Consider the following 144,179-nt stretch of genomic DNA (forward strand, 5'->3'; position numbering starts at 1 on the left):
TCAAATGATTGACCCTCTAAGATTGAGTCAAAGAGATTTTTTAAGTTAGGGGCTAAGATTTTACTGAATTTTTTGTAATATATGGCCGAGAAACCATCTGGTCCCGGCACAGAAGCATTTTTTAAAGAGCTAATTGTTGTTTCTATCTCCTCTATCAATATTGCGCTCTCTAGTATTTGCTCTTGATTACTGGTCAATTTTGGTAAGTTACATGTTGATAAGAACTTATCCAGCCCTCTCTTAAATCTTTCTTCTTCCATATTATTCGGTAAATTATATATAAATTATATAAAATTTGGTAAAACTCCCTAAAGCAAGATGACATTTCCTTTGGGTCATAAGTCAGTTGATTTTGTATATTTCTTATTGCAAATATCCGATCTCTTTGTTTATGTTTCCGTAAACGATATGCCAGGAGAGCGTCTGCCTTGTCTCCTTTGGCATAAAATTTATATTGAAGCCATTTCATGGTTATTGCTGCTTTTTTAGAGTATATCTGGTATAGTTGGCTTTTTAAGGTCAATAATTTACTGTAAGTACTACGTTTGGTTTTTTTTGGGTGTTTCATGGTTAACTCATTTATCTCCTGTTCAAGGTCCTTACATATTTTATTATCTTTTATTTTTTGGACTCTGGTTAATTTTATTATTTGTCCTCTGATTACTGCTTTATGTGCTTCCCATATTATTGTGGGTGGCATATCTTCTGTATTATTTATTTCAAAATATTCATTCAACATTTTTTCTATCTGCATCTTGTGATCTACCTTTGTGGGAAAAGAGGAATTGAGTCTCCATCGAAATTCAGAAGGGTTTGTATTATTAGACTGGATCATTATTGATACTGCCATGTGGTCCGACCATACCACTGGTGAAACCCAGGCTTTAACTAGCTCCGGAGTCACACTTGCATCTACCAAAAAAAGGTCCAGTCTAGAATACATTTTATGTGGAATTGAGTAGTGTGTGTACGTGTGTTCTGTTGGATATAGAACCGTCCATGCGTCATATAGATTATTTGAGGTCATCGTTTATTTTTAACGTCATGAGATATTAAGATGATGTGTTCTCTTCGTGAGATATATATAAAGTTGGATAGCAGTGAATTTGAAAGCACCCAGGGGATGACACACAAGGGTAACATAAATACACTAATACAAAAACTAAATACATGATCACAAATGAAAACATAAAAGAAGATGTGCTTCCGCGCATCTTAGTATCTTAATGTGTCCGTCGGTTTTTAAGTGACGGATTTCCACACCTTTCTTGGAAGTTACCCTCCGTGGGGGAGACTCCTCAAGGTGTGTCTTAACCAGGGGAGGGGGGGAAGGGATAAAGGGTTTGAAGAGATATGTAAGTTACCCTTTTTATTTCTTTACTTTGGATACAGGCCTAGAGTTACCAAACTATCTTGACCTGTATACAGATATTTACGAACTTGCCAGTTTCTTATTATCCATAAGTTTTCGTAACCTTCTATTTATATTCTTTTTTCCCTTGTCACTTGATCTCGCATTTGTATTTGGACCAGTATTTCCTGGGGATTCGAACTCTCCTTTAAGGATCTTAAATGAACTTCTATATTTTATAGTACTTCCCTGCTCCTTTAAATAAATACATAGGAATTAGGGAAAAAAATAAAATACATGCATGACTTAAATAAACACTCAATTCTTCCTTCATCTCTTCCTGCCCCCCACCCCCCATCCTGGCCAATTCCCTTTCCCCCCTGACCTCCACCCTGTCCCCCATCCAATACCTCCTAACTAATTTCTTGACCGGACGGACCTTTCTCCCTTTCTTGAACCCCCTTTAACCTGTGCAGGGTGATTTTAATAAGGAAATCCCTTGAGTTTATACTGTCCTCTTGGGGTTTCAATTCTTACAATAGTGCCTAAAGTATATGAAGGTTATTTTCCCTACTGTGTGTACTTATGTGATTTCTATGTTATCCCATTAACTTCCCTTTTTTAAGTTTGCCTTTCCCTTTTAGTGTCTTGTAGTGTCTTTTAATGTTTTTCTGTTTTTACTTTGTGCTATATTACATTGGAATGGATGTATAAGGCGAAGAGGAGGAAAGGAGAGGGAGAGAGAGGAAAAAAAAAAAAAAAATTAGTAACCTTTAAAATTTTACTCTACTTTAAAGGAGAGAAGTTATTTATAATACACCCATAACATAGTGCTTCATTATCTTTCTATTTTTTTACCTCTATCCTACGAGTGATATGGAGAGCCTTCTTCTATTCTCCCTCTTGCGCTCTCTTTGATTTTATGAGCTGGGGGAAAAAAAAAAGTAAAAGGGACAAAGAGGGGGGGGGGGGTCAGGTCTAACAAGAGCAGGATAAGATACATATTATAAAAAGGAGAGTGATCCCTTATAGTCCGAAAAACTGTTTTTCATCTTCCGCTTCCTTCTTCTTAAGTCCCCTTTTTGGACCATTCTGCCCGTGGTGGAATTCTGACTTCTGAGGGTCCTAAGCTCTCCATTAGTTTTATGGTTTGCAGTTCTGTAAGAAGTCCCAATTTCTTAAGAGTCTGCAGGGTTTCTTATGATATGCTTTGTCCCATCGTAAGTGAATTGTAGTGAAAAAGGGAATCCCTATCTGTATAAGATCTTTTGTTCACGTAATGTTTTAGTAATTGGTCCCATCTCTCTTCTTTTCCTGAGTGTTATGGGGGCAAGGTCTTGAAAGATTAGCAACACTGAATCTTTATATTGGATTGTAGGAGTTAGTCTACTTGCTTCCATAATTTTTGCTTTGATATAATCATAGTGAATCCGTATTATTATATCTCTCGGAGGCTGGTCTGTTGTTGTTCTAGCTCTCAGTGCTCTATGTGCTCTGTCCAATAAGAGTTGGTCCGCCTTACACTCCGGTAGCATTTGCTGGAGAAGGCCTTTTAGGTATTTAGGTAGTTCTTGTTTGTTTATCGATTCTGGAACATTACGAATGCGTAAATTTTGTCTCCTGGACCTATTTTCGAGGTCCTCCATTTGGTCTCTCATTTGCGATATCTCTGTTTTCATTTCTGCAAATTCTTGGGATATTACATCCTGATAATTACAGATCTCATCTGTTTTTTGTTCCAATGTGTCAATCCGTGTCCCTAATGATGTTATTTCTGTTTTTAGTTCTAACACCGCCGCTTTTAGTTCCATTTCGAATGAATTAGTTATCCTCTGTACCAGTGATTCATATGGATCTATGTCCACCACTTGGGATGTATCTGAGCGAGAAACTGAGTTTGTAGGGCTCAGAGCAATCCCTGGCGATGCTGGTTGCTGATTTGTTTTACTTTTCTTTGAACTAAAAAATGTTGTTTGATCTTGTCCTTGATTCTTTCTATTCTTATTAGACATTTTTGATTTAGGTTCTAGAGACACAATATTTTTTCTGGATCTAGTTATTTTGCCTTTTGCTCCTTTCCTTTTTTACAATCTTTCCATTCAGGGTAACTTTAGTATCTCCTCATTATTTCCCTTGATCCATTCAGAGCAGATTTAACATTTGTTAATGCCAATTTGTATAACCGGGCAGCCTTTTATTACGGTCATTTTCGAGTTCTATGCAATTTTTCAATTTAAATTTCTGACCTGGCTCCAATATATGCAATATATGTGTGATCCTCTTATTAGCCCCCAGGGCCAGGGCCTTCCAGGCCGTTACTTCTCCCCTTTTTTTTTTTTTATTAATTTTTTTTCTTTCTTTTCCTTTTTATTTATTATTTTTCACTTTTTTTTTTTCCTTATTGCTTCTTCAGGGTTTTTGTAGTCTGGGGATTTAAGGTAATGCATATAAGCCCTCAAGGAAATCCTTGCCCACTGTGTTAACCAGTTACTGACCCGGGATGCCTTGCAGGGGTACCACTTTTAATTATAACTCAAGCAGTTGTGCCCAGATCCGGACAATAAAAAGTTCTGTCAGAAGTTTTACTTCTGCTATTAATTAGACTTTAAAACTGGGAATTTCAGTTGCTGTAAAGGTTTTTCCCTGTTTTGCCTCAGGGTTAAAGGTTGACCAGTAACGGGACTTTTTCAGTGCAATGTTAATTGTTTTTAGTGCTGGTTATGATAATTGACCTGTTGACCTCATATATGCCATATACCAATATCATAAGGGCTGACTACCGCACCTCAGAACCTATGTGGTTCTCTCAATGTTTGTCTGTGGGTGATAGTGTCTTGTTTTTGTATTAAGAATTTCAAGTGTTGCACTCACCCGTCGCTGTTCAAGGACTCTCTGGGCCGGAAGCCAGATCCTGCTGGGTCCTTCTTTGGACTAAATGATATGCCTTCCCGTCAGGCTGTCCTACCTCAACCCGCAGCACCTGTTCTATACCAGTGCCCGGCTCCAAGGTGGACAGTGTGCTCTCTGCAGCTGTGCGCTTGTCTGGGTCCTGTCAGCTTCTGTGTCACCCACTGCTCCTCCGGGCTCTTGATGTAGTATTTCTGTGGCGCGAGTGCAACACACGTCCAGTCTGCCTATTTCTGCGCTGTGTCCACTTGGTTACGTCTCCGGTACCCCCGCAGCTTCACGGCTCCCACCAACCTCTGGTCCGTGGTCAGCCTGGCCAATTACAGCCGGGTCCAGTTCCTTCAGTGGCGCGTGAGTTTTGGAGTCCTTCCGCGTCTGCAGCTTCCGCAGTGTCCGGTCTGTGCTCCTTTGCCGTCTCCAGGTTCTCTCTTCTCGACGATGCCAATCGCCACCTACCTCAACCCGCAGCTCCGTCCTGAGCTCAGCTCTGAGGAAAGAACTTGCCCGGCGGTAACTGTTCATTTCTAGGGCAATCTACCCCACCACAATCTGGCTCTGATCTCCGGACAGAGGATCATGCACGAGACACGCCGTTGTGCGTCCGTGCGACTTCCTCTTTCGGCCACTCCCCGATTTTTTCTGCTTGTGAGAAGTAATTTTTTCATTTTATTTAAAACTAGCTTTTAGTAGTAGAAGTGATACATGGATACATTGGTATAAGTACTGTATGGAAAGCCACCTGTACAGCAATTTCTGCTGTTAGACCAGTAGATTCAGGTTTTTGCCAGTTTTTAGAATTTTAGAGTCTTACCAATAAAATACACTTCTATATATTTATTAGGGATTTGAAAAAGGCATAAAAACTGCTAAAAATCGCAGTTGTGTTTTTTTTTTTTTTTTAGAATGCACTCCCCACTGCGCGTGTTTTTTAGGGGGACCGCTCACTAAAACAAAAACAACCACGCTGTCTCCTGGGGCTGGGCACCGCCGCTGAGCATTATGTCAGCCGCTGCCCGGCCCTGTCCCCGGCAACCCAGCATGACGTTACAGTACCGTCGCAGACTGGACTGTAACGAGGAGAGGAGGAGCGGCTGAGCAGGAGCCGGGCAACACTTAAGCTAGCTGATTTCAGTGATCAGCTCAACGGCGCTGCCTGGCGCTGAGCAGTGGCAATCCGGGCCAGTCTGGGCACTGAAGCATAGCCCGGAAAATTCTTGGGATTACCACTGAAGGGGTTAACCTCAATAACATTCATTTCCAATAATTTCCAGTCTATTCTGAACACCTCACAACATTGTTTTTAGGTCAAAAGGTTGCACCGAGGTAGCTGGATGACTATGATAAGTGACACAAGTAGGCAGCACAAACACCTGGCCCATCTAGGAGTGGCACTGCAGACAGGAAGGCAATTAGAACAACCTGGCTCCAAAGAGCACATAATGACAAAAAAAAAGAGGTGCAAGATCAATCAATTAACGGCAGTATTACTGAACTTATGCAGCAGTACCAATGGACTTTAATGTCCTATCTCACACAAGACACTACTAAATCTCTTATCCATGCATTCATTATATCCCGCATTGATTATTGCAATAGTCTCCTAACTGGTCTTCCCAAGAACAGACTCTCCCCACTGCAATCCATTCTAAATGCTGCTGCTAGGCTGATCTTCCTTGTAAGACGCTCATCGTCTGCTGATCCGCTCTGCCAGTCCCTCCAGTGGTTGCCTGTATCTTACCGTATTCAATATAAAACCCTCTTGCTAGCATGCAAAGCTATTAACCATACTGCACCAGCATATATCTCTGCACTTATCACACAATATCTCCCATATCGCTCGCTCCGCTCTTCACAAGATCTCCGTCTCTCTTCTGCACGGATCACTAGCTCCCATTCACTATTACAGGACTTTCATCTGGCTGCTCCCATCCTATAGAATGCCCTTCCACGCACTATAAGACTCTCCGCTAGCCTTCAAACTTTCAAGCGTTCCCTGAAAACTCACCTCTTCAGGCAAACCTATCATATTTAAGTACCACAAGCATAACCCTCTGAGGCACTTATGTATTTTAAAGCTTCCCTTCTGGACTTGTAACTTGGTGGGACTGCTATGCTATTACTGGTGCCTGTCCTTGTGTTTCCCTCCTATATAGATTGTAAGCTTGCAGCAGGGCCCTCTAACCCCCAAGTCTGTCTGTCATTACCCAGTTTGTTTTATCACTGTCTACTACTGTAAAGCACAACGGAATCTGCTGCGCTATATAAGAAACTCTAAATAAATAAATAAATAAATGTTAGTGCCACTGGACTGGACTTTTTCAGCAGTATGGTAGAAAGGAAAGAACTACACAGCGCTTGGAGAAAAACCCCTAGCAGCCTACACTCCTGGGGGAAAGTCCTGGTCCCCCTGGTTATACAAATGCAAATACTGTAGGAGTGGGGAGTGTTGGCGCTCTGGAGTTTAGTGTGGATATTTTGGGCGTTTATAAAGTTATGTGTTAAGGATGCTGGGAGCAATAACTGTGGGCTGTGTGTTGTGATGGTGAGAACAGGGAGCAATAACTGTAGGCTGGGTGTTGGGATGACGTTTGAAACTGGAAGCAATATAGGCAAGTGGTGTGCAATACAAAGGTGGTAGTAGCTTACCGTGTAGTTCCGATGTATCCACGAGTATCGATTGATGCGTTATGTCCCTGAATCCTGATGTGGTTGTCACGGCTCCAAAATCTAGTGTGTCCGTGTAGTGGGTGGATGGGGACTTGGGAGTGCACGTTATAACAAATGAGAAGTGAACTTGATATATATATACAAAGTTCTATTTATTGTGACTACTGACAGATAGATGGTAAAAAATATTACCAGTAAAATCTGGAACAAATGAGGGTACAATGAGATAACAAATATTTACCATATAGGGTGTAGCCAAACGCGTTTCATCCTAGAGAAGGACCTTTTCAATGGCAGAATTTGCGATGCAGTGATCTGGGGTTTAAATAGGGTGAATGCACCTGATGCTGGGATGCCCGGCGTCCTAATCACTTCCGGGGGCGTGTGTGTCAGGTGCGCATGTGCACAGACAGGGCGCTAGAGCCCGATGTGTGTAATGAAAGTGCGGTGAGAGTGTGCATGCGCAAGGTGGGGGCATTGAAGCCCGAGTACTGGGATGTTAAAGGCCGAGGGCTGCTGGGATTTGTAGTATTGCAGAGACTAGATTTGTTGGAGAGGAGCTGTGAGGCGTCAGGTTAAAGTGCGCATGTGTTAGATGCGTGCGGGGGACAATGGCACTTGAATGAAGGCAAAAAAAGGTTTAATCTGGAATAAAAGTATAATTATAGTATGGGGGATGCAGTATTTGTAGTATGGGGGATGCAGGGAGGCAAAAGTTTATGGTAATGATGAATAATAAACAAAGGTTTGTATAGGGAATGGGGCAATTTTGAGAGGATGATGACAGTAACAACAGTTAAGGTGATGGGGGCCAGATTTTGCAAAAGGTTGTTGAAACAGTTAATTGGGTGAATTTGAAGACAGTGATGGTAATAGTAATAGTAATAGTGCTGATAATAATGATGCCCGAAGGTAGTAGTAGTAATTATAATCATGAATGGGAATGATGATGTCAGAGGGGGGAAGCATAGCTATGGAGAACAATAATGATAATAGCAGTTATGGTGATGGGGACCGGGTTTCAAAAGTGGTGGTCAGAGGGTGGAAGCAATATTGATAGTGCTGCTATGACAATAAAGTTAAAAAAGGAGGGAGGGGGTGAACCAGAAAGAGGGAAAATACACGATAAAAAGGATGATGGACAGAGTTAATCATTAGTAATCATTCAGGGGTCTATGTTTAGACCTTGTGGATTCAAAGTTTGCAGGTTAAAGATCCACCTGCTCTCGACTCGGTTGATCCTTTGGATGTGGTCCCCTCCACGCCAAAGTGGAGTGACTTGATCGATGGCAATAAATTTCAGTCCTTGGGGATTACTGTTGTGTTGCAGTCTGAAATGTTCCGAGACACTGTGCTGTTGTCGTCCATTTTTTTATATTACGAATATCTTCACTGATTCTGGTGTGCAGATTGTGAATAGTGCGGCCCACATATTGTCTCTGACAGGGGCATTCTAGGAGGTAGATGGTGTTTTTTGTATTGCAGGTAAGGGTTTTACTAATTGTAAACTGTTCTTTTGTTTGGTTTCATACAAAGGTAGTGGTTGGTTTAGTATGCCTGTATTGGAGTGTTTGGCAACTGAGGCATTTCCCACAATGGAAGAAGCCTTTACTGATGGCTTGTCCCTCTAAGGTGGTTTGTGTTAATGTGCCACTGGTAGCAAGATGGTTTTTGATGACTTGTCTCCCTATGTCCTTGGCTTTTCTAAAGACAATGTCTGGTTTTGATGGGAGAAAGGTTTGTAATTTATCGTCTAGATGTAGGAGGTGCCAGTTTTTATGAATAATTGCTTTAAATTTAGGTGCTGCATCAGTGTAGCCTGTTATCAGAAAAACTTTGTCATTGGTGGGTGCGGAGGGGTGTTTTTCTTTGTACCCTAAGAGTTTGCATCTTTCTTTTTGTTTCAAATCTTGGTAAGCTTTATTAACAGTGGTGGCATTGTATTGTTTATCTAAGATTTTTTTTTGAGGTCCTGTCCTTGTGTCTCATAGTCTGTTATGGTGGAACAATTACATCTAATGCGTGTAAATTGGCTGCGTGGGAGGCTGGCAATCCAGCTGGGATGGTGATTGCTGTCTGCCCTGATGTAACTATTCACATCAACCTTTTTATGAAATGTTTTGGTGTGTATTTGATTGTTCCGGATGTTGATTTCTAGGTCGAGGAATTCTGCTTGGGTGTGGCTGTATTGAGTGGTAAATTTAAGGTTCTTGGTATTGTTGTTAATGTGTTCAAGGAAGGTCAGCAATGAGGATTCGTCTCCGCCCCAAATAAATAAGACGTCGTCTATGTAGCGGACCCATAGGACCAAATTCGCCTCCAGTCGCGCCCAGATGTTAACATTTTCCCAATGGCTCATAAAGAGAATGGCGTCACTGGGGGCAAATTTGGTTCCCACGGCTGTCCCATGGCGTTGTAGGTAGAAGTCGCCCTCAAACCACATATAGTTGTGTTTCAAGATAAATTTGATCCCTTGTAGGATGAATGTCTTTTGTGGTAATGCAAGTGTGGGGTCCTGGTCAAGAAAGTAATCTATGCTCTCTAAGCCTTGGTTGTGGTCTATGGCTGTGTAAAGTGAAGTGACATCACTGGTTGCTATGAAATAATGTTCGTGCCATTCTGTTAAACGCCCAAAATATCCACACTAAACTCCAGAGCGCCAACACTCCCCACTCCTATTTGCATTTTTCAGCAGTATCACTGAAATGGACTTATGTAGTAGTATCACTGGACTTTAACAGCAGTACCAATGGACTTTAACGTCAGTGCCACTGGATTTAATGGCAGCACCACTGGATTGTCACTGGACTTATGCGACTTTCGGCTGTACCACTGGACTTAATGGCAGTAACACCGGACTTAACGGCAGTACCACTGGACTGTCACTGGACTTATATGGCTGTCTGCTGTACCATTGGACTTAACGGCAGCACCCCTGGATTGATATGGCAGACTTAGCAGCACCCCTGAATTATACGGTACACTTGGCTCACCCTTGGAATGATACTGCACATTTAACAGCCCTTGCAGTAAAAAAAAAACACCTTTTTTTCTTTAAATAAAAAAGGGGGGGCAGCTCCCCTGGACTGATATGGCACACTGGACAGCATAGCTGGACTGATATGGCACACTGGGCAGCACAGCTGGACTTATATGGGACACTAGGCTGGACTGATAGTGGGCAGCCCTGCAGTAAAAGAAAAAAAATGTCACAGAGTCCCTTAGTTGTCCCCCACAGCAGTCCCATATTGCAGCCCCCCACAATAGTACCCTATACCTAGTAGGTTCCATCACAGTAGATCCCCCTTAGTATTTGCACCCTGGCCATTAATATAGCTTCCCGCTCAGTAGCCCACCCTACTAGATGTACCCTTTCTTTTTCCCCATCGTAGTTGTCTGTAAGTAGCCCCCACTTAAGCAGCCCATTAGTTCCCCTGGTAGTTCACCCATTTATTGTCCCCTTTAGTTTGTGCACAACACTGCAGCCCCCATAGCGTTCCCCTCTGGAGACTGCTGTCCGACTTTCACAAGCAGAATGAGGATGGCGACAGCAGCCGGGACTTATATAGAGTTCCGGTCTCGCGACAATCCGACGTGGGATGATATTTTAGCCTCATTTTCAATTTGGATTATCAGCGGGATGAACGTGAATGGCTCAAGAATGCCTCGGATAAGGTAACGTCGAGGGTGTTCCGATCTCTAGGATCCAAACACACTCATCTCATATATTTCTAAAGTATAACATATATTACCTAAGTTTAAGATAAAACTAACTTTTTTAGCTTGTTTTCTAATAGTGTAGTAGTTTTTTGTTGTTGAATAGGAAACATTCATACTGTACACATAAATGTATTTATTTTTCTATTCGTCCTCCCTCTTCTTTCAACTATTATGTTGTGTGTGTTTGCCTTCCATATAAAAAAGTACACAATAGACGTAATAAATTACACCCTGTAATTTACTCTAAAATAGGTCCCTCTCTATTCATAATTAGCGCATTAAGGTCCACCTGGTGCTCATCATTTCATCTGTTTTCAGTTAGTTCCTTGAAATGTAAATATTTCCACTGCACTGTGTTTCCAAATTTATGGTAAGGATTTAGGGCCTAATATAGACTCAGCTGCAGCTTCTGGTGCTAGGGTACAGTACAGCAGTACATTGCTAAATGTAAGTGCTTCGCTACACAGCAAAGCGCTCACCCATTACCAGTTGCACTGTGACTGGCTATGTGACATGACACAGCCACCTTGGCCCTCCGCCTGCGATGTCCAGACCACTGCCACAAAATGCACAGACGCTGCCCCAAGAGGTAAGTCTACTGCTCAATGTTTGCTTGATTTGGCAAACAATGGAGTTTTTGGACATTGTTTCAAATACATTTGGATAAACATGTGTTAATTCAAGTAGAAGTACAATACATCTCTGCCCCAATGTATGACAGACACCAGTGGCAGAAGTTCTTGCCAATGATTATGAGAAGAAGGAGGACACTGTTGTAATGCATTGACAAAAAGTAAAAAAATATATACTTCTTGTATATGAAATCATTTTACCTACTGTATATCCTGTCAACACTTGTGAAAATATCTGTACCATTTGTGAGCCCAAAGTTAGTAAGTATGGAAGTTAACAATAAAGGAACCTCGGTACTTATGTAATATCTGGGCTCCCGTTTTTCTTATGAGACTGCTTCCCCTCGCGGGACTCGCTACGCTCGCCACGCTTCGGGCACGGTGGCTCGCTGCGCTCGCCACACTACATAAAATCAACGCCATGCGTAGTTGGATAGTAGGGGTATGAAAAAATGGGGTGCATTTAACATGGGAGCCCAGATAATACATAAGTACCGGAACCTCCTCCATAAAAAGTAATTTGCAGTGAGTTTATTCAAGTTAAGGGCCCCTTACACTTGTGAGATTTTGTCAGACTTGACCCAAATCAGGTGGATTGGGTCAATTTATCTGACAAAATCTGATGTCCCTGATGTGTAGGACCCAATGCACAATCCTCTGCCATTGGGTATAACCAAGAGATTGCAAGAGATGGATCCTCCTGCACATAGGATAAATCTCGAGTCAATCAGGTCCAACTTGTTGGACAATTAGTTGGACAAGTGTAACGGGGCCTAGTTGTCAAACTTTAAAAAATTCTGTAAATTAACAATAAGCAGTCCAATATCATCGACCATCAGTTTGGATAAGCACATGCAATCTCCAACGCCCTCACCATCATTTAATTTCCTCATTAATTATTTTAGGTAGTCTTTCCCCCAAAAAATAAGGAAACACATGTTCAATTAAATTAATTACAAATTCATATAGGAAGACCTGTGCAACCAATTATAACAAATATAAACAACTTCTGTTATTATGGATACCAGTGGCCTTATGCTAATATTGTACACTGATAATGATTATATTAACAACAGTGATGAAGGTAATGATAAGGATGATGATGAGTCTGACCTGTTCTAGATGTGCTGAAGAATAATGACACTATTAAGGTGCCCATACATCAGAAAGACCGGTCTTACAATCATGATTGTGTCCAATTTCCCTTCAACTCCTTGGAAGTTTTTGGATACACAATGTAATCACAATCTGTCATACAATCCATCTGCTGCATGATTGTATGATTGAAGCTTAATTTAAATAGGGGGCCGGCCTACTAGGATCAAAAGATAGGGGTACCAACGATCCATTTTTTTTTAATTTACAGGTTGCCACCAACTGCCAATCTTCTCACATCTGCTGTGTTATGCCATTATTAAATAGCCTGAATGCAGCAATCCTCTGAAAACTGTTTTCAGAGTAGTGACAGAATTGTGCAAAAGGACATCCACCGCTCTCTTCAGCCACCCACCGATCTGCCGCTTGGAAACGACAGATCAGAAGACCAATCCTCCAATTTCCTGGGGTCGGCATTATCTGATTGTGTGTATACTATGTGCACACAATCTGCATACAATCCATTTTACAATCCATTGAGATTGTATGATTGGGTGCAATGTCTTTCTGATGTATGGCCACCTTTAGTCACCTTAAGCCCATCAGTAGCTTGGTTATCACGGGCCCAAACAAACCAAGTACTTCAGCCACAAAAGGGTCATCCCTGTTGCTGAAGTACTTGACTTGCTAAACTATGCATGTCCTTTATAAAATATAATATAATGGAAGGGTGGGAAAGACCATGTATTCCACCATTTGTGCAAAAGATAATCAACCATTCGTTCCCAAATGCTGGGAAATAGACAAAAGCGATTCTATAAATTTGTTACATCAAATTGATTTAACCAATTTGTCTGAATGACCATTGTCTGTTTTTCAGCGTTTAGGAGCAAATTTTTTATTTTTTTTATTTGTTCCCGTACAGTTCCAGATTTTTGTTCTCACCAGATAGATTGTACAGATAAGTCTTTAGGTGGGTACCCAGCATCACTCTCTCTGCACATGGTGATTTTTTTTATTTGTTCCCGTACAGTTCCAGATTTTTGTTCTCACCAGATAGATTGTACAGATAAATCTTTAGGTGGGTACCCAGCATCACTCTCTCTGCACATGGTGAATTTGTCCCCCCCCCCTGCATTGCAGCATGGCTTTGCCCATTTTTAAAACAAATTTTTCCTACGATCAAGTCTGAATTAGGCCCTAGGTCACAGCATTTAACCTTTTGAGTGGCATGCTGCTGTCCCAGAAAATTACCGGGCATACTACCAATATACAGGTGCCTGCAGCTCTTCACCACTGACACATCACCTCTCGGGGCACCCCCCCCCCCCCCCAGTCGTTACTCCCCTCCTGTCGCTCCCCCCACCTCTCCGCTTCACCGTACACCTGAGCTCCCCTGCCGCTGCCCCCACCGCCATTCACTGCATTGCGCATGCGCCAGTGGCAGGCCCTGCTCGGGAAAGATTGGGTGCCTGAGCATCCTCGAGCCTGCCACCTGGTCACTGTTGTGAATGGTGGCGTCAGAGGAACTCCGGTATACGATCACCGGAGCGGAAGGGCAGGGGGGAGCGACAAGAGGAGTGGGTAGTGGTCTGCCCTGCCTGTGGTGGGTATTTCTAGGACAGGAAAAACCCACCACACAATGAGTTAAACAAAACTGTAAGTTGTACAAGCAGTGGGAAGGATACGGGCATGCCAAGAACACAGGTTTCATTTTCAAGTCTAAATTTCAAAATTTCTAACAAATTACCACAACACACTTAGTAACTACTATGACGTTTATTGAAGTAGCCGCTTGAACAGTGCCTGAAGAAACACTAAAAGGACATTTGCTATATATAAAAGCACTACTCATAATATGCAGTCACAGTTTTAGAAAAGGACATTTGCCCATATAAAGTGAAGGTAGACAGACCTAGGGTTATGAAGCAGAATCTATTTTTACACAGAAGTAATTTTATCCTCCTAGACACAGAAGAGAGCCGCTGATATAGTGACAGAAGGCATTTTGCATTAGCTAAAAAGAGTACATACATTTATTTTAATTTATCTTACATATGGTCAGAGTGTTATGCGGCGTACGCATGGGGCAATATGAGGGCTATTTCTAAGCCATCTGACTAGATCACTTAGAATTGAAGCATGGATAGTTCTATGTGTATACCTCCGGCATAGGCAATGACTAAATTTGTACTGCATGCAGTATGTCTAGTCATCGCTGGTGTTCTCTCACCAAAGAACACCGGCCATGATAGGTCGCTCAGCAGACATTGCTGGTGCATTGCTGAGCGACCTGTGCGTAACTGCATCACTAAGCACAGATGCTCAGTCGCCCCGTGTGTATGGGGCTTCAGAACAAACAAACTTATATGAATCATCTGAAGGCCTTTTAGTACTGCAAACATCAGTTAAATGATTTATCTGTATACTAGTTATACGTTCAGCATTGTATTTATCGGGAGGGGGGGCGGTACTTAGCAACTTGGGCACCATCTCAACAGAACCTGATTATATTATATCACAAAAATATTTAATGCAATTGTATTGTTGATTTATGCCCTTTTTATTCAAGTAAACAGAAAGGACTTATTAGTTGTATCTGCTATCAGTGTCAGACTGGGGCCTGAAGGGTCCAACAGGGAATGCAGTAGCAGGGGCCCACCAACCATAGGTGCCAATTCTGTGGGTGCTTAAGGGCCCAAGCACCACAATAAATTATAAGGACCCACTGGCCTGCAACCTCCCAAGGCCCACTGCCAGGCCATATTTACTTGCTGATTTGCGTCCATTGCACCCACACCACCGACCCTGCTGCCTGGGATATGCAAGGCAGTATACCAGGAGTAGTGTATTGCTCAGCAGTGTTGCCCCGTGTGTGTGCCCCTTCCCTTCACCCAGCAATTGGTGCATGCACACTCGCGCATACAAGACGATGCCTTACACCATCATAAAGTTGCTGCTCTGGTGAGTAATAACTGCTGGGCAGAGTGCAGTGTGTGTGCTGCCTAATGTGTGTTATTTTTGTATACACACTGCCCTTTTAGTGTAGTATGTGTGCTTACAGTGGTCAGTATTATTCACTGTTATGTGTTGTGTATACAGTGTGCAGTATTAGCTATTGGTTATTGTGTGTTCATTGTGATTCAGGACCGTTCAGGTCAGCATATTGCAGGGCCACACCCCCTCCCCAAATGACATGCCCCTTTTTATGAGGCCACACCTCCTTGAGCACCCTCCAGCAGAAACATAAATCGGCACCCCTGCCACAACCATTAGAGAAATATGCCTAGAACAGCTCTCATTAAAAAAAGGAGGGGTCATGGGTGAGCCAGTTTTTATTGGCAGGAGAGCTAATCTTGGTTTTGTCTATTCTGTGTAAACCATATAAATAATTAGTATAATATATGCTAAACATGTATCTAGTGTCCGTTCTTCTAGGACGGGTCAAGCGATCTGCCAGTAGGACCACATGGTTGCCAAGGTAACAGTGTAAGCCAATACTGCTACCAGATAAACACGGAAGAGTAAGACATCTAGGACATATCCAATCTGCAACCACTCCTTGGCTATATCACGATATTCATCTCTTTTCTCTAGATACTGCCGAATCGATGCAATCTCATGGAGGATGCTGTCCACCACTACTGAGCTTTCTTTTGTAGGTAGAATTACTCCCATGGATTTTTCATAGTCTTTAACATTTTCTGAATTATAATGAGCCAATTTATCTACAAGAGAAAAACATAACAAAATATAATTCATTTTAGAACTTTGTAAATGGGTGTAGTAGGGGGACTGTCTCTGGCCACGCTGCTGGGTCTCTGCAGCCTTAACCTGACCAAGTTACCAGATCCCAGAACACCGGTATAATGAAATTGAAAGAAGCCAGGCCCAATGTATGTTCAGTTACAGCAACAGTACTGCGCATGCGCGAAGGCTAGGCTTCTATGGGCTGCATCAGTTGCAGCCGGCTAGGATTGCGCTATTAGGCAGGCAGTGGTTATCCTACAGAAAGCCAGCTCTCTGCTTATTGCAGTCCAGACTGGCAGTCCTGGAGGAAGGAAACACCTCTCAATGGGACTGGCCGTCATGTGGGTGACTGGTAAGGAGGACTTCCAATAGGAAGTCACTGCCAGTCACAGTGAAGCCAGTGTAGTCTAGGAATGCATCTGTTGTCATTGACACTGAGTGGGGTGGTGAAGAAAAGGAAGTGTATTTGTGACTCTGATCAACTTAGAAATGTAAGTGCATATCATACATGCTACGTATCACTATTATTTATATTATTACCTTATGTATTAATTTATTCTGATTTACCCTCTTGTCATTTATTGTACAGTAAATTCCAATTTTAAACAAATTAATGAAATTAAGATAATCTTACCAGTGCTGTTGTTCTCCATTTGTTGGGAAATGTCAGTACTGTGGATACGAGATGTACTAAATTTCTTCTTGTCCCGGATGCACAGTAAAACTGTAATTTTCTCCAAGACCAGCCTCTTCACCCATTCAGGAACATGAGGTTGGAGATCTTGTTTGTGCACTAGTCGGACGATGAGTATAGTCTCTGTCAGACTGATCACTAACAGTGCCATACAAACTACAAAATACACACCTGATATAAAAAAGTACAATAACAGAGAATTAGAATGAAAAGTAAACATAAATGTTAACAAATCAGTTATTATTTTCAAAGGCTTCTGTATGTGTGTCTCTAAGTACGTAGCACACATCATGGGAAGACTAATATAGTGATAAACTGGAGATTTATTCCTACAGTGATCTGAAGGTTGGAAGCTATTCAATTACCTTTTAGATAATTTATACAGCTTCTTTTTATTGCAGGTTAAAACATAATAATATGTAATGTGGATCACACATTGAATAATAATAATACCAATAATAATAATAATAATTTGAAAACATTACTTAAATTGTAGTAAAATATATCCATTGTTAACATGCACATTTGTTATAACATTTCCTGATACTGAATTCGATATAACACATGTAATATAAATCAGAAAGTAAAAATGTCGCTGTCCAGTGCTGAAATATTGAGCATGTTAAGAGTCAAAAGGCATAATTCCAAGTTGGATACAATGCTGATATTCACGCAAATGGTTAATGTTTTTCAACTGTGCACAAGTCAAAGTCATGAAAAGTTGCACAGTGCATATGTAAATTGGTGTGTGCGCACAAAGTGGCAATATCAATTAAATGGATGGACTTATAAATGTATTGTGAATGTAATGGGCATTCATGCATGGAGCCTGGGAGTTGGCTCTTCAGATGGTTGAAGATGGTATGACCTATGGGCATTTAAAGGGAGTGTTGCAGGCATGTCACGGAATTGGTAGTGGGTTCAGATTACGATCGTTTATATTAGAGATCTACATCTAGCATTGTGCAACAGGTTGTCGGGTCTAAAGATACACCAAGCTATATTTGAAAGATGCTGAAAATGAGAGTCTCAGCCCTTGCACATTCGGACACATGGCTGTACACTAGGGAAATGCTTGTGAAGGCATTTGCATTAAGTCACACATGCATGATTAGAAAAAGATGCAGATACTGTAGAGATGCTACAGCATCCAGCTCAGACGCAGACCCAATGTGTTGTTCTCTACTACGTGTGCCTGCATGGCCCATGTTGGAGCTTTCTGGATTCCCTGTGTCCAATTGGAGCACCTCTTAGTTTAGCACAAATGTTGCCATCCAACATTTTTCAGATTATCACTTTTTATTAAACACCAATCACCAGATATATAACTGTTCTTGTTCATGCAAGGTAAACATACCCCTCAATCTGTATACTTTGCTTTTTTTAAACTAAGTTTGTACATTGATGATATCTACCATTTGTAAAGAGAACTGAATAACTCTGTCATCTCACTTTTAAAATGCGTAGGTTCTTTTTGCCCTTGTCTGAATTTTTTTTCATTAATTAATTTTTCCCATTGTTTATAGATAAAACACTACCATTTTTGACAATACATTATATGGTATGTCATTGACAGGTAATATTGCACTATATTGATTAGTTATAAATAAGAGATGTGTCACTTTCATCTACCAATATATAACGTAGTTATTTTATTTAACTGACATTAATGGATACAAACTCTCCCCCAAATTATGATAATGGAATTCTTACAATTTTTTTAGTTTGGGGGTTAGAGGGGTTCAGTTTAAGAACAAAAAACAATGTTCTTCATTAATGACTGCGATACTTATTTTTTTAATAAAGAAAAAAAAACATTTGTCAGTCTAATTATCTATCATATCAAGATAAGATATTGGTATTCTGCTGTAACTACTTAACATTTATATTTGCTTAAATAATACATTTTTTCTTTGCTCCTAATGTTCTCTCCTTCATTGCATCTGTTTTCCCTTTATTACCTTACAGACATTGATGTATCTGTTCACATCATTAATTTTTATGGCGCTTCAACATCTCAATAATATTCAGACATCATTTTACTATTTGATTGTTCTGTACTGATATAGTTTTTAGCTGTAAAAAAATAGCGACAGCCCTAAAAAAGTAATTAGACTCAGGGACACAATGGACCATGCTACCTCAAGGAGAGAAGCCAGGGGATATAGTAGAAGTTCTAAAATATCTCACATGGAAAAACAATTTCACGTAAGGATTCTTCATCAAACAACAAAGTACTAGAGATAATTTCAGATGACAGCACGGAAAATCGCAGATACACTCAGTTACCTATTAGTGGGGTTCCAATAGCTGTGGCTGGTAATGTGTCGGACACAATAATGAGGAAGACAGAGTAGCCTAGGAGAAGGGTGATCTTGAAGGAGACTCGTTCTCCACTGTCAGGAGGCAGGTAGAACCCAATTATGTCCATCACCATCAGGAACATGCTGGGGAGAAGTAGATTTACAGCATAGAACAAGGGTCGTCTCTTTATAACCACCTGTCAGGTAACAAGAGAAATCTGTTAGTGCCCATAAGAAAATAGACATCATCAATATGGCAAGTGTACTGTTAGTATTTGGTGTAATAGAAGCCTGGCCAACCTGATGCTCTCCAACCGAAGAATGGAGGGCGCAATTAGGTATGGTAAAAAATATCACTTTTAATAAGAATCACATACATACATTTCAGTTTAGAATAATCAGCATTGCTAGAAAGTAATCAGTGCCTCTCAGTGTCCAGAGTCTCAGAGTCTCCGGTGCGGCTTCTCACTCCGGAGTGAGAAGCCGCATCTGAGACTCTGGATGCTGAGAGTGTAAGGGAGGCCATTAGATTACTCAAAACTGAAATGTATGTATGTGATGCTTATTAATATTTCTTCTATGTAATATTGGTCCGTGGTTGGACCTTCCTGGAAGTGGCTGCATAAAAGTATGGAGGATTACAAGCACAAAGACTTTTATGAACTATACTTAATTGGACTGTCTTGCACACCAGTGGCATTTACTATATATATATATATATATATATATATATATATATATATATATATATATATATATATATATATATATATATATATACACAGGTTGGGGGATCCGCACTCCAATCCAGGGGAAATCAGCAGGGGGGTGCTCCTTAAGGAATCTCAATTCCAGATATATACACAAGTTCCAATGCAAGTCATTAGAGAGGGCACTCACCACTAGTTGCACACGAACAAATTTATTGTAGTTAATCGACTGGAGTCAGCATATTATGTCGACGTTTCGACCCCGGAGGGCCTTTTTCAAGACAGAGATCAGCACAAAGATGCGTCACCAATACTTGACTCTCTTTGGTGACGCATCTTTGTGCTGATCTCTGTCTTGAAAAAGGCCCTCCGGGGTCGAAACGTCGACATAATATGCTGACTCCAGTCGATTAACTACAATAAATTTGTTCGTGTGCAACTAGTGGTGAGTGCCCTCTCTAATGACTTGCATTGGAACTTGTGTATATATATATATATATATATACATGGGGTGTATCGGGTGGCACTCTCAGTCCTTCCTTAACATTTTGCAGTCCAAATTTGCAACAAAGGCTGATTCCACCCACTAGTCCTACAGAGGAATCCTGGGCCTTGGTGAAATCGGTCTTCATTGCATGTATAAAAAAAAGACACCCCAACACAGGCCTGACATCCTTGACAAAGAGCACGCCTTAGAAACGCGTTTGTTGCAAGAAGCCAGGAATGCCAATACAACAGTCGGAAACACGCTACCCGAACTTCTAGTCTTAGCCGGACAGAGGATGAAGCGGCTGGGAGACGGAGATGCAAGCAGCAAACATCGACTGCGATACATGGATGGCACTCACGGACGTGAGGTCTTGTAGGGAAAGTGCAGGTCGCTGTCTCATAGTGCGTGATCCCCAGCTCCACACACTGCCCCTTCCCCACCAACACAACTATTCAAAAGAGAGTTGTAAACATTATCAATGTCTTATTTATTTTAGCCCATACAGTACATGTTTTTTTTTCCTAACAGGCAAGCACAGTCATTATCTTTAGGTATACCATTTTATTAGTCTCATTAGCGCTCCCATTTTATTATTTAAAGAGTCCATTACAATATGGTGATGCTTAAAAAAAAAGCGCAGTTGCACATAACAAATTTTCTACCCATTCACACTGCCCGGGAACCCAGGACCAACCTGGGTAAAACTCTATGGATTGTAAGCTTGTGAGCAGGGCCCTCCTACCTCTATGTCGGTTTGTTTCTACCCAGTATGTTTAATCACTGTTGTTTCCAATTGTAAAGCACAATGGAATATGCTGCACTTTCCAGGTCACCGCATCGTTTCGAACCGGCAACAACCCGGGTCGGACTCGGGTAATTTGAAGTGTGCGAAATGGGTGTTACTCAATCATTTCAAATAAGTGTATGTTATAGATAATCACTACAGAGTTTTAAAATATATAAAAAAATAGCGTATACTGCATCAATATATTAGTTGTTAGATTTCCATGAGTTCCAGAAATATATGTGAACACCGAAAAGCTTATTGTAGTTGAAACGTTAAAGCAGAGATAAGACATAATTCACAGAACTCACGTGAAATTTCATTTCAGCAAAGCTGTCTTCATTTTCAACAAACATCCTATACTGGGACAAGACATAGAGCAACTCCCACTCTCCCTTGTTCATAAATAGGCTCTTGTCTTCCTTTACTTCTTCTGGTGTCCTCCATAAGGAAACATTGATGTCCTGAACTAGACCAGACAGATCAATGTTATAATGTGTTCTCTACCAATTAAACACACTGAAGAAACATACAGTATTTCACTTTGACTACATGGAGAATACTTGGATTATTGCAGCCCTCCAGCTGGTCCTAATTCTTCATTCTAGAATCAAGGTAATTATCTGCTGATCGGTGGCTTGCTGAGCATCCTGGGATTTGAAGTTCAGCAGCAGTTAAAGGTTAACATGTAAATCCTCATGATGTTATTTGCTTTCAGGTTCCGTATCTATGTCGTACATTAAACAACATCCTATAAGGTTGTTTTCACAAATGGATTATACTCATACAATTTATACCCCTTTCACACTGCACTTGGTAAATGGTATATTGTTGTTTTTTTCCCATTTCTAAATGGTTAAGGCTGCAGTGGGAAAGTGCCATTTACCGGTTAAAGATAACAGGTATTTCAACACGTTTAAAAAGCAGAGTCCTACACGTTTCTGAGCCGTTTTTTATGCAGTGAGAATGGCTCTGAAACGGTATTTAGTAAAAACAACAGATTACAGACCTGTGATAGGCTGTCCCCTGCATTCTGCCTTGAAACGTGTTCAGGGGATTAAACGGGTTGACTGATGTGAATGGTACTTAAACGGTATTTAAAACGGTAATCTACTGCAATGTGAAGGCTCATACCCGTTTTAACTACCGTTTAAAAATACCGGTTCTTTAAACGTTTTGGCAGTGTGAAAGCGGTATTAGTATATCAAAATATCAAATGTTTTTTTACCCTGTTGAGAAAATAAATGAAAACCCTATTTTTATTTTGAATCATGAAATATCATTCTCAACAGCAAACATTAATATTTCAATGGGATTGTTACTTAAGTATCTGCAAATTGGCTTAGGAAAATACTAAAATTCAGAAAAATTAGTGTTTATCATCCATTTTATGAGATCATTATTTATCAGAGCTAGACATCAAAATTAGACCAGGCAATGTGGAGATTTGTCAAAGTATTGAAAGAGATAACATACAGTACCAACCAATGAGCTCCTGTCATTTTTCAAGCATGGCCTGTAAAATGACAGTTAGATTATGGTTGGTTGGTTCTTTAACTCTCTCCAATTCATCCTTTTCCAAGCTTTGATAAATCACTAAAGATGATCATCTGTCAGGAAATGAATATAATTGGGTTCTTAAAAAGCCTAATCGCAAATAAGTGCTCAGGTGTTGTGTGTGATGGGGGAGGGGGGGGGGCAATGCAGCTTTACAGGAATGCATCGCTCTTCAGCACCCATACATGGAAAAAGAGGTTGTTGTGGATCACTGCCCCTTTAAATGGAGTTGAGTTGGGATTGCCAGTAAAAGGGAAGCTGCACAGCTTCCTTGAGATAGAATCCAGTACTTTGCCAGTTGAAGGGAGAGGGTGGGGATATCCACAATTTAAATAGTCTATAAGATTAATATACAGATGGAGCCATCCTCATCTAGCCATCTCTGGATAGTGATGGTGAGCCATGGCTATCCTATTGTTCTCAGCAGCAATACAATACATAGAACAATACAGTAGGGGATTAGCAGAGTAAACCTAATGCTCACTTAATCCTATTAAAGGGCTAGATGAGGATGGCTCCATCTGTATGTCTGTAGCAGTTTTGCTGTTTGACAATGTGGAATACATTTTAAATGGGGGCAAGGGTTTAGAATTTTCTATTTAGAAATAAAACGTACTGTAGGTATTAAAGTTGGTTCTTTATCCTACGCATAGATAAAAGCTTCCCATTCATAAATCATTCATCACTCAATCATCAACTTGCCAATTTTCGGTAACACATCACTTTGTATATTTACAGATAATTTTGACAAAAGATGATATTTGTCTCTGACAAATAACAATGGCCCTTATTCTAATCGGATCGGTACGGCCCGCGTGCGGCCGTACCGCCGATGTTTTTACTCTGCACATGCGCAGAGGTGAATCTGCGCATGTGCAGCCCCCTTCGCCGCAGACGTATTTCGTCCGCCGCAAAGGGGGCGTATAGGGGCGTGAGAGGCATCATGCCCTCATTTCCCTATGTGTACGCCCCGCGTTTCATGGGCGTTCCCATGCAAACGCGGGGCGTACGCATGCTAATGAGGGCATGACGCAACTCATGGGGGCGGAAAGCTGACGTCGCCGGATGTCAGCTTTCAGCCCCCATACAAGCTACCACACGGACGATTGTCCGTGTGGTCTCAGCTTGCGGGAGCTGCCGCGGCGTGCGGACCTGCCTTCGATGGTCGACGACCATCGAATGCAGGGGGCAGCTCCCACCATGGTGGAGGCGTAGCCTCCACCATTTTTATGCGGATCGCCAGCCGTCCGTGTACGGACGGCCGTGGCGATCCGTAGGGTGGGCGGGGATTCGTCTGGTGCGGTCGGAGCCGCATATGCGGCTCGACCGCACCAACCAGAATAAGGGCCAATATCTCAGAATGGTCACTGTCATTAGAAAATTGTTATAATGATATTTGGTCCCAGTACAGTTTAAATAACATAAGGTACTTGTTTCCTAGCACGGCCACAATCTTGTGGATCGTGTACCTTTAAGTTAAGGTACACGATCCACACGATGGACCCGATTTCCTTTGAAATCAGGTCCATTTTGCCGGCTAAGGCACAATATCGGGGGCATCGCGTCGGTCGGGACCATTAACATTGGTCCCGACGCGACCGACGCGATGCCCCCGATTTTTCCATAGGCTTCAATGTTAAAAAATATTTTAACATTGAAATCGTGAGAAAATGTGAAAAATGTGAAATGGGCCAATATGACCCATTTCACATTATAGATGTCCCCGTCGTCACCCCACGATAGACGCCAACCCGAAGCGTGGCGAGCGCAGCGAGCCCGCGAGGGGCGGCGGTGCGCGTCCTCCGACCTTTTCATTCCCCTACTATCCACGTCGGCGTGGAGTTGAGAATAGAATAGTGTGGGGAGTGCAGCGAGCCACCGAGCCCGAAGCGTGGCGAGCGCAGCGAGGGGACGCGTATAACTTCACAGGTATACGCGTCCCCTCGCGGGGCTTGCTGCGCTCGCCACGCTTCGGGCTCGGTGGCTCGCTGCGCTCGCCACACTATTCTATTCTCAACTCCACACCGACGTGGATAGTAGGGGAATGAAAAGGTCGGAGGACGCGCACCGCCGCCCCTCGCGGGCTCGCTGCGCTCGCCACGCTTCGGGTTGGCGTCTATCGTGGGGTGGGGTTTACGCCGTTAAATTTGGGGGGGTTGGGAATATTTTACATTGAATCCAATGTAAAATCGGGTCCCAGGGACCCGATTTACATTTCATTCAATCAAAAAATCGGGTCGGTCGGGTCGGTCGCGTCGATCGCATCGCATGCGACCAAATCGCATGCGATGCGATCGACGCGATTTTTCCGACAGGACCACCCCGATGTAAATCGGTGTGGCCGTGCTAGGAAACAAGTACCTAACATAATATATTTTAAAAAGCTTATTTGGAAAATATGTCCAATAAATGTATGCTAAATAAAAATGACAGAAAATCATGGCGTCTTCTACAGGCCACGTTGTGGATTCACCAAAATTAAAACAGATGTAACATAGCCCCTGTTACTGTAATCCTTCTGATTAGTAGAGCAGTTCATTTGGGCATGATGTTATTTATACCCCTTTCACATCGCACTTTTAAAACGGTAAATTGCCGTTTTTTTCCCTTTTTAAAACGTTTAAGCCTGCACTGTGAATGCACCACAGCCGATTTACCGTTTAAAGTTAACTGGCATTTCGAACCGTGTAAAAAGCAGAGTCCTACACGGTTCCTTGCCGTTTTTTGTGCAATGTGAATGTGTACAATGCTATGCATTCACAGTGCAGGCTTAAACGTTTTAAAAAGGGAAAAAAAACGGCAATTTACCGTTTTAAAAGTGCGATGTGAAAGGGGTATAAACCGGTATTTAAAACGGTAATCTGCGGCAATGTTAAGGCTCTGACCCGTTTTAATTACCGTTTTAAATACCGGTTTTTAAAACGTGTCGGCGATGTGAAAGTGGTATTAGTGGAAAATTCTTTAAACCTGATATGTATTTTATTTGTATAAATTGTTGCACTTTTGTCATAGTTGTGTCAAAGCTTAAATCTAAATTACAATTACATGCAAAAGCAGACAGTATTTACCCTGCACAGAATAAAAATGTATTTGCTTCACTTGCAACATGGGTTATTCTAGATACAAAGGGACAAATGTAAAAGGGTGAGAGTTTCAGAAAGTGAGAGATTTTGGGAGAGTTTTCCCATTTTTTTTGCAGTGTAATTGATTGCTGCTTAAAATAAAAATGGGTAAACTCTCTCAAAATCTCCCACTTTCTGAAACTCTCGCCCTATTACATTTGGCCCAAAGGGTGAGATTTAATAGGATGAGAGATTCAGAAAGTGAGAGATTTGGTAAGAAGTCTCCAGTTTTTTTAAAGCGGCAATCATTTACACTGCAAAACCAGTTTGATTTTGAAGAGTAAATGCAGTGGCATTACTATAGCACTGCAGCCCCCGCAGTCACGGGGGGGCGCTGTGCATATGGGGGCGCCAGGGGGGCTGTGGTGCTATAGTAATCCCCCCGCCCCCCATCCCCCGCATGCTTACCTGTCCGCGCGTCCCGGCTCCCCTCCTGGCTTCAAACAATGCTATGGAGACGGACCATGATAAAATGGCCGCCCCATAAAGCAGACTGTTCTCTGAAACTGTCTGCGGTATGGGGGCGGCCATTTTATTGTGATCCGTCTGCATAGAATTTATTGAAGCCAGGAGGGGAGCCGGGACGCGCGGACAGGTAAGCATGCGGCAATGGGGGGAGGGGGCACGGGGGGCAGGCACGGGGGGGGGGGGGGCGGCCGGGCGGGGAGGGGGGGCGCCCCCCCATTAACGGCGGGGGGGGGGCGCCCCAAACAAAGCTACGTCGCTGAGTAAATGATTGCCACTTTAAAAAAAACTGGAGATTTCTTACCAAATCTCTCACTTTCTGAATCTTTCATCCTATTAAATCTCACCCAAAGTTTCTTGTATTTCTTTTGCTAGGCTTCAAAATCAGAATCAGACCCTTTGTTCAAAAAAGTAAAGTAAACTATCCTAACCTGCACATATTGGATTCAAGGCAGTGGTTCTCAAACTGTGTGCCCAGGCACCATGAGGTGCCTCGGGATACCTGCAAGGGTGCCTCAGGTTGGGGGTCCACCACCAAAACAAATTCTTTATGCTCAAAGTGATAGGCAAAGCCAGTGCTGGTGGCTGCCAATCATAAATTGTATGGGCAATTACAGGGGTGTAACTGGATATTCGTAGGCCCCATAGTTTTTAAGGGCCCTCTATTTAGCAACTGATGGTGATGCATGTATATAAAACATATTACTAATGCTGTGTACACACAGGGTAATATGATTGCTGGGGATATATTGCTAGCAATATATCCCCAGCAATCATATTGGTCAGTGTCTCCTTTTCATCAGCAATGAAAAGGAGACACTGCTACGGGGCGGAGGGGGAGCGCAGCAGCAGCAGACGCTGCTGCTGTCACTTTGATGGGAGGAGGGAGGGAGCAGCGGCACGGGGCTGGGGAGATCAATGCTGATCTCCCCGGCGCTGACCTCCCCGCACAGTGATCGCCGGGGAAAGCCGCTGGTCGCAGGAGCATGCTCCTGCGACCAGCGACCATTGGGCAGTGCACACGGGAGCGCGCAGCTGGCGATTTATTGCCAGCTGCGCTCCAAATCACTGGCAATATGGTCGATCAGCGACCATAGTCCCAGCGATTTCACATGAAATTGCACCCGTGTGTACTCACCTTTAGACAGTAAAGAGGGGCCCCCTTCAGCTCTGGGTCCCATAGCAGCTGCACCCCTTGCACCCATGGTAGTTACGCCCTTGGCCAGTTAGAACCACAGTTATGTTCCCCACCACATTACTGAACAGTTAAGCACAATTTATTTTATTTTTTATTTATCCATAAGAAACTTTTTGACTAGGGGTGCCTTGAACAAATGCTGATATTCTAGGGTGCCCTGGTCAAGAAAGTTTGGGAACCACTGATTTAAGATATAGGTCCATGAATGTAATACTGATATGTGATTTCTATCTTAATAACAGACTGAAGCCTGCTCTTGTTACATATAGAAAACATACTTGTGTGAAGCCAACTGGTAAAGGTCAAAGAGCAATTCTGGAGGTCAAAAGGGAAGTTGTATATATTGAGGCTGCAGGCCGTCACCACTTGGATTGGCTTGTAGTTCTGTACCCTGCCTTCATAGTTGACATAGACGTAAGGGATATCTGGGGACTTTCCAACATCAACACTGAGAAAACACAAATGCATCTAGGTAATCAATATTACTGAAAAGAAGAACACAAATTATTACAAGAAGTGCTTTAAAAAAAAAAAAAAAAAAACATTTGAAACAAAGAATTGAAAATCTAGCTTCTAGTTTATGGAGTAACTTCTGAAGCACTTTGAGTCCTATTGGGAGAAAAGTGCTATATAAATATCATTATTATTATTATTATGAATTCTGAGGTGAGATCCCATATTTTCAATGATCCCTACAATCACATGCTGATGGACAATATACAACATATAGACACCACTGAAAATCCAAACACTGACAACATCAAAATACCAACAAGTAAAACACAATTAGGAAGAAAACACAGACAGAGCCACAATACCGACAAAATAATTACACAAATTTACTGAATACCTCACAATGCCAACGCACTCAATATCCTGACAACCAACTTGTGTATAAAACTTTTCAAAACCGGCTTGTTCATACTCTACCATACCAGTGGGCACAGATGGAGAATATAATAGGGTGCACAGCGAGGCATGGTGCTCGAACCATGGCGAGTGCAGCGGTACACTTATACGGTGTCCACGTTGAGGGACGTAGGAATATCATTGGTTGTTATTCAGACCTAAAAGGGGGCCTGTCGGAGATGTGAGTGTTGGTGATGTGATTGTCGGTGTTTTAAATCAGTGCACATTTTTAGGATCATAGCTGTGTCGGTATTTTACCATGTTCAGCATTATGTTGATATGTAATATGTTCATGTTGATATATTGACTGTTGATATTTCAATAGTTGTTATTATACATGTGCCAGGATATTGACCATAGGTATTTACAACATGCTGGTATAACAGCGTTGGTTAAGTAATTGTCGGTTGTAGGTAAATCCTACTGATCCCCTCTCAGTGACACAATCCCAGGGATGGCACACCTTGCTGAGGTATTAATATACTGCACCAGACACTGATATCATAGATAAAGTGGCGTAACTATAGCTCCGCAGCCCCCGCAGTGGTGGGGAGGCGCAGAGAAAGTGTGGGTGCGGGGGGTCTGCGGGGCTATAGTTACCCGCTGCTGTCTCTGCCGGTACCTGCCTGCGCTGGCTCCGGTCCTGCTGCTATAATGAAAACTGACACTTAGAAAATGGCTGCCCCCATACTGCAGACAAAAAACTGTCTGCAGTATGGGGGCAGCCATTTTCTAAGAGTCACATTTCATTATAGCAGTAGGAGCCGGGGCGCCGGGAGACAGGGGAGTCAGGGGACCGTGACCGCAGATGCGGCCGGGCAGAAGGTACGGGAAGGGGTGGGGGGGGAGTGGGGGCGCCCAAAAATTTACGGCGGGGGGGCGCAAAATCGGTAGTTACGCCACTGAGCAAACGGCATCCCCGAAGATTACTAATCTAGAGTTTAAAGTTAAACATGATTTGTTAGGTATCCAAGTGTCCCTTAATATCCTCGAAATGACTATTATATCATGCCTTTTACAAGAAATATACAGTCTCATTACATATGCTCTCACCTAATCACCTCCTCCCACTCCCGTGTCCAAGACTTCTCTCACGCTGCCCCCTGCACTGGAACAACCTCCCGCCACCCATCAGGCTTTCTGATTCCCTTACCTCCTTAAAGCGCTCCCTCAAAACCCACTTCTTCCGACTAGCCTATCCCTCCTCCTCCTAACCTCTTTCGCTTCTTTTATCCTGCCTACCCTACCCCTCTATCCGTTCCCATCCATTCCTACTTATCCTATTGTTTTTCGTTCGTCCACCCACCTCCTTTTTAGTATGTTAACTCTTATGAGTAGGGTCCTCCTTCCTCACGTACTCACCCTACCTCTTTACCTCACCAGTGCTCCTGCCCTGTTCTTCCCTTCCTCTACTTCATCTTCAGTCTCCTCGACAATTTCGACACCTACTTCAGAACTGATGCTGATTTTAGTTCTACCAGCTATACCCCTATTTATGCTGTATTTTATCAATACACCCTGTACGTTACCTTGTAATTTGTTTTTTGTTTGCTATGTACGGCGCTGCGGACACTTTGTGGCACCTTATAAATAAACTAACTACTACTACTACTTATGCTGTCCAAGTCTTAAAAACATGCTGCCAACTGCAGTATGGTAGTTTGGAGAGCATGCCAACATTTGGAATACCAAGTAAGTCTTCTTCTCAAATTGCATTTACTTTCTGATACTCCAGCTAGTTTCTTGAATATGGATAAAGTACTTTTTTCCAGTAAATAACATGCATAAGAAAAGTAATATGTGATGGTCACCATGATTCAGTTGAAGTCAGGAAATTAGTAATCTCACAACACTACCCATTCTAAAATTAAAACTGCATTTGAAGTTAAATGATATTTTGTTATGCAATGTGGGAGAAATACAGCCATGCTTTTACCTACAATTCATTGATCAGAATATCAGGAACCCAGATCTTCTCAGTTGGGATCGAAATTTGGGACACATTTTCATATTCCTTAGGATCCCAGGTGAGAAACTCATCCACCCAAAACTAATAAGAACATAAGTGAGATCATCAAATTTACAGTATACAATGCTTACATAAAACATGAGAAATCAATACGCGAAAAAGCCAACAGTAGCTCAATTTGTGCAATAAAACTAAAAAGGTATTTGCTGTAACATTTAGTCATACAGTAGGTTTTTCTATTTTTTTTAAGCATTCAAAAAATTCCCTCACCCCATCATGTCAAGGCCCTCCACTTTGTACATTAATGCAATTTGACAAATATAGCTGTAGCTACTATTCATTGGGTTATTAATTGGTAAAATCTAGGAAAATTGCCAACATAGGGGTATATTCAATCACTGTCGAAACTGCCGTCTTGCCGAAAAGATGGCAGTTTTGGACATGAATAGATTGGAAGGAGTTCCAACCTATTCAGTGCTTGCTGGTTTTTTTTCAGCAGATAGAAATGTTCTGACCTGCCAAAAACCAAGTGGAATGACGGAATAGCCTCTAATCAAGCTGCTTTTGATGGAAACAGGTTTTGACTGTGTTTCCATCAATCTCAATCCGACATAAAAAGATGCCGGATTGAGGCATTGAGGATGGCACCGGGTGAGTAGCAAAACTTATAAGGCACTTTCCTTCTGTCCGCTACCGTCCACACCCTCCCGCCACCGCCCGCAACCTCCCGCCCCTCTTGTACCCACTCACCAACTTCTGTACCCTCATGTCGCCGGGCCGGGTGAGAGCAGCTCACCTGGCCCCGTCCAGGCTCCGTACCGGCTCCCGCTGCCTCCCGCATTAACATTGACATCAGAAAAATGTTAAAAACTCACGTCAAGTTTTTCATGTGTTAACCGTTTTTCGTTGTGATTTTTTTCCCGTGTGTCATAATCATGAAATTGACCTTTTGGCCTATTGACTGTGGACCTAGACATCGTAGGATCTATGATCCATATCTGAAAGCCATAGGTGGGTTGGTACAATTTAAGTACTGCACCGGTTTGAAAAGTGCATTTTGTGTGAAACTGCTTCATACGTGCTCAGATGGCAGACGCGCAAAGAACTGTATGTGCGTAATGTTGGCCAGAGATAGTAAGAGCATGTTCACGAGAGAACACATGCCTGACAAGGATACATATGCAATATACCTAAGAATGTGTATTATTAGAAGGTAGATGATGAAGATGAATACTGGATGATGATGATGATGATGATAATGATGATGAGGAGGTTTTCAGTACAAGTGGAACGCTTGTGATTGGCTGTTTGCAAATGCAATACTGATGCTACAGGAATAAGGACTTTCTAAGTTGCTTTTAGGTACTATGCTTTCACGTGATATTTTTACCATTTTTTTTTTTTTTATTGTGCTAATAAGGTAAAAAATTGTTTCTGCCAAGAGTCTTTTGTAGTGTTATTTATGCCTGTAACAAATGCTTGTCAATAATTTGTCACAAATCAACTGTAGTCATCTCCCCTCTATTTATCTACATTACAGCATTTTATATCACTATTATACCAAATTTACCTACTTGCTGGTACAGCTCTTCTAATATATATAGCTGTCCCTGTGATGCATAGAGTTCTGGGTATTGGACCTACTGTAGCACCTCAAAAGTGCAGCCATCTGCTAGGGGCATACACAAGTTGCAGGTCCCACAGATGGATCCTTTGGGTTCCTCTCCAGAGGATTTTGTGAAAAGAAGCCGACAGGCCGGTACCCCAATGATAGGTCAACAGTGTTTACATTGACAGTCAGAAGCACAAGGTCAACATTGAAAAAAGGTCAATAATCACTAGGTTGACATTGTCAAAAGGTCGACACAAGCAATAGATCGACACATGAAAGGGTCAACATGAGTTCTTCGTGATTTTCTTTCTTTCTTTGGACTTTTTCATGCTTTATGATCCACCTGGACTACGATTGGGAATGGTAAAGTGTGCCGAGTGCACAAACCATGCAAAGTTACGAAGGGTTCGATGTCTACATTGACACAAAAAACAGTGACAAACTTATGTCATCCTTTCATTTGTCAACCTTTTTCATGTCCATTTTTTGTTAATGTTGACCTGTTACACATTGGCCTTTTGTCCATGTCGACATTGTGCCTGTTGACCTTTCATTATTAACCTATTAACCTAGATACCCTATGATTCACACCCAACAGGTGTCAATAGCCACTGCCATCTATTGATGGCCGTGACTAGCAGGAACAAGCTCCAGCAAATTATGTTTTCTGGAGTTTGATGCACGAAGACACAAAGCAGCCCCATCGCAGCATGCCAAAGTGATGGAACATCGTAACAGTAATGTCAGCGCCAATGTCTATGCACACCAAAATAGAGCGGCACTTAGATGTCGGGTGCCATCTAGTGGCCGGTGGTGCACGGAACACTCATCCCCCCAGCAATACCATTTGATTTTATAGGATATCTTACAGGGAGCCATAATTAATGTGGTAATTACATGTTATCTTTTGATAGACCCTGTTCATTATATATTATATAGTAAATGCAAACTACTGATACCAAAATACATTTGGTTGTAAGACTAGAAAGAAAAGTAAACTATACAACAGAGACTATTGGAAATGTATGTATGATATATTTTTGGGAAATGGTTGTTAGGTTGATCAAACTAAGGTCGACATACATTGAGTTGACCACTGTAGGTCGACATGCCTTAGATAGACAGACAAAAGGTCAACATGGCTAAGGTCGACAGTGTCATAAGGTCAACATCAGAAAGGGCATCAGTATTTAGGGTGACATGGGTTTTTCAATTTTTTCAAGCCAACATGTACCGACAGGCAGAATTTCATGCCCTACCATCCACTAGGGTGCGGAGAAAGAACAGAATAGTGTGCCGAGTGTAGCGAGGCACCATGGCCAAAACTACGCTTGAAGGGTACATGGTGCACCAATACGGTATCCATGTCGACTAAAAAAAATATGAGAAAAAGTCCATGTCAACCTTTTGACTATCGACCTTCCCAATGTTGACCTTATTCATGTGTCAACCTCATGACCCTCTCGACCTAAGCCATGTTGATCTTTTGTTTGTGTCAACCTAATGCCTGTCAACCTTCAGGCCAACCTATGTCAGCCTAATGCTGGGTACACACCAGGACGACTAGGGCCCGATCCCCACAATCTAGATCCAATTCCGACCAATTGGATGTAGATTGTGTGGTGATTGGGCCCTTTTCTGACCTGGTGTGGACCGATACCGATCCGATGCGCAGTCCCGCGGGTCGATCGGTCGTTATTGAGATCCTACCTGCTGCAGGTAGGATCTCAATGACGACCATACAGCCGGGTGCGGGTCGCCATCGGATCGGACCCGCTCACGGTGCACATCGTGAGCGGGTCGTGCCCCCCCGCGTCACCGTGAGCGGGTCGGATGAGACACTGACGACCCGCTCACGATGTGCATCGTGAGTGGGTCGTCCTGGTGTGTACCCTACATTATTTTCATCAGCCTAATGATCCATACCCATATGTTTTGGGAGATGGCTGAACCATGGTTTTGCTGATTGGTCCAACAATGGCTGCATTGACATCTGGTTAATCCCAGCCAGATTTATTAGAATCAGAGATAATCTGGAGCACAAAGAAGCAATAATTTTGCATAATTGTATCTAGAATTGCATTGGAATTATAACAGTAGTATCTACAGTAGTGTATTGAAGCTACACTAGCACCTTTTCCCAAGGTCTTCAGCACAAATGTGAAATATTTAAATGTCTTGAAAAAATAAATAAGTAGATAAATAAATAACTAGACAGACACCAAAAATGAATAAATAACTAATGCCCCTTTCCCACTGCAGCTAAAAAACAGTAAATTGCTGATTTTCAGTGCAATTTACCATTTAAGGCTGCAGTGGGAAAGTGCCAGAGTTGAAATACAGTTTAAAGCTAAATGGTATTTCAACCCGTTTTTAAAGCAGAGCCCTACACGTTAAAATAACGTTTAAGAGGCAGTGGGAATGCCTCTTAAACGTTATTTAGCCTCCAGGCAGTCCCAGTGCCTGATGAGACCTAGTAGTTCTCACTTTGTGCATGTGTAATGAGTGGCTCATTATTATGCACGTGCACTCATTACATATGCGCAAAGTGAGAACTACTAGGTCTCATCAGGCACTGAGACTGCCTGTACCCTGCATGGACCCCCGCTTCCTCCCCACTGCCCTGCATCCCCGTGCAGGTAAGTACAAGGGGAGGGGAGGTGGGGGCACAGGGCAGGTACGGGGGTTAGGCACTCTTCACACTTGGGGGGGGGGGGGAGGGATTAGGTACTTTTTACACTGGGGGGGGGGGGTTAGGCACTCTACATTTTACACGGTTCACTGCAATGGGAATGGTACTTAAATGGTATTTAAAATGGTAATCTGCTGCAGTGGGAATGCTAATACCGTTTTAAATACCATTTAAGATTACCAGTACTTTAAACTGGTCTGCAGTGGGAAAGCAGCATAAACTGAACAAAAAAATACAATAAATAGACTATTTAAAGCAGGCATGTCCAAAGTGTGGCCCTCCAGCTGTTGTGAAACTACACATCCCAGCATGTCTTGCCATAGTTTTAGCATTCCCTAATAGCAAAACAGTGGCAAGGCATGATGAGACTTGTAGTTTCACAACAGCTGGAGGGCCATAGTTTGGACATGCCTGATTTAAAGCATTTATTTCACTAAACATATTACATTATATTTAGTACATGATACAGTTTCTTGAAGAACAATTGAATTATTTTACCTGTCTGTACCATATATACGTTGTGAGCACTTGGTTCTTCTCATCCTAGGTAGAAAATGAATACACAATATATTTGTACAATAGGAATTTGGTATATATAGTAACCTCTATGATGAAAACAACACAAATTGCATATTACAGTATAACTTGTATGATTACTTGCAGTAAAGTGCACTATTGCTATTATATTTATAGACAAGAGGACAAAGAGAAAGAATGTGCACAGAATTTCTGCAGAGGTGGGTCTATGACTCATTTGTTAGTCCCGCCTCTACAGACTCGTTTCAGTCATCCTGCCAAACTCCAAGATGAATATGAACCTGATATTCCTGTCAACGTCTATGTTTTCTATTTGAGCATTGTAAAAATACTCTATTATGTTGCTGCAGTATTTTTATTTTATTTGATTACACCTAAGGCCTGAGTAGACCTATTTTAATATTGTGAACATCTGTCCGGTATGGGTGACATCTTAATGCACAAGAGCAGTTTATTAAAACAGCTGGCTTACGCTCATTTTTATTTTCAGCGGTTTTACAAATGACACATTTACTAAACTCACTGAAAAACTTCTAGAAATATGACAATTTATAATGATAAACTACCATATTAGAAAAAATTGTCTCAATCTTTCAATAGCAATGGATAGAAATTACCAGGAGTATCAAGCAGTGGCTATGAAAACCACTTGGTTTTGGCAAAAGGTTTAAAGCCAGGCTCCAAAATGGCTGAATAATATAAATCTGGCAGATTAGAAGTGAAACACCTCATTGATGGACTGAAAATGCCACCAAATTCATCCTTTATTAATTTTGGTCTTTGGACACCTCACAAATGTGCAACTATTGTACTTCCACTGTAGTACGCTTGGTGCGTGTATGGTAAATCATGGGGAAGTTGCTTTTGAAAGTTTCAGCATGCCTTCAGGGAAAATTCAGCAATGTTAGCAAACACTGAACTCAGCACATGTTAAATATTTCTAAAATACATAAACTTAGCACTTGGACATAAATTAGAATATATAATCCAAATGATGGTTGTGTCCCAGTACTCTGCTCTCCACTGTTTAGCTATGTTCCTATGGATATTTATAACCAAATATTTTTTTTTGCCACCTCAACATTCAGCTAATGACATTGACATCACAAGTTTTGGTTCTCTTTACCTAGAAGGGCGCCCACGATTTTGATCGTGGGCATCGTTAGTAAAAAAAATTGGGTTGGTCGCATCGCATGCGACCAAAAAATCGCATGCGATGCGACCGACGCGATGCCCGCGATTTCCCATAGGGAACAATGTTAAATGTCCCAATTGACCCGATTTTGCTGTTCAATGTCACAATTGTTCCGATTTTTCCATAGGAAACAATGTTAAATGGCCCACAGAGGCCAAATAGCCACTCTGAAGTGTGAAATGGCCCCCACAATTGTTAACGCCACCCCACGATCAACGTCAACCCGAAGCGTGGCGAGCGCAGCGAGGCCGCGAGGGGCGGCGGTACGCGTCCTACGACCTTTTCATACCCCCACTATCCACGTCGGCGTGGAGTTGAGAATAGAAAGTGTGGCGAGCGTAGCGAGCCACCGAGCCCGAAGCGTGGCGAGCGGACAGCTGTGAAGCCCGCGAGGGGACGCAGATACCTGTGAAGGTATCCGCGTCCCCTTGCGGGGCTCGCTGCGCTCGCCACGCTTCGGGCTCGGTGGCTCGCTGCGCTCGCCACACTTTCTATTCTCAACTCCACGCCGACGTGGATAGTGGGGGTATGAAAAGGTCGTAGGACGCGTACCGCTGCGCTCGCCACGCTTCTGGTTGACGTTGATCGTGGGGTGGCGTTAACAATTGTGGGGGCCATTTCACAATTCAGGGTGGCTATTTGGCCTCTGTGGCCCATTTAACATTGTTTCCTATGGAAAAATCGGGTCAATTGAGACATTGAACAGAAAAATCGGGTCAATTGGGACATTTAACATTGTTCCCAATGGGAAATCGTGGGCATCGCGTCGGTCGCATCGCACCCGATTTTTTAGTGCATTCAATGCCCGCGATGGCTGCGATGGGCGCCCTTCTAGGTAAAGAGTACCCAAGTTTTTCTTTGGTCAATTTTTTTTTCTTTCTAGTAAAACAATAAAAATAATAAATCTGCCTGCCGAAAAAAAAATGGAATGAACAAGTCTCTAGGAGATTGCAAAACAAAATAAATCAATTCCCAGACTTATAATAACCAGACAGGCAACCACGAGCAAAATCGTGCACTACGTAACTAGTTACTGTACAAACATGACAATCACAGAAAAGCTATGAGCTATGTGCCATGAAGTCCACAACCAAGTACGCGCAAATGCAGGATGAATTGCCATTCTGATTTTCTAAAGAAAACAGAAGAAAGCGCTTGGATTGTAGAAAAAATTGGAGCCAGTCTTAGTAGTTTAGAAATTTAAAAAATAAAAACATTTATAGATACAGTAACAAATTTTAAATAACAGTATTAATATAATTGAATAATCAATTTCATAGGTACCGGCCAATATGAGACACATATAAAAATAAACCTAAAAAAATGTAAACTAAAAAATCTCCTATATTTCGGGAGAATTTTTTTTATTTAAGAACAATCAGATATAGTAGGTCTACTGTTGCAAACCTTAATTTGTTAGAAGGTAAGTCCTTTGTTAGTAATGGTAGTATACAGGCATCCAATGGTATTAGTATTGTAAGCAGTCTGGAACAATCAGTTCAATATTAACTACCAATCCTCCGGTTAGTATTTGTAATTAACTGGATATTTTACCAATGATGTTAATTGTAGAAAGAATATTAAATTGGAACTTATATTTACTAAACCTCTGCTTGCTGGCTGAGTGGCATGTAAGGAGGTGCATTTAGCATCAGTAGTCACGGATCATGTTGATATTTATATACAATATCCGGTACTTGTTTCCTAGAACGGCCACAATCGTGAGTGATCGTGGCTCTTAATTAAGGGACACGATCCTCACGATGTGGCCGATTTTTTACAATTTTTTCACTTTGATTGACAGAAATCGGGTCAATCGGTCGGTCGCGACCAATTAAAATCGGCCGCGATGCGACCGACCGATTGACCCGATTTTTCCATAGACTTCAATGTTAAAAAATCTTTTAACATTGAAATCGGTCGGTCTTGTGCCATTATAATGGCACAAGATGAGATGGACTTGATTAAGTCCATCTCACATAGGGAAAAATGATAAAAAAGGTGAAATGGGCCAATATGACCCATTTCACATTTTTTATGTGCCCGCCATGACCCCACGATAGACGTGAACCCGAAGCGTGGCGAGCGCAGCGAGCCCGCGAGGGGCGGCGGTGCGCGTCCTCCGACCTTTTCATTCCCCTACTATCCACTAGGGCGTGGAGTGAGAATATAATAGTGTGGCGAGCGCAGCGAGCCACCGAGCCCGAAGCGTGGCGAGCGCAGCGAGCCCCGCGAGGGGACGCGTATACCTGTGAAGTGAGACGCGTCCCCTCGCGGGGCTCGCTGCGCTCGCCACGCTTCGGGCTCGGTGGCTCGCTGCGCTCGCCACACTATTATATTCTCACTCCACGCCCTAGTGGATAGTAGGGGAATGAAAAGGTCGGAGGACGCGCACCGCCGCCCCTCGCGGGCTCGCTGCGCTCGCCACGCTTCGGGTTCACGTCTATCGTGGGGTCTAGCACACTTATTAACATTTGGGGGGGCAATTTAAACAAATCTGGTGTAAAAAAAAAAAAAATCGGGTGAAAAATCGGCAGATCGGATCGGTCGCATCGTATGCGACCAAATCGCATGCGATGCGACCGATCCGATTTTTTATCTTACGACCACAACGATCTAAATCGTTGTGGCCGTTCTAGGAAACAAGTACCCAATATCCAAAAATGATGGCACTCAGAGGCAAGAATAGAGGAAAAAATTGGACAATGTGTATTCGCATAAGGTCAAGCTTTCAAGGTGAAACCCCCTTCATCAGGACACAATCCTACAGCTGTAGGATTGTGTCCTGGTGAAGGGGGTTACACCCCGAAAGCTCGACCTTATGTGAATATGCATTGTCCAATTTATTCATCTATTCTTGCCTCCTGAGTGCCATCATTTTTGGATATTGTATATAAATATCTATATAAGTATATAAATTATATAAATATCAACATAATCCGTCTTCCATCAAACTCCTCCTCCCCCTAGCAGCATGTCACAGCAGGATGTCCTTCCGGCTGCAGGGGGGAGGAGGAGGTGCCGGGGACAGCCGCTGAGCCGGGGGTGTGACAAAGACCACATCATAGGTATCGCGGGGGCATCCGTCACCACTTTGCGATGCTATGCACATATGTTAATACATATGCTCTAGCATCGCTGGGGCGGCAATGTATTTTAATTTATCCCACCCTGCGTATGCTATTATCTTTGGGCACTGGGGCCATTGAAAACTTTATTAGAGTGCCGGCAGTCTTGGGCACTTAAGTAGACTCAATTAGATGTGATTTCCATTGTGGCAAGATTGGGTCACCATGGTGTTGATTCGAGGTGCCACAGGCAACGTTTCCACACCTTTACAATGTCAAATCTTCTGTCTAATTAAAATGACCTCTTGAAACCGGGCTGGTTGCAACTCCTCCACTTTATATTTCTACATGGCTTGATACATCTGCCTATAAAGCTGCGAAGAAGTGTTCATTTAGATGCTTGAAGTTTAACAAGAACTGTCGGAACTCAGTGGTTATCAGCGTAAGGGACACCAGCACTGGTGCATATGGAATCACCGCTGCTACTAATCAAATGAATGACAGCATTTGCTAAAGTATTGAGTGATAAGATGCATAACCTGAAGAATGGTTAAATTTTTATTTTTTATAGTGACAGAACGGTAACATTACAGCGCTTCTTATTTGCTTTAAAATACTACTTACCCATTTAACAATTTTTGAATGTAAAAATATCTCACTTACCTACTTTGGGTAAAAAACTAAATTTAAAATAATTTAATTTAAATTTAATTTAATGTGAGAAAAATGTAAAAAAAAATGTGTGCTCCTCCACAGTTAACAGTGTAGTATGGTTGTTTTAAGAAAAAGTAATTAAACTTGGGAGTCAAAAATCTTACCAATTTTTGCCTTATAATTACACCAAATTCTTCAATTTTCTGTTTAAATCAATTCACCAAAATCTACTGCGTGTGTATAACATGGTAACTAATTTTTAATTCTAAACTGCCATACACTATATAGTAAGGGCAAAGGACCACCTGTGGTCTTGCCCTATGAGATTCTCTCTGACAATTCCACACAGAAGTTTGCAATATAAAACCGGTCTAGGTCACATGTTCGAATACCCAGCAAGGGTAAGTACTGTATCGAATGAATCTGTTCTGTTACTGTATTTGTAAGGTGATGGTTTAATACTTAAAATGCCCTTATTCATGGAATTTTTCATCCTGCCATCACATATATGTTCAATAATCTTTGGGAATGAAGATATTTTTCACAAGTAACAGTATTAGTGCAGATTTACAATATGTGTTGTTCAAATGAAGGTTTCCAAATTTAACCTTTATTCAAGAAGCACATAGTAATCCTAAAACCCAATTTACAATAATGAGTAATTCTGTATATTACAAATGTTAACAAACTTATACGAAAATATTTCAAGTAAGTGTTAATTAGGGGTTATCGTGCACAATGGGTTGCTTGCTGGCTGTTAATCTAAATGAATGTTACTAGTAGAAGTATTGCAGAATAAAATGCAAACGGCATTTCTCAATGCCTTTCATGCTATGTGACTTTAGCTGCCTATTTAGATTAGATTATATTAGACGGAACTGCTAAAATTACCCTCTAAAGCATTTTCATTGATCCGTCAAAGTAAACATAAATTGTACAAATAAAACACAAAGATAAATAACATGTCCAACAAGCTGTTCAGGGCACTGCATGACCCAAAATGTGTCTTTGAATAGTATAACTTTATTTATACATGTTTCATGCACTGTAGTTTTAATGCTGTACTCACCACTCCTAATATTGCATACACCATAACATCTATAAACACGGTAGTGGTCTGCCTCCAGTTATACACCGGTCGTACACCCTTTCTGTATCCAGCCATCAGTTTGTCTGAGAGACGCAGCAGGGCTGGCTTGGAGGAGTTATCATGAGCTTTGAGACATTAACAAACAGAACATTCAAACATCTATATTAAGAATCTCTATACTTTCCTATTAGTGACCAAGTTCACGGCTATACACAAATTGGTGTCGGTCATCATCTATGAAACTTTATAATTGATTACTGCTGCAGATGTAGGACTGACTGCCTTATCAATATCATTATGAAAACCAAACATTCAATAACATGGAGTAAATTTACTAAGATTGGACGTAGCCCATAGCAACCAAACAATTCTATCTATTATCTTCTAGAACAGTGGTTCTCAACCTCGGTCCTGAGGACCCCCACAGAGTTCATGTTTTCCATGTTGTGCATTTTTATAATGTGACAGTTGGTGATACCGGCAGCTGCCGGTGACCTGAAAAACGTGCACTGTGTGGGGGTCCTGAGAACCGAGGTTGAGAACCACTGTTGTAGAAGGTGCTAAAATAAAGAAGTAGGTTCGGATTAGTTGCTATACTCAACATCCCATCTTTAATAAAACTCTCTTCTTAGTAAATTCCCCCCATAGTATCCCATATTGTATTGCTGCAAATTAAATTCCATATAAAAATGACTCAGGCACAGGATCTAATCATTACATTTAGCAGAACATAACATCATAACCTCCTGTTCAAATGAATTTGATGAAATGAGTGTGTGCTCACAATGTACAGTATGCCAGTGTATGTACTTTACGCATACGTGTACTATGTGCATAATAGAAACAGAAATCAAGCAAGAACATGAATCAGAATATAGGACAGACACGAAGGCAATAGGTAGACAATAGATAGACAAGAAGGCAATAGGTAGACAATAGATAGACAAGAAGGCATATAAGAAGGCAGACAAGAAGACAATAGATATGGAACATGGTACGAATATGAAGAAGTACGTTGACTTACCAGCACTGATTATGAGGAGGGCTGGGACAAGCACACTGTGGTGAATCCAGGTTATTTTTGGCACCATGTTGGCGTCCAGCCTAATGTAATATCCAGTGTAATCTGGTAGTAACGTATGTAGCTGTTAGACCCTTCTCGGAAGCTCTGGACTTTCAGCAATGGCTATACTGTAACTTCTTAAGATCTTCTAGATTGCAGAGACATCACAACATCATACAGCTCTTCCTCTAGACCGTTCCTTCAGTTCTCGGCCAGAGACACCTGATATAACCCTTGTTATGGACTTGTCAGTCGGGCCCCAATTATCAGCAGTGCAGGCTTCTGATCATAAAAAGGTTTGACTCATGGTTTATTTGCTTTTGCTTTAGAATTTACTGGTACATTTTAGCTGCCTTTTCTATTAAAGCTACTTAAGTTTCCGTTAGTAATCTCTATTATAAATAAGCTATTTTATAGCACTTCTTCATCCAGCTCCGTCCGAGCCTGTATCTGTCCTATTCCTCTTGCCCCTGTTACTTATTTTATACTGTACACAAATGAATATTTCTCCTACTCACTCAAACTCCGATCTTACTCTATAAACCACTTAGTGCTTACTCGCGTATCTGTTTATCTAATTCTAACAATACTTATCTCACTGTCCATCCATCCGTCTCGTCTTCTGTCCCATTTTTATTTGGTGTTCGGGAACTTTCCAGTATGTGTTATTGTGCTGTCCACAGCTGCCAGCTTGTCACTCCTATGTGTGATGTCACTCTGTAATCTAAGGAGTCAGACTGAACCTATTGCCCCTGCTCCCTCTTGCCCATTAGCACTGTCATGTCCTATTAATGCTATTCAGACTGACGGATGGTGCTGCACACAGCAATTAGTTACCTGAGAACTTTTTAACCCCCTCTTTCTGCCACATTTACCTTTCCATACATGTTCATACGTGATTGCCGGAATGTAGGCCTTGAGACGGATTAGACAGAACCTGAAAATATCTATGTGGTTTGGAGACATCTATACTAAGTAGGTTACCTATGGAGATTGCAGATCACAGTCCGGGGAAAGGATGGTGATGAAGGTGTCTATTTCTTTGTCCCACATCCTCAGTTCCCTCACTAGGTACCTCTTATATATCATTTATCATTATACATTTGCAAATGATCCTAGAATGAAAAATCTATATACTGTAACTCTAATTATTGGATTATTGGAGTTAAACCTTTGTGGTGTTTATTATATCTTATATTAAACTATGCTTCTTTATATAATCCTTAAAATCATAGTTTACTCTTAAAGAAGTGAAATACACCTACAACAATTTATGTTAATTCCTTCTTTTTTAGGAATGTATTTTCCTGTTTTACATAGAATATTCAGAGAACGTACTGTAATTCATATGGATCTCAAACAACATTTATTAGAAAAAAAATAATTTTCCTTTAATGTTAATTGCACAATTTTTAAAGCATATGCCACAGCTGCTAACATTGGGATTTATATTTTGTTGGAACGTCCGAATGAAGATAGAGGGCCAGATGCACTAAGCTTCAAAAGTAATAAAATGGAGAGTGATAAACAACCAATCAGCACCTGCCGGACGTTTCTCAAACTTAAGAGAATTGAGTCACGAGGATGAAGAAGGGACAAAGGTTTTTGGGGCACACTTTTGAAATTAAACTACAGTATTTTATAGTGTTTAAAATTCAACTCTTATTGGTTATGTATGCTAAAATATCAGTACGTGTAGCAAGACATAAAGATACAATAATACATTAAAGAAACAAATATAATAAGTACAATTTAGTACAATTTAGTGGTCACAGAATAATTATTTGGTAGCGAAAATTACTAGAGTAAGTATGATATGTGAGCCAATAAGGTAATATCCTTCAACAAATTGAGTTGAGGAACAGATTCAGAAACAATCCTTGCTCACATAGGGATATTTGACGTGTGACATTAAATCCCCTATAAATATAATAATTAATGTGGTGTAGTCCCAGCAGAGGCGGATTGGCCCACCGGGAAACCAGGCCGTTTCCAGGTGGGCCGGACTAGATTTCACTCTGGCTGGACCACTTACCTTGGTTAGAAGCGGCGGCAGCCCAGCCTGGTCACAAACGGCTCTTCAGTTCTGTTACTGAATTCTTTTGGGAGCACCGCCAATCAGTTCTTGTTTTGTACGGTAAATACGTTGGTACAATTCTTGTATGTATATAATTGTCAATAATAATCTGTTAATCTTGCCAGTGCCAACACCTACCCATATTGTTTCTCAAACATACAGTAGTCTGTGGCATGACAGGTAAGAGATGATTGACTGGTTGTTTATCACTCTCCATGTTATCACTCTTGAAGGTTAGTTCATCTGGCCCAGAGTCTACAAGAAGGTAAGTGCTCAAATATAACCTGTACTAATAAAATGACAGATGATAATAGTTTGCAACTTTTCCAACTGGAAAACTTTTCTTTTTAGGAATCTGCGCTATTGAGTTCCTGGAGCACAGAGCATCAGTCGTGTCTATCATACTTAAACCCATTGTGATAGTACCACTGAAATTAAATGAAAGCAGGGGCGGATCCAGAAAAAAATGACAGGAGGGGCACAATAACAGGAGAAGAGGCGGCGGGGGGGCGGGCGTTGGTATTTTGGCGTGCGTGCTCCCTGAAAAGTGGGTGTGGCCTCAGAACAAGGGTCATGGCCTCAAAGGGAATGCCTAGTTAAATAGATAAAAATATATGTATACAGCACTTATGTGGCACAGCGACACTGATAGAAATAAATTCTCCACAATGTAACCAATTTCAAAACTTTATATATATTTTGGGATCATATCCCCTTCTTTCAGTCTTGAGGAAGGGGATACATTCTCCAAAATGTAGAGCGCCGGCAACAGAGACTGGGACGTGCGTGCGTCTCACTGGCACGCGCGTGCGTCTCACTGGCACGCGCGTCCCAGTCTCTCGACGGTGGCGATGCGGGTCCCTGCCCGTCTCTGCTTCAGAGAGATGGGCAGGGTTAGGGGGGACGGTGGGGCGGTGAGGGGCACCGGTGGGAGGTGGTAGGGGAGGTGGCGGTGACCCGGGACAAGGTCCGTTGCCATGGGGTGCGCAAGCGTCTCGTGCACGCGAGCGCCCCTGGCAGGAGCCGGCCGCTACAAAGTTAAGGCCGGCTCCATCTGTAGGTAGCACATCCCATTATGGGCTGTGCATTCCGGCCCCCTCCCCTCTGTAATATATTGATATTGCAGCTTGTGGAATATTTTCTTATATACACAGAGTCTTTGAGAATTAACACTATGGGGTAAATTTACTAAGATGTTAGTTCTATTGAATAGCATAGCAACCAATTGTATTCTACTTATTTGTTTAGCACCTTCTAGAAGATAGTAGATGGAATCTAATTGGTTGCTGTTGGCAACATTCCATCTTCAACAGAACTCCCATCTTAGTAAATTTAGACTTATGCGTTGGCCAAAACCACTAGTATTTGGTATTATATTTAGTCATTGTTTATCTAGAAATGTATACATACAGATTAAAAACACGTGCAATGCACACAAATTGTATTTTTTAATGTAAAAAGGAAATACCAATTCTTAAATTCCTTAAATCTTTAGGGAATATAAAGGTATACAACCGCATTAGTATCCAACAATCTTCATAAAAGTGATGTTTAACGCACGTCTTACGCTGCTTATACAGCAGTGTGAGCATAATATCCCCTTTTTATTATCCAAACTCAATAAGAAACAAACAGGACGGGAAGTGAGGCTCTTTCCCCAGATCACTTTGGAACTTAATCCAATTAGACAACAATTATCAGACCTAGAACTGATGACACCGGTCCTGCACATAGCAGTAGGGATAGACATGATGGTCAGGCCAGCCAATCAATTCATTTCTTTTTCCAATTTGAAAAAAAAAAAAAGAGAAAAGCTTTGTATGTGATTGTACTTAGAGCTTTTAGTAGTACAGTCGTACCCTGTTTAATATGACACTTTAATGAACTCAACACAACATGCAACTAATGGATGATATCGATACAAATCTGGTTTGAAGAGAGATGTAAATAAAGATCACTTATGCTACACAAACGATACACAGACAATTTTGCCTATGTGTAAGTGCTGTTTGAATCACTGCATACACAACACAAGTGCGAACAATCTACATTGTGCTCTTTAGTGATCTCCATGTTGCTTGATGGAGTACGACAAACAATTGCAAAAGGTTATTGCAATAAACAGAAAACATACACATCCCACAGGTTCTTTCCAAAAGCCGGACAGAGCCATTTTATTGCACAGACAGCTACTATGGACAATATTTCAAGAAGGCTTAACCCTTTGAGTGCCGACATCTCTGTGAGAGATGTGCAAAAAAGGTGCTAAAAAATGCCGGCGTCGCTCACATTTGTTATACAGATTCAAATCAAAAGTCTTAAAATTGGTTATAATTCCAATATAAGGTAAACATTACAGGTCATTATGATGAATACAAATGTTTGCTTGGCAATTTTCACACCTACAGTATCGCCAGCCCCCGCCAGCGGCCGGCTCTCACCAGGGGCGCACGCTCGCACGCCCCGTGGCTACGGAGCTGGCTACGGGTCCCTGCCTCCTCCCCCTCCGCCTCTCCCGGTGCCCCTCAATGCCCCGGCATCCCCCATATCCCTGAAACTGGGACGCGCGTGCATGTATTGATGGCTTATCCCCTCTTCTCCCACTATCTCCATCAGCATTGGTGAAACCGAGATCACGTCCACCGACCAAACGCGCTGCCTCGGTGTCATCATTGACTCCTCCCTCTCTTTCACCCCCCACATTCGTGCTCTCTCACAGTCTTGCCGCTTTCACCTACGCAACATCTCACGCATCAGACCATTCCTCTCCACTGACGCGACCAAAATTCTCATTCACTCTCTTGTCATCTCCCGCCTTGACTACTGCAACCTCCTTCTCTCTGGGCTACCTCTCACCCGCCTCGCACCTCTCCAATCCATTCTTAACGCTGCTGCTAGGCTCATCTTCCTCTCCCGCCGCTCTACCTCCGCCTCCCCCCTCTGTCTATCTCTTCACTGGCTCCCCATTCCTTTCCGAGTTCTCTTTAAACTCCTCACCACCACCTACAAGGCTCTCTCCTCCTCCACAGCTCCCTACCTCTCTTCACTGATCTCTATCCACACTCCCTCCCGTCCTCTTCGCTCCATCGCTGACCGCTGACTGACCTCTCACCTAATCACCTCCTCCCACTCCCGTGTCCAAGATTTCTCTCGCGCTGCCCCCCTGCACTGGAAAAACCTCCCGCCACCCATCAGGCTATCTGATTCCCTTACCTCCTTCAAGCGCTCCCTCAAAACCCACTTTTTTCGACTAGCCTATCCCTCCTCCTAACCTCTTTTGATCCTCCTATCCTGCCTCCGTTCCCCTCCGTTCCTACTTATCCTATTGTATTTCGTTCGTCCACCCACCTATTTTTAGTATGTTAACTCTTATGAGCAGGGCCCTCCTTCCTCACGTACTCACCCTACCTCATTACCTCACCTGTGCTCCTGTCCTGTTCTTCCCTTCCTCTACTTCATCTTCAGTCTCCTTGACAATTTTGACACCTACTTCTGAACTGATGCTGATTTTAGTTCTACCAGCTATACCCCTATTTATACTGTATCTTTCAACACACCCTGTACGTTACCTTGTAATTTTTTTTTTTTTTTGTTTGCTATGTACGGCGCTGCGGACACTTTGTGGTGCCTTATAAATAAACGTACTACTACTACTACTACTACTTATCCCTTCTCCTACCTCCAATCTCTGTCTTTACTGCTTCCTCTGTCCATATCCAGGAATCTTGAAAAATATGATTTTGGTTTCACTTTCTATTAAGGAGTAATTTAGTCCGTGGAAAAAAGGTGAGGAGGATTTAGCCATTTATGTATAGTGATTATGTACGTATGTTTGATTAATTATTTAAAAAGTATGCCTTATTTGATTAAATAACAAATTACTGTGTTCTTTTTGATTAAGTAGTAATTCACTCTACAAGACTTAATAATGATATATAAATTATCTACATTGTTTTGTTTCAAATTCTTGCCTCATAAAATATTTTCGTGGTGCAGTGTTAAAAGTAAATACAGTACTTACGTTATCATCTTCTTTTTTCCTCATAAACATGAATTCCTTAGAAAGAGAGAAAAACAAAAAGATCCTGACTTAGGCGGAGCTGGTATTGGGGAATGAGTTCAATCAGTCTGTCTAGTTGATAAATGGGCAGTCAATCATATGAATAACCACTTCTAATTGGTTAGCCAGGCCATCTATTAAACTAAATGGGTCAACAGGAATTAAGGGGGAGATATATCAAACCATCTGAAGCCAAAATTCAGCTGCTGCAGAAGCTCACGTGTATCTGTCAGATAGCAGCTGAATAATTCCGGTAGGCAACATATACACTTTTTCTATTTATAGGTTTGATATATCTCACCCTGTGAAGCATACGTAGCAAAGAGGTAAAGCACCAACCACTCAGCTCCTAACAGTCAGTTTACAGGCAGTGTTTGAAAAATGACAGGAGCTGATAGGTCAGTACCAGTACCGGATTAAGGGCCTTATTCTGGTTCACTCTTAGAGGCAAATTCCTTCTCAAATGGACAAAACCATGTGCTTTGCAGGTGGGGCATATATAACATGTGCATAGAGAATTCGATTTGGGTGGGATCACTATCTGTTGCATACAACTGTACATTTAGTTTTGTCCTTCTGATGTCACCGCCAACTCTTGTTCTTAATGAGACCCAAATCCTGGATGTTAAATACCCAGGGATTATTAAAATAGATTTTCTCTGTTTGTGTCTAGTTCATAATGAACCTAGTCTAAAGTATCAAATTCTCCCTGAATTCAATTGCTATAATGGGATTTCATTCTAGTAACTGACTGATCTATAATTGGATTTCTGGGAAGAAGGTAATATGAACAAATGCTAGAAATTTAAACATGAAAACAGTACAGTAGATTTTCTAGGATGAATTAAACTAATAACTAAATAAAAAGTAGAGGTTTAATTAAAGAGAAAACAAATATGTACTGTAGATGCCTCAGTGTAATACTAGGCAATGTGCTCCTTAATTTATGGTTCCTGGAAGAAATTATTTTTGTACTTTATTGATGCTGTAGTTCCCAAACTTGCTGCTTGTGGATGTAAAATGTAATTCAGCTTCAGTTTTTGGCCTTAAGCAAGATACTGGTTTGGACCTCCCCTCCATCAAATAATACCCCGTTCTCACTGCCGCAAAAACCCGGGTATTTCCCAGGGCAAGCTGAAAATTCCCATGTCCTGTCTCAGTGTGAAAGGGTCTTTGTGAAATTCCTGGGTGTTATGCCCCGGGAATTAGACACAGGTTTTTTGCAGGGTTTTTCCTGGGTAATACACGGGTGTATGTCAGTGTGAACAGCACAGACCCGTGTTTTTCACACATGATGCCAAAAAACAACCTCATTGGGGGATGTAATCATGTGATATGTGACATCCATTATATGCTACGCAAGTATACATTGTACGCAATTATTATTCATATACAATATACGCATTATATATTATACGCAAGTACGTATACATTATATGCTATACAAGTATGTATATAGTGAAAATCACTTTAATGTACATATGATTAAAATATGTACATAAAAACATAACTGTCTTGTCCTTATTATTAATATTTTATAAAATGTTGTAATAGCCATGATAAAATCTATGCAGTGTGCTGGTGAAAAAAGCCCTATTTAAAATGACATAATCTTTAGGCAGCCAATAAAAGCTGTTTTTAAACAGCCAATCACAGTAATTTGTACAAATTTCCCAACAGCCAATCAAAGCTGCTATTACATTCCACACACTTGTTGGAAGGCAGACCATGGAAAGCAGTGTGAAAGGGGCAGACACGGGAAATTCCCGGGTCAGAGGTGCAGTGTGAAGGGGGTCTGTTGAGCTGACAAGCTCTGTGCCCCCCCCAAAAATCCGGCAAGAAAAACCCGGGATTTTGCAGGGGCGGCAATGAGAACATGGTATAATACATAGCACTATATTTTGCTGCTGATGGCATTGATAGAGTACGTATCTACCAATAAATTCTCAGCTGCCTGACCATTAGCATTGGGTACAAATCTGAATCAGGCGGTCTTTTGGAAGTACTGTAGGCTTAATAACTGTGTCACATTTAAAGTAAATGGACTGCCCACCTACAGTGGATGAAGCCATTTATTGTGCCCAAATATTTTTTTTTATCCTATCCAGTGGCGGTTTTTACCAATGGGCTGCAGGGCTGCAGCCCCCCAGGTAAAATTTGCCACTGTGGTGAAGCCAAATGCAGTCTGTGAGATTGCACTGGCTTCACTGTGACTGGCAGTGACTTCCAATTGGAAGCAGTGGTGTAGCTAGGTGCCACGGCGCCCGGAGCAAGGGCATGTTTTGCGCCCCCCCCCCCCAATATGAAGTAGGTGAGGCTCCTGCACAGTGAAAAGTGGGCACGGACCAACGTTATACCACACACCGTAATGCCCATTGCACATTTTAGTGAACTTTGTAATTCCAATTACACATAAGCCCACACATGATGCCCATGACATGCTATATAACACTCTGCAATGCCCATGACATACTATATAACACACTGTAATGCCCATTACATACTATATAACACTCCGCAATGCCCATGACATACTATATAACACTCCGTAATGCCCATTACATACTATATAACACACCGTGATGCCCAGTACATACTATATAACACACCGTAATGCCCATTACATACTATATAACACACCGTGATGCCCATTACATACTATATAACACACCGTAATGCCCAGTACATACTATATAACACACCGTAATGCCCATTACATACTATATAACACTCCGCAATGCCCATGACATACTATATAACACTCCGCAATGCCCATTACATACTATATAACACACCGTAATGCCCATTACATACTATATAACACACCGTAATGCCCAGTACATACTATATAACACACCGTAATGCCCAGTACATACTATATAACACACCGTAATGCCCATTACATACTATATAACACACCGTAATGCCCATTACATACTATATAACACTCCGCAATGCCCATGACATACTATATAACACTCCGCAATGCCCATGACATACTATATAACACTCCGCAATGCCCATGACATACTATATAACACTCCGCAATGCCCATGACATACTATATAACACTCCGCAATGCCCATGACATACTATATAACACACCGTAATGCCCATTACATACTATATAACACAGCGTAATGCCCATTACATACTATATAACACAGCGTAATGCCCATTACATACTATATAACACACCGTAATGCCCATTACATACTATATAACACAGCGTAATGCCCATTACATACTATATAACACTCCGCAATGCCCATGACATACTATATAACACTCCGCAATGCCCATGACATACTATATAACACTCCGCAATGCCCATGACATACTATATAACACTCCGCAATGCCCATGACATACTATATAACACTCCGCAATGCCCATTACATACTATATAACACACCGCAATGCCCATGACATACTATACAACACCGTGATGCCCATTACATACTATATAACACACCGTAATGCCCATTACATACTATATACCAAACCGTAATGCCCATTACATACTATATAACACACTGTAATGCCCATTACATACTATATAACACTCCGCAATGCCCATGACATACTATATAACACTCCGTAATGCCCATTACATACTATATAACACACCGTGATGCCCAGTACATACTATATAACACACCGTAATGCCCATTACATACTATATAACACACCGTGATGCCCATTACATACTATATAACACACCGTAATGCCCAGTACATACTATATAACACACCGTAATGCCCATTACATACTATATAACACTCCGCAATGCCCATGACATACTATATAACACTCCGCAATGCCCATTACATACTATATAACACGCCGTAATGCCCATTACATACTATATAACACACCGTAATGCCCAGTACATACTATATAACACACCGTAATGCCCAGTACATACTATATAACACACCGTAATGCCCATTACATACTATATAACACACCGTAATGCCCATTACATACTATATAACACTCCGCAATGCCCATGACATACTATATAACACTCCGCAATGCCCATGACATACTATATAACACTCCGCAATGCCCATGACATACTATATAACACTCCGCAATGCCCATGACATACTATATAACACTCCGCAATGCCCATGACATACTATATAACACACCGTAATGCCCATTACATACTATATAACACAGCGTAATGCCCATTACATACTATATAACACAGCGTAATGCCCATTACATACTATATAACACACCGTAATGCCCATTACATACTATATAACACAGCGTAATGCCCATTACATACTATATAACACTCCGCAATGCCCATGACATACTATATAACACTCCGCAATGCCCATGACATACTATATAACACTCCGCAATGCCCATGACATACTATATAACACTCCGCAATGCCCATGACATACTATATAACACTCCTCAATGCCCATTACATACTATATAACACACCGCAATGCCCATGACATACTATACAACACCGTGATGCCCATTACATACTATATAACACACCGTAATGCCCATTACATACTATATACCAAACCGTAATGCCTATTACACACTATATAACACACTGTAATGTCCATTACATACTATATAACACTCGGCAATGCCCGTGACATACTATATAACACTCTGCAATGCCCGTGACATACTATATAACACTCCGCAATGCCCATTACATACTATATAACACCATAATGCCCATTACACATTTGACACAAAAGTGCCACTTACCTACATGCTCAATGCCAGGGGCTTCATGCTCAATGCCAAGGGTCTTCATGCTCAATGCAGAGGGTCTTCATGCTCAATGCCAAGGGTCTTCATGCTCAATGCCAAGGGGCTTCATACAGTCACTAATCCCACATGGATGCGCTGCTGCCCTCCACATACAAAGTATTCGCATTGGTGGGGGGGTGAGCAGCATATAACTATAACTATATGGAGTTCGCATTCATAAATAAAAATAGGCGGCCATGGTTTTAAACAGACTGCCGCAGGATCCGCTGTCAGCGATAACGGCTGCTCACACTCTGCGACAGTCTGTTTATAACCATAGCCACCTATTTTCATTCATGAATGTGGACTCCATATACCATTTTTAGCTAATGCCGGGTGAGGGAACACACAGTGATGGTCGGGCGGCCAGGGCTGAGGGCTGTGGGGTCAGGAGCGGCCGCTGCTGCGGCGTGATGACCTGCAATATGAAAATGACGCGGCGGGGAGGCGCACAGTGATTGACAGGGAGGCAGCGCGCTCAGGTGCACAAAAAAGGCCATCCGTCCTGTCCTGTCCTGTGCACCCATCCCCCCGCTGTGTCCGGGTGAGAGCCGTGCTGGCTGCTTTGTAAACTTCATATCTCCCGCTGGCTGGACCGCTAGCTAATAGGCGCTCGCGGTCCAGCAGCCACCAGTTGATTGGCTGCTGGACCGCAAGCGCCCATTGGTTAGCGGTCCAGCATGAGACGTGAAATTTACATAGCAGCGCGTCTCTAGTCTCTCCCGGACACAGCGGGCACGGGAGCGGAGGAATGGGGGAGCGGGGGAGAGGGCGAACGAGCTGGCGGTGCCGGTGCCAGCACAGCTCCGGCGCCATGCTATCTACCTGCGCCTGGAGCAAGTGCTCCACCGGCTCCGCCCTCGCTACGCCTCTGATTGGAAGTCCGACCTGCCAGTCACAAAGGCAGTCCCATTGGGAGGTGTTCCCTCCCTCTGGGATGCCTTTGTGCAGGCTGCCGAAAAAAATGCAATTGCGCATACGCACGTTCCTATATCGGTATTTCTGTGCATGTGTTGGTCCCGGTGCCTGTCATTTGTATAGTTTAGGAGCCGGGACCAAGATTGCTTCTATGGGCTGTTGCCCAAGCACATGTTTGTACTGCGCATGCGCCAGTCATCACAGCACAGTCACCGGTGGACGGGAGAGGAGGTAGCGGCGGCAGCGGCGACAGGGGGAGGGGGTGCCTGAATCGCAGCACCACCGCTGCGGCCAGAGGCAGCCCCCCTCCCCAAAAAAGGTACGAGCCGCCACTGATCCTATCAAAGAACATCAAAGGGATTTTGGTAGTGTGGGCAGGTCCATGTGATGTCATAACGTCATGCATTTTGGATGGCCAGGATACTTTTATGGGGCCCCTTGGGACCTACTGGGTCCTAGTTTGCCTTGTGGAAAATCCAGCTATGTGCAGGGGTCCACCCTGCAAAGAGCAAGACGCTTTGCATGCCGAGGCACTCCTAACGATGCAACTGCAAAATTTATGGTTGCATCAATATTATGTGAGTGCTTTGCATAGAAAACCCTTGCATATTAACGGTAGATCCCTGGTTGTGCAGCCTTGCTGGAAAGCCAGTCGCCGGATCGCCATGTCCTGGGACGTAGTGGCTGGATGTGACGCCCACCACAGAATGGCCCGGACTTGCCTGCGATGCCCACAATACCACGTCACTGCTCCCATCATCCCCTAGACTACAGTCGCAGTGCAACTGCAGTGTAAGTGCTCTGGTATTCGCGCACAGATTAACAAAAAACGATGAATGCGCATCTCCCAGAACCCACCAAGCATTCACTATAAACATAAAATAAACATACAGTAAGTAGTATTGAAAAAATAAACAATATCATCAGGGATAAATTTCCACCCAAATGTTTTCTTTCATTGGCAAACAAATAAATGGCCTAAGTAAAAGTTTAACTGATTTTGTAATGAGTATGGGTATCATCGATCCGACCCTAATTTGGTCAACAGCCAATAGGTTGACATACCACTGGGGCAAAAGGTGGACTAGGATAACATGGAAAAGTTAGGTGAAACAGTCTTCAGGTACAAAAGGTCCACAGAATAAAAGGGTTTACATGGAAATGGTCAACACAAATGGGTTGCCATTTTAAGCCACACATTACCCAATTAGTGTACTGCATCCCCTTTACATGCTTCGCTTCACTTAGTAATTTACTATGGATAATAACCCCCGAAGGCTTTCCAGTTAGACCTGCATTTTTTCTCCAGGCCCGTTGAGGTTCCAAAACAAAATCCCTGACAAGTGCCATTTTATCGCCACCATGATAGCAAAAACACATTTGTCCTGCATCTAATCCTAGAACCGATGTGTTTTCATGCAGAATAAAGGGTTTATTTGAATTACCTGATTGCGATGAAGACTGTCATTGTAGAGGATTTTAATTGTTATGTGAACAATTGAAATCCCCTACAAAGCTAAAAATTGGTGATCTTAGTAAGGGTGACAGCCAAAGACCTGGACCTGTCAATATGCAAACATAACAAAAAATATGGCAAATTGGTCAACAGCGCCCCCTACTGGTCACACATACAATGATATTCACTTATATGACCCATATAGTGAAAGAGTCCAAATCTTTCCTCCTTGTACTTCCAACTCATCGGCAAACTCCTTTCTGAATGTTCCTCACAATATTCCAGTGAGGAAGACAAGACATAAAAAACCAACAAGTGGATCTGCAAATCCAGAAACAGTGATGAAACAAAAAATCCCAAGATGGCAAAAGGAAATAATTACCAGCTGTAGGTGGGAACTGACAATGGACAGTTATTACAAAGATGTTATAACAGAGATCCACAGGTCACGTCACGTGTTCAGCTGGTCCTTCCTTTACTTCAGTACCTGGGATGTCCACACAATACAGTTTGATTTATCACTGTATCCAATTGTAAAGCCTAACGGAATATGCTGTGCTATAGAAGAAACTGTAAATAAATTAATACCCTTCTACTTTGTAGGGAGCCTCCTCCTCAGTGCCAGAACCATGCTCTTGGGTGACCGGTGCTAACCCTACTCTCCAATCCATGATGTCATGTAAGGGTGAAAGCCAGTGGCAGGAGAAGTATGGACAGCAGCCCATACAGTCCTGGGAGCCCTACACGATGCTGGATGAAGGGCTCGTGAGACAGTTCTGTTCTCTTACCCTGTGAACCAGAACAAATTCTTATGGCCCTGCTTGGAGGTAATCATGCACCTTAATGTGCGCTTGGAAGACCAATGTGCTCTTGTACAAAACCTAACTATAATGCATTATTTTAAAGGATGGATACTCAATTCTATTTTGGTTGTGTATTCTCCCTGTCAGCTAAAGTTTCTGTCAGTGGATGTTACACTTCAGGGTTTTAAATTACCCCCATATCACCTTTAAATTTTGCTCCGGCTGTTGAACCTCTGGTTGAGAAGATTAAATCATTATAGGCTACAAAGACTCCGATTGTAGATGGAATCTCCCATAAGAATAATTTATTTGTAGATGATATTCTTCTTTGTTTACTTAAACCTGAGATCTCCCTTCCTCCACTACATTTGATACATGACACTAACATTTCATATTATAAGCTAAACACAACCAAGACTACGGCTCTCCTATTTAATGTTCCGGAAGCTGATGTTCGATGTTTGAAAGAGGAAAATAAGTATGCTTGGCCATCTAGATCCCTTAAATATTTGTGTGTTAATCTGGCCAGAGATAACGAATTTCTGGATTCAAATTATAATCCTTTACTGAAGGCTTTTAAAGGTTTAACCAAAGAATGGATACTCCATGGCTTGGATGTATTGCAGCAGCTAAAATGGTTTTATTGCCTAAACGTTTGTATGATTCATGTACCATATGACTTGCATACTCAGGCCAGAGATTGGTTAACGCTAGCGGAGTCTAAACCCTGGGTGGTTATGTAACAGTCTTTTAAACATCCCTTTACTCTCCCAGATTTCTTTAGGTTGCTCTCTACTGATGTTCCTACTTGGTCTGGACCAGGTGGAGCAGTCTGCATGACTACAGTATATTAATAGGGCATACATTAGTCTCCTCTATTGGAGAGATCTCTTTGCTCTACCGAGTGTTGTCTTTATCAACCATAGATCAAATAGTCCGAGTTATGTTTTGACTTTTGGATCGAACAAGGTCTTTCCTCCCTCAAAGATATATTTTCTGTAGAGGGTCTAGCCCAGGGCCGGTGCTAGGGTGTCCGGCGCCCCCCTGCAAACTATAAATTTGCGCCCTCCCATTTTCAAAAAAAGGCACACAAGTAGAGCATGTTATCATAAGCAAGGGGCATAGCCGCATAATAGTACCCCTAGATGCTGAGCAAAGAGAGAGGGGTCAGTTGCTGGGTAGAGAGAGAGAGGGCTGGACGGATGCTGGAGATAGATGCTCAGCAGAGAGAGGGGTGGTAGAGCTGGGACAGCGGTCCACAAAGCTGTGGTTACACACTGTCAGGTACCCATTCACTCTCCTATACTCTTTTTCTGGGCAATACAGTAATTTATACATTTATGGACTCGCTAAGCAGTGAATGATTGCTGCTTAGTGAGTCTTGCTGAATCAGGCCCTGTGTCTGACTATTTTGCAGGCTTAGTGTGTACTGTGATGTATTTTCCCTTTTTATTCATATGTTAATAAATGTTATGTCTTAACTGATCATAACTGTGTCCCCCCTCCCCCTTCCCTTGTACTGCAGAGAGAGAGGGGCAGATACTTGGCAGAAGGGAGGGGGGGTGTAGATGCTGGGTAAAGAGAGTGGGACAGATTCTGGGCAAAAGGGGGGAGCAAATGCTGATCAGTGAGGGGATAGATGCTGGGCAGAGAGACAAGGGAGCAGATGCTGGATAGAGAGAGAAGGGCAGGTGCTGGGTGAGAAGGGTGACAGATGCTGGGCAGAAGAGAGAGGCTGCACAGACACAGCAGTAGTAGCTACAGATATAGAGGAGGCAGGGTACTGGATACATACTGTAGTCACAGATGAAGCCATCAGCTGTGGGGTCCTCAGTGTTGCAGGGGTCAGAGGGGCATGTGACCAGCTCCTCCAATCGGGCTCATGTAATCAGCATGTGCTGAGCTCCTCCAATCACAGCTCAGCACATGCTGTCTTGACCCTGATTCTGAGGTCAGGGGGGAGGGGCTGGGCACCACAGTGAGGGAGAGATGGGACTTCCCCTGCTTCCCCTGCTCGCTGCGCTCGCCACACTTCGGGCTCAGTGGCTCGCTGCGCTCGCCACACTGTCTGAAGTCAACTCCACGACGACGTGGATAATGGGGGTATGAAAAGGTTGGAGGATGCGTACCGACGCCCCTCGTGGGCTTGCTGCGCTCGCCACGTTTCAGTATGGCGTTGATATTGGGGGTGGCGTTGGCAATGGGGGTGCATTTAACATTGTAAGCACCCATCAGGTTGCTTGTACAATTAAAAATCGCATCACATCCCATGCATCGCATGCCGCTATATTGCATGCAATGCGATGCACTTTGATCAAAATCGGGGGTGCCGATATCTCGGTGCAATCTCCCTCCAATAGGGGGTATCTCTTGGTGGTACTAATGGAAGTTGAAATTACATCTTAAATAGGAAAAGGATCTCTCTTACAGGATTACACTTACGGGCGAGGAATGGGACACTATTTCCCAATCCTTTTTCAAAATCTCGAAATGTAATGAGTGGCAACATAAAATAAGGCATAGTATGTCACAATATTGCTGGAGAAACTGCAGTTTCAATGGGGACATTCACCAGATTTTTTGGTCATGTCCACTGATAAGGCCACTCTGGCCTGAAGTATTTCTTCTAACTAGCAGTATTGGATGTAGATGTTCCCGCTGATCTGTTAGTGGCACATTTTTCATCACTACACTGGGGAGCTGTTAGGTGGAGATAATTATTTGTTGGGTCGTATTTAATTACCACTAAAGCCACTATTGCCCAAATGTGGAAGTCCATAATGGTTCCTAGTATAGCGAGTATCGAAAATGAAATTCACTAGTATCAACATCGTCCAACCACATGAAATGGTTTTGGTAAGGAGGGTATCCATTATCTCTTACAGTAGGGCCAATTTGAAAAAAGGAATACTTTCATCTTTGAATTCTGCAACCCCAAAAATACATAAATATGTTGTAATATTTCTAATATCCACGGCAACAGAACAATGCATTTATTTATGGGGGGTGGGGGGGGGGGCATGTTAATGTGATCTCACAACTTCTAAAACTAAATGTTCAACTCTCTAGAAGGGCTGCGTGCAACCTGACTTGTAAAACCACTAAATCATATTATATTGCTCATCACTATATGAAAAGAGCTATAATGCAGGATCCTATACTATATGATACAATGGGATAGATGTATTAAGCCTGGTGAAGTGATAAAGTGGTGATAAAGCAGTGATAAAGTGAAAGGTGATAAGGCACCTTCCACTAACTGTCATTTTTCAACCACAGCTGATTGGCTGGTGCATTATTACCTTCCATTTATCACCACTTTATTGATTTACCAGGATTAATACCTCTGCCCCGATGTTATCATTGTGATAGGTATCAGACCCGCCATGAATTTTGGTTCACCCTCCACATATACAAAATCACTTAACTGTCTGCCAATTAGAGTACATTTATTTTAATTAACTGTAGAAATCAATACTTTTTTCGTAAATAGCAATCAAATTGTATTGTAAATAAAAGATGATTTCAAACTTAAAGAATTGTTAAGGTTGTTCCAAGAAACATCTTGATATATTTATATTAATGCATGGAATGAAAAATGCAATGAGCTCTTCTCTACAGGGAAAGTAATACAGTAAGAGTAAGAAAAAGGATTTTGCTGTGACAATGTTAAACTGACTATTTAAAGCGATCTGTAAAAAAAAAAAAATTCAGGAGATTATTTTTGCCAGTTGTGGAGAATTCCATCTAGGAGTCAGCTGCAGCTGTCAGGATCCATAATAAATAGTTATACATGGCCAGATTCCCTTGCTATGCTTGAAGGTGTCCGCTGCAGCAGATGATAGTCTTTACAGAATTACACGTCATTTATCATTTAACAGCATCCACCTGATGTCCTCCGCTATGTGTGTATAGTATTCAGATGGGAGAATTATATGAATGCAGGTGAATATAGTCTTGTTCATGTGCGTAAATGGAATATATATACCAGGATCGTTTTAATAGATGCAGAAAGGAGAATGCTTGGGTAAACATTCTTCTGCCCCAACCCACCAGTGTTGATGCCACCGCCACCAATCACATGATAACATTAGCCTTGGGTTGCGTCATCACCTCAAAAAATCAAGTTCCAGTATTTGTGTAGTAATTAGGTATAACAGTATGGGGAGGATAGCCAGTACACTAATGGCATAAAACATAATTAGTGTGTAATTAACTTTTAGGTATACTGTACTGTTCATACTTTTGCAGGAACTATCAGTGTATTTACAGAAGCTTCGAAACTATCTGAGATGTTTCCAATTCTCACAAGCCAGGGTATAGAGCAGTGATGGAGAACCTTAACCCCTTGAGTGGTGGGTTTTGCTGGGGCAGGACATACCTACCAGGGCAGGTTTGTTCTTCCCCAGAAAAACCCACCACAGATCGTAGGAGCCCCCCCTCACCTTCGCTCCGGCATTTGTACGACATAGGCTGAGCTCCCTTGCCACCACTGCCCCAGCTGCAAGTCACAGCAGTGACCACAGGTGGCAGGCTCCAGGATGTTTGCGGCGGCTCGGGAGGACTCCCAGAAAGCCTCGCGTCCACCAGAGTTTATCTGTGCATGCACAGAGGGACTCCTGGGTCACAGATCCAGAAGTCCACGCACCAGCGCTGTTGCTAATCACAAACCTTAGAACATATGGATGTGCTTGGTACATCCTGCCCAAGATCCCACTTTTAGGCCCACCTTGTTGATGGAAAATACCAAGCACTTGTGGTACATCCTGCCTCTGAACGCACTGATGTTAATCATATAGGACTAACAATGGACATCTCTTCCAATAAGAGTTGTCTTTTGCAATCAGTGCTGGTGCCTGGGGTTCCGGGTCCATGACCCGGGAGTCCCTCTATGCATGCGCATAGTGACGCTGACGGCCACGGAGTTTGCTGGGAGGGATCCATTTCAGATCACTCTGATAGCGCTTCAAAGAGAAGCCCAAAAGCATCTATGGGGTAATACCAGCTACAGCAACTGATCCCTGCCAAAAGGGTTTTGGTCAAGGGTGTACCTACCACAGATGCAGGGAGTCAAACTGCTATGGGGCCCAGAGCTGAGAGGGGCCCACCTTCCTTGTCACAGTTAAATGTGCTATATACAGGGGTGTAGCTACCATAGGAGCAGAGAGTGCAGCTGCTATGGGGCCCGGAGCTAAGAGGAGCCCACCTTCCTTGTCTAAGTAACATGTGCTATATACATTTCTTACCATTGGGTGGTACAAAGGGGCCCTTACAAATCTTTGCTATAGGGCCTACAAATATTTAGTTACGTCACTGGCTTTGGTGCATTCGAATATGTAGCTTAAACTTCCAAAACAGGGTTTTTACCGCATTTCTCCCTGCCAATGAGTACTGATTTTGTTTATCATGCATTAATTTACAATAGTTTTTAATAGTGAAAAGTTGTAGTACCTAATGTGTATTATTTGTATGTATAACATGCACACAACACAACTAATATTCCAGTGCAGAGGCGTAACTCTGGGAGGCAGTGGAGTCATATGCTGCCAGTCTACTGCTCCTAAAGGGGCACCTCTCCTCCCCTGCCATTTTGATTTAGTTAATTGAAAGTCATCAATATCGCTTCTGTGGCTTATTCCCCTCCCAACATCATTTTTGCAATTGTACCACCCTGTATTATGACCCATGACCTGTTTTACTGGAGACAGACGCCTTATTGATTGAGTAAATTCAGGGGCACCGATATTTATCTTGCCTCCAGGCAACTGGGACAAACTTACGCCAATTCTCCAATTCTCCAGTGACCTCATCTATGCAGACTATATATATATATATATATATATATATATATATATATATATATATATATATATATACACATGGAGCCAGCCTGGTCTTTGCAGTGGATGGCGGCAGAATCGCCAGCCGTCATCCCCCGCCAACCGCCATCTGATCTGTGAAAGGGGACGCGCGTGCACGAGATGCGCGCGCGTCCCCTTCCGACGGCGCTTCCCCCGGGTTCCCGCCGGCTTGACGGCGGTCACCCAGGGGGCCCCACCGCCTCCCCACTCCACCCCACTGCCTCCCCTAACCCGGTCCGTCTCCCTGAAGCAGAGACGGACAGGGTTCCCGTCGCCCAGCTGCCCGGAAACTGAGACGTGCGTGCGTGTGAGACGCATGCGCGTCTCAGTCAGATGGAGCACCTCGCCGCTGGCGGATCGCCAGCGGAGACAATCTGGTGATTCGCCAGCAAGAGGGAGCCCGGCTCCATCTGTATATATATATATATATTCTGTTTTGCTCTATCCTGTAAATGCGATCTATGATGTTCACTACTCAGGGTACCATCATTGGGTATACTTCACTCTTGATATACTGAATACAAGAGGTTGTTACTCTTTCGGTTTTCATACACACGTGCATCACCTGTATGTATATCATTGACCTGAATTATGTTTTGGTATACCGTAACATTCTTTACCATGTTACATCAAATATGGTTGTAAAAAATTGGTGAGTCTAGTTTTTTCCTCCTTTACCTCCCGTCTGTCTTGCCTCCGGCGCCTGCATCTTTGGCCGGTCATGTTCTTTCCCCTCTGTCCCTTACCTCTCTCTCTCCCCTGCCCTTTTGGCTTGGTCCAGTTGTTCGGGTTATTCATCATTACCACTTAGTAGTGTTTTGTCATTGGATTGTTGCCTACATGTCCCCTCGAGGATGTTTGGTCCTCATTTACCACTCGCTGTCCCCTTCCGATGCACGGCCGTGTACCTCATCATGATGTGTTTTGATGCTGCATTGAGTATTATGTCATGTGACTCCTAATGTTTTTGCTCCACTATATGCTCATCACACGCTTTGCCGTTTCAGGTACTCGCTGCAGTCTACAGCAACAAGCCTCAGTCATCGCTGCCCGCTTGGTCCCAGTCGTCCTGCTATGCTCCGGTCTCACACAGGGCAAGCGGCTTCCTCGCTCTTGCCCGCTCCCCGGCTATTTCCAGACGCGTCTCTCAGCGTCTACGTTGCCATGACTCCCTCACTCCGGGTGTTTCAGACACACCCCCCGGTGACCCCGATTAGCAGTCTACTGCGCCTCCTGACGTCACTGACTACCCGCCGGGGCTGCGTTGGTGTTGGCTGCACGAGTTCCTCCTTTTTCCCCCCACTTCCCTATAAATGTAAGTACTGTATTGTTCACATGCCATGTCTTGATAAAGGGCTCTGCCCAAAACGTTGACACAAGTTACTGGTGTTTGACTGTTTTTTCATAAACCTTATTGTCCAAATCTTGGGAGTGCCATCCTGCCCGCTTGCTACATATATATATATATATATCGGATAGTTTTGTTGGTGGTATAGGAGCGCTGACACTTGCAGGAGTATGCCCAATTGACTGGGCTCTTGTGTCGGTGCTAATTAGCTCCCAGACACCCAATGTTGATTTCAATCTGCACTTGTCCTTTAAATAATTTTTTGGACCGTCGCTCCCCTTCTGATATGTGCTTATCCCAAGCACCAAGAATCTAGAAGAAATGGAGAGATAGAGGGGGGCGCCCAATAGTGCAATAACGTTTTTTTTAGTTTTTTTTAAAACGATTAAAAAATAAACACTCATTAAAAAGGACTCGTACCGAGTTTGACCTCAGCAGTGGACTGATTACCACTAGATATATACACAATCCTCACTGGCAGTACTGCATTCCCAAAGCTTATAGTCACCGCTTCAGACGGCTTCCACAGGACAAGCAGGCACCTGTGGAACCTTTGTCAAGATCTTGACAAAGGTCCCACAGGGGGACCGAAACATTGATTACCTCCTGCCATGCTGCCTGATTAAAACTTCTTTCCGCTTCAAGACTGGTGAGTGACTCCCCTCTTTGTAATATATATATATATATATATATATATATATATATATATACACACACACACACACACACACACAGTGTATACATACATAGCAGTAGTGCACGCAGGGGGGGTTCTGAGTACCCAGAAACCCCCCCAGAAATCGGCCCTTGGGAACCGGAGATATCTGACTTCAAAGCAGTGGTCCCCATCCAAGCCTGTTAATTGCTCTTCCCAGTCAGATATTTCAGGTTCTGTCTGACTTAGAGTTTTTCTGAGGGTATATTCCAAAAGCTGGGACTCTCCCCCTTTGATAGACACTAGTAGCTTGTCTTTACTGTTCCCAGAACCAGAGATATCAGCCTTCGAGTAGCTGGTTACTGCTCCAGCTCCACACACCTGGTATGTAGTTTTATATTCTCGTTGGCAGATTGCTCTGCCTCCTGAACTCTGATCCCCTAGACCCCAATACCATTTGGTAGGTGGGATTCTCTAGTTTTTAATTCCATTATTTCCGGGAACTGGAGATATCTGTAGTCAAGTAAGCTGTCCTCCCACCAGAAAATTATGAATAATAAGCCCACTCCACTATACACCCCTCCTCTGCATATTAAACATCCTCTACCACCCTGGAAGTTATGTATCAGGGCCCCTTCATTCAACCCAATGCTCCATTCTCCCACCCCATCTCCCACCATCTGTGCAGTAAAGGGGTAATTAGTTGAAATTACTGATCCAGGCCCTACATGCTGAGCGGTTGATATAATACCCCCTACCACCCGCAGGACATCAAAGCTTCCCCCACCCCTACCGCTGGAGGATCGGTAGGGGCCCCAATACATGGTTATGCCCAGGGGCCTACACTGCTATTGATGCCCCTGTATATATATAGCAAGAATAACGGAACGCACCCACGGAGACTTGTATAAAGAAAACTCTGCTGCACACGAATGTATATATATATATGTTATCCTTGGATGAGTGGCGCCACTTTGTGCCTTAGAAATATATTCAAAACAACAATATTCCCTTATTAGTGTAGGGTGTCAGCCCGTCTTATAGAAACAAAGTACCGGTATAATACTTATAGAAAATATATCTTATATATCTTGCATATATATATATATATATATATATATATATATATATATATATATATTATATGTATTTTTATTATTATTATTATTATTATTATTATTATTATTATTTATATACATTTGGTCTATCTATAATACTTTAACTGACCCGGCATATTTTGGGTCACCTAAGTGTCCATCTCCGTGCTTTGCTCCGCCCCTCTGGAAACCCCCTTCTGAAAATCCTGCGTTTGCCCCTGCATAGATACATATATACATACATACATATATCTATATACAAAAGTTAAAATTAGCTCCCCAGTAATTTTTCTTCCCTCAGGTTGGACATTTTCCTAAAACAGGCCCTAGAGAAGTGTCAAGTTCTCAGCTGAGCTTCATTACATTGTTAGCTTTGTGATTAGATCAAATAGTGTGCTCAATTCATGCAGTGTTGAGCATTAAACTGTATCTTATTGGGTTCACTGATCTAATAAGCTTCATGGAAAATGTAAATTATGAATGTGATCCCAATGCTAGTGTATAATGATCAGGAAGCCCTTCAAAGCCGCAATACCCTACAACACTGAGACCTCCTTGTTACATGAATATAGAGCCTTTTCATCTGCGTAGTAAATCCCATTCTCCTTGTTTCTCCTGTACAATTCTGCTCAAAGAAATAGGATGTGACAGGTGAAAATAGTCAAATCTGAAATTTAAAAAAGATTACATAATCTCTTTAGTGTAAGAGAGGTTTACCGGGGCACAGATGAAACAATGTGAGATGCAGCCAACACAAAAATAGTTTGTACCAGACAAGAGATATATAACAAAAAATCTTTATTATTATTATTGTAGTTCCGCAGTGTATAGCAATACATATAAGGTACATTTACCTTTGTTGGGTGAGTATCGCGAACAGAACATTTGTAATACAGTAGGATTAGGACATTTGGTCTGACCAATCAACAACCAATCATTGGACGAGAGGGCACGAGTTTAGATTAGAAGAAAAAAGATTTTGTTCATCTAGAACAGGCATGTCCAACGTTGGCCCTCCAGATGTTTTGAAACTACACATCCTAGCATGCTTTGCAATAGTTTTAGCATTCTCTAATAGCAAAACTGTGGCAAAGCATGCTGGGATGTGTAGTTTCACAACATCTGGAGGGCCAACGTTGGACATACCTGATCTAGAACAAGTCAGAACAGTCAAACTTTGGAACTCTCTTCCTGAAGAAGTGGTGTCGGCAGACACTATAAATACATTTAAAATAAGGCTGGATAAACACTTATTGGTTAAAAACATCCATGGGTACGAATAAGTAACATAATCTGTCTTTAAAATATCAGAACATACTATACAACAAGGGATAAACTATTATAAACATAGGTTGAACTAGATGGACGCAAGTCTTTATTCAGCCTCACCTACTATGTAACTATGTAATCATACAATAGAGCTGGACACACAGCAGAATATACCATTCTTCACAATTTGAATTAAAAGTTATTGAAACATATAGATTCTAAAGTATCTGGTATGGATAAACTTTAAGCTGTTCCTATCTCAGAAAATTGGCAGCACAGTTGGGCTAAACTATTAGTCCATAAAACCCTAATGAATGTACTTTACTAGTTTTTCCTGCAATGGAGGGTATGATATAGATGGATGAATGCATCCAATCCTATTTGTTTTTTTCTGCTGAGCAACTCAACTTTCATTTTCAGGTAATAGGGGATTTACGGGCACCCCACTATTTGCATGTATCTAATTAAATAAAAGTGTCTACATTTGCATTGGTAAAAGTTATATTTTCACACAAATATAGTATTATGCTCTTGCTGGGTTATATGATGCAATAAGAATTTAGAGCTTTACAACAGGATGGAGTAACGATTTTTGGATATACCTGGTATATATTGGCAATTGGGAGTGATTAAGCTGGATCCTCTCTCACAGAAAGAACCCTTCTTTCTTTGCATCCATTATATATATATATATATATATATATATATATATAATGGATGTATATCTCCTTACTTATCACAAAATATCTCCCATCTCGACCACTCCGCTCTGCACATGATCTCTCTTCTGCACGGATCACTAGCTCCCATTCACTATTACAGGACTTTCATCGGGCTGCTCCCATCCTATGGAATGCACTTCCACGCACAATAAGACTCTCCACTAGCCTCCAAACTTTCAAGCGTTCCCTGAAAACTCACCTCTTCAGGCAAGCCTATCATATTTAAGTTCTACACACATAACCCTCTGAGGCACTTATGTATTATATAGCTTCCCTTCTGGACTTGTAACTTGGTGGGACTGCTATGCTATTACTGGTGCCTGTCCTTGTGTTTCCCTCCTATATCCCTATAGATTGTAAGCTTGCAGCAGGGCCCTCCTACCTCCAAGTCTGTCTGTTGTTACCCAGTTTGTTTTATCACTGTCTACTATTGTAAAGCGCAACGGAATCTGCTGTGCTGTATAAGACACTGTAACGGAATCTGCTGCGCTATATAAGAAATTGTAAATAAATACATTTATGAAGTAAAGGTGCCCACACACGCACCGATCCCAGCGGTGCGATGCTATGCGATGGGGCACCTCATCGCACAGTACAAAAAGTATGTGCTGCACATACTTTTTGTACTAGCTTTTTATCGCATAGCATCGCATGCACATCGCATGCACAAGGCATACGATGCGATGCTATGTGTGCTAGTTAAGCACAGAACGCACGCCGGGATCGATGCGTCTGTGGGCACCTTAAGCTTCAGGGTGTGAGTGTTTGGGTACATGAGGAGGCACTCTAAGTGTGCACTTGATGGACAGGACAGGCACCCTTGTTGTTATACTTGCTAACTTGATATTTATGTTGATTTTTTTTTTTTTCAGCACTACAACATTCAACTTCTCTTACGATATGAACCAATGAATGAGAAATCAATGAGAAATTGTCTCTTTTTGATTACCATGTTTTAGTTGGGGTATTTTGTTGACAATGTTTTTTGTTTCGTATTGCATATCAACAAAAATATTTTATTTAAAAAAAGCTGTTTTGTATAATTTTCCAACAAATGCGTTGACAGTGTGATTTCATCATTGAAATCTCTTAACACCTAAAACTAAGGCGTACAATTATCATTTTCTTTATTTTTTATATTTATTGAATACCGAATAATGTTTTGATATAAAACATTATTATTATTATTAATAACAACATTGCAGACCAAGGCTTAAACACATATCGTTTTATCTACTTAATTATAAATGCACTAGTGTTAAACAGATTATTAGGTTAACCCTTTGAGTGCCAAGTGAATTTGTCAAAATTGGTGTGAAAATTGCCAAGCAAACATTTTTAACTCATCATAATGACCTGTAATGTTTACCTTATATTAGAAATACAATTGTTTTACACAACATTTTTATTTGAATTTATATAACACATGTGAGCGACGCCGGCATTTTTTGCGGATATTTTGAACATCTCTCACAGAGCTGTTGGCAATCAAAGGGTTAAATAGTGTAGTCATATTTGTTGTTCAGAATTCGGTTCTGTATAAGAAGCAATTCTATTTCTTTCCTCTCATTTGTACACAAACCTATCCTTTACAACGTTTGGCACACCAGCCCTCGTATAAAGTCAATTGCTTCGGGTATATGGACCTTCTGTGTTTCTATAAACAAACAATTGTATTGAATCAGAGAGCCAGAAAGAGATGTAGAAATCAATAAGTTAAACAATGTAGTTGGATAGGTTATTATCTCCATTGAGTTAGCTTATTTTAGCACTAATGGATTCAGGGTAAGTTACTATAAAAAATTATTAGTTTCTTAATTAGACAATTTTAAATGAAAAATAAAAAAGAGTCAGTTCCCTATTTCAAGCACAAAATACAATAGTAATGCATTAACTTGAACAAGCAACATAGGTGCTTTTAAGGGGCCACACAGTAGGAGCTCCATGACCACCATAAAAGCATAAGAGTGCTTGCATAGGCTGAAAACAGCAGCAGATAGGCTCGGAACATAAGGCTGTCTAATCTGTAGCACAGGCTGAGCCAGCGGGCATGCCAGGCTTCTTCTGATTCCATCTTTTGGATGTAGGAATGAATTGATGTCACCTCCTGTAGGATCTTCTCCATTAGTGGGTCATCCGGTATAGCAGGGCTTGGAGACACATCATCATCTAAACAACAGTTGCTTTCTGAAATTCGAAAGAAAAGCCATCTTAATATGTGTAGACTTAAATATGCTAGACATTTTACATCACATTTCCAATGGATACATTTAGTAAAAAAAAAATACTTATTTTACCTCTAAATAATGCCCCATTATAATGTGGGGATTAATACTTATGTTAAAAATCATTTGCTGCTAGGGTGTAAACTGTCAAAGCAGCATGTACAGGGTTAGCTTGTAATCATCATCATCAATGTCATCAGCAGAGGCAAAGCGAGACTGGAAGTTTCTTCTCTCTCAGCAAATAACTATCTAATCTTTAAACACTGTCCCCTGAATTATACAATAAGTGACCAGTAAACTTTAAAATTGCTCCAGCTCAGTCTTCAATAGATGGCAAGAAATGAATCACCTGAATCTTTATTAAAAATACAAAGACCATTTAAACCTCTGGAAATAGAATGTGCATAGTCCCACTGAAATAGATTCTTCTGAACTGGCCCAACAGATGGCTCATGGCTGAGAGACAGATGCATGAGGGAAGCAATCAGTTCCGAACTAATTAATGGAAAATGCAGACAACCAAAATTATGGCTAGACCTCTAACTCTGTCATAGCTTTACCACAAAAGAATGCTATAAATGGAATTCATGGGACCCTCACCACTCTTTTAATCATAATTACGGTCTTAGTTACGTTGATGATATTATTACCTGCCGTTATGCTATTTTAGGTATTTGAAATTGTTGGTGCACATTTAAAGCAAATCAAAACTTGTTGTGAACTTGTGATGAACTCTACACACCTATAACAATCTTTACTAGTGGAATATACTTGCATCCAATAAATAAGCCAGTACATTTTGAATGACAGGACATACTGTATAATAAATCACAGGTAACACTTTTGACATGAACTCATTTATGACATGGTATGTGTAGCTTTGCTGTCCTAAACAACTGTAAACTAGAGTTTCACTTACTTGAGTACACGCCTATCTTTATACATACTGTATTTTAACCTTTTATAATCAATATGAACTAATAACCTCTGATAATTTCATAACCCTTCATTTGAAGAAATGCTATGGGTCAAAAGAGTTTAAATACTAGAAAGAGAATAACCAGCTAATGCAGACGTAGCCAACTCCAGTCCTCGAAACCTACCAAGAGTTCTGTTTTCCAGGTCTCTTCACAGAATCACAAATGAAATATTTAGCTCCACCTGTGGATCTTTTAAAATCTGTCAGTCAGTAATGAGTGCACCTGTATACCTGCGAGGTGAGCTGGAAAACATGAACTGCTGGTAGCTCTTGAGGACCGGAGTTGGCTACCCCTGAGCTAATGCTTCACATATTTTGGAGGGGTGTAAAAAAAAAAAGACAAAATGTTTATATTTTTATGTAACAAAAATAATAATAAAAAACAATTATATGTAAAATTACTTTTTACAAAAAAAATGTTTACTAATTTCCTGATGGTAAAAACTCTGAATAGTGTTTACATAATCTGTGGGTGTAATTTTTTAGATCAAATCATTAAAACTCAAATTTACCATATCTGAATCGTACCATATGTTTGGTAATATAGCCAGTGAAGAGCGCATTACGATACCTGCTGTTTCATTTGTTGAACCCACAGAGATATTGTCTAGATTTTCAACATGGTGATTTCCTTGTGTAAGCATAGGACAACGGGATATCAGAAGACCCCCTGATTCTTCTTTATCGATGTGTAGAAACTTTATCACCACAATAGATTTTCCAAGACTCAGCACCATGAGAACCATGCACACCATAAAGAATACACCTAAATAAAGTCATCAATATTGATTTTAACATAATATACAGTACATGTTCCTTACAGTTATAAAATTTTTGCAGATAAAACTGTAATGAACAAAACATTATTTTTACAATAACTGTATTGTGCCTTAAGTCCGCCCACATCTGTATATTCAGAGCTTTCGTTAGCAGGACCACCTAGCGAGTTGTGAGTGCCCTTCTCTTGTGATGGACTTCTTCTACCAGCATTAAATTTAGTTCTTGACAAGCACATTCATAGAGGGTAAGTAAAATGTAACTTATTTCATTTATTTTTATATTAACTTATTAATTACAAATGGTTTATTTTAATAAAATCAAACATTAATAGAAAAAATGTAAACTTTTTGGTAATTGTTATATTATCATACGAATACCACTAAGCTCATAAGTGCTGCATCTGTTGTTTTACTGAAACCACCACCCAACTGATGTAAGGTCCAATGCCCCATTGCTACACACGGGGTGATTTCAAGGCATTTTTTAAGCGTTCTTACTAGATCACTCAGAAAATGCCCCTACGTCGCTCCATGTGTAGGGGCCAAAGTGACAGTGATGTGCGACACTATCGCCTGGTGATTAATATCCAGCAGGATATTAATCTCTCAATAGCTGGTCAGGACTAGTGTTCTCAACAGAGAACACTGGCCCTGACAGATCACGCAGTACACAGCGCTGACACATCGCTGTGTACTCAGCGATCTTCCTGAGCGTTCTGAATGATCTAGCATTGCTTAGAATGCTCAGCCATTTCAAGATCAAGTGAGCAATAGTGACACTTGTATAATAAAAAAGTATGATTCTTTTTGTTTCTTTATAAATCCATACAAATAATTTAAAACACAATAAAAAATGTTTTTCTTAAAGATTGTTTTAAACGTTCATTTCTGGTAAAGCTAAGTATGGATGGCCAGAGGCGGAACTAGCGCGTTGTGGGCCCAGGTGCGAAAATATGCTTTGGGCCCCCCCTCAAAATGGGAACAGTGTGCGCCAAAGATGGGCTGCAGTGTGTGTGTGTGTGTATATGGTTAGGGTTATAGGCTGCGGCAGGGGGGGGGGGGTAGGGTTATAGGCTGTGGGGGGGGGTTATAGACTGGGGGGGTGTATGGTTAGGGGGAGGGGGTTAGGGTTATAGGCTGCAGTGTGTGTGTGTGTGTGTGTATGGTTAGGGTTATAGGCTGCGGGGAGGGGGTTAGGGTTATAGGCTGCAGGGTGTGTGTGTATGGTTAGAGTTATAGGCTACAGGGTGTGTATGTGGGGTTAGGGCAGAGCCGGATTAACAATGGGCCTGATGGAGCTATAGCTCCAGGCCCACTCTCCAAATAGGCCCATTTTGTAGCTGAGGGTCAGGGCTTTCCAACGAGACCAGCCCCGCATCGCTAGCCCCCTGGGAACCGGAGATACCGCCAGGCAAACCTGGAACGTTTTCCCCATAAGATAACATGGGACCCGCTAATTCAGACCTCCACCCGGTTCCAACGGCTGCCAGTTCCCCCTCCGGCATCACAGAAACTCGAGGTTGATCTCAGTCTAACCCAAATCGCTAAGCCTTTAATCTGATACCTGGTCCATATGAGTTCATTGGTTCTAGAGATATTGCAGGTAAAACTATTTTTTTTCTCATTTCTGAAATGTAATTTAATGGCTGTTCATGTTGTTTGAGGACAGATTTCTCTGGAACCAAACGGCCCAGTTTCACGGGACCAAAATCATTAGAAGGCTACATGTAAATGGGACAGTTGGTTACGAAGATATAGCTGGTTGTTTAAAGGGGGGCGGGGGGGGGGGGGTTCTCTCCCCATCACACCAGAAAATGCAGGGACTAGGCTGGTGTAAAAGGGGCCAGTCCGAGAATGTCCCTGCATGATCCTGGGACCATATTCCCTGCATTTTCTGGTATGAAAGGGGTATTATTTCAAATAGCCGGGACATGCAGTGCTCTGAATACAGCCGGGCAGCCCCCTGCTCTCTGCCTGGCTGTTAATGGCTGTCATTTCTGCCCGGCGGCGACTGTCCCCAGTTACCGCGAGCATGTATTTCCCCTTGGCAATGAGCATGTAATCCCACATGGCAATGAGCATGGAACCCCTGGCAATGAGCATGGAACCCCTGGCAATGAACATGGAACCCCTAGCAATGAACATGTAGGTAAGCAACACTTATGTAGCATAATTTTTAATAGGCATTATGGTGTTTGGCATAATACGTAATGGAGATTATGGTGTGAGGTTTAACATGTAATGAGCATTATGGTGTAAATTTTTAATGTGCGCCTTTGGCGTGCAATGCCCCTATTTATGAAGCATATTGTGCATTATTGCGCTCAATCTGTTTGGTATAGTGCAGGCTTGTCCAAACTATGGCCCTCCAGCTGTGAAACTACAAGTCCCATCATGCATTGCCACAGTTTTGCAATTAGGGAATGCTAAAACTATGTCAAGGCATGCTGGGACGTGTAGTTTCACAACAGCTGGAGGGCCACTGTTTGGACATGCCTGGCATAGTGTGTATTTTGGCTCAATCCATGTGGCATAACGTGAATTTTGACTCAATCCATGTGCCATAGTGTGAATTTTTGCTTAATCGGTGTGAATTTTGTCTCATTCCATGTGGCATAATGTGTAAGAAGCAAGTACAGTATAAGGGGGTTACTATTGTGTTGCATGATTTGTATAAGGTGTATATGGTGTGGTAAACTTAGGTTACCACATAAAAGGTGCTGACATATTGTCTAACAAGTTTCGGTTTTTAGTATTTTTTTATGACTGGAGTGTCGCCTCACCCCGCAAGTATCTTAGGACATCGGCGTCCTGCGGGTGCACCTTTGGAGGGCACCTGCCAATATATCTCCCTGCATTTTTCTTATGCCAGCCCCCTGCCTTTTCCAGGCATATATAATTAGTTGAAAGTATTTACACACCTATGAGCAGACTACCCAAAACAGAACACTGGTCACGCCCCCTACATTATTAGGTGCTGGCCGCAACCCCTATTATTGCGCATAACAGGCCCTTGATCATTTTCAGCTCCAGGCCCATTTAGACCTTAATCTGGCTCTGGGTTAGGGTTATAGGCTGCGGAGGGGAGTGTATGGTACGGTTTAGGCTGCAAGGAGGGGGACTGGTGGGGTTAGGATGCAGGTGATTAGTGAATTGTTGGGCTGTGGGGGGGTGTGCATAGATAGATTTAGGCTACTGGGGGGTGTATAATTAAGCTTAGGCTTCAGAGGTGGGGGTGTAGTCAGAGCTGAGCTGCAGGGGAGGGGGTGTATGGTTGAAGTTAGGCTGGTGGGGGGGTGTAGGGTTTGTGCACCGTTATATTAATTTATTTTTGTGGCCCCCTGTTCCCTGTTAAATATTAAGTGTACTTTTTTGGCCCCATCATGATTTCAGAAATGTATGGGTCCCCCATTGTATTTTAATTTGTTTCTGTGCCCCCAGCCCCCTTATAATTTGAGGTGTGTCTCACAGCACCCCCCTTCCCATTAAAGTAACTTACCTCTGGCAGCATCTGCCATTGCTTCTTTTGCTGTTGCTCCTCCTCGAGTCCTCCCATGTCAGCCTCAGAGCACCAGCAGACAGGAATTCACTTCCTGTTTTACTCAGTGACTTGAGCAGCAACAGGCAGCCTTGCGATTGGCTGCCTGTTGCCGTGGCTACCGAAGACCCCTTTAACCCCTTGGGCCCCGGTGCATTGCACCGTCTGCACCGGCGGTAGTTCCGCCCCTGTCAGTGGCGGATTCAGGGGGGGCACCTGGGCACATGCCCCCCCTGTCATTCATTTTGTAGATGAATACCAGAGCTTTCCAACGAGCCCAGCCCCATGTCTCTAGCCCCCCGGGAACCAGAGATATCGCCTGGCAAAGCTGTAACATTTTTTCCCCATAGGATAATATTTGACCCGTCAATTCCGACCCCCACCCGGTTCTGACGGCTGCCAGTTCCCCCCCTGGCATCACAGAAGCTTGTGGTTGAAGTCATTCAATTCCAAATCGCTGGGCCTTCAATATTATACCAGGCTGGTCCATATCGGTCAATCGGTTCCAGAGATATAGCATGTAAATCGATTTTTTTTATTTTTTAAATGTAATTTCATGGCTGTTCATGTTCTTTGAGGGCAGATTACTCTGGAACCAAACGTTCCAGTTTCACTGGACCAAAATCATTCAAAGCCCACTCAAAAGTTCTTCAATATGATACTTGTCTCATGTAAATGGGTCAGTTAGTTCCGAAGATATAGCCGGTTAAATGAGATAACTGGTTAAAGGGGGGGAGGGGTGGTTTTCTCTCCCCCTTACACCAGAAAATGCAGGGACTAGGCTGGTGTAAAAGGGGCCAACCTGGGAACGCATTTTCTGGTGTGAAATGGGTATTATTTCAAATAGCTGGGACCTGCAGTGCTCGGAATACAGCTAGGCTCTGCCACTGTCAGTGGCTATCACTTCTGCCTGGCGGCGGCTGTCCCCCATTTACCACGAGCATGTATTCCCCATTGGCAATGAGCATGTAATCCCACATGGCAACGAGCATGGAACCTCTGGCAATGAGCATGGAACCCTTGGCAATGAGCATGTAGATAAGCAGCACTTACTGTATGTAGCATAATTTTTAATAGGTATAATGGTGTTTGGCATAATACATAATGGACATCATGCCGTGTCACTTAACGTGCAATGGACATTATGGTGTAAATATTTAATGCGCGCCTTTGGTGGACAATGTCCCTGTTTATGAAGCGTATTGTGAATTTTGTCTTAATCTGTGTGGCATTATGTGAATTCTGGCTCAATCCATGTGGCATTATGTGAATTTTGTCTCCATCCGTGTGGCATTATGTGAATTTTGGCTCAATCCGTGTGGCATTATGTGAATTTTGGCTCAATCCATGTGGCATTATGTGAATTTTGGCTCAATCCATATGGCATCTTATGAATTTGGCTCAATCCGTGTGGCATTATGTGAATTTTGACACAATCCATGTGGCATTATGTGAATTTTGGCTCAATCCATTTGGCATTATGTGAATTTTGGCTCAATCCATTTGGCATTATGTGAATTTTGGCTCAATCCGTGTGTTATTATGTAAATTTTGGCTCAATCCGTGTGGCATTATGTGAATTTTGACACAATCCATGTGGCATTGTTTGAATTTTGGCTCATTCCATTTGGCATCATGTGTAAGGGGCAAGTATAATGGGGTCTAGTATTTTGTTGCATAATGTGTAGAAGTTGTATATGGTGTTGAGTGGCCACAACCCCTTTTCCAGAGCGCGCCTTCGGCGCGCGCACAACTACATCCTTCACTTTTGTTGCCATGGTGGGCCTGTGCACTTTAAATGCCAGGGCCTATTTTTAATCCCATTGCCACCCTCTCTCTGCCGCTCTCTTAGCATGTACACTGGCACCACTAACACTGGCCCTCCCCCACCTAAACCCTCTTTTATCATGGTGCCCCCCCTGTCATTTTATCCTGGATCCGCCCCTGTATAGCGCAGCATGTTCCATTGCATGTTACAAAGGAGACAGTGATACAACAAACAGGGTATTTAAAGACAGTCAAAATGTAGGAGGGCCCTGCTCGCAAGCTTACAATCTATAGGGAAATAGGTATTGATACATAGGGATAGATACTGTATTCTTTATTGCATCGATTCCACCAGAATGCAAGGTTCTGTGACTGGTTCTGGAATTTGATAAGCTTGCCTGAAGAGATGAGTTTTTAGGGAACGCTTATAGGTTTGGAGACTGGAGGAGAGTCTTATTGTGCTTGGGAGGGCATTCCACAGAGTGGGTGCAGCCCGAAGAAGGTCCTGCAGTCGGGAATGGGAGCAAGTAATGAGTTTGGATGAGAGACGCAGATCTTGGGAGGAGCGTAGAGGTCGTGTTGAATGATATTTTGAGATAAGAGAAGATATGTTTGTTGGTGTACTTTGGTTAATGGCTTTGTGTGTAAGTAAAATAATTTTGTATTGAATATGGTAGACTGCAGGAAACAATGAAGTGACTGACAGAGTAGCTTTGTAGACGATGACCGTCTGGCTAGGAAGATTAGCATCAAGGAATCATCGTCCTGATAAAGCCATCCACAGGGGCCAGGGGCGGATCCAGGATAAAATGACAGGGGGGCACCATGATAAAAGAGGGTTTAGGTGGGGAAGGGCCAGTGTTAGTGGTGCCAGTGTACATGCTAAGAGAGCGGCAGAGAGTGGGTGGCAATGGGATTAAAAATAGGCCCTGGCATTTAAAGTGCACAGGCCCACCATGGCAACAAAAGTGAAGGATGTAGTTGTGCGCGCGCCGAAGGCGCGCTCTGGAAAAGGGGGTGTGGCCACTCAACACCATATACAACTTCTACACATTATGCAACAAAATACTAGACCCCATTATACTTGCCCCTTACACATGATGCCAAATGGAATGAGCCAAAATTCAAACAATGCCACATGGATTGTGTCAAAATTCACATAATGCCACACGGATTGAGCCAAAATTTACATAATAACACACGGATTGAGCCAAAATTCACATAATGCCAAATGGATTGAGCCAAAATTCACATAATGCCAAATGGATTGAGCCAAAATTCACATAATGCCACATGGATTGAGCCAGAATTCACATAATGCCACACAGATTAAGACAAAATTCACAATACGCTTCATAAACAGGGACATTGTCCACCAAAGGCGCGCATTAAATATTTACACCATAATGTCCATTGCACGTTAAGTTACACGGCATGATGTCCATTATGTATTATGCCAAACACCATAATGCCTATAAAAAATTATGCTACATACAGTAAGTGCTGCTTATCTACATGCTCATTGCCAAGGGTTCCATGCTCATTGCCAGAGGTTCCATGCTCGTTGCCATGTGGGATTACATGCTCATTGCCAATGGGGAATACATGCTCGTGATAAATGGGGGACAGCCGCCACCAGGCAGAAGTGATAGCCACTGACAGTGGCAGAGCCTGGCTGTATTCCGAGCACTGCAGGTCCCAGCTATTTGAAATAATACCCATTTCACACCAGAAAATGCGTTCCCAGGTTGGCCCCTTTTACACCAGCCTAGTCCCTGCATTTTCTGGTGTGAGGGGGAGAGAAAACCACCCCTCCCCCCCTTTAACCAGTTATCTCATTTAACCGGCTATATCTTCGGAACTAACTGACCCATTTACATGAGACAAGTATCATATTGAAGAACTTTTGAGTGGGCTTTGAATGATTTTGGTCCAGTGAAACTGGAACGTTTGGTTCCAGAGTAATCTGCCCTCAAAGAACATGAACAGCCATAAAATTACAGTTAAAAAAAAAAATCGATTTACATGCTATATCTCTGGAACCGATTGACCGATATGGACCAGCCTGGTATCATATTGAAGGCCCAGCGATTTGGAATTGAATGACTTCAACCACAAGCTCCTGTGATGCCAGGGGGGGAACTGGCAGCCGTCGAAACCGGGTGGGGGTCGGAATTGACGGGTCAAATATTATCCTATGGGGAAAAAATGTTACAGCTTTGCCAGGCGATATCTCTGGTTCCCGGGGGGCTAGAGACATGGGGCTGGGCTCGTTGGAAAGCTCTGGTATTCATCTACAAAATGAATGACAGGGGGGCACGTGCCTCCCCCTGAATCCGCCGCTGGCGCTATATAAGAAACTGTTAATAAATAAATAATAAATAAATGTGTGATCTAACAATAGTGATCATCAATGGTCTACATTGCAGATCGTAAAACCCATTAGTAAAGTACATACGGTGAAGCGGAAATTAAAATACTTTCACCTGGTAAAACATCCATTTTCTTCAGCAAAATAAAAGTTCACGCTCTGATAAATTAGTCCATGTCTATACTTTAATTCACTTTTCAAGGAAAAGAGACGCTACTCATGATTTGTGCTGTGTGATTGCACCATGCCGTTATTTTACAGCCAGCCCCTGAATATGACACAGCTTATTCTGGCTGACTGCACAAGCTTTTCCCATTAAGAAATAGAATGATAAAGAGTAGAAATTAACCTACTGGTGCTACCCAGGATTCCAGCAACCCCAGGGCCGGACTGGGACCAGAAATCGGCCCTGGCATTTTTCAGCACACAGGCCCACCTGAAGTAGGCGGGACCCTTGCGCGGCGAAGCCGCGTGTCAAAAAGGGGGCGTGGCCTCATGGAGAGGAGGCGTGGCATCACAAAAAGGAGGCATTACACATTATGGAACACACCGTAATGCCCATTACATACTATACAGCACACCGTAATGCCCATTACATACTATACAGCACACCGTAATGCCCATTACATACTATACAGCACACCGTAATGCCCATTACATACTATGCAACACACCGTAATGCCAATGACATATTATACAACACACCGTAATGACCATTACATACTAAACAGCACACCGCAATGCCCATTGCATACTATATAACACAACGCAATGCCCATTTCATACTTTATAACACAGCGCAATGCCCATTTCATACTTTATAACACAGCGCAATGCCATTTACATATTATACACACACCATAATATATTACATATAATTCCACATAACTGCCTCTTACCTACATGCTCGTTGCCAGGAGTTTCATTCTTGTTGCCAGAAGTTTCTTGGCGTTGGGCAGCAGGGACCGGGCTGCCACTGTGACTTAATAGGGATGGGGGGAAGGAGGACGGTCAGCCGCAGTGAGACCTTCTCTGACCTGCAGCAATCAGCCATGATCTCTCCCTAAACCTGGTTCTGGACACGAGGACTGCTTGGCCGGCTCTGTAGAGGGCAGTCCCGTGGTCCCAGCCCTGGTGCCTGCGGCTGTGCATGAACAGTGTAAGACGAAGCCAGGGACCCAATCAGTGGCGTAACTAGCAATTTTGCTCCCCCCTGCCCCCCCAAAAATCTGCCGCCCCCCCTAAATGCCAGCAGGCACCTTAGATCGAGCGGAGTGGCGGCAGCGCCGTACGGGGATCAGGGGAAGCTGACACAGCGGGGGATGATAGCCGGCGGAGGTGAGCACTGGGGCTTGGTGCTCTCTCATCTGCCCTCTTCTCCTTTCCCCCCCTGCTTACCGCGTCCTGTCATCTCCGACCCCCGCTTTCCACCAGCCGCTCCACACGGGGATCAGGGGAAGCTGGTAGCTGACACGGCGGGGGATGATAGCCGGCGGAGGTTAGCACTGGGGCTTGGTGTTCTCTCATCTGACCTCTTCTCCTCCTCTCCGCCCTGCTTACCGCGTCCTGTCATCTCCGACAGGGACAGTCACAGCCGCAGGAAGCAGAATGTCACGGCTGGGTCACAGCGCAGCTGCTGTGAAGTGAGGCGCGCAAAGTGTTTGTAAGCACCGTCTGCTTCCAGTTCCGGCCGGAGTTTCTCTCTCTCTTATGTAACGGCGCATTCTGAACTCTGCGCACCACAGCCAAACTATTAAATGGCACACATCTGGCTGCAAAAAATCGGCCCACAAGGCCATCGGCCCTTCTGGCATTTGCCTGAAGTGCCAGATGGCCAGTCCGGCCCTGAGCAACCCTAAACCTAAACAATAACCAGTAACCTAAATATGTATGCAAAAAGAATAATACTAGATCACAGGTTCTCAAACCTGATCCTCACCCTGCACAGTTCATGTTTTCCGGGTCACCTGTGGATTTTGAAAATATGATAGTTGGTGATACACAGCGCGCCTGTCATGTGCCATAGAAAACATGGGCTGTGTGGGGCCCGGGTGACATAGTTTGAAAACCACTGGACTAGATCAAGGCCCTATCCTATGTACAAGGATGAAATATCTCTCCTGTCATCTGCCTCCAATGCATTGGCCAAAGTTATTTTCAGGGCAGTGTGATAAGTAAGGGGGATGCACAGAGTTCATTTAATAGTATACCCGTCTAGTACGTCCAGGTCAAAGAATCTTGACCTACACCCAACTTCAAAGAAAGTAATTGGTTTCTATATGTTACCACTTATGTGGGAATAGGGCAGATGTATTAAGCCTGGCGAAGAGATAAAGTGGAGAAAAAGTGGAAGGAAATAAAGCACCAGCCAATCAACTTCCAACTGTCATATTTCAAACACTGCTGATTGGCTGGTGCATTATCTCCTTCCACTTTTTCTCCAGTTTATCTCTTCGCCAGGCTTAATACATCTGCCCCAATGTATCCTATGCACTCCTCCTAAATGATCAACTTCAGCAATGAGAGCATACAGCAGTATAAGATGTAAGGAGATGATAGTGATAATAGGAGTGTGCGAATTTCTCTTGGGAGAAGCTTAGCGAATCAATGAGTTAATGATGCATTCTATTCACAGCAAATCCTGTAGTCACAAAAATTGACATCTCATGTTGCAGAACATGGTCTAACGATCTTCCCTGTGTCTGACAATTATGAACTTTCCCATGAGTGCATTTATGAACTTCCCCAATGTAGCAGGTGTCAGTGCAGACTGTCTAGTACTAAGAACAACTTCATATTTTTACATAGCGTTAGAGATGGCACGGATCAGGGAGCAGCTATTCATTTCATAGGATTATATTTTCACAATATTTTAGGGAATGCTTTATATGTGTGTAGACTTCATTGCCACCAGACTCGTGACTTCATGTAGCTGAGGTTGCAGTAAGCAATATTCAATTGTAAGAGAAAAAAGTTGCAATCCAAAGGAGTAATTCCAAAGTGACAATGAATAGAGGTTGGAAGTGAAATTTTTACTTTAGCAAAATGCATAGTACGGGCTGAGATTTCAAGATTTCACAAACGGTTGAACAATGCATCTCCACAGAAGTGATTCCAAACATGCGGAACGCATTAGCACAATGACCAAACGGGTTAATTTGCATAACAAAATTCTACACATCTGCATTTTACCAGTTCGTAAATAGATCTATATGAAGAATTACTTTGCGTAGTTGCAAGAGGCAAATGACAGGCGGGTGGGCTTTCTCTAATGTGGTGGCATCTCATATGACTTTGTGTTCTCTTCTTCTTTCCTCCAGGTGATGTTGGCAGACTGAGACTGGCAACATCACTTGTACTATTTGGGCACAATAATATCTTACAATCTGAATTTTATAAATGGCACGTCACTAGCAAAATTGCTTGGGGGGATGGGGGGGACATTGGTCTACTTGCCACGCCCACAGGATGGAACCAGACACCCCTTAGTCGGATTTATTGCAATAATGTTATTAATTATACTTTTTAATAGATGTTGTTCACATAATTAAATTAAATATGGTGGGTGGTGTAATGGTTAGCATTACTGCCTCACATCACCAAGCTCATGGTTTTGATTCCCACCATGACCCTAACTGTGCAGAATAAGCGTTCGCTATATATATATATATAACTGTTAATAAATACATAAAATGAGTTAATTTAAAAGACACTTTTAAAAAGATATTTGCTAGCTAAGTGTTTAATGTAACCAATATAATATACAGTAGCTGATCAAGGTATTACATGACATTCAACTGTTTAGCTGTGGAATATTTTAAGGGGAACAGGTGTGTTTATCCAGCAATGTGATATCCAAATGAGTCAACTGTTATTCCCACCCCAAATATCATTAGAAAATATCTAATCCAGTTTTTATTTTAGGTGTCAGAGTACATAACAGAATGAAAACATGCCAACGTGTTAAGGTCATATCATATAAAGTAATATTTTGTTACAATTTCAAAGCATAATTACATTTTCATTGATGTACTCACCAATTAATGGCACGCTCAATGTGGTGGCAGGCAGTTCGTCTGCCATGTTCACTCTGAAAACTGTGTAGCCAACAAGGATACTGGTTTTAAACATTATCCGAGTCCCGCTGCCAGGGGGCAGGTAAAAACTCATGAGGTCTACAACCATAAGTAGAATGCTGGGCAAGAGAATGCCAACAATATACAGCAGGGGGCGACGGCGGATAACAAGCTGCAAAACACAAGCAGATGATCATGGTATTACATAATACTGTATATACTGTACATTGTAGGGGTTGGGATCGTTTGGTCTACAGCAAGTTGGTCGACAGGCATTAGGTCGACACCATTAGGTCGAAATGGGGAAAGGTCAACACGGTTCTAGGTCGACATGGGACAAGGTTGACATGGGACTAGGTCGACATGGGTTTAGGTCGACAGGTCAATAGGTCGACACAAGCAATAGGTCGACATTGTCTAGGTCGACAGTCAAAAGGTCGACATGTGGTTTTTAACCGTTTTTTTACCCAAATGTCGACACATTTCCAAATGCACCGCATCCCCTCGCTGCGCTCGGCCCACTATTTTATTCTCCTGCCACGCCCTAGTGGATAGTAGAGCATGAAATACCGCCTGTTGGCACATGTCGGCTCAAAAAACAGTGAAAAACCCCATCTCGACCTAGACACTGTCGACCTAATGACCTGTCAACCTAGACCCATGTCGACCTAGAACCATGTCGAACTATCTCCATGTCGACCTTATGGTGTCGGCCTAATGCTTGTCGACTAACTTGCTATAGACCCAATGACCGTATCCCCTTTGTTAAATTGATATATCCAGAAGATAAAGTGGTTCTATATAAATTATTTTAGTCCATTTAAATCTTGTTTTACATAGAATTTAATTTAATCCACAAAAATGCTTAATCCAGGATAGGCATCCCTAATTTAAAAAAAAACGCCCATGCCCACCCCCCCCCCCCACCAACAACCGACAGCCACGGTTCCATGGGTTGTTGGTCCAGCAGGCGGTGCAGCCGACCTAACATTGTGCTGTATACATAGTTGTCTGCTGCCAGTCCTGTTCCCCACTCATGGGTGGATTGGCCCACCGGGAAACTGGGTCATTTCCGGTGGTCCGGCCCAAAACTCATTAAAAACGGGCCAGCTGGGCTCCGGGCAGCGGCTGAAGCACTTTGCCCAAATCCAAAATGGCCCCAGGAGGGCTGCTAAGTGTGTGCGCACAGCACCTCCCAGGGCCTTCAAGCGGGCTTCCAGCTCCCGGTCCCCCTCTGCCCTGCCACCAGAAAGAAGCAGCAGCAGGTGAGCCGCTGCCGCCCCCCCTCCCGAGCGCATTACATACCGCCACTGCCGCACACAGCCCAACCCTATAACAGCATAACCCTATAACTTTGATGGGATGTGTTTTTATTATGGGAAAATGGACTTACAGGAAGTTACTGTACTAACTAGAACATCGTCTGAAACATTTTAAATGACTCTGTGCTATGATCAGACATCTAGTACCAAGCATCGAAGTCACCTAACTCTTCACTCACAGCAATCTCCAATCCCAATACTCTGTCAACTGTCATTCCGTCCAGCATCAACACCTACCATAAACCACAACACAACAACAAAGTTTCCTTCACATCATCAAATATGGTACTGGGTGCTGTTTCTTCTCCAGTACTAACTATGGGGCAGATGTATTAAGCCCGGTGAAGTGATAAAGGGGCCTGTACTTTATCACCTGACAACCAGCTCATAATTGTCATATTTCAAAACCAGCCTGTAACTTGTCAGTTAGGAGCTGATTGGCCGGTGATAAAGTCCCATCCATTTTATCACTTCATCGGGCTTATATCTTCCCCTGTTTCTCTGCGACAAGACAAGCAATCAACTGCATTGAGTGAAACCTTATCATTTATAAGCTGGCTTCATGCTGCTGTCTGCAAGCTGCGATGTCTGCACTTCTTTCATCAATTCCCCAGGTGAGCTCCACAGGATCTAGAACCAACTCTGTAGTAATGTATGATGTGTGATCAAAGCTGATAAACCATTCTGTTACCATTACTTGCAGTGCAGCTGAATCTAACAAGACAATGCTTCCAATCATGGGTCATGACTACACTCATATGATTTTGTTTGCATGTTTTACAAAAGCATGGCGGTCAGTGCTGCTGGGAGAAGTGACCGGTGGTACACAGGGGTGTGATCATTTATTCTGAGTAGCTGGATTGAGGGTATTTTAAGATTTTGCTTTGTGATGCATTGTGACCCTTAACGCATAGTTGCCTGCCCTCCTGCATTCCGCAGGAGACTCCCTGAAATAGCAGCAATCTCCCTCTCTTCCTCATTAGTCTAGCAATCTCCCTCATGTCACCTATTCCACATTACACTGTTACATTTTTTGGGGGAAAAAAAGGAATGAGAGATGGATACATTTACATTGAATCATCAGCGCCATTTCCCAGCACTTTACCAAGTATAGTAGCTCTTACTAACTGCTTTGGGGCTCATCTACATTTGGCTATAAGTCATTTTGAAAGATTCCTCACAGATGTAGCAGTACACACCCACGCTTCTAGGTGCCACGTTCACAATCTCTTTTCACAATCTCTCCATATATGGAAATAGACACGCCCTATGGGTGGAGCATGGCACGCCCCCTCAGTGGGGCGCTGTGCAAAATTCTACTACCAACTATAATCTCCCTGAAACTAGTTTTCAAAAGTTGGAATATATATATACACAGAATAAATAAAATATACTTTTTCTATACTTTTTCTAACCATAAAAATAGCTTTCTTTATTTATTTTTAGTTTTCAAATGTACAGGTGGCCCTTGAGAGATTGCCCCCCAAAGTGCACTATCTATCTATCTATCTATCTATCTATCTATAGATAGATAGCATAAAGATTAAAAAAAAAAAAAACAGAAGTAGTGCAGCGGCTGCGGGCCCCATGATCTCCTTTGGCCCCGGTGCACTGTGCCAGCTGCATCGGCAATTGCTCCACCCTGTATCTACAGTATCTATCTTTCTCCTGTGCCTTGCTACTGCAGTATCCTACCATTATAATACACAGTGGAAATACTGTACCTTTAAAGGGGTTTCTGCTGTGTACACTATTGTTTTGCATTCCCATTGATGTTAATGAAAGGAATAAATCTAATTGGGAATTTGTACATGATGAGCACACAGAAGATGAAATAGAAGCCCTACGGTGTTAGCCTAATTGCTCTGCTGCTCGTCTAACCTTCTGCTGGTTCATTTGATAAGGCTCTCTTTATGATGCTATGAATTTCGGAAGTGCTCATTTATTCCACATATAATTCTCCCCCCTCCTCTTTATTTCACCCTCTGCTCATTTGTGAGCCGTTGTCGCAATGATAATGATTTTGCCATTAAAGCTGAAATCACTGCTGCATGAGAGAGCTATGTCCCATGCTGGCCATTCATCTCCCCGTGCTTTGTGTGGTTAACTTTTCTTGCCAGGGTCGTTGTTAGTCCTGGACAAGCCAAAGCGGAGGAAAAGGAGTGTCAACTTGGTGATCAGTTATCACGAAATACTAGGGCACGCAGGTTAATTATAACATAATGGAGTAAATGTATTTATTCCACGCTCAGCAGTGCCCTTGGCTCTACTAAAGGCGGCAGTCACTGCAACTTTTGGAGACAAAGTATAGCCATATTCATGGCGTGAGCCACCACTGATGATGCCACTCTGTGTTTTACTCTCCTACGCGACGTGCGATGCAAAATGACTTTCCAGAAAATAAATAACGGGGCTTTACGGAGGTAATTGAGTCTATCTATAATTTATGTCATGTGTGGTGACCAGCTGCATTTCACTGATTATACATATGTGCTTCATACTGCCAAGGAACTTATACTCTGTGGGCAAGTGGAGTACGGCAGTCTCAAACAGCTGTATTCGGGGTAGTGCTTCTTCAATAAGCGGATAAACGCATTGGCAACGAGAATAAAAAATGTCTTTAAAAGTTTATATCTTAATTTTTCTGAAAAGTTGTGAAATTAGTAAATGTAAAGAAATGGAAAGCAGAGCCGATCAGATGCTGGGGTTAGAAATCCAGGTTGAGTATCCCATATCCAAATATCTGTTATCCAAATTATTCCAAAAAACATAGTTTTCAAAATTTACTTTTCTTTTGTGCTAAAAATCTACTGGAGACATCTATAACTGGCACTACTGGGGACATGATATGTAAGTGGCACTACTGGGGACATGATGTGTAACTGGCACTACTGGGGACATCTGTAACTGGCACTACTGGGGACATGATGTGTAACTGGCACTACTGGGGACATGATATGTAAGTGGCACTACTGGGGACATGATGTGTAACTGGCACTACTGGGGACATCTGTAACTGGCACTACTGGGGACATGATGTGTAACTGGCACTACTGGGGACATGTGTAATTTGCACTACTGAGGACATCTGTAACTGGCACTACTGGTGACATCTGTAACTGGCACTACTGGGGACATGATGTGTAACTGGCACTACTGGGGACATGATGTGTAACTGGCAGTACTGGGGACATGTGTAATTTGCACTACTAAGGACATCTGTAACTGCCACTACTGGGAACATCTAGTAGTAGTAGTAGTTGGTTTATTTATTTAAAATATCTAGATAATTTATAAGGCGCCACAAACTGTCCGCAGCGCCGAACATAGCAAACAAAAAACGAATTATATCTATAACTGGCACTACTGGGGACATGATATGTAACTTTCACTAAATATGTGCAATGATTGATTGACATTAGTGGCATAAGTTTATCCCAGTTGACCAGAGGCAAGATAAATGTTGTGCTGCCCCGCTCCCCACGCTTGATTTAAAGCTGAATTACTGTTATGAATATACACACACACACACACACACACACACACACACATACATACATATAAGTGTTCTGCAGATTTGTTGATTCTAGTGATTGAAGAAGTGGGTTGTGAACTGAAAAAAGTCAGAGCTGAGATTAAAGAATTTGAGAAAAAGTATAAAACCACTGTAACCAAGGATAAAACTGATGATTGGATGAACAAAATTCAGACGTTGGTTGAAAAATATAGATCAGATCTGATCGCTTTTAAGTGAAAGAAGTGGAAAACAATAGAGTCTGATTACCAACGTCATACTGTTTATCGGTGGTTAAGTGGTGAAACTCAAGGTAATTGGTTCAGAAAGAGAACACGCGATACTTGTTACCTAGAACGGTGCCGATGATTTTGATCCGATGCGACCAAAAAATCGCATGCGATGCGACCGACGCGATTACCGCGATTTTACATAGGGAACAATGTTAAATGGCCCAATTGACCCGATTTCACATAGGGAACAATGTTAAATGGCCCACCGACCCCAAATACCCACCCTGAAGTGTGAAATGGCCCCCCCAATTGTTAACGCCACCCCACGATCAACGTCAACCCGAAGCATGGCGAGCGCAGCGAGCCCGCGAGGGGCGGCGGTACGCGTCCTCCAACCTTTTCATACCCCCACTATCCACATCGGTGTGGAGTTGAGAATAGAAAGTGTGGCGAGCGCAGTGAGCCACCGAGCCCGAAGCGTGGCGAGGGGACGTGGATACCTTCACAGGTATCCGCGTCCCCTCGCGGGCTTCACGGGTATCCACGTGGCAAAGTTGGCACTAAAGCTGTACCAGCAAAAAGGGTTTGTTAAGTAAAAAGACAGATCTGTTATTGCTACAAATTGAATATACAACATATTTGGGCAAAGCTGTATTCAGTATTATCTAGACCCGTACTCTTCCTGGCTTGTGCTGTATTTAAATGTACATCGCAACTGTCTACGTATGTGACACACATATCTTTAGGATGGATGCATGTGGAGATAGCTCTGTGGGTTTTATACACTAATGCAATATGAATGTCACAGATTGGATATGGTTAAAATCAAAGTTGCCTCCCCTCCTGCATTCTGCAGGAGACTCCCTGAAATAACAATCTCCCTCTCTCCCTCATTAGTCTAGCAATCTCCCTCATGTCACCTAGCCCACATTACACTGTTAAATTTTTAGGAAAAAAGGAATGAGAGATACATTTACATTGAATCATCAGCACCATTTTCCATCACTTTACCAAGTATAGTATCTCTTACTAACTGCTCTGGGGCTCATCTACATTTGGATTTAAGTCATTATAAAAGATTCCTCTCAGATGTAGCAGTACACAGCCACGCTTCTAGGTGCCACGTTCACAATCTCTTTTCACAATCTCTCCATATATGGAACTAGACACGCCCTGTGGGTGGAGCATGATACGCCCCCTGAATGGGGCACGGTGCAAAATTCTACTACCAACTATAATCTCCCTGAAACCAGTTTTCAAAAGTAGGCAAGTATGGTTAAAATCCCGACAGTCGGGATCCTGACAGTCAAAACCCCGATGGATGTTGATAATGTCAGAAGAGATTGTTGACATTAGAGCTATGCTCTAGGTCAGGGAGTTATGTTGCATGGAGGAGGTTAGAGTTAACCCTTTAAGTGCCATGGGAATTTGTCAAAACATGTGTGAAAATTGCAGAGCAAACGTTTTTTTTTAATTAACCCTTTGAGTGCCAATGTTGCCGTGAGAGATCCTCAAAATATCCATTAATAATGCCAGCGCCGCTCACAGTGACTGTTCTTTTTTTTTTTTCGGGTGCAATTTTAAACTACGCTTCAATTAATTGACGTGGCTTGGTTTGTAGTTATTTATACTAAAAGTACAGTCGCCGCGGGCAACGCTGGGAATTTTAGCTGATATTTTGAGGATCGCTCACAGCAAGGGTTAAGCCATAGAGGAAGGGTTAAAGTTAGGGGAAGGGATTAGGGTTAGCAGGGCCGCCGATAGGGGGGTGCTAGGGGTACAACTGTCCCGGGCCTGGCCACTCTGACAGACAGTAGGGCCCGGGCACAAGCCCGCCAGCACCCCCATTCACATCAGCCCCTCTCACCACTACACAGCGGCAGGCCGCAGGTCCTCCGCAGCCCACCGCACATAGACAGTCCTCAGGGCCCGGCCGGATCCTCCTGCTGCACAGGCAGCAGGAATGATGGGTGCCCACACTGGAAGCCGCGCGTGGTGTGACGTCTTACGGCTTACAGTGCAGGAGCCCAGCATGCCGCAGCCAGATCATAGATGCCAGAGGACTCGGATGGACCATCGCCGCGGCCGTAGGTAAGCTTTTAATACACTGCGGGCGGGGGTGTTGGTAGGGGAAGAGAATGGAAGGAGGGTGTCGGGGGTGGGGGGACCTGGGATTTTGACAGTCGCGGGCTCCACAATTTCTGACGGCAGCCCTGAGGGTTAGGTATAGCAAAAGAATAACACTAGGAACTCCAGGGAATCGGAGAACTGACCCAGAATGACAGTGACATGACCACCAGGATACTGCTGAAGCGCCAGGTTATGCTATGTCAACACTGGCTTACCAGGACCAAATGTTATAATTCTAACATGTTGACATTTCATCATTGTCTACATGATAAATGTCAACTGCACTGTCAACAATTTGTATCCCTCAAATTTTTCCTATATTCAATCATTTTACTTTAAGTAATTGAGGCCCGTTTGTTTTGGTCCGAATTCAGCCTTGTCCCTGATGGTCGGGTTTTGCGCACGCGCGACTATACGCATGTGCAAACCCTGGCAGCGAACAGCTTTGGAGAGTGTGAAACTCTCGGGAAGGGAGGGCCGGGGTCGGACAGGGGGGCGGGAGCAGGGGAACACCCAGCATTTTATGGTCGTCCCCATAATTTATGGACCATTTTATCATTATCCCAATTTTAGGGCTTTCCCCTACAAATGTAGGCACAGCGATGCCTGTTCGGGGCGGTCGGCAGAAGTCACATGACCTCAGCGTCTACCCCAAATTCGGCAGACAGCGGCCGGAATAAAAGTCACTCTAGACTGACTTTTATTAATGAAGGGGAGAAAGATCATTTAATGGTGTACGACCATCAAATGATTTCTGTCCCGTTTGTGTCGAGGGGGCGGGCCTTCTGCCGGGCGGTCTTTACCTATTGGATAGGCTGCAAACATACGCAGCCTGCGCAGGAAATATGACTGTAATGTTAATATCTCACACAATGTCTGCAGGGCAGCCGAGAGGAATGCCGGGCCCCGGTAAATTTTGGGGGCGTGGCCTAAGTATGGGAGGTGTGGCCACCTCCCACACTTAGGCCACACCCCCAAAACGTTTAGAGGAGGGTGAAAGAAAACTCTAAACTCAGCTCAGCACACACCTACAGCATGTGCTGTGCTGACAGCAGGCTCAGCATGAGCTCTCACGCTGTCAGTGAGACGCTCATGCTGAGCCTGCTGTCAGCACAGAACATGCTGTAGGTGTGTGCTGCTGTTGCTACCCGGGAGGGACGGAGCAGGAATCAAGGGGTCTGACCAGGTGGGGCCCCTCCAGCAAGCCTGGGCCCTGGTAATTAGTACCCACCCCCACCCCCTCTCGGCTGCCCTGAATGTCTGTCACAGTAGCCAGGTGTAACAATGTAACTAGTAGCTCTTTATAAAAGGCAATTAGTATTTGAAGCACAGACTCATTTTTAATGCCTTCCTTTTTAGAGTCTAGTGTGTGTCACCTCCACTGTGTGCCCTGGCACCATCACTGCTCAGATATTTGTACTGATTTCCAAAACTGCAGCTTTTCCGCTCTCAAGAGGACATTTCCAGCATTGTCTCTGTGTTCATATACACGTAGAACTTTCCCAGGTCCTCTATGAATCTGTCCAGATCCATGTATTTCTCTGCAATTCCTCTAGCAGGTAATGGTGTGTGGCCTAATAGCTGTTTCCTGCATTACTTGATACTTGATACAATGCTTGCTATCCTGTTTCATGGTAATGAGGCTATATGGCTCATATGCAAATTAACGAGCTGTAGAATTTCAGCTTAGAGAAAGACGACATCTATTTGTAATTCAGAGCTAAGCCACCAATTCTAGTCCTACAGAAACTACATAATATTCTGCATTTCTGCGTTCATGGCTAACACAATTCGTGCATCATGAAATGCTTAAATTAGCTAGTCCAGAAGTTCAATACCAAACTCAAAACTATTTTTTATAATGGTATGTAAACATCTATATATAGGTACATACTGTATCATTTATACTGTGCTGACAGATTTAGAGTTGGAGGGGTCCCAATTTTACTCTAAGGGCCGGGGTAGCAAGCACTTTTAGGCGAACAGGAGTGTGAATCGGACAGGCAAAAGGTGTGAATTGGGCTGGCATTTAAATACAATAGCAACAACAGTTCGTCACCTTTGCCAGCAATTTTATTACCCCCTATATGTATTTAAAGTTACATTTTATTAAATAAAAGGTAAAAAATATTATAACTTATTTAAGCATAAACAGACAAAAGAAAACATATACATGGACAAATATATCATACAGGGTTAACATATGTGTATGCAATCAAAGCCTAAATACTCTATGACTGGTTAAACATTTCCTAGATGTAGTTTGGTAATGAGACCGCAATTACTCCAGGAAATGGATGAAATTGATGAGGTATCTCTCATAGAGCAGAAGGGATTGTATTTTGTGCAACTGAAAATAAATTTAATACAACGTTGCCAATCTAACCAAATGAACAGTCATTCCCTTATAACATGAAGGTGCGTATTATTTCACTCTACTGTACATACTGTATGTGGCAACATAGACCTATAGTTGTTTAAAATTAGCAAACAAATGATACATTTTATTTTGGTACATTAAATTAATAGTCATAGGGCCTGGAAAGCTTTATCTTGATGCTGCTATTTAGATTTGAATTTGGGACGCCCCTCCCAAGTCTAAAGGTGGCCATACACTACGGTGAGAAGTCCCAGTAGTATATGGCCAGCCGATCCCCCTTGAACCACCCAAGAACTTACCGGGTGGCAGGATAACATGCGGTCCTTCTGCTCCTAATGTATCGCAGGCGATCCCATTCCCCGCTGCTCGGAGGGGGAGCCAAGCCAGAGGTTAGACGTGTAGCAAGTCCGACCTCCGACTCCAATCCAATGCACATGGGACCGCACATTGGATTGGATGTCAAACGCATCCGATTTGGCCACTTTTCACCTGATTTCTCAGGTCGACCTTTTGACTGTTAATCTTCCCATTGTCGACCTTAGGCCTATCAATCTATTGCATGTGTCGACCTTAGCCGTGTCGACCTTTAGTAGAGAACCTAATATATGTTGTCCTTCATACTGTCAACCCTTTAACCCATACCCCATTTCCCATAAATAATTTAGAATCGGTCCTGGATCACTAGCCCAAGACCTCAGAGTGTCATGGCAGTGGGTGTGTCATGGCAGTGGGCGTGTCATGGCATGTTAATGTTATTGGCTGTGTTCACAGATGTATAGCTGCAGGCATAGTAGGCCGTGGTGAGCTGGAGAGCAGGTGCAAGTTCCATTGGTGCACACAATGGTGACATACAGTCAGGGCCGGTGCAAGGCACCGGAGCGCCCCAGGCGAGGGGGGTGGGGCACCCCGGTGCCTACAGGGGGGGGGGGGTACCTGCGGCGCTGTGTGATCTGGCGGCGGGGTCCCTGCAGTGATGCGCGCTATCCGGCAGCCAGGCGGCGCGGGAAGCGCTGATGGGTTTGAAAACATTCCGCATGCTGATTGGCTGAATCTCAGCCAATCAGCATGCAGAATGTTTTCAAACCCAGCAGCGCTTCCCCCGCCACCGCCTGGCTGCCGGATAGCGCGCATCACTGCAGGGACCCCGCCGCCAGATCACACAGTGCCGCAGGTACCCGGCACGGACACCCCTGCAGCCTCCATGCGAGAGGTGAGGGGCAAAGTGCCCCCCTTCAGTGGCTGGTGCCCTAGGCAAATGCCTAGTGGTGGCGCCGGCCCTGCATACAGTATAAGCACATACCGCCAACAGACACTTCTATTCAGAATCAGCCTTATTATGTGCAGTGATTGTGGTTCCATGATTTAACCTCTATGGCTTCCTGTCCCACCACTGCACACTTTTCCTGACTTTTCCAGTGAATCACTGCATTAGCATTGTACAAGGAGTAGGGGCTTACTAACATGACTAACAATATTACAACCCACAACATAACACTTGAAACCCCTCTTCATGGATCTCTGAGAGAGGGAAGGAACTCTGTGTCAGTAACTATGCTCCCAGTGGCACCGAGAGGATGGGGGGGGGGGGGTGGAGCTGGTATTTTTTTTACCTGGGCCAGGGTCAGTTGGAGGGGCCAAGGTCCCACTCCCCCCTCCCCCGCTGCAGCTAGCCGAGCAGTGTGAGTCGAGAGGACAGGCTGCTGCAGCACAGCCTCTCTCCTTAGCCCAGCACACGCTGTTCAGTGCCGTATGCTGAACGGGGGAGAGAGGCTGCTGCAGCGGCAGCTTGTCCTCTCCCTGAGCGGGTTTCCCACCCCAATAAATATTCCCATTACAAATATATCTACTGAGAAATACTTATTTTATCCGCTGTGTATATATGCTGCTTATACACACACACCTACATACTATTATGTATACAGTAAACAATGATACAGGTTGTATTCCCATACATACACATATACATACATTGAACTGGACCTGGGCAAAGCTTCCCCCGTGGGTATGTAGGATCTCGTAGCTGGTAGGTACAGACAGAAGCTCCCACTCGCCATCATTGAGAAATATGCTTTTATCATTACTGATTTCTTCCACACTCCTCCATATAGACAGGTTGACATCGTTCACTGAAATAAACCATGTACTACTGTTTATTGAGGGTTCCAATGATTACAAGTCACATTTACTCTTATAGTGATATTTTGCTGTTGTTATAACACGATTACTTAGCATTCAGTATTCTACTAACACTCTACATTCACCTGAATAGCATACTGTATGTTGTTCTTTTTGGGTATCTGCATAATGAGATCAGTTTATACCTCTTGAGTGATAACATCTCTGTGAGAGAGGTGCAAAATATCTGCCAGTGTCACTCACATTTGTTATATACATTCAAATAAAAAAATAATAGGATAAGAGATTCAGAAAGGGAGAGAAATCTCCAGTTTTTTTAAAGCGGCAATCATTTACACTTCAAAATCAAACTGGTTTTGCAGTGTCAATGATTGGAGCTTAAAAAATAATTCTTACCAAATCTATCACTTTCTGAATCTCTATTAAATCCCCCCCCCCCCCATATTTCCTAAACCTTACAGGTCGTTATGATAAAGAAAAGTGTTTGCTTGGCAATTTTCACACCTATTTTGACCAATTCACTTGGCACTCAAAGCGTTAAGCTATATTTTGCCTCCAGTAGATCTGTCAAAGTCATGGAGATCTATTTTGCAGACATACGTGATTATTTTATAAAGAACACAGATGCATTGCTTATAATTAATGTGCGATGTCTGTTGATTTTGCCTTTAAACTAATGACCATTTTAAATCTAGTAACTATGACCGGACTTGCATCTACTCCTGCAAATCACCGGCTATTATGTTTGCCCCATATCTAGACCCACAAGGAATATGGTCACTGGCAGCAGCATCTGCATGTCCAGGGGGTTTGTTCCAGCTTGCAAATATGCGAACATGATAATCATGGGTAGATTAAGAGAGGAGGATGGTCCGTGTGTCCATGAGTCTACTGTGCATGTACTGGTCTCATAATACATGGTGCCCATGCACCTACGCAATGCTCCAGAGTGGTATTAAATGCGGATGTTTTTGTGTGGTTTTTGCCTCCCTAGACCTAGAGGCCTGTGTGCACAGGGACACATTAGCATGTAGGTACAGTGGCAGCTGGAGCTATCCACCAATCAGCAGGAGCTGGAGCTATCTCCAATCAGAGTGCAGGAGATAGCTCCAGCTCCTGCTGATTGGTGGATTGCTCCTGATGTGCCCTGAACAGCTTTGAGCAGGAGCTATTCACCAATCAGAGCTCAGCTACCTGCAGCCAGGCAGTGAATTTCTGTCAGCGTGCAGATTGGTGGATGGCTGGAGCTAATCAGAGTGTTCACAGCCATCCATTGCACAGAAGCAATGAGATGGCACAGAAACAAAGAAGGGTAATATAATTTTTTCTTTCAATTTATTCCTGGGTGTGTATGGGCCTCAGTGCACTGTTTGCCCAGGGCCTGTTAAGGCGGACCTGCGTGTGCATCACTCATCATGCTAAGCCAATGAATAACTTTGTATATTGTGGAAATGTGAGGCGGACAGGATCTGTTACCTGTATGCAGACAGCTGCTAAAGGTCAGACTGCAGTTCTGGATGTCAAACGGGAAGGCATAGGTCTCCAGGCTGCAAGCTGACACCACCTGCATGGGCTTGTAGTTCCTGATGGTCCCAGAAGAGCTGACATAGACATAGGGCAAATCAGGGGACTTTCCATCTTCCACACTATGGGAATCAAATGCCTAAATAAATATAAAATATGAGGTACAGGGCCAATAAATGAATAGTTCACCTGGGCAGAGGGTTAAAATGGTTGCCGGATGACCTCCCAACAGTCGGGACTCCAACAGCCATTACTCGATATTGGAATCCCAACTGTTGAAACCCTGACAGTCGGGATCCCGGCTGAGGGGCTATTCTCCCTCGTAAGGGTCCACGAATCCCATAGGCCGGGATGTATCAATGCTTACCACAGCGCTGACATCCCGTTTCCACATCCGCAGTGCCTTCTCTTAAGTACTAATAAAGTTTGTCGTTTAAAAAAAAACAAAAAACTCTATCTATCAACTATCGCGGAGCTTCCGGCGTGGCTGACACTTGCATTGGGTTCAATGCAAGCTGAAGCGCTGTGGAATGTATTAACATTCGTTGCGCTCTGATCAGCCCTGTTTTTTTTTTCATCAAGTTTGAGTGGCATTATACATGGTTTTGCCCGTGATCCCTGCCACCCAATACAGCAAGCTCACAAATATGAACTAGTTGTATACTGTACATGCCCCTTGCAGCCTGCAGATCCAGCACCCATCTCTCACCCCAGCAATGCCCAGCTCCATTTCCAGGGGTTCCAGTGCGCAGAGCTTGGTGCGGGCATCAGATTCAGTAGCTCCCCGTTCAGGAGACAGTGGGGTCCAGCAGCTCCATGGGAAAAGAAGCGGTGCCAGGAGTTGGATGCTGGAGGAGTAGGTAATGAGGACTTCTACTTGCGAAGCCAGGGGAAATAATTCAATAGTCACGACAAACAAATGATTTCTCCTGCTGCGGGACATACTGTAGATGTGTCTACCCAATAAATCTCCTCGCATGGTTGCGAGGGGATATGATGGCAGGGGGGGCGGTATTCGCCGGGGCGGCGTCACAGGGACTCGGTAAGCTGAGAGCTTTGCAGCTTACGGAGTCAATCAGAATGACCCCCCCTGTTTCCAGACAGATCAGTTGCACAAAGCATGCAGTGGTAATGAGGTCACCTAGGAAATGAAGCAGACACATAGGAGCACCCTCCCCACTGAGATACATCTAACTCTGCATAAAGAGAAAATACGCATGTACAGTAATTCATTGCCCACAATACACTTACAGTATTTGCACATCTGCATAGCCTGTTTGTTGGTAAATTTATAGTGTCTACCGGGAAACAAAAAAGCACCACCAATGCACAGATATTTTTATATTTAAGCAACATTTCCGCCCAACATTTCCCTAACCCCGCTATTGCTACCAACAGCATTAACTGTTACGCACAATTCATTAATGACAATGTCTGGTGCCCAAATGGCATTGAGTGGGAGGGAGATTTCTCCAATTCCATCAAACTGACTCGAATTCCAGGCCAGAAATTCATCGTTCCACATCTAGAATTAAGAAAATATATCCTGTAAACTGTATGGCATATAATATTTTTTTTAAAAACACAGTTTTATTAAGTTTTTCAATGTTACAAATTGTACAATGAGTAAAATAATAATTGCAAAAAAGACATCACAAGTGTCACAAGACATCACAATAACATTATCACAATCAACTTGTAGTCAGATCAATGGTATATATGTTTTGCATAGGTTTGATTTTTATTATTATTATTATTATTATTATTATTAATAATAATAATTATAAGTAGAAATAGGTGTTCATCATACATAACACATACCTGCCGATACCAAATACTGGTTGTCAACTTTTGATTTTGTCCATCCTGGAAAACATAACACATAACTCCTCAAGTAAAAGTACTATACAGTGTATTTCTATGCATGATTATATATGCTACAAACCATTTTCTATATACTATATTTCTTCTATGCAGGCTACGAGCATCCTGACTGCAGGGATGCAACCAGGGGTCTGTGAATGGTGACATCCTGGTGCAGAGACTCTGGAGCAGCATCATCACTACCTCACAGCATCTGCATCCAGTATCACTACTGCAGAGTCACCCAGGAAGTCCAAGGGATGCTACAGGTAGTGCTTTCCTTCCCAGAGTTGGCAAACCCGCCCCCTAGGTACAACATCGGGAAGTTCTGTTTTTAAGGGGTGGAGCAAATACAGGGTAGGTCCCTGTGTGATAATAACAACTCAGAAAGAATATCAGAAGAGCTCTTAGACATAGTAATAGGATTAATGGAAGGTTAAATAATCTAGTGAAAGTGGTGAGGCACAAGGTGGACAGCAAGCACCATCATACATATATATATATATATATATATATATATATATATGTAGTGTATGTGACTCTCTGCTGGCAGAGAGTGAAACTACACCTCTTTCTCACACATGCACAAACACAGAAGGAAGCAGACTAGCTTTCGAAGCTTTTGCTTCGAGTGGGCTTACTAGTATTTTATACCACAAAAAAAAAGAGAAAAAAGAAACTCGGGTGGGGTGCACTCTAGGTCCTCCAAATAAAGCTATTCAGTTAATATTTTTTTATATTTTTATTTGAGCATTTGTGAATTATTTTTTATTTTTTATTATTTTTAGCTGCTGTGCTCGCTTAATAATTTATAGTGTTAAACAACCATATTTTTATTTAATTTTTTAATTTTTATTATTTGTTTATTTACATTTTTTATGTTATAAAAGAAATTAGGGTGCACACTTTAATGTATAGGGTTTACACCTAAGATTGTAGCTGTGTGAATAGATTTTATACAAACATCCTGCGAATATATGTGGTAAGTTTATTCAGGAACTGGTATTAAATAGCAATTGTTCGATATTGATGTTATATCAATGAAAAATTAATTACAAATAAATGAATGACCATCATATCCCCCTATCACCACATCACCATCGATGTTTTAGGGTGTTTCACTCAAATGTATAGTGATTAGGGTTTTAATCATTGGTCAAAATAATATGTGATTTGCATCAATAATCAAACAAAGTATTTACAATTTTATGTACAAATATATATTTTTATATGAATCTCATCCACTATATAATTTATATGGATCTCAATCGTTTTTATATCCTTCTTATTAATTACACTCTGCAGCAAGATAATATGCTGTGTGTCATCTATTGTATAAGGGAATTAGTACTTTTCTGCAAAAAACGCCCACTTTATATAACACGCCCCTAATTCAAAAGAGCCAGTGCAGGGAAATCCCGCAATCAGTGCATATACAGTGTCATACAACTGCAATTAGCACCACTCTCAAGCTTTCCCTTATAATACCAATCTTAAGGGTGAAAAAAACACCACATTGATATTGCCACTCATAGACAAAGTGGTACTATCCCTTTAAGTGTATAAACATACATGCTCTCACATATGAAGAAAAAAGGGAATCTCACAAACACCATACCGCATCATGCACAACAATTTTAACCACTCCAATAATGATACTCCAATTTATGGCAACAATCCAAACAGGAGAGACAAAGGGCACTATAGTGGTATTGCTGCTCAGACCAAAATTACAATGTTGCAAATATATCTACAAACAATGTATAACAATTGTCTATACTAATGGCCACTTAGTGCATGCTTCTAGTTATATTCCATTGCATAGATATGTGCAGGGAGATTACAAGGTGCAGAGTAGAAATTAATAAAACAGAAGGAAAAATATATATGTATATCGGGCAGAAGCCTCTTACATGCCCACGGCATCCACAAAGGTAGAGCCGCAGACAGCAGAGGGAAGCCCGGTTACCAGTTCCAGACGCCGATGCATGTGTCTCCTTAGCGCCGCTTGTCTGATCCAGGACGGAGCGGAGACCGACAGCCGGTCACGTGAGCGCTCACGTGACTGGCACTTGCTGGGGACGTACGTTTCGCTTGAGGCTTGTTCACGCAGCAGCACAACTCAGCTGTTTGCGCTGATACTATATGTGTGCCGCTATCCAATCACCTTGCAATTCTTATTAACTGACATGTGTCTCATCCACTTGTTTATTGTAACACCTTGCCGGGCTATTATATATGGACTTTATATCAAATTCTATTCAATTTATAAATACTTATATTCACACATCAATTTAGTGAAAAAAATGTTAATCTTTTGTGTAGTCATTATTTTTGCTTTTATTTCTGCAATTGACCCTATTCTTAAAGGGATATCACCCATATAATTATAATGAAAAATTCCTATCAATTGAGCAGGCAAATTTGTTTATAGGTTTGGGAATCAAGTAGTATTACATGGGAATTCTAATTCAAAATACCCAAAGAGGGGGAGGTAACTAGGTTCTTTCAGGAATTATTATAATTCTTATTTATAAAGAAATTTTATATTATTTTAATATTAATTTTAAGTTATGGTTGAGGTTATGATTTCTTATAATTCTCTCATATTCAAAAAAAGTTTAGGATGTCGATCATACTTACCCTGCAAACATGCTCATTGTGCAACATATAGTGTGTTTGTATGGTGAGACACACTCGTATTGATTATATTCAATACCTCAGTGATATGTATAGTGTAATGCCTGAAATAAGTATATATAAGGAGATAGGGACAAATTATATAATAGTAGGGTATTCCCTAGACTAGAAATGCAAAGTGAATAGTGAGCAAGAGGGGCAAAAATAAAATAAATTTTGCCAATTATGTGTTAACAAAAACTGTGCAATGTAAAGAGGGAGAGAAAAGAAGAGGAAGGGTATGTGGAAGGGGGGAGGGTAAGATGTGGGGAAAGGGGGGGGGGAAAGGGGTGGATATAGAGATGGGATAAAGATGTGAGAAAGGCTATGTTTAATTGGTGTATACAGCATATCTTAGGGGTCTAGTTATGTCGACATCCGTACGGGGGGAAAAGTAATTAAATTTAGAATATTGTGCTGGATTAGTACCATTATGTAGTTATGGGATCTTATGCTATCCTGATAGGAAAATGGCATAGTTAATGTATTCATTCATCCCTTCCGGGTTTAATGCACCCAATTCGAATGTCCATTGGCTTTCTTTTTTCAGGAGGGCTTCCGTAAGGTCACCTCCCCTGATGCCCAGACTGATTTTTTCCAACCCACAGACACTGAAACTCTTCAGGGAACTATTATGTTTGGTGACAAAATGTCTCGCTACTGATGTTAATTTCTTGGATTTTTTTAAATCCGATTCACCATTACGTATTGTCCCTATGTGTTCCAGTATCCGATGTTTGAGGTTACGGGTAGTCATCCCGACATACCTCTGGCCACACCCGCATGCAATGCAGTACACGACACCTTCAGTTTTGCAATTGATGTAATCGCGGAATGGGATGGTTTTGCCATATTTGTCTGTAATGTGGTCCACTGTATTCATGTATTGGCATGCTTTGCATTGGCCACAGGGGTAGGTGCCTGTTACCCGTTTGTTAGTTGTTACTGTTCTAGTGAAATGACTCTTCACCAAACGGTCCTTTAAATTTTTTGCCCTGCGCCAACTCATAGATACTCTTGGACCCAATTTCTTAGATAAGACCGGGTCCAACATTAGTACAGGCCAATGTCTTTGAATGATTTCTTTAACCATCTTCCACTCCTGGCAGAATTCTCCTACGAATCGTATCGTGCCTTCTGATTCTTTATCTTCTTTAGTCTTGAAGATGAGTGTGCCACGATCTAACTTCAAGGCATTGCGCATTGCTTTTTTAGTAGAGGTGTGGCTATACCCTCTTTCCCATAATCTTGAGGAGAGCTCTAAACTTTGAGTCTTAAAAAGTCGATCGTCTGAACAATTTCTCCTCAATCGTAAGAACTCCCCTTTTGGGATATTTTCCACTGTGGGTGGGAAATGGGCACTCGTTTGGTGTAGCAAGGTATTTGTGGCAGTCTCCTTTCTGTACAGTTGTGTCTCAAGATGGTTGGTATCATCTTTATATATCTTCAAGTCTAGGAATGCCAGTTCTTTTTGGCTGATGGTGTGAGTCAAACGAAGATTAAGATTGTTAATATTAAGTTGCTCAATAAACTGGAGGAGAAGTGTTTGCTCCCCTTCCCAAATGAGGAAAATGTCGTCGATGTATCTCAACCACATCGCGACATGTGATGTAAACTTCTCATTTTCTTCGTTGAACACCACCTCCTTTTCCCATTTGCCTAGGAAGATATTTGCATAGGTGGGGGCACACGCCGCCCCCATAGCTGTGCCCCGCACCTGCAAATAAAAACGATCATTAAATGTAAAAACATTATGATGTAAAATGAACTTGAGTAATTTAATCAGGAATCTTTGAAACGGTTGTTGTGCTTCCATATCCATAAAGTAGGTGACAGCCTCAATCCCCTGATCATGTTTAATGGAGGTATATAGCGCCTCAACATCAAGGGAGACTAGATATTGATTGTTGTCCAGACTTATATCATGAAGTCTACGTAAGACATCGGCGGTATCTTGCACAAAGGAGGGTAGGTTAAATACAAAATGTCTCAAATGGAGATCGAGGAAGGCACATGCCTTTTCAGTCAGGCCACCTTTCCCCGACACGATGGGCCTACCCGGGGGATCTTCCAACTTTTTGTGCACTTTCGGCAACATATAGAAAGTGGGCATTTTCGGGTTATTGCATTGTAAGTAGTTGTACTCTTTTGTTGTAATAATCCCTTCTGCTTTGGCCTCATTAAGGATGTTAATATATTGATGTTTAAAGTTCTCCATTGGATTAAACATAGTGGACTTGTAACATAGTTTGTCATTTAATTGGCGGTATGCCTCTTTCAGGTATTTTTCTTTAGACCAAATGACGACGTTGCCGCCTTTATCACTGGGTTTAACAATGACGTCGTGCCACTCCTGTATCTCCTTGATGGCTCTCCTCTGTTGTGCACTGATGTTAGGGCTTTTAAAATACCGATGTCTATTGCAATGTAATCGATCAAATTCTTGCGATATCGCCTTCATGAATATTTGAATTTCTGGACTGATATTGTCAATAGGAAAAAAAGGTTGATCTTGGTTTTACTTGTGGTCTTGTTTCACTAGTTATTGCACTCTGTGGATTGGATGCTGATTCCATATATAGTTCCTCTAGAGCAAGTAGGGCTTCCTGCTCCAATTCACTTGTTTCAGACTGTACAGGCTGGAGTTAAGGACTACCAGAAGGCCCCAGTTTTACTAAGTGTCCCACAAACTGAGCAGGATAATTTGACATCCATCAATGAATTATGTATTCAAGGTCCATCTCCAGCCCAGACAACAACTACAACATCACACAAATTACAAGTGATTAATCTATCTGATCACATCTTAAATGAGACTCATATGGACATTTTAGGGAAAGGGCTGTCTTTTTCCCCGACACAGAATTTTGACCGATTTAAATGGGAGCGGGATTTGAAGCTATTCTGCAGGAAACTTACGTTAACCAAAATGTATGAGAAAAAGGATAATATGGAACAACTCCAGCCTGTACAGTCTGAAACAAGTGAATTGGAGCAGGAAGCCCTACTTGCTCTAGAGGAACTATATATGGAATCAGTATCCAATCCACAGAGTGCAATAACTAGTGAAACAAGACCACAAGTAAAACCAAGATCAACCTTTTTTCCTATTGACAATATCAGTCCAGAAATTCAAATATTCATGAAGGCGATATCGCAAGAATTTGATCGATTACATTGCAATAGACATCGGTATTTTAAAAGCCCTAACATCAGTGCACAACAGAGGAGAGCCATCAAGGAGATACAGGAGTGGCACGACGTCATTGTTAAACCCAGTGATAAAGGCGGCAACGTCGTCATTTGGTCTAAAGAAAAATACCTGAAAGAGGCATACCGCCAATTAAATGACAAACTATGTTACAAGTCCACTATGTTTAATCCAATGGAGAACTTTAAACATCAATATATTAACATCCTTAATGAGGCCAAAGCAGAAGGGATTATTACAACAAAAGAGTACAACTACTTACAATGCAATAACCCGAAAATGCCCACTTTCTATATGTTGCCGAAAGTGCAAAAAAAGTTGGAAGATCCCCCGGGTAGGCCCATCGTGTCGGGGAAAGGTGGCCTGACTGAAAAGGCATGTGCCTTCCTCGATCTCCATTTGAGACATTTTGTATTTAACCTACCCTCCTTTGTGCAAGATACCGCCGATGTCTTACGTAGACCTCATGATATAAGTCTGGACAACAATCAATATCTAGTCTCCCTTGATGTTGAGGCGCTATATACCTCCATTAAACATGATCAGGGGATTGAGGCTGTCACCTACTTTATGGATATGGAAGCACAACAACCGTTTTAAAGATTCCTGATTAAATTACTCAAGTTAATTTTACATCATAATGTTTTTACATTTAATGATCGTTTTTATTTGCAGGTGCGGGGCACAGCTATGGGGGCGGCTTGTGCCCCCACCTATGCAAATATCTTCCTAGGCAAATGGGAAAAGGAGGTGGTGTTCAACGAAGAAAATGAGAAGTTTACATCACATGTCGCGATGTGGTTGAGATACATCGACGACATTTTCCTCATTTGGGAAGGGGAGCAAACACTTCTCCTCCAGTTCATTGAGCAACTTAATATTAACAATCTTAATCTTCGTTTGACTCACACCATCAGCCAAAAAGAACTGGCATTCCTAGACTTGAAGATATATAAAGATGATACCAACCATCTTGAGACACAACTGTACAGAAAGGAGACTGCCACAAATACCTTGCTACACCAAACGAGTGCCCATTTCCCACCCACAGTGGAAAATATCCCAAAAGGGGAGTTCTTACGATTGAGGAGAAATTGTTCAGACGATCAACTTTTTAAGACTCAAAGTTTAGAGCTCTCCTCAAGATTATGGGAAAGAGGGTATAGCCACACCTCTACTAAAAAAGCAATGTGCAATGCCTTGAAGTTAGATCATGGCACACTCATCTTCAAGACTAAAGAAGATAAAGAATCAGAAGGCACGATACGATTCGTAGGAGAATTCTGCCAGGAGTGGAAGATGGTTAAAGAAATCATTCAAAGACATTGGCCTGTACTAATGTTGGACCCGGTCTTATCTAAGAAATTGGGTCCAAGAGTATCTATGAGTTGGCGCAGGGCAAAAAATTTAAAGGACCGTTTGGTGAAGAGTCATTTCACTAGAACAGTAACAACTAACAAACGGGTAACAGGCACCTACCCCTGTTGCCAATGCAAAGCATGCCAATACATGAATACAGTGGACCACATTACAGACAAATATGGCAAAACCATCCCATTCCGCGATTACATCAATTGCAAAACTGAAGGTGTCGTGTACTGCATTGCATGCGGGTGTGGCCAGAGGTATGTCGGGATGACTACCCGTCCCCTCAAACATCGGATACTGGAACACATAGGGACAATACGTAATGGTGAATCAGATTTAAAAAAATCCAAGAAATTAACATCAGTAGCGAGACATTTTGTCACCAAACATAATAGTTCCCTGAAGAGTTTCAGTGTCTGTGGGTTGGAAAAAATCAGTCTGGGCATCAGGGGAGGTGACCTTACGGAAGCCCTCCTGAAAAAAGAAAGCCAATGGACATTCGAATTGGGTGCATTAAACCCGGAAGGGATGAATGAATACATTAACTATGCCATTTTCCTATCAGGATAGCATAAGATCCCATAACTACATAATGGTACTAATCCAGCACAATATTCTAAATTTAATTACTTTTCCCCCCGTACGGATGTCGACATAACTAGACCCCTAAGATATGCTGTATACACCAATTAAACATAGCCTTTCTCACATCTTTATCCCATCTCTATATCCACCCCTTTTTCCCCCCACTTTCCCCACATCTTACCCTCCCCCCTTCCACATACTCTTCCTCTTCTTTTCTCTCCCTCTTTACATTGCACAGTTTTTGTTAACACATAATTGGCAAAATTTATTTTATTTTTGCCCCTCTTGCTCACTATTCACTTTGCATTTCTAGTCTAGGGAATACCCTACTATTATATAATTTGTCCCTATCTCCTTATATATACTTATTTCAGGCATTACACTATACATATCACTGAGGTATTGAATATAATCAATACGAGTGTGTCTCACCATACAAACACACTATATGTTGCACAATGAGCATGTTTGCAGGGTAAGTATGATCGACATCCTAAACTTTTTTTGAATATGAGAGAATTATAAGAAATCATAACCTCAACCATAACTTAAAATTAATATTAAAATAATATAAAATTTCTTTATAAATAAGAATTATAATAATTCCTGAAAGAACCTAGTTACCTCCCCCTCTTTGGGTATTTTGAATTAGAATTCCCATGTAATACTACTTGATTCCCAAACCTATAAACAAATTTGCCTGCTCAATTGATAGGAATTTTTCATTATAATTATATGGGTGATATCCCTTTAAGAATAGGGTCAATTGCAGAAATAAAAGCAAAAATAATGACTACACAAAAGATTAACATTTTTTTCACTAAATTGATGTGTGAATATAAGTATTTATAAATTGAATAGAATTTGATATAAAGTCCATATATAATAGCCCGGCAGGGTGTTACAATAAACAAGTGGATGAGACACATGTCAGTTAATAAGAATTGCAAGGTGATTGGATAGCGGCACACATATAGTATCAGCGCAAACAGCTGAGTTGTGCTGCTGCGTGAACAAGCCTCAAGCGAAACGTACGTCCCCAGCAAGTGCCAGTCACGTGAGCGCTCACGTGACCGGCTGTCGGTCTCCGCTCCGTCCTGGATCAGACAAGCGGCGCTAAGGAGACACATGCATCGGCGTCTGGAACTGGTAACCGGGCTTCCCTCTGCTGTCTGCGGCTCTACCTTTGTGGATGCCGTGGGCATGTAAGAGGCTTCTGCCCGATATACATATATATTTTTCCTTCTGTTTTATTAATTTCTACTCTGCACCTTGTAATCTCCCTGCACATATCTATGCAATGGAATATAACTAGAAGCATGCACTAAGTGGCCATTAGTATAGACAATTGTTATACATTGTTTGTAGATATATTTGCAACATTGTAATTTTGGTCTGAGCAGCAATACCACTATAGTGCCCTTTGTCTCTCCTGTTTGGATTGTTGCCATAAATTGGAGTATCATTATTGGAGTGGTTAAAATTGTTGTGCATGATGCGGTATGGTGTTTGTGAGATTCCCTTTTTTCTTCATATGAGAGAGCATGTATGTTTATACACTTAAAGGGATAGTACCACTTTGTCTATGAGTGGCAATATCAATGTGGTGTTTTTTTCACCCTTAAGATTGGTATTATAAGGGAAAGCTTGAGAGTGGTGCTAATTGCAGTTGTATGACACTGTATATGCACTGATTGCGGGATTTCCCTGCACTGGCTCTTTTGAATTAGGGGCGTGTTATATAAAGTGGGCGTTTTTTGCAGAAAAGTACTAATTCCCTTATACAATAGATGACACACAGCATATTATCTTGCTGCAGAGTGTAATTAATAAGAAGGATATAAAAACGATTGAGATCCATATAAATTATATAGTGGATGAGATTCATATAAAAATATATATTTGTACATAAAATTGTAAATATTTTGTTTGATTATTGATGCAAATCACATATTATTTTGACCAATGATTAAAACCCTAATCACTATACATTTGAGTGAAACACCCTAAAACATTGATAGTGATGTGGTGATAGGGGGATATGATGGTCATTCATTTATTTGTAATTAATTTTTCATTGATATAACATCAATATCGAACAATTGTTATTTAATACCAGTTCCTGAATAAACTTACCACATATATTCGCAGGATGTTTGTATAAAATCTATTCACACAGCTACAATCTTAGGTGTAAACCCTATACATTAAAGTGTGCACCCTAATTTCTTTTATAACATAAAAAATTTAAATAAACAAATAATAAAAATTAAAAAATTAAATACAAATATGGTTGTTTAACACTATAAATTATTAAGCGGGCACAGCAGCTAAAAATAATAAAAAAATAAAAAATAATTCACAAATGCTCAAATAAAAATATAAAAAAAATATTAACTGAATAGCTTTATTTGGAGGACCTAGAGTGCACCCCACCCGAGTTTCTTTTTTCTCTTTTTTTTGTAATATGACGTGTTTTGACTCGGGGGTGCACCACTGAACATCATGATTGTGACATCTGCCTGAGGGACAAGTCACAGAGTGATGTGCATCATAAAATTGTTTAATTAATTATAATCAGTTATGTCCTCCAATTCGTAATTTTAGTGAAACAAATCCCCTACGTATAGTGCATCTCCCCTAAAAAAACTTTCCTCTAGTATTTTATACCTCCAGTCTTTAAAACATAGAAACAAATAGAAAAACTAGGGTTAGCGACTCTGTGGCAATTAGTGTGTCATAAACACTGCCTGATAAAGTTGCCTTGCCGACACTATCACAAAATATTCCCTACAAGATATCCATTTGAATTAGGGTTAGGGTTTAATGGAGACCCCTCATTTATTTAATGCAGACGATCCAACACTAGAGATGAGAGAACCAGCAGCAGTTACAGTTGTGCATCTATGTAATACTTTTAGTCTGTTGTTCATTATGTCTCAAGATAACATTTACCAAACGTTCTCATCCTAAATGTTGTGTCAGATGACACCAATTTGTACTCTCACCAATCATTCCCTATAATACAGTACATTATACATTTTGACCATGGAGTTTCCCAGAATCCCAAAACTTCAATCTACAGTAACTGAAGCGTGTACCAAATTGTGTTTCTGTTTATACAGTAGTGTTTCAAACCACATAATGAAGCTATAGCCAGCCAAGGCCTAAGCCAGTGATGGCTAACCTTGACACGCCAGATGTTGAACTACAAATCCCAGCATGCTCTGCTACAGTTTTGCTATTTGGCCATGCTAAAAATGATTTGGGCATGCTGGGATGTGTAGTTCAACAACAGCTGGAGTGTCAAGGTTGGCTATCACTGGCCTAAACTATTAGGGTAAATATTGAGTTCTATTGAAGATGAGATGTTTCCCATAGCAACGAATTAGAATCTACCGATATATTTAGCACCTTCTAGAAGACAATTTACAGAATCTGATTGGTTGCCCATAGCAACAGCTCATCTTCAATAGAACTCCCATCTTAGTATATAACCCCCATCATGTCTATCTATACTTGTTATACTTCTATACAGTACAAAACCAAGAAGTAGACTGGTCTGCATTATTTAATACTTAAACTATGCCACTCCTAAAATAATAAATTAGGTGCAATTAAATAGTATTTATCCCATGTCCAGTTTTTTACATTATGGCATATTTTTCAGAATCCATTTGTTCAGATGTTTTTGGTGATTACTTTTGCAATGGAGAGATTGTGTTGTAATGTCAGAAAGTGAGAGATTTGGTAAGAAATCTCCAGTTTTTTAAAGCAGCAATCATTTATTGTACACTGCAAAACCAGTTTGGTTTTGCAGTGTAAAGGATTGCTGCTTTAAAAAAACCTGGAGATTTCTTACCAAATCTCTCACTTTCTGAATCTCTCATCCAATTAAATTTCACCCTTAATCTTCAACTGTTTTAACACTTCAGATTTTTGCTTAATTTAAGATTAAATTACAGTTTTGATTATTGGACAGAAATCAGGGGATATAAAGGTCAGGTTGTAATGGGCCATACAAGTGGGCCGATGAAAGCCCCAATTCTACGCGATCTGACTAGATCACTTAAGGTGGCCATACATAAGAAAGATATTGTACCCAATCATACAATCTCAATTGATTGTAAGATGGATTGTATGCAGATTGTGTGCACATCTTGTGTACACAAATCATACAATCAATCATCAGATGGATTGTATGACTGATTGTATGATGGATTGTGAGTAGATTGTGTGTCCAAAAACCACCAAGGACTGCCGGGGATTTCAAGGTAAATTGTACACAATCATGAGCGCAATCGATCTTAAGATCGATCTTTCTGATGTATGGCCAGCTTTAGAATGAAGTATTGATTGCTTCGTGTATACACCTCCCAGTGACGTGTATACACCTCCCAGCGGGGATGCGGTCATTTGGTCTACTGCATTATGGTCGACAGTCATTAGGTCGAATCCATTAGGTCGACATGCTAAAAGGTCGACATGACTCTAGGTCGACATGGGAAAAGGTCGACATAATTCTAGTTCGAAAGGTCATTAATTCGACAGGTCATTAGTTCGACAAGGTCATTAGTTCGACATTGTCTATGTCGACATTCACAAGGTCGACATGGAGTTTTTCACTGTTTTTTGAGCCAACATGTGCCGACAGGCGGTATTTCATGCCCTACCATCCACTAGGGCGTGGTGGGAGAATAAAATAGTGTGCCGAGCGTAGCGAGGCACCGTGCCCGACGCATTGCGAGCGCAGCGAGCGATGCGAGGGGATGCAGTGCACTTTAAACTGTGTCCATGTCGACTGTGTTGACATTCAGGTAAAAAAACAGTGAAAAACCCCATGTCGACCTTGTGAATGTCGACATAGACAATGTCGAACTAATGACCTTTTCGAACTAATGACCTGTCGAACTAATGACATTTTGACCTAGAATCATGTCGACCTTTTCCAATGTCGACCTAGAGTCATGTCGACCTTTTAGCATGTCGACCTAATGGATTCGACCTAATGACTTTCGACCATAATGCAATAGACCAAATGATCCCAACCCTCCCAGCGGTGCACCGCTGCGTGCTGTGCGATCTGTGCTGAGCGATCTCAGCTTAACTGCATCACTCAGGCTCAGTCGTACTGTGTATACTGGACGTAAGACCCGGCACTTATACCTTTTTTTACTCCATATTTAAAAGGGTATTGTTTTTACTTGATATGTCTTGGTAGTAAAAGCATTACCCTTTTAAATATTGGGTAAAAACAAATTCAGAAGAGCTGGGTTTTACAATTTGGTCCATCGTACTTAGGCACTCATTCAGATTGACTCGGGAACATGCGAAGCTCGCAGTTTACCAAGTCCCAGAGAGCCCGCCCTCTGCCCAGGCAAACACACGCCTCTCTGCTGCCTTATCCCCCCGCAACACTGCAAAGGGATGTGTTGTGTAAAGACATCCCCTCACATGTCCCGCCGCATGTCCTGCCGCATGTCCCGCCGCAGCAGAAATTTCGATGGTCAGCAACTATCGAATGGTTTCTCGTTGGCTAGCAAATATGTCAGTGTAGACTGACTTATATTTGTGTATGGCAAGACGAAGACAAGGCAGGCGGCTGACATCACGTCCTCAGCACACCGCGCCACGTCCTCATGGGAGCGCCAAGCATTTGCAAGTAAACGCTCATGAAATGCTGGGTGTTCCCATGTCCCGCCGCAGCCACCGCCCCTGTCCACCCCAACCGATGCAGTGGGAATGGGAAGTCCTGATCGCTGTTCTGAGAATTCGCATGGTGACCAATTAGCAAATGAAGGCGCATGCATACAGATCACGGTACACATGTACACCCCAAACAGTAAACCAGCCCCATTTGGGTGTGATTTTGCCCAGCTGGAAGAGAAGTGAACAATGCTTCTGTGGAATAGGACATTTCCCCATTGAAGCCAGTGACTGTCAGCCAGCCTGAGGAATAAGCTGATGCAAGCTGGTGGACAGGAGCTCCATGTGACTGGGACGACCAAGCATCTCACATGCTCGCACGTTCCATCAGCACGGCAGAAGGGAGTGGATTCCCTGCCCGACTCCGCTTCAGGGAGACGGGCAGGGTTAGTGGGGAGCAGCGGGGAGCCGGCGGAGGGCGGCAGCGGGCTCCAACAGAACAGGGCGTGCAAGGGTCTCATGCGTGCCCCCTTCTGTCAGATGGTGCACAGCGGCGGATTTTATCAACAGGAGCATGCTTTAAGTGGGATCATTGTGCGGAGGAAACATTAGACTTTCATTTTACAATTTTTGGTACTCTTTACCTAGAACGGCGCCCGCGATCAGAATCGCGGGCGTCGGGGGTAAAAAATCGCGGTCATCGCGGGCATCGCGGGTAAATCGCGGGTACATCAAAATCGTGTACCCGCGATCACCGCGATTTTCCCATAGGGAACAATGTTAAAAAGCCTAATTGATCGCGATTTTAATGTTAAATGCCTCAATGGCCGCGATTTTCCCATAGGAATCAATGTTAAATGGGCTACAGAGCCCAAATAGACCCAATTAACCCTTAAATGTCACCCCAATTTTTTTACGCCACCCCACGATCCACGCCAACCCGAAGCGTGGCGAGCGCAGCGAGCCCGCGAGGGGCGGCGGTACGCGTCCTCCGACCTTTTCATGCCCTACTATCCACGTCGGCGTGGAGTTGAGAATAGAATAGTGTGGCGAGCGCAGCGAGCCACCGAGCCCGAAGCGCGGCGAGCGCAGCGAGCCCCGCGAGGGGACGCGGATACCTTCACAGGTAAACGCGGCCCTTCGCGGGCTTCACAGGTGTCGGCGTCGCCACGGACACCTGTGAAGTCCGCGAGGGGACGCGTATTGAATGCAAAATCGCGATCAATCTGACTTTTTAACATTGTTCCCTATGGGAAAATCGCGGTGATCGCGGGCATCGCGTCGCGGCCGTTTATGTACTGCCCGCGATCCCGCGATCACCCCGATGGGCGCCGTTCTAGGTAAAGAGTACCCAATTTTTACTGTCAGGGCCGCCGACAGGGGGGTGGTGTGGGTACAGTTGTCCCGTGCCCCGGCCTTTGAGGGGCCCGGGCAGCTGCCCACAGTGACAGTGGCACGGTGCCACCCCCACCTGGCGGCCCCCCAGCCTGAAAAAAGCGCAGAGCCTAGGACACAGAGGGGCTCAGCGCTCTGCAGGCTGCACTGTGCCCAAGTGCATGAACAAGGGCGATGCCGCAGCTACTGTAGGTAAGTAATGATGCGGGTTGCGGGGGGCGGGGGTGGTGCAGGTGCACAGGGGGTGCCCAGACTGAAGATCAGTTCTGGGGGGTGGGGTGCGGGGGGGCGGGGGCGGACTGAAGGTCAGTCCCAGGCCCCAAGATTGTTATTCCTTTTCACCAAAGCTGTAGAATGCCGTAGAACGCAGAACCGCTGACATAGGAACGCTTGGTTTCTGTTCTACTCTCCACCATGTGTGTCCATCTAGAGGCCCCAGCCAAAACTCTAAATCTAAATACTCCATTTACTATATCAGACCTCATTGGTTCCATAATATGAAGGAAAATGAAAATGAAGCAAATGATGGAACAGAAATATATCTTTATAGTTACTTAGCTAATGATGTGAATTAATTAGAAAAATGATATGCAGATAGTTTGCTCATCACCAGGCAGTAATTGTATTCTACTTAGCGGAATGGAAATACATTCCAGATATATAAATACTGTGTAATGCTCTACTTTATTCTAACATTATATAATGATCACACTTTTTAAAATAAGACGCAATTGTTACAATACGATGATGTTATACCCTCTTCAACAACTCTATGCACAATAGAAGGGTGCAAATACAGACGACATAGGGGTGATTCAACACCGATTGGCAAGCAGTGGTCATCCGCTGCTTAGCGAGCAGGTAAACGCTGCTAAGCCGAACCCCCCCACCCACTGAATCCCCATCCAAGGGGATGTACATGAACACATAGTGTTAATTCTAGCACCCGCTATATTTGAAAACCTATGCAGTTCCTCTTCCCTGCCTGGGGTGTCGCTGTCTGCTGTAGAGGTTCTAGCACAGCATGGTCCATATATCAGCACTGATATGCAAACCAGACCTGTGCTAGAAACACCACAGCAGACAGCGACACCCCAGGCAGGGAAGAGGTACTGCATGGGTTTTCAAATATGGCGGGTGCTAGAATGAACACTAAACACATATCCACGTATGCGGCCAAAGGGGAAAGAAATTATTCAATGGTCACAGACCATGGAATGATTTCTCTCCCCTTCAGAAATACAAGTCAGTATAGACTAACTTTTACTTCCTCCGGTGTCCGCCGAAGAGGGGGCGGGCGTTGATGTCCTATGACATCCGCCGCCCATCCCTGACAGGCATTGGGCCAGGGTCCGTGCCCAGTGTTTTCATGGGGACGACCATAAAATGCTGGGCATTCTGCTGATGCCGCCCCCTGCACACACCCCTCCCTTCCCTAACCATATGAACGCCTCGGCAACTGTAGTCATTGAAGCTGTTAATAAAGTAGCATGCGCAGAGCCGCAACATCATTCCCCACCGCAAATATGCTGGGGGCCGATAACTACAGAATCAGGCCCATAGTGGTACTTGTTTCCTAGCAGGGCGCCACCGATTTTAATTGTATGAAATCGGGTCGAACAAATCGGGTCAATCGCATCACATGCGACCAAATCGCATGCGATGCGATCGACCCAATTTTTACATAGGAACCAATGTTAAATGGTCCCTGAGACCCGATTTTACATTGGCCCCAATGTTAAATGCTCCCCAGACCCCATTTTTCATTGTATACCCACCCTGATGGGTAATTACTATGTGAAATGGGCCCCCATTGTTAACACCACGCCACTATCAACGTGAACCCGAAGCGTGGCGAGCACAGCGAGCCCGCGAGGGGCGGCAGTACGCGTCCTCCGACCTTTTTATACCCCCACTATCCACGTCGGTGTGGAGTTTATTTTATATAGTGTGGCGAGCGCAGTGAGCCACCGAGCCCGAAACGTGGCGAGGGGACGCGCATTACTTCAGACGTATTACGCGTCCCCTCGCTGCGCTCGCCACACTGTATAAAATCAACTCCACACCGACATGGATAGTGGGGGTATGAAAAGGTCGGAGCACGCATAGCTCGCTGCGCTCACCATGCTTCGGGTTGACGTTGATCGTGGCGTTAACAATAGGGGGGCATTTCAAATAATTAACCATGAGGGTGGGTTTACAATTAAAAATCGGGTCGGGGGGGCATTTAACATTGGGTCCAATGTAAAATCGGGTCTCAGGGAGCATTTTTACATTGGGTCCAATGTAAAAATCGGGTCGGTCGCGTCGCCTCGCATGCCATTATAATGGCATGTGATGCGACCGATTTTTAAAGTGTACTAAAAACCTCTTTAAAGCCCGAAAATCGGGTCGGTCGGGTCCCATCGCATACCTTAATTTAAGGTATGCGATGGGACCCCACGGGCGCCGTGCTAGGAAACAAGTACCCCCATAGTTTTATAGTTCATGATAAGTATAACAGAGTAAGAGTATAATGCTTACAGTAATACATTAAGTATTAATTTACCACTTATTAAAGGCTGCAATCACCTGTCTGTCTAGACAACAGCAGGAAGAACTTTTTGGGATGATCTTCAATCCATATATTTCAATCAAATTGAAATTAAGGAATAATAACGTAACATTGCATCCTTGTACTGTGTTTTTAAATCCACAATTAGAGAAAAAAAACACATTTACATAATTATATTTTACCAAAATCAACTTGGCAAAAATGTGATTTAATTGCAACAAGAATTTCACTTTGATAAATTGAGGTCACTCTTTGACCTCAATAACTACTGTACGATACAATGTTAATTTTCTTTAATTATAAACGTTCTGGTGAAATAAACAGACTTTTGTTCAATACCTTTGTCATAAATCTGTTGCAGGGATTAGTGGGCACTTTAATTGATTACTTGTTGTCTGAATAGTTGTTCCTGGTTTATCTTTGATAAAATGGACCGTCACCTTCAGATGACACATTAAACAAATCACCGGCTTCTCCGGCAATTTTAATTAGTTGCTGAGTCATTAATCAGGATGTTGAGGAAAATGATGCTACTCAGGGGTTCAAAATGCTGCTCTTCATAACAAAATAGGTGGGAGTGGAAGCTTGTTTACTAGGTTTGGTGTTCATTCTACAAAAATATTGCAGCCATGTTTGTCTGTCTGAGATCAACATTAATATAGAGTACAAACATTTATAATTGCAGTATAGTCATTATTATATCGGTACCATATTATTAAATTATACAGTATTTAAATGAAAAAATAAAAACCCAGCTAGTACAGACATTATTATATAGCACATCCAGCAGAAAAGAAAGTAGAATATATATATATATATATATATATATATATATATATATATATATAGAGAGAGTCTTATACCACTAGCAGTCAGCCAATGATAGGACCAGCACATCCACTTGTGAATAAAGCAAAAAAAATACATTTATTTATAGGCAATGTATAAGGCCATGATACTTAGCACGGGCAGCAGCAGATCTACATGAATACAGCATGGATCTTGGAATGTAGGCAGCAGCCGTGAGTTACACCAGGTGTCACATCCATTGCCTATAAATAAATGTATTTTTTTTGCTTTATTCACAAGTGGATGTGCTGGTCCTATCATTGGCTGACTGCTAGTGGTATAAGACTCTATTGATTATTGACCTGGCACTCTGTTACCTCCATCTGAAGAGTGTGCGTTTCTCTCACAAAATATATATATATATATATATATATAACTATGCGGCCCGGCACTCACTCCTAATGGTCATCCGCCCCGGTGCCCGTCTTGTAGTAATGGTAGGCAAACAGATAGAGACTAGCACTCGAGGGTCTTGAAAAAAATTCTGTATTAAAGGATGGACAAACCAACCAACGTTTCGGGGCAGCGCCCCTTTGTCAAGGTGTGAGGTGAGGTTCTCACCTCACACCTTGACAAAGGGGCGCTGCCCCCGAAACGTTGGTTGGTTTGTCCATACTTTAATACAGAATTTTTTTCAAGACCCTCGAGTGCTAGTCTCTATCTGTTTGCCTATATATATAGATAGATAGATAGATAGATAGATAGATAGATAGATAGATAGATAGAGGCTAACTACTCCTCGCCTCTATGAGGTGAAGTACTGCCTGTGACCACTAGAGTTTACTCAACAGACCAGATTACTCCTTTGTGTGCTAAAAGTGTCATAACAGAAAGTGAGTGAAAGCTATTTTTGCAGGGACACTGATCTGCTTCAAACTTGCTGGATATGGAGAGAGAGCTGTGAAGACAGAGATTGGAGACAGAAGATAAGGACTGGGGTGGGCTAAAAACTGTCACAGCTCTAAGTAAAAGTACATTGCAGAAGCCATCACTGTGACAGGTTTTTAACTAGTAAATGCCAAATGGCCATTTATGCAGAATAGGATTTGCATGAAGCAGTTCACCCATACTGTATATACAATTTAAAGCTTCAGATATTTTCTAGATGTATTGCTGTGAAAGGAGTCAAACACCCATCTTGCAAAAATGTTGCTATTCAACATAGCCTACTTTGTCTCCTTCTCTAACACATCATTTACCAGGCATGGTTTTCCTTTGTAAATGATTGCCACTTTAAAAAAAAAAAACAGCTGGCATCCCAAACCTCTGCCAAACTCGGACTCAGGGGCAGATCCAGGAGAAAATGACAGGGGGGGTGGGGGGGGGGCACCATGGTAGGAGAGGGGATGGGAGTGGGGGTGTTAATGGAGCCAATGTACATGCTCAGAGAGTGGTGAGAAAGAGGAGGAGAGCAGAGAGAGGGAGGGATTGTGATTAAAAATAGGTGAACTCCGGAAAAGGGGGTGTGGCCACTCAAAAGGGGTTGTGTCCTTGAGTGTAATGTACCACATCATATACCACTTCTACACATTATGCAACAAAGTACTAGACCTCATTATACTTGGACCTTACATATGATGCCAAATGGAATGAGCCAAAATTTACATAATGCCACACGGATTAATCCAAAGTTCACAATACGCTCATTAAATAGGGATATTGTGCGCCGAATGTGCGCGTCAAAAATTTGCACCGTAATGCCCATTCACGTTAAGCCACACACAATAATGTCCATTATGTATTATGTCAAACACCGTAATGTCTATTAAAAATTATGCTATATAAGTGCTGCTTACATACATGCTCATTGCCAGGGGTTCCATGCTCATTGCCAGGGGCTCCATGCTCGTTGCCATGCGGGATTACATGCTCGCTGCCAAGGAGCAATACATGCTTGCGGAGACTAGGGGACAGCTGCCACCGGGCAGAAGTAACAGCCATTGACAGGCGCGCAGAGATCGGGGGGGGGGGGGTCAGCCCAGCTGTATTCAGAGCACTGCAGGTCCCAGGTACTTTAAATAATACCCCTTTCACACCAGAAAATACCCAGAAATATGGTCCCTGGATCATGCAGGGACATTCCCAGGTTGGCCCCCTTCCCACCAGCCTAGTCCCCACATTTTCTGGTGTCAGGGGGGAGAGAAAATGGGTGTGGTATAGCACACCAACAATTGGGATCCCGACAGTCATTAGCCCGACATCAGGATCCCAACTGCCCAGACTCAGACAGCGGGGGGAGCTAGCCTATCACTTTCTTCCAAAAGTATTGCATAATGGTTCCATCAGTAAGTTACACTTGGCAGTCACCTTAAGAACTTTAACCCCCACAGTATATCAGTACGGGTTCTTATAGCTAACATGCACAGAATAAATTAGGCCTTAATTTTATTCCCTGGCTGCTACTTGCAAGCGCATAACCCATACCAATCCCCCCCCCCCCCCCCCCCTATGTCCTGGCGCCTAGTCAGCCTGTTGGTTAAGCTGAGTACATCAGTGACATCACAAAGGTAGTGCGATCAGCTGAGGGGTAACGTCTCAATGCTACCCCCTGCTCAGTGACAGAAGCCAAGTGCTACACTGTAACATTACATGCAGCACCAGTGCCTGATTAACCAACAGGCTGACTAGGCGCCAGGACAGAGCGGGGGGGGGGGGAATTGGTTTGGGTTATGCGCTTGCATTATAACGGTCTTAGGACAGAAAACAATTTGCTAACAATAGATAAAAATAAACATTTACTCGTTAGTATTGTTTTAGGTAGTAGATATATTGTGGCTCTTTAGCAAATTAAAGAAGCAAGTAGAATATTTTATGAACATGTCTTATTATCTACCGTCCTACTGTAGCTTCCTATTGAGTTATTCCTCTCTGTTTACTGCAATTATTATTATTATTATTATTATTATTATTAACAAAATGTGGTATACTTAATAAAACACCAATAGCACAAATTGCGGAGAGAAATGAATTGTACCATTTCCATAATTACTTTATAGATGAACTCACATCAACGAATACACTGAAGTCAATTACAATTTCAAAAAGTTTTTTTCTTTTACGACTGTCCATAAAATAAATAGCTGACTGGAAACCACAATGACTTCACAATCGCTAACACAAACAGATGTATAAGGAGATCTTAGCTTACAACATCTAATACCGCGTGGACAAAGAGATCTATGTAGACGGTAGTGGCGTGAGTCCAGTTTTTCACAGGTCTGACATCTCTACTGTAGTTGATCAAGAGATTTTGTGTCAGATGATGCAAACTGGAGTTCTTTATCTGAGGGCTTTCATTGGCAAGGCCTTCTAGAGTGGCCTCTGAAAGACAAATAACTTGCAGTTAGTTTAGCCTGGCTGCCTAAAGTTATCCTTTCTTAATGCAAGCCATACAAGATTAACTGTATTGGTCTCACTCTCACACTCTCATAGCCTACACGATTCTGGTCTACAGTACAGTGCGTATGACATTTAGACAAAAGATAAAGACGCAATAAAAATCAAATCAAAATAAAGGTAACAAATATATGGAGTACATTTACAAAAGCTTCTAAAAGTGAAAAGTGGGGAAGGTGCCCATAGCAACCAATCAAATGCGGATTATGAGTTAAATCTTAGAGGCAAAATTCCTATAAATTAATAATAATAATAATAATAATAATAAAACTACTAATACTACTACTAATAATAATAATAATACAATTTCAATTTCTATTTATGTATCCATAAACGCATTTTTACATCTAAATAAACATGTTTAAAGTTCATAATCATTTCCGTACTTTAAAGTTTTGAAAAATCATATTTGAAAAGAATAAAAAAATGCAATAAACTGCCTTCTTTCAGTAAAATTATACTTTGCAATCACTTAAAAAAAGATCAATATCTACTAAAACCTAATTAATATCTTCAGAGAAAGAGGTTTTTATACTGCGTGGATATATGTGTGTGTGTGTGTGTGTGTGTGTGTGTGTGTGTGTGTGTGTGTGTGTGTGTGTGTGTGTGTGTGTGTGTGTGTGTGTGTGTGTGTGTGGTGATAGATGGCACTCAAGAGGGTCTTAATGAAAAAAAACTTTTATAAACCGTACATGTAAAAAAAAAAAATATATATATATATACAATTAAAATTAACAGGTGTATATATACATTTAAATAATAGCAATATATTTTATAATATATGGTGCACTTAAGCATGTAAGATAACCTTTTATGCAACTACAAAAATAAAACGTATTTAGCGTTATGGCTTACCTGCCACAAAGATTATCAGTAGTGATAACAAAGACATCTGATGAAGGTTTTCAAATTAAAATCTTGGTCACGGTGATATAAAAAGTGGCTCCAGGCTCAGCAATGGGTAACAAGCACACGGCCACCTACAAACACTCCAAGGCCTGAATGAAAAGTCTACAGTTACCTGTAAATTAGCAAGCTGTCCGTCTAACCTCCTCTTTCTCAGTAATCCTATTACAAGTCTGATTTCATCTTTTCCAAGAGGACAGAACAGAAGATACCACAAGTCCTCAAAAAACACCAAATGGACAGTTAATTAGATTTCCAGAAGCTCTTTTTACCTGTGGCTTAGGTCCAGCTTATGTATCTGACTCTTATCCCAATAATGAGGGAATCCAAAGAAGCATCTGTAAATGAGATGATAACCTAACCTCAGAGCACAGTGTCCTGAAAGAAGTACTAAGCAAGGCATGGAAATATAACTGTATATATATTATCTAAAGGAATAAGTGGTTTGTAGAGACTGAAGAGGGACAAGCATGGTAGGATCCATATAAATGAGCACAGCACTGTATTTCATACATTGAAGGGACCCCAGTACTAGAACCAAATGGACACCATGGGAGGAGTAAAGTCAGCACTTTGCAGCAGATGCGAAGTACTCCTAAGCCCTGATGCCAACCTTGAACGTACATTTTGAACCACATAACATAATTAAGGGGGAATTCAATTATGCCTCAAAAAAAAAAACTTTACTGCAATTTTTTCAACTATTTTTCTTGGACAAATCAATTGTAGCCAATTTTTGTCAATCAAAAGAATTGTTTTCGGGTGAAAACCCAAAGGATACAGGATAAGTTCCTAGATCCATGTGTTTTTGCATCTGCGATCACAAAAACTGGTAATTTTTTGAGATTTTTTTCTTGTCGCCAGATGAAAAGAAAAATCATCCATGATAGTGTTGGCTCTCATGGCTAATTGGACGTCTTCCGTGGGATTAATTAGCCACGGTGAATGACCATGGCAAACTGAATTCCCCCTTTAGTGTTGAAATATGGAGTCCTGTCTCCATGGTGCTCTGACCTTTACCAAGATGGCTGCTTGGCATGAGTGATGCCATCTTGTTACTATGTATGGGCACCACATTGGAACGGATCTGACTGATGCGTGCAGCCTTCTGCCAAATACGGCTGGAAAATGAGGAATATTTTCTAGCCGTATTTTCGGGTCAAATACCGGCTGTATTTTACATCCGTCTGGATAGTAGATTTTGAATGAATGGTGATTGCTATTTTTATTCTTTCAATGGCGTATGCATTCATATTCTGGAATAGGAATAAACCTACTGCATCTAAAGAATATGACTGCTTTTGTAAATTTAGAAATATGAATATATGGCCAGAAACGGGTACGAATGGCTATACAGCCATTCCAGTGGCATAGCTATAGCTCCACAGCCCCCGTGGTGGCCAGGGCCACCGAGAGGCAGGGGGGGCGGGTACACTTTACCTGGGCCCGGGCCTGCCAGGGGGGGCCCGGGTCCGGCGGACACACACTTTAAAAAAAAATATTTATTGGGCTGCGGGTGCGCCGGGATGACAAGGACCCGCACGCCCATGTGTCCGGCCACCCGCCCGTCAGCTGCGGCTGCCCCTGCCTTCCCCTGTCTGTCCTTCCCCTGCACACAGAGAGACAGACGCTAGAAGTCATAGTTCACCTCTAGCGTCTGACAGGAAGCACAGCTCTGCACTTCCTGGTAACGCTGCCGGGCTGTGCTCCCTGTCAGAGACGCTGGAAGTGAAAAATGACTTCTAGCATCTGGCTCTCTGTGCGCTGGGGAAGGCAGGGTAAAGCAGGGGCACACGAGCACATATTAACCCCTTGGCAATGAGCTAGAACCCCTGGCAACGGAAATCCCCCTTGGCAACGAGCATTAACCCCTGGCAAAAATATTAACCCCTTGGCAACATCCAATAACAGACTTGTGTGAGTCCGCACATAATCTTGGAAATAATTATTTTTGTATTGAAAAAACCAACATAGAAAAACATTACAGATTTGTATTAGTGTAAATTACAGGGTTGGTGGTGCTCCCAGAACAAGTTCAGGAAAACTCTGTTAGGGGGGATTTTCCTCACAAGAGGGTGTAAGGAAAAGAAAGACTGATTATGTCTTTTCCACTCTTTATTGATTTGATAGGTGTGATAATGTTTGAGTTTAAAAACTAACTTTTATTAGGTATACCTTAAAACGAATGGTGCTTGTCAATACAAAGCATAAATGAATAATGCATAAGAAAATCAACATTCATAAAAATAATCGATCAGAATTTTGATCACAATTTTTAATTACACAGAGGGTTATATACTTATTCCTCTGGTTTCCCAGATTTCACCAGTTTGCGAAAATATCGCTGAAAAAGTGGGAGATCAGTATTCTGTACTGCCCTATTTTAATATTAAGGGTATCTACTGCTCCCTGTCCCAGCACTAGTTCTCCTGCTTTCCGTTCCAGAAATGGGAAGCAGAAAGGTCTTAATGACACCAAATTCATATACTGCGGCTTTGATTTCCAATATAGACAGTTTGTTTAAACATTTGTTTCAGCATTTAGTAACATTTGTAAATCAGTGATCCGTGTATTGACACTTAACTATATACTGTTGCAAATCACACTCAGAAAAGATTCTGTTCCCTTGAGAGGGTTTGTGATCAGGTTTGCAAGGGATAGTGCAGAGAAAAAACTAGTATATAAAGGTAGTGCCAGTCTCTCCCTTGGGAACCTTTCTGCTTTTCAGTATCATGTGTTACCGTCAAATACTGAGTGAGAGTTAGTTCAACTGTTACCGATGGCACTGTAGGGATAGGTGATAGATATAAAGTGGTGTGAACCTTCTATATAGTCAAGTATATACTGCTCAGAGTGTCACTGTTGCAGTAAATATGCAGAGCAGATGTTTCACCCGGCTGTTTTGACTAAGAGTGTTCACACTGAACCTACGTAGGCAGAGGAGTTCGACAAGGCTGCGTACCTCAAAAGTTTAAAGGGTATCTGAGGTTATTCAGACTGGTATCATTCTACTGTCTGTCATCTGCTTTATTTAGCATAGAATGACAGATGAGAGATGAATGCCAGGTGTCACCCAGAAGGAATGTACATAGGTTATAGTTTTCTGCTTTTCTGTCACCTATCGCAACTGTTAATTCTGATGTTGGGATACACTTGCAGAAAGAGTGTCTTAGGTGACAGAATGAGAGAAACCATGAAAGTAAAGCAGAGTATTGCCTGTGTGATCACAGTATAATACCAAATGTATAGTTACAGAGTTTTATTCTCTAATCAATCAATGAGACTGTTTCCAGGTCCTGGTATTACTGAATAGTTATCAGGATGCCTTCAGGTCAGTCATACACACTCTCTATGATTGCAATTGGTGTTAATATAATTGTTATTAGATTGTGCGCTGTATCTTCACTGATCAATTTGCCATTACAGGTGATTGGCAAAGTTGTCAGAGAAGTGTCTGTGCCTTTAACACTTGGTACTCTCTGCAAAATGATTTGCTTTGCTATGCATCATAAATTGCTGAAGGCAGATACTTTATAATACAGACAATCTTTGTATTACAGGTTCAATATCACAGTATTAATTGCTGGCCAATTTGACTCTGATTCACTATTTGTATATACGTAATAACCACCTCTGTAAGCAAATCATTTTGCAGAAAGTATTACCCTACACTCACTGGCTGCCGACAGAGTCAAATTGGCCAGTGAATACGGAGTACATAGCAATCTAGCAATTAATACTGTGATATTGAACCTGTAATACAAAGATTGTCTGTATTATAAAGTATCTGCCTTCAGCAATTTATGATGCATAGCAAAGCAAATCATTTTGCAGAGAGTACCAAGTGTTAAAGGCACAGACACTTCTCTGACAACTTTGCCAATCACCTGTAATGGCAAATTGATCAGTGAAGATACAGCGCACAATCTAATAACAATTATATTAACACCAATTGCAATTATAGAGAGGGTGTATGACTGACCTGAAGGCATCCTGATAACTATTCAGTAATACCAGGACCTGGAAACAGTCTCATTGATTGATTTGGAGAATTCAACTCTGTAACTATACATTTGATATTATACTGTGATCACACAGGCAATACTCTGCTTTACTTTCATGGTTTCTCTCATTCTGTCACCTAAGACACTCTTTCTGCAAGTGTATCCCAACATCAGAATTAACAGTTGCGATAGGTGACAGAAAAGCAGAAAACTATAACCTATGTACATTCCTTCTGGGTGACACCTGGCATTCATCTCTCATCTGTCATTCTATGATAAATAAAGCAGATGACAGACAGTAACATAGTAACATAGTAACATAGTAGGTAAGGCTGAAAAAAGACTTGCGTCCATCTACTTCAACCTGGTATAGATATCCATTGCTGATTTGGTAGGTTCTGGTATTTTACAGACAAATTATATTTCTTATTTGTACCCATGGATGTTTTTCTCCAGTAAATGTTTGTCCAACTTTGCCTTGAACGCATTTAATGAGCCAGCCATTACCACCTCTCTGGGAAGAGAGTTCCAGAGTTTGACTGTTCTGACCGTAAAGAAATTCTTTCTACTAGCTGAATGAAATATTTTTTCTTCTAATCTATACTCATGTCCTCGCGTCCTAGATTCCTTTCTAGTAGTAAAGAGGGTGTGTGACAGTTCCTTATATTGGCCCTTGATATACTTGTACATGTTGAGCATGTCCCCCCTTAAACGTCTCTTTTCTAATGTAAATAGTCCCAAATTGCTTAATCTCTCCACGTAGCTTAAATTCTCCATTCCCCTAATAAGCTTTGTTGCTCGCCTTTGGACTTTTTCTAATTCTATGATGTCCTTTTTATAGTGTGGGGCCCAGAACTGTACTCCGTACTCTAGGTGAGGTCTCACCAATGCTTTATATAGTGGCATAATTACCCTTGAGTCCCTAGTTTCCATTCCCCTCTTAATACATGCCAGAATTTTGTTGGCCTTTTTTGTAGCTACATTACAATGGGCACTACATCCTAGATTGCTGTCTATTTGGACTCCTAGATCCTTTTCAAGTATGGAATTACCCAGTTCCTCTCCGCTAAGGTTGTAACTTGCACACTGGTTGTGTCTCCCAAGGTGCATAACCTTACATTTATCTACATTGAACCTCATCTTCCATTTTTTTGCCCACTCATCTAGAATTGCAAGATCATTTTGAAGCATGGTGACATCTTCTGGTGATTTGATGACTTTGCTAAGTTTTGTATCGTCCGCAAAGATGGATACATTGCTGAGTAACCCTATCCCAATATCGTTAATAAAAATGTTAAACAAAATGGGCCCCAAAACCGAACCCTGGGGCACTCCACTTAGTACCGGTATCATATCTGATACGGCACCATTCACAACCACTCTTTGTTCTCTATTACATAGCCAATTCCCTACCCATCTGCAGATATTTTCACCCAATCCTAGGTTCTCCATTTTATTAATCAATCTCTTGTGTGGGACAGTATCAAATGCTTTAGCGAAATCTAGGAAAATCACATCTACAGCATTTCCATTATTGAGGTTTTTGCTAACCTCTTCATAGAACCCTAGTAGATTAGTTTGGCATGAACGATTTTTCACGAACCCATGTTGGTTAGTACTGAGTAGACGGTGATGATCTAAATATTCCTGGATACCATCCCTTAAAAATCCTTCAAATAGTTTACCCACAATTGATGTTAAACTAACGGGTCTGTAATTAGCGGGATCTTCCTTTTTTCCTTTTTTGAATATTGGCACTACCTCTGCTATTCTCCAATCTTTTGGTACTATACCTGACGATAGTGACTTGCAAAAGATATAATGTAGGGGGGTAGCTAGTTCATCCCTTAATTCCATTAATACCCTCGGATGAATCCCATCTGGCCCTGGTGACTTATTTGTTTTGAGTTTGCTTAGCCTCAGTATTATTTCCTTCGGCGTGAAATCCACAATGAGATCTGGCTTATTTGTCCCGTTTGTGGTAAATGTTCGTTCCACAGTCTGCTCTCCCTTAGTAAATACTGATGAGAAGAACTCATTTAACAGTTTTGCTTTTCCCTTGTCCTCAGTAACACTTTTTCCACTAGTATCAGTTAGTGGGCCTATGTTTTCCTTAATTAAACGTTTACTGTTTATGTATTTAAAAGTAGAATGATACCAGTCTGAATAACCCCAGATACCCTTTAAACTTTTGAGGTACGCAGCCTTGTCGAACTCCTCTGCCTACGTAGGTTCAGTGTGAACACTCTTAGTCAAAACAGCCGGGTGAAACATCTGCTCTGCATATTTACTGCAACAGTGACACTCTGAGCAGTATATACTTGACTATATAGAAGGTTCACACCACTTTATATCTATCAACTATCCCTACAGTGCCATCGGTAACAGTTGAACTAACTCTCACTCAGTATTTGACGGTAACACATGATACTGAAAAGCAGAAAGGTTCCCAAGGGAGAGACTGGCACTACCTTTATATACTAGTTTTTTCTCTGCACTATCCCTTGCAAACCTGATCACAAACCCTCTCAAGGGAACAGAATCTTTTCTGAGTGTGATTTGCAACAGTATATAGTTAAGTGTCAATACACGGATCACTGATTTACAAATGTTACTAAATGCTGAAACAAATGTTTAAACAAACTGTCTATATTGGAAATCAAAGCCGCAGTATATGAATTTGGTGTCATTAAGACCTTTCTGCTTCCCATTTCTGGAACGGAAAGCAGGAAAACTAGTGCTGGGACAGGGAGCAGTAGATACCCTTAATATTAAAATAGGGCAGTACAGAATACTGATCTCCCACTTTTTCAGCGATATTTTCGCAAACTGGTGAAATCTGGGAAACCAGAGGAATAAGTATATAACCCTCTGTGTAATTAAAAATTGTGATCAAAATTCTGATCGATTATTTTTATGAATGTTGATTTTCTTATGCATTATTCATTTATGCTTTGTATTGACAAGCACCATTCGTTTTAAGGTATACCTAATAAAAGTTAGTTTTTAAACTCAAACATTATCACACCTATCAAATCAATAAAGAGTGCCCTGGAAAAGACATAATCAGTCTTTCTTTTCCTTACACCCTCTTGTGAGGAAAATCCCCCCTAACAACATCCAATAACCCCTGGCAACGCATATTAACCCCTTGGCAATGAGCAAGAACCCCTGGTAATGGACAATAAACCCCCCTTGGCAACGAGCAAGAACCCCTGGAAACGGACATTCACCCCCCTTGGCAATGAGCATTAACCCCTGGGAACAAATATAAACCCATTGGCAACAAGCAATAACCCCTGGCAATGCATATTAATCCTTTGGCAATGAGCAAGAACCCCTGGCAACGCACATTAACCCCCCCCCCCTTGGCATCAAGCAAGAACCCCTGGCAACGCACATAAACCCCCCCTTGGCAACGAGCAAGAACCCCTGGCAATGGACATTAACCCCCCCTTGGCAACGAACATTAACCACCTTGGCAATGGACATTATAACCCCCTTGGCAACAAGCAGGTAATTTATAATTTATTAGAAGCCTTACTGTGGGGGGGAAATGTGGTGTGGCATAGTCAGTGTGTATCGACTTTTGTGTGACTTAGACACTGCATGCGTCTAATGAGGCAAGCAGGCAGGGAGGCTGAGGGCATGGCCAGCAGTTCACACAGCACTGGCCATGCCCTCACAGCGACAAAACGGCGCCCAAAAATTTTGCCTCTGGCACGCAAATATATTCCTTTCTCCACTGCCAAAGTTGGGAGGTATGCATTAGGTGTGAGGGGCATTGCAATGTGTGGCATAATGTGTCAGGGGCATTACAGTGTGCAGCACAGTATGTGGTGAGCTGCATTATGTTTCAGAGAAATGGCGGTGTGTGGCATAATGTATCGCTCGCTCAGACACTGCCCGGCTGTTCCCGACCTGGTGTGCGGCCTGCGCTGCGTGTCTCAATCATAGATCACGCTGCACAGGCCGCAGCGCTGACCACCAGCACCGGAACCTGCTTGCCGCCGGGCCTCCCACATCCTCCCACATCATACCCGACGCCGGAACCTGCTCACCGCCGGGCCTCCCACATCCTCCCACATCATACCCTACGCCGGAACCTGCTGGCCGCTGGGCATCCCACGTCGCATATGTCTACCCGACGCCTGCCTCTGCACTGCAGCCGCCTGCCCCCCTCCGCAGCTCAGAAAAAGTAAATCAGTGTGGGGGCACAGGGGGCAATTTTCTTTTGGGGATGCCAATCCCGGGATTGAGCATTTTTAAATCCCAGTGATATTGGTGTACCGGCCCCAAGATTTCTGTTGCCATCCCTTACATAGAAATGACCTTCTAGACCTAATTTGTCTCTGTCCCTGCGTCCCCACCATCTCTGTCCCCACCCTCTGGCCCTTCATCACCACCGTCTCTGTCCCTGCATCCCGCCATCCCGCTCTATGCACCTTTGTCCCTGCCATCTCTCTACCTGCATCCCCACCATTCCTCTCACTGTCCCTGAATTTTGCCACAATCTGTGTGGCATAATGTGAATTTTGCCACAATCCATGTGTAATAATTTGAATTTTGTGTCATTCCATGTGGCATAATGTGAATTTTACGACATTCCATGTGAATTTTGGTTCATTCTGTGTAGCATAATGTGTAAGGGGCAAGTATAAGGAGTCTACTATTGTGTTGCATAAAGGGTATATGGTGTGGTACACAACCCTATATCCTTTTAATGGCCACACCTCTTTTCTGTAGCTCACCACTCCAGGGGGGGCCTGTGACACTGTTGTACCGGGGCCCAGGATTTCTCTTGGCAGCCCTGGCGGTGGCGGGGAGGCGCAGAGAACATGTGGGCGCCGGGGGTCTGCTGGGCTATAGTTACCACTTACCCGCTGCTGTCTGGTGCCCTGCCGTCACGGTCCCGTCTCTCCCAGCGCCAGCTCCTGCTGCTATAATGAAAACTGACACTTAGAAAATGGCTGCCCCCATACTGCAGACAGTTTTCTGTCTGCAGTATGGGGGCAGCCATTTTCTAAGATTCCGTTTTCATTATAGCAGCAGGAGCCGGCACCGGGAGAGACGGGACCGTGACCGCAGATGCGGGCTGAGGGGAGAAAGGGGAGGGAGGGCGCCGAGGGGAGGGAGGCGCCAAAAAATTAGCGTTGGGGGGGGCGCGAAAATTAGGTAGTTACGCCACTGAGCCATTCGTAGCCATTCGTAGCCATTCGGCTCTTCGTAAATTTCCCCCTGAGTGTCTATTTGAAACTCAAATGTGGAACTTGGAACCAAAACTTACCTTGCCATATACTGCACAATATGATATTGCTGCAGAGACTCTGAGAGGTGTAAATGCTGGCTGGCTGAGCAGGTTATTGTAATGCTTTAAATGTAAACATACAGTAAATGTGATTCAGGCAGTCTTTGATTCACACAGAGCCTTTTAATGTTCTTTAAGATGCACATAAGCACGTAGTTGAAAACAAATCTGTTTCTATCCACTAATCTTAAGTGGCTGATTGTTTTTTAAAAGTAATTAAACACTAATGACCCTTCCTCAGAAATATCCACAGTTGATTAATTACTGAAATGAAAATGAGATATTTAATCAATTTTTAGGAGCTGTTCTTTAAACTCCTAAATTGTAAGATGTACACATAGAATGTTGCAGAACACATAATATATGTGGGGTGTATGCTGCTATAACACAATACAATACAATACAATACAATACAAATAGGTGATCTCTATTAGCAAGAAAAAGAGACAAAAGAAATAACAAAGTGTACAGCAAAAAAGACACATGGACATTAGTGAATACAGCAGCACAGTAGGGGAGAGTGATGACAGTTGATCCCCACTTTGCTTGTGACAGCCAACCAGTCAAATGGTTAATGCAAGCCATGGCTAATATCAAAGAGTAGGCCATTGGTGGAAAAACGGATCTAGGGGGTGATTCACACATGTTCGCTTGGCTGCATGTATTCTTCTTCTTATTATTATTATTATTATTATTATTATTATTATCCTTCTTCTTCTTCTTCTTCTTCTTCTTATTATTATTATTATTATTATTATTATTATTATCCTTCTTCTTCTTCTTCTTATTATTATTATTATTATTATTATTACTAGCTGACCCGCCCGGCGTTGCCCGGGAAAACCTTGGGGTTTCTTTATTTCCAAAATTGCTGAAAAATGTCATCTTACAGTATGCTGTGACAAAGACCTAAGATTGTAATTTGTTATAGATTCCACCATAATGTTAGAATGTGTTTGCATTGATACTCAATGATGGCAATGAAATCAGGTGTGGTGTTGTTGTTTGAAACACAACGCTCCTGAGTTGAAAACGTGTATGTGTTGATGAATTCCACATCCACTCCTGAGATTTAGCACCCACATCCACATCCACTCCTGAGATTTAGCACCTACCTTCTGAGGGTCAGAAATCGGTACAAAATCAGAAAGGGACATGTCCACACCTCAATTTCTATACTTTCAATGGTACAGTTTCTAGGGTGTGTAATTACAGGCGCTGAGTGCGTCGGGTCCGGGGTGGGCGTTACTTACCACGCCATAATTAATTAAAAATTCACTGCTCCCTGCCACTCCCCTCACGAACCTGCCTGCAGCAGTCTCTGAGGCCTGGGGATCTGTAAAGCACATGCACCGAGCATCTCTACCAAACAGTGGGGCAGCCCCTGAGTGTGGGAGCAGGTCCGCGGGCCTGGCCACATGATGTCATGACGCGACGCACGCCACCCGCACCACTGTAATGCACCACTGGGAATGGGTGCAATGGGCCAAATTCTTCCCTACACCCACCGGGCCAATCCACTGATCCAGCCATCACAATCATCAATGGATGCATTGATAAGGTTTGGAGTTTAAGAAGTTGAAGAATAAGACTGAGAAAAAGAATTGCCATGTTACAAAGTGTACAATTTACTCAATAAATCGTAAAAAAAATGTCAGTGTACATAGAAGTACAATCAAGAAATGAAAGTAGGATTAAAAAATAAGTTCTGATTCAAACTGATAATTGGGTACTTATGTATTATCTGGGCTCCCATGTTAAATGCACCCCATTTTTTCATACCCCTACTATCCAACTACGCATGGAGTTAATTTTATATAGTGTGGCGAGCGCAGCGAGCCACCGTGCCCGAAGCGTGGCGAGCGCAGCGAGCCCCGCGAGGGGATGCGGTCTCATAAGAAAAACGGGAGCCCAGATATTACATAAGTACCGATAATTGTTTGGATGGGTTGGGTTGTGAAACAAATCTATAGGTGAGGGTATGGATATTGTGGGCATAATTGGTGTTTGTTACATCTACAGGGGGCCCTCAATTGATGGGATTTTCACTACAGTGTCACGGTCACAGTGTCACCATAGGGGGATTCCCAACTGGGGTCCAGGTGGTCTTTTGGGACCCTTTACAATCCTGTAGGTCTTTTCTCCTTGAGCTTACAGTCTCCCTTAATGATAGTCAATCACTGAGGGAGACTGTAGGCTCCAGGAGAAGAGACCAACGGGATTGTAAAGGGGTCCCTAAAAGACCACCTGAACCCCAATTGGAAATCCCCCTACGGTGACACTGTAGTGAGAATTTCTCATCAACTGGGGACCCCCTGTAGGTGTACCAAACACCAATTATGCCCACAATATCCATACCCCCTCCACCTATAGATTTGTTTCGCAACCCACCGCCATCCAAATAATTATCAGTTTGAATCAGAATTAATTTTTTAATCCTACTTTCATTTCTTGATTGTACTGTACTTCTATGTACACATATTTTGTTCACGATTTATTGAGTAAATTGTACACTATAACGTGACAAATCTTCATCTCAGTCTTATTCTTCAACTTCTTACACTCATAACATTCAAACAAATGCATGCAGCGCTCATGCCCATCGACCAAACATTATCTATGAACCAAAAGAGTCTGAGAAACCCTTAAGGCAGAGCTGTGCCTGATATCCAACTGACTAACAGGGTGAGTGCAGTGTACCCACTTTGTATTGATCAATGGGTGCATTGGCCAGGACAAAGATTTCTCAGTGCAACTGGCCGGGGAGCGCAGTGACAGGCTGGAGGACTGGAGAGACGGATATGGGGAACAAAGTAGAAACGGTACATTAGGTACAGTTTTTATTTGCCGGTACAGACGGTTAAATAAACGGCAAATTATTTTTTATGTGTTCTGCGTGCTTGTGTGTGTTGTACTGTTTTTGTGTGTGTGTTGTAGTGTATCTGCCCTATGTGTAAGTGCGTAAGGTGTGCTATGTATAAATCTGTGTGTGTGTAGTGTGCTGTGTCTATCTGTGCAATGTTTAAGTGTGTGTTTTGTGTATTGTACTGTTTTTGGGTGTGTGTTGTAGTGAATGTGGGTGTGTGTTGTACTGTGAGTGTTGTGTGTATCTGCCGAATGTGTAAGTTTGTGATGTGTGCTACGTATATATGTGTGTGTAGTGTGTTTTGCGTATCCTGGCAATGTTTAAGTGTGTGTGTTCTGTGTGTTTGTGTTGTACTGTTTTTGGGTGTGTGTTGTTGTGTGTATGGATTTGTATTGTACTGCATGTGGTGTGTTGTGTGTGTGTGTGTATCTGTCCAATGTGTAAGTGTGTGAGGTGCTCTACGTATAAATGTGTGTGTTGTGTGCTATGTGTGCGTATGTGGTGTACTGTGTGTGTGTGTGTGTACAATGTGTATGTGTGTGTGTGTTGTGTGGTCTATGTATATCCTCAATTATTTCCTAATTGTTTAAAGCCTTCACCATAATGTTAGAATGTGTCATTCATACTCAATGACAGCAATGAAATCAGGTGTGGAGTTGTTCCTTTGCAAACGGTTTCCCAGATCATCGATCTTTTCCCCAGAACATCAATGAAGGTAAATTACAACTTGGTGTTTTTTAAATTTCTAAGTGAAATTTCCCAAAAACGGCTTCGAGGTGCACACCACCGGGTCCAGAGGTATCTTGTTGCTGAATTTGGTGTCTCTGAGTGCCACGGTGTCCGCAATGCGCCGGACACGCACACACACACACACACACGCACGCACACAGATTCTTCAACTTATTATATAGATTCTTCTTCTTCTTCTTCTTCTTCTTCTTCTTATTACTATCCTTCTTCTTCTTCTTCTTCTTCTTATTACTATCCTTCTTCTTCTTCTTCTTCTTCTTCTTCTTCTTCTTCTTCTTCTTCTTCTTCTGTCCTATTAAAATCAATCACTAAATGAGTACTTATAACCAAACAACAAAAATAGTAACATTTTGGGTGCATCCATTACTCTTGTGCCTAGGGGTGTCCTATATCTGCCTCTGCTTGTCACAAATTGTGTTTATTCACAAACAATATCCAGTACATTGGCAACCTATCCATAGTCTTACTGGCCAATTGTCCATCATACACTCTTAAGCTGTGTACACATGGTGCAATATATTGCTCAGTGTCCAGTTTTCATCAGCGACCAGAGATGGTTGCTGATGAACAGTAGACTCTCCCGGGGGAGCCACAGAGGGAAACAGCGACCATTAGGAGGCTGAACACGGGAGCGCACACCCGGCGATTTATTGCTGCAGCACGAACAAATCATTGGCAATATGGTCGCTCAGCGACCATATTGCCAGCGATATTGCACCGTGTGTACACAACTTTAGAACATTCTATCTACAGAGATAGAGACTTTCAGAAAAAGTCCTGCTGTTTAAAGTCAGGACAATAGAGACAGTGGATACACAGATCGGTTCTTTCACATAATAGACTAACAGGCCTCAGATTTATGCAGTGATATCACTAGCAACCTTGAGCGCAGTGAATACTATTTATATGCTATTCAAGAGGTTGGAACACCTCTATTTTGGGAACAGCTGCGATAATACACTTTTAACCCTTTAAATTTTGAGCGTTGGAAATTGTATGTTTGTGCTAAAACCTGAAGAGTTCCACAGTGAAGTCTCTATGATGTTCTCGCTGGGGGCATTAATTCCTTTACCAAGATGGCCTCCATGCACATATTGTCACTGTGGGCCTGATTCAGTTAAAGCAGCTGCATTTTCTCCGTAATGCAGAATTGCTTTTATTGACAAGTGAAACTGCCGTCCAAAAATGTAAAGAGATGCCCATCGGAGGGGCCGCAACTCGTTTGTATATGCAATCACAAACTCATATGCAGGAGCAGGAAACATTGACTGCTCATAGGTCTATGGCTAACCAAAATGGCTGTAACAGCAGCAACACAAGTGTCGGACTGGGACTTTAAGGGCCCATCAGGGGGATAGTGCCGGCAGGTCCAGCATGTGACATCATGATGCAGTGATGTCCACCTGCCCACAAGGCTCCTCTGGGAAAGAAATCCGGCAGCAGCCGCTGTGTCAGCCAATAGCTGATGACTGCCCGGCAGCGATAACAGTCCTTTTGCAGCAGCGGGGTCAGTCATCCGCTACTGGTTGCCTGGTGGCATTAACACTTATTGAAAGTTTGAAACAGGCCCCGCCCACCTAAAAAGTGAGCAGGGTCATAAAACCCCTGGTCTACCAGTTAATCCCCCGGTTCCCCGCCGGGCCAGTCCGAGTCTGCTCCCCACTAATACCATGTTAACACCCCCAAATGGTCACTTCCTGTCAATCACTTTGCAGAGGAATCCTTGTTGTGTGCAGGTACGCCGCAGAACCTTGACACATGTACAATGCAAACACAGCTCATGCAAAATCTACTGATAATCGCCCAGTTCTGTGAAACATGTACTTTGCAGCGGGGAGTAGACGCTGTGTGCATGCGCACCGAGTCTAATCAGAGAGACAGATGGGTATAGGGGCATGGCCAGCAGCTCCCACTGCGCTGGGCATGCTCCCATACCGCTCTGACGCGCGCACGTCCCGATCTTTCATAAGAGAGGATAATGAAACAAACATTTTGACCAGGGTTGGCAAGATAAACCTTCCTGCACTACAAAATATACAATTCTGATACTGTATATATATTTACAGACCAGTAAGTTACGTTGCATACACACTGGGCGTTTTTGCCTAGCGTGTATGCACAGCGATGATCGCTAAAATCTCTGGCCTGAAAATCGTTCAGCGCAGCGGCGTAACTATAGCACCGCAGTCCCCGCCACCGCGGGGGGGGGGCGCTGTGCATGTGGGGGCGGCGGGGACTGCGGTGCTATAGTTAAACCCCCCCTCAATCCCCCACAGACTTACCTATCGCGCTGGTCCCGGCGGCTCCGTTCTTCTGCTGAGGACCACCACAAAATGGCCGCCCCCATATAGCACACAGTTCTCTGAAACTGTCTGCTGTATGGGGGCGGCCATTTTCTGGTGGTCCTCAGCAGAAGAACGGAGCCGCTGGGACCAGCGCAATAGGTAAGGCTGTGGGGGATTGAGGGGGGGTTTGCATGGGCGGCGGGACGGCGGGGTAGGGGTGCTTGGCGGGGTGGCGACGGGGGGCGCCCCCCCCCTAACGGCGGGGGGGCACCCAAAACGTAGCTACGCCACTGGTTCAGCGCATGTACACACTGAGCGATTTTTTCCCCTGCCCAGCAATTTTCGCTGCTGTGAACGGCTTTCCATAGCAGGACACTATGGAAAGCCATTCAGTCCGTCGCACATCTGCTGGTAATAGCAGAAGATGAGCGGCGGTGGCTGGCGATGCGGGAGCACGCATCAGCGCTCACCGATCATCGCTGCCCCATACACACTAAGCGTCTAGATCAGGGGTCTTCAACCCGTGGCCCGCGGGCCACGAGTGGCCCGCCGACTTGTTTTTACTGGCCCACCAGTCAAAAGATTCTTGCTGTATGAAAAAAAATAAAAATCCTTCCGCGCTGTCCTCTTAGCAGAGGGACGCGGCGGAGGATGCTGCTGGGTGACGTTGAGGCTGGGGCGGGCGGGACTGTGTGCAGACATGCGCATTGTCTACTTCCTGATGCCGCGCACACGTCCCACCCGCGCCCTTCCAGACAGCCGGGAGGAGACTGACTGACAACCGCCGCCAGCCGCGCACTGCACTGCATCGCACCTCAGCACCTGTCCCTTCTTAGCAGCAAAGACAGACGCCAACACCGCCAGCAGCAGCAGCCCTCTGCAAGGGACACTGAGGCAGGTGCCTCAGGAGAGGGTGAGCTGTCTGTTTTTAGAATTGTTTTGTTGAAGGTGGGGGTGGGGTGAGCTGGTGAGGGTGGCGTGAGCTGGCTTAGAAGGCTGCATTTAGAAATGTTTTTTTTTTTTTTGGGGGGGGGGGTGTGAGGTGACCTGGCTGCATTTAGAAATGTTTTGGGGGTGCTGACTATGGGGGAGGGGGGCTGGCAGTGCAATGTGGTCCTGTGTATGGGGAGGGTGCTGACTATGGGGGAGGGGGGCTGGCAGTGCAATGTGGCCCTGTGTATGGGAGGGTGCTGACTATGGGGGAGGTGGGCTGGCAGTGCAATGTGGTGCTGACTAAGGGAGGGCTGGCATGCTGTGCAATGCAGTGCTGACTATGGAAGGCAATACTAGGACATTTTGTGAGGGACACTACTGGTGGCATTTTATGAAGGACACTACTGGTGGCATTTTGTGAGAGGCACTGCTGGGGGCATCATATGCATAAGCAGGAGTATTGGGGGCCTTATAGGTGCAATGGGCATCATGGTGCGAGGCATGATGTGCAATGGGCATCACGGTGTGTGGCATATTGTGTAATGGGCATCACGGTGTGTGGCATAATGTGCAATGGGCATCATGGTGTAATGGGCCTTCATGTTTAGATGTCACTGTGCGGCCTTTAGACAGCCAACTTAAGCGTGGAAGGACAACAACTATTCCTGCGGTAACCAACGTCTGGCCATGGAGGTCGCAAAAATGAGGTGTCAGGTAATTTTTTTTCCTGCTAGTTCACACTCTTATAATTAGACCACGCCCCTTATAATTAGGCCACACCCCTTTTTGGGAGCACGCGCCTGCGGCGCGCGCAATTTCTTAACTACCAAGTTATGTGTGGGGGGCTGCATTTTTATTCTGTTCGCACTGGGACCCTAATTGTTTAGAAATAACCCTGGTGCTGACTATATATTGGGGGCAGGGTTTATCTGTATGGGCAGCTGTGCCAACTATCTATGCGGGGGCTGTGCTGTCTATCTATTAAGAGCTGTGCTAAATACCACAGTAGAGCTTAGTGGCCCTCGGGCTTCGTTGAATTTTTTAATGTGGCCCACACTGTCTTAAAGGTTGAGGACCCCTGGTCTAGATAATACTACTATAGAATAGAATAGAATCAACTTTGTTGGCCATGTGTGCTTGCGCACACTAGGAATTATAATCATACTTACCGACTTTTATTCTCTCTTGTTCGGGAGAAGCCCGGAGAGGAGTCCAGATACTAATGCCAGGAGGGGCGGGACTTGACTGATGTCAGCAAACCCCACCCCCATGCCACTCAAACTTGGCAATTCATGGGTCTGCAGATTCGGGGAGGGGCTAAAATGACATGAAATAACATGATTTACATCATTTTAGCCCAGCCCCTTTGCTGCAAACCTGCAAAATCCCGGACTTGGTGCCGCAGATAGGAGGGGAGGGGGGCTGCGGGGGGGAAACGGTCATCTGTCAAACCAGACTTAGGTTGACAGTCATTAGGTCGACCCCAGAAGGTCGACTGTCCCCACAGGGTAAAAGGTTGACATGGCTCAAGGTCGACATGACTTAAGGTCGACATGGGCCAAGGTCGACATGGTTTTAGGTCGACAGTTATTAGGTCGACATGAGTTTTTCACTGTTTTTTGAGCCGACATGTGCCCTACCATCCACTAGGGCAGGGCTGGGCAACACCGGCCCTCCAGATGTTAATGAACTACACATCCCAGGATGCTTTGCATTAGTTTTGCTATGTGGCCATGCTGAAACTGATGCAAGGCATGCTGGGATGTGTAGTTCATCAACATCTGGAGGGCCGGTGTTGCCCAGCCCAGCACTAGGGCGTGGTGGGAGAATAAAATAGTTTGCCTGAAGCATCGCGAGCGAAGCGAGCGATGAGAGGGGCTGCGGTTCATCTCCAACTGTGTCCATGTCGACTGTGTCGACATTCGGGTAAAAAAACAGTGAAAAACTCATGTCGACCTAATGACTGTCAACCTAAAACCATGTCAACCTTGGCCCATGTCGACCTTAAATCATGTCGACCTTGAGCCATGTCGACCTTTAACCCTGTCGACCTTGGGGACAGTCGACCTTCCGGGGTCGACCTTATGACTGTAGACCTAAGTCTGTTCTGACAGATGTACCGCTTCCCTGCGGGGGAAAGCGGGAGACTTGCCTACCTTCCTGGGGGACCAGGAGGGATATTTTTGAAAGCCTCCCGGCCATTCCAGGAGGGTAGGCAAGTATGCAAGTACCATGCAAACATAAACCGTGCAATCTGAACAAAATCAGCACCAGAAAGATATTTAAATGAATCCAATACTGCTAACGTTCAAATATAGACATATGGAACACTAACAATGTAGATTACTATAATATGTTGATATTAGGTGGTTTACTTCAGTTGAATAGGTCAGCGTAGGTCTCTCAGACAAGTCACAAACAGTAGGCTTCTGAGAAAAATAGACATTAAATCAATTTAGGAGGCCTGATGTCTTGAAAGGATTGTAATGATAAACAGATTATAACAAGGCTTAATGCTCCAATATAAATGTGCGGACACCTCTACAATGTGACCAAGGCACACAATCTCAGCTACAGCTAGGAAAACAACATGATATTGATTGGCAAAGAAAATCATTGCACATAACGTCAGAGATTTCATTTAGCTCCGAGTAGATTATTACTGATAAATTGCAGATTTAAAATGAGCTTTTTTACCCATTTTACTAAGAAATAGCTTACAGCAGATCTATCATTTAAAGGGCAAGTGAAGCAACTGTTTCACATTAATTTATAAGACTATGCGGCTGAGTCAGGCGTCCTGCCGATGTTGGATGCAGCCGAGAGATCAGATATCTTCTTAGTCACATTGGGCCTGATTCTGGTTAATTCGATCCCCGGAGTATTCGCACTGGGGACCGATGTTTAGTCTCTGCGCATGCGTATATTAGCATACGCGCATGTGCAGGGCTGCTGTGCGGACGCCTTCTGTGACTTGCACAAATGCCGAGGTTTCTGCACGGGGGGGGGGGGGAGGGATGAAGGCGGGCAGTGGGTGTTATATTTGCAAATTGGTGGCACAATCATTCGATGGTCAGCGACCAACAAATTATTTCACAACAGAATCCTGACATCAGTGGAGATACCAACACCAGAATCCCAACTGCCGGCATCCCGATTGTAAGAATACGGTGCAGGTTAGCTTTAGGCTGGGGATTTGGGGGGTTATATTTAGCTACTAGCAGGGGACTTAGTGTTAGGCTTTAGGGGGTAGGTAGCAGGGGGGGGGGGTGTTACCATTTCGAAGAAGGGTATATGTTTAGGCTACAGAATAGCGGGTTAGGGTTAGGCTGCGGTGTATTGAGGTTAGGGTTAGGCACTAATGGGGAAGATTAGGTTGCAAGAAGGAAGGGTTATGGTTAAGGGGTGACAGGCAGTGGTGGATTTCCCACTAGGCAACTGATGCACGTGCCTAGGGAGACACTTGCTGGGGGCTGAACACCAGCTTAAAAAGGCCGGGCAATTCCATTTTTTATGTAATTATCACTTATTTCTTTTATATTTATTCTGCAACTGATTGGAGTGGGATAATGGACACCAAACTGTGGTCCTGAAGGTGTTATTTGGTTGAAGTTGAGCCTGCTTGGGGGTCTTGAGGCATCTGCATTGAGCATAAAATGAAGCTAGAAGTGATGTGATGGGGGGCAGAGAATAATGTGCCTAGGGGTGGCCCGACCCCTAAATTCGCCCCTGGTGACAGGGAGAGGGCAAGTATACTTAACGTACCCTTTCCTAGATTCCGTCCATCATAATGATTGCACTGATAAACTGACTCTCAGCATCCCATTGTATTCTGTGTATTCTGTGCCTAACGCTGTTCACTTGTACCCAATTGCTTGGATCTGCAAATCCACCAGTGGGCTTCTCAATACATTTTTTTTCTCACATTTTAGCTGACATGAACTGGTATTTCATGCCCTACCATCCACTAGGGTGTGGAGAGAGAATATAGAGAGAATACAATAATGTGCCGAGCGTAGCGAGGCACAAAGCATGTTGAGTACAGCAAGCCATGCGAGAGGACGAGGTACACTTTTCCGGTGTCCATGTCGACTGTGTCGACCTTTGGGACAAAACAACAGGGGGGGGGGGGGGGGCAGCTAATGTCACCAAGCCCCGTCCCCATGACAGGCTGCAGCATCAATTTGCGGGTCTGTGGATGGGGGGAGGGGCTAAAATGATGCGAATCATGACATTTTAGTCCCGCCACCTCCCCGCGGACCCGCAAAATTCTTAGTTTTTGACTGCGGGGAGAGGGGGAGCAGGGGCTATGGCGAAAATGCGGGAGACTTACCCAACTTCCTGGGGGTTGGGTGCGGGACCCGATTTGCGGGACCCTCCCGGCCATTCCGGGAGGGTAGGCAAGTATGGTGTGGACATCAGCTGTTTTCATGAACAGCAGGAAACTGCAATTCCCTGGAGCCTTGGACTTTGCCAATTAATATTTATTTCTAGTATTACTGCAGGAAATAAGTTGACTGATAGTGGAGCGAATTCCAGAAAAGGATCATTACTTGTGAGAAATGAAACAAGTACTAAAGCAATGACCCCAGCCCTGCGGGCAGAATGACACGGAAGGCCCATACACACTGAGCGATTTTGTCATCGCCCAGCTTAGTTTTCTAATTTGAGCTGCTTTCAACTCAAAAGCTGTCCATTGTGTATGGAATTCAGCCCTGACCAATTGAGCCTGATCAGGCCCTTTATTTTAACTTGGTATCAGCGTTCGTGTGAATACTGAATATATAAATGATGCCATAAGTTCTGCTTACCAAACATCAGCTGGTGAAATACTGAAGTACTGGAGTGGGCTCGAAATACCAAATATCCTCGAGCCATGGGTGAATATCGCCCTGCACAATAGTGCAGGCTTGTTTCAGACTACAGTTAAGGATCGAGAGGTCTAATTATATTTTCATTGGCGACTATTATTATATTATACAATATAGGGTTGCTTTATTTCTAGCCCAGATTTTTTTTTATCAAATTGATCAGATATGACAAAAAGCATTATTTTTAGTATTTATGCAGAGGACCTTTAATTATTCAAAAGGTCACATTTTGCTTAACTATCCAACTACAACTGAAATGATTAAACTTAGAGATTAGTCAGATGAAGGGACAAAGCAATAAACCTCCACTAAAGCCTCCAATAAATAAAATATCCTCTTTGGTCGCTTAAGAGAGAACAATCTTTTAAACACAAATCCAATTTTTAATACACAAATGTGATTATTGGCTTAAGCAGCTGACCTAATATCTATTAGAGATAAGTATCTGAGTAACTTTTGACATTACTCATCCTTATATTTACTTACTGTTTATTTGAGACCCCCACTGGGACTGATCATTTAACTGCACATAATATATAATAACTAAGACGAAATACGAATTAAGCTTGAAAATATACTCAGCTCAGTTATAATTAAGTCAACATGGTTAGATCAATGATTAACAAATAATGAAGACAGAGCTAAGTACATTCAATCAATGCTAACTGTATATAAAGGAAAAGTATCTCACTGCTATTTTACATGGATAGATAACTAACCCTACAGCTACTAAAACTAACAAGCAATGCAACAAAACTCTTTGTATAAACAAATAGGCTTCTGTTTCCACTGACATTAAAGGGAACTGTTCAAAATGGCCTCCCGTCACTGGCTCCTAACACCCCATATATGAATGATCCCAGAAAGTAACGCAGGGAAACATTGGGTCTGAATTCAGTTCTGTTTCCGATGGGGGGGTCTGTGCGAACGCCTTCGGCAAGTATCGCACTCACCAAGTAGTTTGTACTGGCGTTCCACTGGGAAAACAGGTGTGGCGTCCCCTGCTTGGGGCAAGTGGCTGATGCTAATATACTCTGCCTAGTGAGCAGGCCTGAATCAGGCCCAATGTTCTAATGTCCTCAAACAGATCTATGAGTGCCTGCTACAACTGTACCATCACTTGAACCATGTTTGTCAGTCCGTTAATTTGATGGTTCCCTTTTGATGACGTAATGGGGGTTATCCCAGTTTATTAACTTGCGAGTCCATCAAACCCTACCTAGCGAATGGTGGCCTGGCCACCATCCATTTGCAGTGTGAGTTTGCACGCACTGGCTGAGAATGGATGTTTTTACAAAAAAATCCATTTGCAGCCTGCGGGGACACATACACATCATTCGATGGTCACCAACCACACGCACATCTAAGGTTGCTCAGAGCAATCTTAGATGTGTGTGCACTCTAAAGGAAGTGGGCTGGCAGCTGACATCCGGTGGTGTCAGCTGCCCACCCCCCGCATAATTGGCCCATTAGCATGAGAGTGGACAGCATTCTCATTGGGACGTCCATGAGATGCTGGGCGTTCATATATGCAAATGAGCCCAAGCCCCTCTCCGCCTCCCACCCGCACACTTGGGTACATGCACCCGGTGAACAATCTGTTCACCATGGACGCACACCCGGCGTATACACATGCGCAGAAATTACCCCACGCATATGCATAAGCCCACCATCAATGCCCTTGCGTAGGTTCTGGTCCATGCGAACGTACCAGAATAAGGGCCACTGTACCCAACAATAGGTGAAAAGCGGTCATTTAAAACTTTGAAATCATCACTAAGGGCCAGATGTACCAAGCTTCACAAAGTGATAAAGTGGAGAGTGAAAAACAACCAGCCAATCAGCTAATAACTGTCATTTTCAAACCCATTCTGCAATATGGCAGTTAGGCGCTTATTGGCTGGTTGTTTATCATTGTCCACTTTATTACTTTTGGAAGCTTGATACATCTGGCCCTAATTGTGTAAGCTTTGAGATCTACATTTCTATCATCTTTCTTTTGCTTTCTGTTTCTTACTATAATTATATCAATCGGAACACTGTGAAGACACTTATTTAAAAAGTGTCTACAGTGCTCTTAACCTCAACACTGAATAAGGATGAAAAACTATGTAATTAAAAGTGGCAAAACAATTCCAAAGCAGTCCAAGTGGTGGCTTGGGGGGGCCAGTGGTGCATCAGTGCCTGTTTTATGCAGATTTGACTAAAATATCCCTCTAAAGGTGAATACTTTGTCACGATCTCAGGCACATTATGTTGGTCACCAGGCTGGGGATTGGCTAGACCCGATACAGGGGTGCGAAATCTTACCACGCCATTGGTGTTCACCAGTGACCCCTCCAGTTGGGATTTGGGCTTCACTGCTAGGGACGTGCCGGTCGCGGTCCCCTGAGCAGGTTCCCCATGTGGCACTGGCAAACCCTTGGAAACAGGTAGTGT

At 42.8% G+C, this 144,179-nt stretch overlaps 2 protein-coding genes across 2 annotated transcripts; both read right to left on the minus strand.

Annotated features, from left to right (window-relative positions):
- Positions 1-15,236: 15,236 nt before the first annotated feature.
- HTR3A (5-hydroxytryptamine receptor 3A) lies at positions 15,237-41,388 on the minus strand. The gene is made up of 8 exons (XM_083162005.1): positions 41,151-41,388; positions 35,126-35,170; positions 30,295-30,404; positions 27,724-27,893; positions 21,415-21,572; positions 19,106-19,316; positions 16,757-16,987; positions 15,237-16,100 (listed from the first exon to the last, which is right to left on the minus strand). Exons 1-8 carry the CDS (start codon positions 41,244-41,246, stop codon positions 15,817-15,819), a joined length of 1,305 nt encoding a protein of 434 aa, XP_083018131.1. The 5' UTR covers positions 41,247-41,388; the 3' UTR covers positions 15,237-15,816.
- Positions 41,389-68,726: 27,338 nt separating this feature from the next.
- Positions 68,727-120,772, minus strand: HTR3B (5-hydroxytryptamine receptor 3B). The gene is made up of 9 exons (XM_083162006.1): positions 120,673-120,772; positions 119,570-119,742; positions 98,093-98,137; positions 97,687-97,796; positions 96,224-96,393; positions 94,580-94,737; positions 82,994-83,204; positions 71,073-71,267; positions 68,727-69,484 (listed from the first exon to the last, which is right to left on the minus strand). The coding sequence occupies exons 1-9, from the start codon at positions 120,707-120,709 to the stop codon at positions 69,216-69,218; spliced, it is 1,368 nt and encodes a 455-aa protein (XP_083018132.1). The 5' UTR covers positions 120,710-120,772; the 3' UTR covers positions 68,727-69,215.
- Positions 120,773-144,179: the final 23,407 nt, after the last annotated feature.

The sequence above is a fragment of the Crinia signifera genome, chromosome 19, assembly GCF_055691185.1.
Source record: "Crinia signifera chromosome 19, ASM5569118v1, whole genome shotgun sequence".
NCBI lineage: Eukaryota > Metazoa > Chordata > Amphibia > Anura > Myobatrachidae > Crinia > Crinia signifera.

What these genes read in the sequence shown, in the direction of transcription:
- HTR3A (XM_083162005.1), bottom strand. Translation starts at nt 41,246, where the DNA reads ATGGCTGGATACAGAAAGGGTGTACGACCGGTGTATAACTGGAGGCAG. An exon ending in TTGCTGAAATGAAATTTCAC is followed by an intron (nt 19,317 to 21,414) that starts GTGAGTTCTGTG and finishes GTTACCTGACAG; the next exon opens with GTGGTTATAAAGAGACGACC. An exon ending in AATGGAGAACAACAGCACTG is followed by an intron (nt 16,101 to 16,756) that starts GTAAGATTATCT and finishes TTTCTCTTGTAG; the next exon opens with ATAAATTGGCTCATTATAAT.
- HTR3B (XM_083162006.1), bottom strand. Translation starts at nt 120,709, where the DNA reads ATGTCTTTGTTATCACTACTGATAATCTTTGTGGCAG. An exon ending in ACTGATAATCTTTGTGGCAG is followed by an intron (nt 119,743 to 120,672) that starts GTAAGCCATAAC and finishes TTTGTCTTTCAG; the next exon opens with AGGCCACTCTAGAAGGCCTT. An exon ending in CCAGTATTTGGTATCGGCAG is followed by an intron (nt 97,797 to 98,092) that starts GTATGTGTTATG and finishes TCTTAATTCTAG; the next exon opens with ATGTGGAACGATGAATTTCT.